Source organism: Corvus cornix, chromosome 14 (genome assembly GCF_000738735.6).
Source record: "Corvus cornix cornix isolate S_Up_H32 chromosome 14, ASM73873v5, whole genome shotgun sequence".
NCBI lineage: Eukaryota > Metazoa > Chordata > Aves > Passeriformes > Corvidae > Corvus > Corvus cornix.
This window is the reverse complement of record NC_046344.1, coordinates 3094421-3238599: the sequence shown is the minus strand read 5'-3', so window position 1 is coordinate 3238599 and position 144179 is coordinate 3094421. Positions and strand designations below refer to the sequence as shown.

Below are 144179 nucleotides of genomic sequence, written 5' to 3'. Positions count from 1 at the left end.
GCATCAGAAGAAAGCTATTGCAACAAAGCTGGAATCAATGTCAATAAAATAATGCCAATATCGTTTGTAGGAGAGAATCACATAGAAATTCCCTCCTCCATCTTGAAAAATATAAGAAATTTAGGTTTCAACTTTTTTTAAAACATTTTATAGAGGACTTTTAAGGTAATACTCTCAGTTTCAGAAATCTGAGTCAATTCCTTATATGAATAAAATTTATTCAGTGCACACAGCATGCCTTACTGCATGAGCTGTAAATTATGTCTCCGTGATTTAAACAGGACAAAAGAGGCCCTGAAACAACCCAAAGCACTGCAAAGACTTCCCTGGACAGCATTTCCAAGGCATCTTCATCTGTGAACATCCAACGACTTATGTTTGAAGAGATTTAAATGTGTTTGACCATAAAAGATGATCTCTGATGTTGCTTTGGATGAGCTCTTGGGCAGGCTGGTCACATTGTTGAGCTTTGTGTTCAAAAACCATGAGGCACAGCAGAAGCTGGAGTTGAAATGCAGCTCCATGAATCCAAAGCAGGAGTCCACGCCTCAGGTAGGACCCAGCTGAAGCTTGAAAAATCACAGCCCTGATGGGATCTACGCCAGTTTCTGCTCTCCAAGCTCCATTTGATCTCAGACTTCACTGTCACAAGTCTGGCAAACAGGATGGCTCCTTTTCTGTGAGCTAAACTTGAAAAAAAGGGAAAAATGTACTAATTTTGAATGATAGGCAAAGACAGATACAGAGAAAATATACAGTAATAGAGTAGTATACAGTATATAGAAAATAAACGTTTGTTTTCCAGAATGTTATGAAGACTTTGGGTGTGCAGAATTCTTCCTTTTTTCTTTAAAATTAAAGCCATTAAAATCCATTTAAAATTAGAGCCATTAAAATCCACTAAGTCAAGACCTCAGGATCTAAAAGCTGTATGTAATTAGGCATTGACCAAAACAAACCATTTTGCTGCTGTGTCTTTTGAGTCAGCAGCATTCACATTAATGCAGAAGGACCCACCAGAAGAGCTGATACAGTCAATAAGTCATGAACTGAAACACTTTCTTCTTCCACAATTGCTCCTTTATGTTATGAATTTGCATTTTAATAAGTCCCTAATTATTTATTTACTCGGTATTGTCCATGGTATGCAATTTAAGGTGTTCTAACTGCACGTTTAATTGGTCTTAATAGCTATTGGTGAAACGTATGTAATTAGGAAGACTGTAAAGTGTGTATTATATGTAAGTAATAGTCACTGTTCTGTTTCAGGGCTCCTTTCAAGAAAGATCCTACAAGTAATTAAAAATTTCATCTAGTCTAATCACAAGAATTTCTGTATTATGCAGTGCCTTCATTTGCAAAACAGAGGGAGAATAAGACTTTCAAGAGCTAAAGCATTTTGGTCTCTGATTATGCCAATTTGCCTGTTTTCCGTGAGACATTCCTATGGGCAGAGCTTGGTTTGCCGGCCTGGACTTCCATCCTTAGCTGACTGTCCACGCTATTGTAGTCTTAATTCAGCCTTTTAATCCCACCTGAAATGCACTTATTTGTGGTTGAATTCATAATAATTGCGAGCTCCTTGGCATCGGATACAGTCTACCTTAGTGCTACTTTACTGTCTGGAAATTCCAGTTCCTGGCGTCAAGGGGCTCCAATCACTTCCACAATTTCTAGAAATAGCTGTGACCTGCTTTTTTGCACCATTTCCATCCTTTCAGGCTAAACCTGAGCTCCCAGAAACAGAACACTATTGAAGCACGAGCTTTTTTAGTGCTTACTGCTCGGTAACTTCGCTTTTCCTGTTTAATTACAGGTTTCATGTTTAGAGTATGAAGAAGGACATCTTGTAAAGGCACCTTTTCATGTGTGGACAGACCATAAAAATGTAGGTAGGGGCTTCTTTTCCACAGTGGGTGCCCCTGTGGCGTTCAGAAATGCCTCACTGCTCTGTTATCGAGCAGACCTGTTTAGAAAAGAAAGAAAAAAAGAACCTGAAGTGCAACCAACTCCTACTTGGTTACCTCAAACCAGACCCTATTTGGTTGTGTGGGACCAAATGTCAAGCTGGACAAAGAAGGCAAGTATACAGTGAGTTGGGCTATTATGGAGAAAGAGCAGGAATAAAAACAATGTGGACAATAGTGACATTTCTGTCAGTGCAGTGGGTGCAACACACCCACTTGCTTAATCTGAAAATCTTGTGGGGTGCAAGCTCTTGTAGTTAACACAGCTGTTATGAAAACCCACTGTGGCATAGATGAGCCATTAGTGTTCTTATCGTTAATAACTTCAATTTTGGGAGTCATTCTAGGTGAAAATAATTTAATTAAAATTGCCTTAATTAATGTGATTATTGAACCAAATAAAAAGGACAACACATTAATGCTCCTCTGAAGAATAGTTTTTCACCTCTTCTCTTCTATTGAAAGATTTAGCATTTACTGACTCAGTAAATTACTGAGCCATTAATTTATGCTTGGGGAATGAGAAAGTTATTTTCAATAGAATTAAATCTACAACCTGATGATATAAGGGACTTCTCATGAGATTGCTCATACTGTAAATCAATCAAATTCTCCCAGTTCAGGGCTTTGGAGCACCAGCTAAACTTGCTTTTATACAATGAGGGCACAAGGACTGTTTGTTTTTCTTCCAGATAGGGTAGATGGTGCCTGTCATAAGTCAGCTGAGGTGAGGAGCTGGGGAGGAGGTAAAATGAATGCACAGGATGGGGAAGCTAATAAAAACCCTTCTTTTACACAGGACCATGGACCACTTGGCAGTAAGATCACAAGTGCAGGCAGACAGGGAGATTCGGATTTCAACCACACTGACTCTTTAAAAAATAACATCTTCCTATTTAGCTTTGCACTATAAAGGTATTTACCATACTAATCCCATCAGGTAGATAATAACCCTGCCAGAGTTCCTGAGGAAAGCTTATCACCACTCCTATTGTTCCACTCCTGTTGACTGCTCAGGAGACAAGAGCCCAGAGAATCAGATACTGAAATTTAAGACCTATTTAGATCCTCACACCTTTGCTCCAAAGCATCCTGGAAGTGTTAAACTACCAAGGTACTTAATCTGATGACTCAGGGGAGTCTTGCGCTTCCTTAGCAACGAGGTTTCACCTACAACACAAATGCAGTACCAGCAAAGGATCTGCTTAAAACAGAGTTGTGACTTGACTGGTAGGAAAAAGGTAAAGCGTGTAGAGTGGGTGGGATCTGTCTAGTTCAGATTTCCTCCCGTCTGTGAAAAAATATTGTTTCCATTTGTTCTTTCTGACAATCTCTCAGAAGAGGACTCAGGAATTTAGAGAGAAAAATGAATGCACTTGGAAAAAGCTAGACAAGTTTGGGAATATTTCTGTTCCCACAGACCTCTGTTTACTGAGCAGATGCAGCCAAGATGAGCTTGGAGCAGCAGTGAAAGTGCTGGCTCGTTACCCAGGTGCCTCCTAACACGTCTGCCAGTTCAGAGAAATAACACAGCTTTCCCTGCTTTCATGTATGTGACCACAGGCTGATGTGCCCAAGGGTCAGTTGTTTTGAAGTGCACACATATTTTGTGTAGCTCATTTGTTAGCAAATGCGCCTACCTATGCCATATAAAACCCAACTGTGTTTTCTTAGGCCCTCTTTAAAGTGTTGTGTTGCCTTGGGATTAGATGAGTCTTCAATTTTCATTTAACACCTTTTGCATTCCATTGGTAGCTTTCATAATCTGCTGGCAAAACCATGCAGGAATAAGACTAGCACTACATCTAGATCATATTTAAACCAGAAAGCCAAAGTGGTCTGCAGGTTGTAAAATAAAAAATTGATACGTATCAAGTCCTGTGCAGGTCAAACAATAACTGGAGGGGAATTTATTTCAGCAAAGTCCTGAGAAAGGACCTGAGTGAAGGTAAAAACTCTTTCTAGCTGAGAGCAGGGACAGAGCTAATGCTGCTGGACTTGATGGAGGAACAGAGGTTGGTTCCTGTGGATAAATCCCAATTGTGAGTCAATGAAGTTAATAAAGAAAACACCTAATTAGTTAAAGTTTAATGCCCTGTTGCTATAAAGAAATAAAAAAAAAATTACAAAAGATTTAAAAATTGCAAACACATTCCATCTTTCCCAGAATTTCAGTTTCCCAGTAAGGTCACAGCAGATATTTAGTCCCGCATTAATATTTGTAAAGACTCCTAAAAGTTCTGGGCTAAGGGAAAAAAAAAATGGCCAGATGCTGATGGAGAATTTGGGGCAGCTGCTTCACAAAGCATTTGGATACAGAGTGTTTTAGAGGGAGGACTGCAGGAGATGGAGTGGGTGGCTTCAGCCAGTCGGTCTCTGAAATGGTCTGACAGAGCTGTACGAGAGGGGCAGCTCTGCTGTCTTCATGATGGGAGATAAAATTAAAATTCTAACTTCTACCTCAGTAAAGCCCCAATACCCCCCTTCTCCTCGGAATCTCCTGTCCGATACACCTTGAAGGAGGAATCTCTTTGAAGGTCCATCAGTGAAGAAAGCCGTGGCAATTCTTATCGTGGCTGGACTCCATTTTCAAGGCAAGGGAAATTCCGGTGAAACTTCAAGATCCATCAAGGTGGTTTAGCTCTTATTTATCACCCTCCTGGCAGCCAGGCTTGAAATTCTTAATGTGATTAGTGCCGGGGAAACGATTTTCATCCTGCTCAGCTTTACTCACAGCGCCTGGTAAAGGGCAAGACCTGATGGTCGAGAGGAGAGGGTGCACTAAAAGCTCCCCCTTTTACAGCAGTGATGAAAAGGCAGGGCTCTGTCCCCAGCTCGAGATCTCATGGCATGTGAATGTCCCTTTGCTCCATGGCAAACAGAGCCACTACAGTCACACACATCCACAACAGAAACGCGGAGAGAACCCAAAACTCGAGCTGCTGCGGCAGAAGCACGGTCAGCCAGGAGGAATGCCTGCGAGCGTTCTGACATGGAAGTCCTAAGTAATTCCATTTTTCCATAAGGTCGCTGGCATCTGGTGTGTTATGAAGTAACTCAGCAGAGATCTGTTAGATGCATAACCTCCCTGCACAAAGGATACATTCTTTTACTGCGTTTCTCCCTTTAACCCGTGCTTCCTTTTGATACTTGCGTGCTCCACAGTTGCCAACCATGATTTTGCAGACTGGGTTAAAGCATTTCAGTGGGACAAATCACCCTGTTTGCTCCCTGCCATCCTCATGAGTTTACAGCCAGAGCCTCCACTGCTTTCAGTCTGAAATTTCCCTTTGCTTTCCTGCAAATCCTTGGACTTGTTTCATAAGATGCACCGAGATATTTCACCAAGAGAACAAACATCTGACAGAAGGTAAGGATTCAGGTCGGTCAGCCATGGCAGGTGACTGTAACAGTAGAAAAAGATTAAGCAGATGACAGGACTGAGCTGGGTTTTGTTCCCTTTGGAGTATGATGGAGGTTGGGGTATCATTCAGACAAAATGCAAGACCACTGTTATGAGGAAAGTTGTAGGGAATAACAGATATAAACTCAGTTTATTGAGTTTTACTTATCAAATACTGTAGAAGATGCTAGAGGTGTCACTTTGACTTGGATTTCAGCAGGTCACAAGGGTTTATGGAGGGCTGGTTTCAGGACTGTAGCCTCTCTGAGCACCATTAGAGTGTAAAGCAGAGCACAACTTCACCTAAATCTGAGGTTTCACTTTGGGCTGGGTTGAAAGTAAATGTCAAACGGATGATACTGATTTAGGATTAGCTTTGCCACCAAGATAAAAGCTCTTGCAGCCAGGATGGGTCAATTAGCACCAACCCAAGTATCCTCCAGCTAAAACCTTCCTTTGCATGGGAAAAGACAAGTACAAGACTGTGGCTGACAGGAATAACTGAACCAGCACAGTCAGTAGTGGAGCCCTTCTGGCCTCCTTAGCTTTTATCTGTTTTTCTTTGCCACAAAGGAAGACTTTGGATTTTATAATATCTGTAATTCCCCCAAGGTCTTTTGGACATGACATCTCCCATCAGGGTGACAGAGAAAGAAAAGCTGTAGACTTCAGTGTTAACTGACCGTGTCAAAGCAGCAGAGGAGCAGAAGCTGCCTGAGTGGCAGCTCAAAACTTGGTTTTTCCTGAGTCAGAGAAGGCAGGATGTGAATGCTCAGCCCTTGTCCCATCCTCTTCCTCACAGGAGGTAAAGCTGATCTAATTGTCACCTGCTCATTGTGAGGAGGGAGGATGTTATAACTCTACAGACAGTCAGCTGTAACAGCGACCCCAGGAGTGGAGCTGGCCTTGAATAATGCAGTCATTTAGTACCTATCTTAACACAAATTCTGCTGATTTGGCTGGAGAAGAAAGAAAATTAAGAGCATTAACGTAAATTATAGGGAAAATAAAAGGAAGAAACTGCCTTTTACAGCCCCATACTCCTTTCAATTCCTACAACAACCAATACTCATGGTGTTTATAATAGTTATCTGCTCAAGTACTAAATTAATCAGAAAAAACCCCCACAAAGTTAAATACATACCTGTTAACAGTGAAGGTCTGAATGCACCCCATGAGGTAGGAAGGGAACTGCAATTTATGTGGAGTGACTGGAAACAGCTTTCTCAGTGCCCTTGAGTGCTTTTCCATCAGCATGGCACATTTCCTTCATGAAGAATCTTGGATTATCCCATGTCTGCAGCATCTTCTTCACTTTACCACAGTCCAGGGTTTTAATACTTCCACTTGCAAACCTCCAAAGACCTTGGTATAAGGCTGTGGAAGTGAAAAAGATCCTTTTTACCCACTTCCCTAGGGTTTACATATCATCTTCTCCCTGACACTTGTTTTCAGAGAGTATTTGATTTTTTTGTTGCTTTCGCGTGTGGCTAATGTGGGAATCTCTGCTTCCCCAGTCCCACCTTCCGGGACTTTATCCTAACTAGAAAAGATCATCTGGGTTGTTCAGAAACCTTTATGTAAATAACACTCCTGACACATAACTGCGTAATTAGAGTCCCTCGTGAATATGACATCCTGTGGCTTAGGGTAAAGTATTAATTGATCTATGAAATATTCTGAAATCCCACTGGAATGCAGTTTATGTCCAATGAGTTTCTCTTTGTTTTTTACTCCTTGCATTATATTCAGATAAATTCATCACAGTCCTATTAATCAATGTTTCCTTCTAATGAAATATTACTCTTCAAAATCTGTGGCAGGAGTTGTAAGAAGTACCCAGAGAGCTTTGACTTGTACCCTCTTCTGCAGGGCATATGTAATTTGCTCATTTAATAATGATTTTAAAATGTTTAAAATCTAAACAAAACAACAAGTTCCTACTCTTGTATTCAGGTGTGAGTTATACATCTTTCATGATGAGACAGGCACAATAATTATATAAGCCCTTGGGCCAGTATACATGAGTATTAAAGTGAATTATGACGTGATCAGACTGCTAAGGAAAGCCACAGTTATTTTGCAGAAATGGGGCCAAATTCTACTCCCCTGAAACCAGTCATGATGCTACAGAAGTCAGCAGTTACCTTCCTGTGAAATCTGCTCTGTGCAGCCTAATGTAAACTTGGGATTTCAGCCCTGTTGTACTCGTACACTCTGCTGCCAAGAAAACAGCACTGAAACAAGATGATAATTTTTCAGTTTTACATTGCAAGTGTGCCTCCAATGCTCTGTGAGCCAATGGGAACAAAAGAAGAGATGACTCGGATACAGAGATTTAAAATACGTGTGGTTTCCAAAAGCAAAGCATAAAGGGGGAAAGTGAGAGAATTCTACAGCTACAATAGTTTGACCAAAGATCAGAGAAGTCAATGGGAGTGTTTCCATTTTTCATTCAGTAAGATTTAGATCAGATCCCTTTGGGGACTCATAATGAAGTTTATTTCCATTGTAAATATACAGTTGATATGTCAAATTTTACTACCATCATGAGAAAAAGATTACACACAGAGTCACAGCCCAGCTGAAATTCACTTGAAAGAAAATTGCAGTAAGTTACTATTGCCAAGTTCTAAAGAGAATGACATTTGACAAGAAAAACATTCATACTTCTTAGATACAATCACTAAATTTTATTCTTTCTGTGGTGATCAGTCTATTGCACTCATTAATGAGCAATCTGTCCCTCTCAAAGGCTGATCCTTATTGACCTTTTCCATATCTTCCTCCTGATCTTAGCATATGACTTGACAGGAGGAAAAAAATTACTTATTTTTATACCAACATAGCCAGTGCAGTTTGGATAGGTGCATGGGTTGCAATCAACTTATTTTGAAATTAATTTTTTGGTTGTATTTTATAAATTAGCTCCTTTTTTTTCCCCCCTTCTAGTGAAGAAAAAGCATTATTGCAAAGGTAATAAGTTTTTTATGATCATAAACTTGACTGTCTGATTTATGGCTTTCTTTCTCTGGGTTACTTTTATACGAACCATATCCTACTTCAGAATCAACCACAGCTTTTGTGAAGATCTCTGTACTTAAAAAACGAACAAACCCAACCCAACATGTTATTAATTACACAGAAAATTGGTATGGAAAAGAGTCTTTGACCATATTTACATCAGAATGTATTCTTTCCTGTTTGAAAAATGATAGACACACTTTCATCAAGCACTCAAAAGTCAGAATTTTCAGCCATTTCTACCCATCATAAACATAATTTGGTTCTGGTGGGTGGAATTCTCATTAGTCTCTGAGCTGGCTGGAGTGTTTTGATAACTGAAAAACAAAGTCAAAATCTCAGCAATGTGAAAGCAAGTTTGTTTATATTCCCAACTGACCCCATGGAAACTCTCCCCAAATTAAAAACACTCCAATACATATTGACAAGTTTCACATGCCCCTAACTTTGAGGGATACCATTCATTCTGATTGTAAATCACTAAGCTCTCCCTGTATTTCATATTCTCCCATTACTGTATTCATTGACAGGATGTAAAGAGGATGTAACAGACTGAAGTCTAAGAAGGAAATACAGCAAAGAGATGAAGGAGTGCTTTTTATCTGCCTGTCTCCTGAAGTCTTCAGATGGTGACTAGATGCCTACAGATAAGACATTTCTTAATCAAGGAGTTAGAGAACTCTGCAGTTAAATGACATTGAGTGAGTCATAGAGGAGATCAGATCATCTAACGAAATCTTCAGTTGTTAGAATATGCATCTCTCTGAATACAGATTATAATTTTTCAGGAGTCAAAGACCAGATCTTTTTAAATCAGTTATTTCAGTGGGAAGAGGGACCTTCATGTCCCTCTCTCAGTGGGAAGAGGGAGCTTCAGGGGACCTACATGTCATTTTCAAAAGTCCTAAATGTTAGAGCTGACCTAGGGCAATGTGACAGAAGACACTGGCTGAAATTCTGTCTCCAGTGAGCCTGAGAGGGAGTTTGAATTTAGCATGGCCATGTTACCACCCAGGGTGTCAGTGGGAAAATTGCCAGTCTAAACCAAGAGAAAGCAATATATTTAACCCCAGAAAGCAAAATAGAAAAGATATTCCAGTCCCTAGTCCCTCATCTCCCCACAAACCCCACCCCCCCCCAAGCCAAAGCTATGAGCCAAATGGAGAGTGCCATCAGATTTACAGGTCTGTCAGGGTAAGAGGTGTTCGGGGCAAGTCTCAGCAGAAGACATGCGTGAGGCAGGGAGGTCTTTTTTTTTTCTAATACTTAAAATGGAAAACTAAGTGTAGGAAATGGGTACTACATCCATGAGCTACAAAGGCAGTGAGAAATTGCACAGATTGGGCAAAACGAAGTTCATCAGTGGGCTCACAAAATCACAGAAAGGCTGAGGCTGGAAGGGAGCTCTAGAGGTCACCATGTCCAACCCAATCTCAAGCTAAAGTAGGCTGCCCAGGGCTGTGTCCAGATGGTTCCACTTCACAGGGACATCCAAGGACACTCTCCAGTCTTCACCATCACAATTCAGTGATGATTCCATCAGACCTTTCTGCCAGGTGCAAACTCTTCCCCAGCTCGCTCAGTACTGCTCTTTCTCATTCATTAATGGATCTCCCAGGAGGAATTTCTTGACGTGTAGGTAGCTCATAAACCCACAGTTGTTATGAGAGTCAGGGTAGAGCTTAATTCTAGTTACAGGAAACAGGAGGAAGAGGGGAGGACTTTTGGGCTGTTTTATTGTAATTTAAGTAGGCTTCTAAGAGATGAGGAGCTGGCAGTAATGTCAGAGGTTACAAGGAGTTTCCGAACAATTGCAAATCCATATTTCTCCGTCCTCATGCACAACGTGGGAGAAGAGCAGCCAGAGGCAAATGGCAGAATCAGGAGGAGGAAGAGAGCTGTTAGCTGGCTCTGGTTTGTCTCCCCCTCTTATCAGATCTTAACTTCGCAGTAGCAACTTCCACAGCAAACTCCTTTCCAGCCTGACTCCCTAGAGACAGGAAATTTCAGACACAGGAGAGCAGCTAACGAGGAAGAGGAGCAGATCTTTCTGGCTGCAGCAAACTGTGTGGGATCCTTCCATGGCACAGCTTAGTTTCCTTTGCCTACAAGCCTGACAGGCTCCCCGAGATGGATTAGGTTAATTTGTTATTTCTTATTGGGTGAATCCTGACAAACATTAAGACTGTGCTGTGGTTCTCTGATGGGTGCGTTTGTTTTCTAATTGGCCAAATTTCCTCTGCTGGATATGTGTTTCAAACAGCTACAATAAATCAATCCCCTACCCAAGTATTTCATGCTTGTAGGCATCCCAAAGAATGTCACTGCAGTAATTGGGGCCACAATGTGGCATAACACAGCACAATTGCTCTACTGAGATTGTTCCACTTTTACATCCACTTATGAACCGCAACAGAAATCTGTCCACTCTTAATATTTTCAATTATTATTTTGAACTTTTTTTTTTTTTTTTTTTTTTGCTTGACAACAAGCTTTTCCATCATTTTAGATGATATTTCCTGCTTTAATCCATCTGGGGTACAATTGTGTGTTCTTTTCCTTGCAGTTCCCAGGGCAGATGGAAGAAAATGGGCATCAGTTTAGGTCGTCTGTGCCAGGAAATATATAATAATGCCGTCATTCTTAAGACAACTCTGCAGCAGGCTCAGACAGCTACAAAGTAGAGCACATGCATGGATTTGTCATCCTGTCTTACTCTTAAACAACATTGGCTTCTTTGTCAGTTGTGAGGAAACGAGGGGGAAAGCCCCTTGGAGATGAGCCACACATTTATTTGTTCCTGAGCTCTGATAGCAATGTTGGCTGCAACACAACCCATTTTTTAGAAAGGAGAGGTGAGCATCTTGTGCAACTTGCTCAGAAAAGTCAACAGATGTGTTTGACAAATGCATTTTCTTGACACAAGTTGACTTGAGACACTCAAGGATAGGATGTGCGTGACCGCAAATATCCCATGTTCCAGGCAGAGCACGAGTGCTGTTACCTGTTCCCAACAGCCCCACTTCTGGTGTGAAAAAAAGCCATCAAGCTTGGGAATGATCTGTGGGCAGAAGTGCCCTAGAACACTACTGGCACAGAGAGAAGAAAACCTTGGGGGCTAAATGAGCAGAAACCTCATTTTCTGCTCCTCTGCACCAACGTCCACCATTCCAGGGTGGTGGACATCTGATGTTTCTGTTCAAACAATGATTTAGTGAGGCTGTGTCTTGTCTCAAGTTCAGCTGAGAGGTGACACTTTGCTCCACCTCCTCCTTTTTCTCAATACTCAGAATATGAAGAGATTCACCTCCACCTTATCTTGTGGACAAGTGAATACAAGTGCTGTGGACCTAAACTCCCACTGGTTCCCACAAGATCTGTTTCCAGTGTGCCAGAGGGAAAAAGGTGCCTTCAGTGTCGTAGATTTTTCAGTATTTCTGCCTTCATCAAATATTTGGGAGATATCATGAAAATATTTATTTCTAACTGCAAAGGGAGATGCCTTTTACTGGTAGATTCTCTGTTTCTCAGGCCCTGTGAGAGAAACAAATTCCAATGCTAAAAGATGTCATTTAGGTGGTTGCATTCCTCATCCTTACCCGTGACAGAGGATGGGCTATCTACAAACAGCCTAAATCTGGTCACAAGGACACACAAACAGCACCTGAGGAGCTGTGCTTGCACTGAGACATACACACAGCCTATCCAAGCACTTCACAAGGGGGATGGGAATATTTTTAACGCCTCCAGTAAGCACATGTTAAGAGCTCTGGTAACCCAATATGAATTCTGAAATATAGAGACACATCTGTGTCAACCCCTAAGGAGAAAGTGCCTCTGAAGCACTCCAGTAAAACACTTGCAGCCTGTGTGACTTCTGTATTGCCTTCAGATCATCTCATGCTCCCTTGTAACAGCAACCTTGCTGTTTGGGTTGATGTACTTGCAGATCATGAAGTATGAAAATGAGTACTGGTAATATTAGTGCTGTAAGTCCTGATGGCAAAACACATTTCCTTTAAAAATGGAGTGTCACAACTGTTGGATGACATCTAACTGAGTGACACACTTCCACACACATTAGCACATGCTTTGCTGCAAATAGAAGGACTTCATTTTAAGGAAGATCTCTGCAAGGCAAGGGAAGGGGATACCCTCCTTCCTTTTTGGTGCGTTAAGAAGGTTTGATTTCTCCACTCCTAATTGTTTCTTGAAATTCATCTCACTTTAAGGTCAGAGGTAGCATTGAATGCCCATTTCCAGAACTCTTGTGTCAAGGGAGGGTTCTGTATCACAACCCATTGCATCCCAAGAACAAAAGATGACCGACACATTAAGTGTGTTTAATAACACACATAGCTCAGGGAACATTTGATGAAGCAGGACGACTCTTTTGCTGTTGCTTTTTCACCAAAGATGTCCCCAGCAAGAGTGCCCAGAGCTACCAGAGAACCCTGTAAAGCAGCTGAAGCCAATGCCAATATTTAGGCATAATTCAGGTCATCTCATACTACAAAAGAGCTCAGAATAAACCGCATAAACTGCAACCTTTTCCTGTCCTGGACACCCACAGCAAAGTGTCACTGGAACAGAGACTGTGGTGCTCCAGAGATCCCTCCCTTCAGCTTCACAGCTGGTCCCAGCCTCCATGTAATAGATTAGAATAAATAATGATGATAGGGAATTAATAGCTAGCTAATTAAGGTTTAGAAAGACCAGCAAAATCATCCCAGAGCTAAGAAGCTTTCCATAGCTTAGGTTTGAAGAAAAGTTGACACATGAGCAAAGTTTAGGTTCTAATCCTCCTCTATCCCGTGCTCAGTCTCAGTGAGAGGAACACATCTCTGCATCTCTCTTCTCTTCTGGATTTTACAGTTCTCCTCATTAATCTTGTATTTTTCCTCGTGCGAGTCCAGCTCTGTTCCCATTCAGCCTCAAGGCTGGGACCCTGGAAAATATCTTCTGAATTTTCAACAAGTATTTGTCTCCCTCATCACAGTTCTTATTCCTCTCTTCCCTTAGGAAACATAAGTCATTAAAGCTCAAGAAGGGCTTAACTCAAATATAGGTTTTATTTATAGAATTTCCCCTTCCTCTCCCTCCCCATCTCCACTTTTCTCAGTGTATTTTATTTTCACCAGCTGGACTATCCTTTCAAAAACAACTTTCCTCCATCAATGTTAAAGGAGTTATCCTGCATTCACAGGAAGAGTAAAGATCCCAGGTTTATGCTTCTTTATCATTTAACCAGTGAAAGCTGCAATTTACAGGTTCTACAATCTTTCAAGATTTCCTTAACAAGGACTACTTATCCTTGTCACAAAACCTTAGGATTATACAAGAATAAAACTTTCTTCTGTCTTTTCTTCCAGGTGTCCATATGTCTGCAACAGGCAGTCTGGCCAGCTCACAGAAACTTCCTCTCCTCCAAGAACTGCATACTGAGGCAAATTCCCAGCTTATTAAAAAATAGTTCTGTTATTTTGCCATCTTGTTTGTTCTGCAATTCCACTGTATTTTTCCCCTCTCTCTCTTCTCTCTCTCTCTTTTTTTTTTTTTTTTAATTATGCCTCTGGCTTTTGGAGGGAAAAATAAAAGGAAATGGAAAAGAAAAAAAAAAAACAACCAAGAAATTTTTAAGTATATCTTTATTTTGGGCTGTGTGTCACTTCCAAACTTCTGCAGGGATTGATAGGAGCATCCCAATATTCAAATGCTATCTGTCCAGTGAAGAGCTGTTTGCATGAAGAATTACACAGAAGCTTCCAAAAAAACCCAAAAGATCTTAAAGTCCATTATAAAGCTTCTCTTCAGTTACTGACAGTAGTGCCTTAAGTTCACTGCTGCTGAACTCTTTTCCAAAGTAAATGAAATCAAAACTGGAATGGCTAAAACTTGAGTAACCCTGTCCCAGAGTTTAATGTGATCCAAACACTCAATTTCAAAGTTTAGCTTAGTTTTAGCTTTCCTGAGTGATTCCTAAGACAACTTTTCAATTCAGTGGTGGATTTTTTTTGGTTGGTTGGTTTCTTTTTTTACCCCATCTTATAACTTCCTAGATTTTGAAGGTAAAAGCCAATTATGTTGAGATCCGGGAAACTGGTCCTCCAAAATAAAGGAAAATGTTTTGGACTGTGGCTTCATTCATGAAGACATGGAACTGATCGTGATGACGTATTACATGTTTTTAGTTACTACCTCATCCTTCATGACTTTTAAAAGGAAAGGCTTGACAGAATGCCTTTGAATGCTATAAACATATTCTAGAATTTTTCCTTAATATACACCTGTGAAAAAATTGAAAAGACACCAACAAAATAATAAAATTGAAAACCAGTGCAATGTTTGCTCGTGAATCACCCCAGAGGCACCCAGCCTCCAACACAGCACTGTTGCGTAGCTGCTTGCAACTTCACTTAATTGAGTTTTGCAATGCAGTTTCACAATGCCACTTTCTAAGGCTTCCTTTGTAAGAATCGTGTTCCCTAGTGTTTAAAAACCCCAGTTAGGCTTTGGAGAGGAGGCTTTCAGCTCTGCCTGGCTTTTCACAGCCTTCCCCTGCTCCGTGCCACGGGCGGAGCGATGGCGTGGCTCATCCCGGGACGCGGATGGAGAGAGGGAGTTGCACCTCCCAGCCCTGACACGTTCTTATCCTTTGACATCCCACAGCGAGCCCACAGCCCTGTTCAGTCACCCACAGCCTCTGGTGCCTGTCCACCCCACAGTGGTCACGGTTTTAACACGGCCTCTGCACTTCTCCCGCGCTGCCACAGCAGAGCTGCAAAGTCTCCTGTTCTCCAGCACAAAAAAACCTTTTTTGGTAAAATTTTCAACCCTCCTTCCAGGCTGTGATGCTGAAAGGTGGGAAGAGCTCGTTATGCCTCAGTGGCCTGAGTGGGTCCAGTGTAGGTCTGGGAGTACAAGTGTTTATGGAAGGATGAAAACCAAAAAAAGAAGGGGTTTACGGAGAGAGGTATGATGTCACCCGGATCACAGCCTATTTCTGGAGCTAAGCTGTGAAACCCATGATACATTTTGACACATAAATGTTGCCAAGGAAAACTGATAATATAATTGTTAATACGGTCACAGCCAACTGTTCTTCTGATAAGGAGTTAAACTCTTCTATGCAATACAGTATTTGTGGAACGTAGCACCTAGTCACTCCGTGCTTTCATTGGCTCTGGGATTACTTATATCATATTTAAATAAAAGGACTAGATTATTGGGTACCATAAGAACAATGGATTGCTTATGGTCTTGCAGCATTTATCTTAAGTCAATACAAAAGTTTTGAGTTCTAAAGCCTATGTCAAGGGCAGTGAAACAAGGGCCACATTCAGTGAACTAGTGATTTATTTATTTTTTAATGCACATTTAAGTATCTTATTTTGGGGGCTCAGATATACTTAAATGATTCCGTTAAATACAGATTAATTAAAAAAAACCCTGTGTCTCTCTGAGGAACCAAATCTGATAGAAAATATTAAAGGTTATTATGCGCAATTTGTTCTAGATAAGACTAATGATCAAACAACTTCCTCATCTCTGACATGCCACAATTTTCCCTGAGATAGAGGTCCATTTTTGCATCCTTCATATGAGATTTGTTCCTGGGAGCTTGACAGGGCTCCACAATGTAATTATAGAGTGATTACGAGTAAGTAATACCAGAAAAGAGATACTTTATAAGTGCAGATATGGAAGTGTAGGGATAGGTTCAGATATGAAACAAAGAGAGAGACTGCAGCCCAGAGACATGAAAACTGCTCAAAGGGGCTCAGGACACAGAGGCAAAGAGTGACAGCCAGGACTCAAGGCGTGCAGAGAACAAGTGGAGCACTGAAGGGTGAAGTCTGGGCATGAGAAACAAGTGGAACATCTCTGTCACTTGCAAAAATGCAGGCAGGCCAGAGTTTAAAACATGTTTAGATGACAACTTAAGAGTTTCAGAGAACCAGAAGTCTCCCTGAGTCTTAGACTCTTATGTTCTCCTCAAAAGCTTATAATGTCCTTTTTGTCCATGTTTACAGACAGACACTTTTAAGTATAAGATTACAAAACGGTTTAATTATTTAAATCAATACTTTCTACTCCTTAAATTCTGAAATTGCAATGAAATAAAATGAATTTTTTTTCCTGGTCTGTAGTGGATCCCTGCAGTTCATTTGCAGTTATGGCCAATTTACTCTCTTACAGAAAGAAAAATAGGTCTCTGGTCGAATGTTTCCTTCAAACACAGAATAACATCCCTTTACTGCTGCCCCTTCCCCCTCCCAGTGTGAGAATGGAGTGATTGATTTTGGCCACGAACATGCTGTGCTCCTGACTTTGATGGTGTCTGAAGGTCCATGAACAATTCAGTTGGGAGCGATTTGTGCTGGTGTTATTCCCATTTCCCAAAAAGCAGCTTTCCTGCCATGGTGTGATGCTGTGCTGACACTGGAGTGGGGTGCAGGGTTGTTGGAGCTGGGCCTCCATGTCCAGACCCCATCTGGTGGTGCCTGTGCAGAGGTCCCTTGGCTGTGGTGTGTTTTCCCAGCTGCTTTCTTGGCGTCCAGCACCAGCTCTCCGTGTTCAAGCGTGTGTAACACACGATCTCCCCGCACTGGGAAGCGTGATGGTGTGATCAGTGAGCTCCATCAGATGGTGCTGAAGGTAGTTAAGAAAAATAACATCTAAGAAAGAGCCACTTCTACCTCCTTGAGCCCACTTCTTTCTGCTAGAAAGTCTCTTCCCAGGTGTCTCTTCACATTGCCCAGCAATGCCTGCAAAAGAGCTTGTCTTTTTTCCTTTCCCCTGCTTAATAGATCATATCACACCATTTTACTAAACTAGCAGAAAAGTTTGGACTCTGCTCTCCTCTGATTCCCTGCCTTGAGCCAGAATTTCAAGCTATTTTTTTAATGTACTCTGATTTATCCTTTCCTTCCTCAAGTAGAAATTTCCCAAATAATGGGTCAGGGCTGAGTGGCAGCATGGAAGTGGGTGGCCAGAAGTGTTTTTTCTACATTATTCCTCCTTTCTGAAGACAACACACAAATTCCAGAGGATTCAGTATTGCTGCCAGCCCAGCATCAGCTCAATCCCGACCTTCACTGCGTGTCGTTCGCCGAAGAGCAGCAGCAGAGTGCAGCCTTGCCTGCTGAAGCTTGGGTTTCTGTGTAATTGGTTCCCATGTTACTGAATTTACAAGTTCAAATTACACACTCTGTCTTCAGCAGGGGCCTTTCCATCGGCACAGTGCCAATCTGATGGCTACGTGTCTCCCATTCTATGAGACCCAGAGGAGCAACTCATCCACCCAAGTTCTTGGGCCTCCTGTCTCTTCTAGCTGGAGGCCTCCAAATCTAAGAAATTAATTGAGGTCTTCAAGTGCTGAGCCTATAGGAAATGCAAAGACTTGGGCAGAAGTTAGGCCAGATGAAGGCAGAACTTATGAGAGGGAGCAGGGCATGGTCATTTGGAAAGATTTAGTTATATATATTCGGTGAGGAGGTTTAACTGGGGACAACGCAGCTAATCCTGAGATGCAGAGATGGAAATTTTGCATTTATACCCTGAATATCAACTGTTCGTGCCAGTTGTGGGAATCATAACACTTGTGGGAAACAGGTGCTTGCTCTCTCCAGTGTTCACAGAAAGACTCTCTTCCCCACAAGCCCCTCAGTTTGCAGAGAAAAAGCTGTTTGTACATAAAGAACTGTTACGCATGTTTCAGATTCTTAATGTCTATGAAGTTCCAATTACCCAGTAAAGGAGAAAAAGAAAAAAAAAAGAGTATCATGAGTATCATGTGACCAATTCATTTAAGAAATTGTATGGCCCCTCAACACTTGGGGATCTGTGTGTAGCTGGCCCTGCTATGCTTGTTTTCCTCTCATTACTGACCTCTTTGTACAGATGGGGACTGAGAAGTGAAAAGATGAAACACCGTGTGACAGCCGAGCAGGGAAACTGCGGCTGAGTCATGGAGACAACTCACATTTCCCAGGGATTAAGCACTGAAAGCCACCTGTAGGTGACAGAGGAACCAGACAGGGAAAACCCCAGCCCTCCACAGAAAGCCAGAGATAAGGGAAACATCTTAAGGACTGGTGTAAAGGTAGAGTGAACCGGTCTTGCTGTGTGATTAAATGATGCCCATCAGCCACGGTGTCACAAACAGAAAACATGCGGCATTTCTGCCATTCCTCAGCCCTCAGCAGCCTGCTCTCCCTGGTACTTCTCGAGAGTCCCACCTCTCTCTGAGGCACTTGCAGAGTTCACAAAAATCAGCAGGAATTAAGGTTGGTCATGTTTGCCTTGTGAGCACAACAGATAATGGATGCTGGGGAAAAATATCAGGAAGGCAATGGTAAAAAAAAAGCAATCCCAAATATTAGTCTGGCCTCTCCCCTCGCTCCCTCTCTCCTGAGATACCCCAACATGGCAGTCAGCACTGTGGACTCAGCATCCAGCACCACCAGAAGGGTGGGAGCTGCTGTCAGCAGCAGCTGTTTCCAGGGTGGGATTTGTCTTGGATGGAGAAAGTGTCTGTCTTGGCAGTGTCTGATCTGTGGGACATGGCCCTCCACCACCCCCACATCTCCATCCTCCACCTGTGCCAAGAGCCAATTCCATCACCTGTGCATCCACAACCTAAAAATCAGGCAAGGGCCACAAACAAGGAGGAGACAGAAGTGTGACAGGTAGGGCTGGAGGAAGATGGACAGCACTGGTGACCAGAATAGTGGTGCTACACCCATTAGCAATAATAAACTAATTATCTCAGCCCAAACCACCATTAGTAAAGTGGCTACCACTGGGCAGTCCCAAAAGGAGTGATTTCTTTGGGACAACATGGTCAGGCCATGTGTTGGTGGGGGACACTGCTGACCTGAGGCCTCTTCCCAAGTCTCACCCACAACATGGAGGGAAATCTCTTCCTCCACGTGTTGGGGCAGATTCCAGCACTTCAGTTCAAAGGCAGTGCCAGCTGAGAGCAGGTTTCTGTTCCACGGCAGGGTGGGGATCATGCTGCTTTCTTGTGGCTGTGGATGGTGATGGAGAAAATAATTCGATAAATCTGCAGAATGTTTTTATTGTCATGTCAACAAAATATTTTCTGCCTCCACAGACTGTGGCAGTTCTTAGCATGCAGCATCCATCCAGTTTTGGAAAACACTTGAAAACCACCGGCAGAATCTCACTATTCCTTTTTTTAGCTCCATAATGAAAAAGCAAACAAGAAATATGCTGATTCCCAAAATGAACTAATTTTTTTTCTGAAGCAATTTAATTTTTTAGCTTTGATCTGATACCAGAACCCAAAGGACTTACTTGCTATTTCTAAATAATGAGTCTAATGTTTATGCTCTGAGCCTGAACTTTTCTGGTTTTGGAAAAAATGTGACTTTACATAAAAGTCCTTTGATTAAGAGATCTGCAGTCAGAGGAGTTTTCGATACAATAATGAAAAGGCCTTTCAGATCGCTCACTCAAACACTGCTCAGCACGATATTACTCAAGAAGGGAAGAAGCCGACAGAACAATCACACTATTAGTCTTTGCTTTGCCAAGTGTTGTGTTAGTCATATTCCTACGGTAAAATCTCCCAGAAGTGGCTCAGAGAAGTCTTACACTGCATGGAGTGATGCATGCCTGCAGACGCACCCTGACCTGGGTGGTCTCTCACACTCCCTCTCTCCTTTGATTGTTTTGTAACCCTCTTTCATTGAGGCTTTAGGAGTTGATTGCTGTACAGAGGCAAAGTGTTTGGAGGAGAAACAGAGGCTATTTCCTCCTGCTATGGTCAGAACTGCCCTGCAGCAGAGATGGTACCTACAGCAGGCTGCAGCAGACTTTTGTTCCCAGCAAGATCACGGCTCAAAGCACAGCTCTTCCCTGCTTGCACAGCGAGATCCCATTCGCTGCCCCATCAGAGCATGCAGGCTGCAGTGCACCCACCTCTCCCTGGCTGCCAGGAGCACCCAGTCCCTGGGCTCATCCGAGCTCCTGCAAAGGTCATCCCGCTGTCCTGGTCCCCGCTCCCCAAGACGTGGGATGGAAAGAGTGACTCTGGCACTTGCTAAGTAGGTTGGAGTTTGGAAGGCGAATGCCTATGTTATTTGTGCAGAACTGACACGTCTCTTTGTCCTGAGCCATGTGGCCCAGATTCCAGCCCTTATATCTACAAAACACGACTCTCTTGCGCGCTCCTCTTTCAAGTCCTTGATTCCAACGGGATTACTCACATGTGCACGCATAGCCAGGGCTCTGCAGAGCAGGGGCAAATCCTGCTGCCTTCAGCTGATTTACACCACCACTCTGGAGATGAAAAATCTGACATGTGAGCAGCTCAATGGGAAAAGAAAGATCAACCTGATACCTCCTCTGTATTGTCCTTCCACATTCCCATCTCCACTGCCACTGCGGCAGCCTGCAGGAAGGTCTGCTCCCCTCTACCATCAGAGCGTTGCTGCATGCTAGGGGTTAAAATGAGAAAGCACTTTGGTTTCAGAGATTTATCGCTTTCCTCTTGCTATATTTGTAAAGCTCATCGTTAAGGTCAGCCATCCCCACCCCTGCAGCTGTCTGTACATTTTTTCTCTGGTTCTAGAGCTGTACTTTACTGAGGAAATTATAATTATTAAAACACACAAGGTCACGCTCTAGATGAACTTGGAAACAGTTCAAATATGTTTCAGGTTTGAAACTATGTAGCAGCTATGGCCAAGTGGTGAGTTCATAACAAAAGAATGGTTAATTTCACACTTCAGATAACATTTCCCCCGGAAAGCGGTAAAGCATATTGGGACAGGAATTATTAAAAGTCGAGAACACTGGAGACACATAATCAGTCATTAGTCCTGATAATTAGAAATTAAAGGTAGGCTCAGGGAGGGGGAAGAGTGGTTCTGCCTGAACGAGCCAGTGTGTGCTCTTACCTTTAAATCACTCTTTTAAAGTTTTTCATCTTCAGAAAGGCACCATGACTTTGTGGACCTAATGTGGGACATCTCGAGAGCTACCCCACAAGTGGCTCTTCTCTGCCTGCTGCAGGTCACAATTCTGGTTGCATTTCATCAGATAACATCATCAGGCCATCACTAGAATTAAAATTTACAAACCATATTCTGAAATAGCAGCAAAGAAAACATGCATAACCCTCTCCCTGAGTAACCTCCCCCTGTGCATTGGGATGGTGGGAGGAAAGCAGTGGCAGATGTTTGTGGCCTCCCCAGCCATCTGCATCAAAGCTAATCACTGCTCGTCCCTTGCAAACTGCAAAAGAGATTTAGATACAAAAAGTTTTGAAAGACCAAGCCTCCTCTGTGCAAACAGCAGCCTGAAATGGCTCTCTGTGAGCCCTTGTGAGATTTGGGGCTAAACCAGGTTGATCTTTGTTGGTTTTCTTCCAAATCTGAGGCTGTGCCATGCAAACCTCCCCTGCTCCATTAACCTGGATTTCAGTGTTGAGGTTTATCAGCAGTGCTTCCAAAAATGTCTTAGAAGAATGTTTCTGTTAAACAAAAAAAGAACACCCCAAATTCCCCAAACAATCTCTATCTTCCTGGACACTGACATCCAAAAATCAATGCTGGATGTTCCAAATCCTCCCTCAGCAGCTTTCCCCTGGAAACAGCAACAGCCCAGCCCAGGTTGCCCACACATCCTCAGCTGTGCCTCCAGGTCTCCAGGATCACCCTGCACCAGGGGAAAACACACAGTACGTTCAACTTGTGCAGCTGGAGTTGTGAAAATCTACTCAAGAAGAAAATCAGGAGGTGACTGACTTTATGAGCTCATCTCAGAGGCACATGCTACTGCCACCCACGTGTCCCACTGCCATGGCTGGGGGGGTGACACTGGACTCTAGTCTGTGGCTTTGGGGAAATCAGTGACACCCCCAGCTGCTGGGGTGGCGGGGAAAGGTGATGCTTTATCTGGGTTATTGCCCTAGCTGAGGGTCTTTTATTTTCTCAGCTGTGCACAGCTATGGACATGCCCACAGTCTGTCTTGGAATCGTGTCCCAGTGTTGACTGCTCAGCTGCACAGCAAAGAGGTCAAGAGACTGAGCCGAGCCTTACCTCTGAATTTTCCTTCTTTTCCAGGTATCATATTTTATTTATAATTTAGAAAGAACTTGCTCATGTCTTTGTGAAAAGAAAAAAAATAGGGAATGGCAGTGAGCATTCAACACTAGTTTCATTTTTCATCACCATTATCAAGGCTTGGATTTTAACTTTGGAATGTCCTTATCTAAAATGAAATCAAATAAGCACTTTGTGGCAGGGGGTCCTACACTCCCTCCTCACTTCGGGGAGCTTGTGCAATGTGCAGCATTTGCCTCCCTGCTGCATGCTCGGATCAGCTCCCCAGAGCTGACACACACACACATCTACCTACAGGTAATGCCACGGGCCCATGCGGCTGCTAGCATGCATTATTCATGCTTAAAGCTTTACCCCTGAGCAGGCTCCCCAGCCCCTGGGTACGGACAAGGACAGATGTGGCTGCTGGCAGACTCGTGGACAAATAGCCAGGCAAAGTGTAAAACAGGTAAACCCCAAGGCATGTTCTTAATGTCCCTAGGGATGCCCACGGCCGGACACCAGGGCCCAGTGACCTGAAGGTGGACTGAGCCCATCATATGACCGGGCCATCCAGAGGGGCTCTGTGTTTGTGTGCCACAGAGTGGGCAGTTGTCAAGTTGGAGCTGGACAGCAGCCTTGGGTTTCCTTGCAAATACACATGCAGATACCTGATTTTCTGCCAACCCCTTTGCTATTGTGAAAGCTTGCAAACAAAAGCGAGCTGATCCCTGCCTCTGCTTCCACCACATGGGGGATGGACAGAACGAGCCCAAACATTATTTCATCTGCTTTCTGTGGGGTGGGGAAAGCTCGGCTGAGTCCCACGCTCGGATTTGGGAGGACTGGCAGCCCTCTGGATTCTCAGCAGCTTCCAGGGTTTGTCTTCATCCTGAACCTAATGAGTGAATGGCAACAGAGTTCATGAGGATTTTCAAATGAGCTCAGAGAAGCTTGCTCATGAGAATTTGAATCCTTGGCAAATAGCCCACAATAGCTGGTATTTTTCCAGTTTATGGGGGAGAGTGTTTCCCAGTTATGTGTATTTTTTTAACTCCCATAACCAACACTTTATTTTAATGCAAATTCCTCTGCCTTCCCTTGGAACCATGTGCACTCTTTGGAAGGACACTTGCCCCTGTCTGAAAGACTCATGGGCTTTTCATGTGGGTGTCCTCTCTCTCATACCCATGGATGAAGTCTGGCTCCTGGGTAACCTAAATGGGCTGCACAAGTGGAGCTGCCACAGCCTGGCAAAATGGGAGGGTGGAGCCTCTAAAATGTGGGTTAATGACACATTGAAGATTAATGGTTGAAGGACCTGACATAGCAAATGAAAACAACCAAATAAAACCAAGAAGTGAGGAGGAAGAGGAGGTCAAAGGCAGCTCCCTTTCAGATGTGCTGCCATTGCTGTCCTGATGAGTTGGCTGCACCATGCAGTGAACCTACTGCCCATCTGCATCCACACCTCAGCACCTGCCTGTTGTTGTCTGAGTAAATCCTGCTTCTTTTGTCTTGTGTAAACATTGGGGCCATTATCTGCAATATTTTGCCCTCATGTCATTGAAGAAGAATGTTCTGTAAATGAACTGCTGAAGACTACAGGCTTTAGAAATACCACGACCCAAAAGTCATCTTGAGTAAATCCAGTGCCTTGGATAGAGTTACTGCAAGGGTGATGCCCCCCCCACCCCATGTTAATCACTACCATTTCACTCTAATTTCTGTAAAAGTTTGGAAGAAATGCTGGGAACAACTCTAGCTGCTTTTTTTTTTTTCCCTTTTTTTTTTAAACAGGGATTCAGCAACATGAAAGCTCTTTGAGAATTTGCCTCATTTCTGCAGAATTGTTCCCGCTGAGGCAAACAAACAAACATTCAGAAAAAGCACCCTTCAAAACAGAATGTTTTGATTTTCCAATGAGAACAAATATCTTAACACTTGCCACCATCCTTAATGCCAGTTAAAAAAAATTAAATTTAATGAAATTTTTCAAACTTGAATGCAAACATAAAATTTTGTCCCAAACAAGCTATTCTGTTGGTCTCAGTGCTAACTGTAAATCTATTTGCTTTTCGGCTTGCTAAAATATGTAAATCTTTTGTTTTCTGCGTTGATCCATTAATATTGTTTTATGAACTTGTCAGAGGCACTGACCAAGAAATAACAAACAAACAAACAGTGATCTCATCTGGCCCTGCATGGAAAGCTGGAAAGAGCACGAATGAGTGAACTGAGTGGAGGTGTTGACTTACACCACTCCAAACCCTGTGTGCAAGTGGGATGGTGGGAACATGGGAGCAGCTGGTCTGAAGAAGAGCTTCAGCAATAGGCTGGCTTAACAACGCTGCTGCAGCTTCCAGAATGCCCCAGATGTGACTGGGATCAGAATTCGCCCATGTTATTTCAATGTATTGATTTTCAGCTTGTGGAAGTTGCTCCGAATCTGCTGTGTCGCTTCATTTTAGCAGCGAGCGGGATTGTGTCAGTACTGCAACACAACTGCTGTAATCAGGGTAGCTACCTAAAATAACCCTGGGGCAGTCATCTCTCTTCCGAAATCTGGGCTGGAAATTCAGCAGCAGTCTCTTGGTTTGGGAAAGGTGGCTTTTTCTTGGGTTTCCCTGCATGCCAGGAACCAAGGTGAAAGCCAAGACCCCACCCTGACTCTCCCCACAGGTTGCTTTGTTAAACAATATCAAAGTTTCACTCCATTGCTTCTCCTTCCGGAAGCAATGAACCGACTACTCAAAGAGGAGAAGTTGTACAAACTTGTACCTACACACAATTTGCAGCACAATTTGCAAAGCTTTTGTTCAAACAATGGATTTCCCCTCTGACTTCCACCAGGGCTTCTTCTGTATCCCTCCCCTGCACCATATCCTTGGCAATTTCAAGGAATTCCTCACAACAATGGTGAGGAATTTTCAACAGGTTCAATTGGTGGCTCACAAGATTGCTTTTTTAAAATTATTTCTGCATATTTCTTGACATCTCACATTCCCAAACTGCTCTGTTGAAATGCGCATTTGTGTTTCATGGTCATCTTTGGTGGATGCTTTCAAGAGATTTCAAACCCAAGGAAAAGGGTAAAAGTGGATGAGTCTGGATAGAACCACAGTGCACATCTGAAGAAGAGCTTTGGCTCACTCCCTGCCCTTCATACAGCACTGCCCTCCTCAAAGAATACCACAGCCCCTTTGCAGCTTAAGTTAACAAGGGTACCTTGAGCTGCACAAGTGATGTGGACACAAATCTGGTCTGGTTTACATTGCTGAGAGCATGACCCTCTATTCATTGAAATCAAACCATTACAAAAAATAGTGCAAAGGAAAGGGCAATCTAAGCCTGTCTGTTTTGGTCAGGGCTGAAAATACCATTAGTCTGTAAAATGTTGGCTTACTGTCTGCTTTTAGAAGACCACCTGCGTTTCCAGTTGGGCAGGTAAAATGTTGGTCAAGTTGCAAGGACAATACACTCCCATGGCAGCTTCCTTCATTATTTCCTAATTTCACATTCACTGGAAGAGCAAGAGACAAGCATGGCAAAGAGAAAATGTCTCTGGAGTCCATGGTCCAATGTAAGCTGACATAACTCTACCATTTCTCTATGGTCAATTTTGCATCAGAAGGAAATGAGTTGATTTAACTCATTGAAGAGGTGCTGCTTGAAGTGTGGGACAATTCAGAATCCAAGGCAGGGAGCTCCTTGTTTGCTGTGAGAAAATAAAGCTCCATTTAAGTTAATGGAGTTACACTAATTTATGTCCATGGGGATTTGCTCCTGTTCTCAGAAGTATCAGCTCACAGTAGTTAATGGGTGCTTTGGCATGGATTTAGGAAAGCCTGGGTATTGTCCTGGTTAGTAGGTGGTGATATTAAAAATAAAACCAGGGTAACATTGAACAGGGAACCCATGATTTTAGCGTTATTTAAGACATGCCATCTATAAGACAATTAGTCTATTAAAAATATAAGAGGACTGGATATTCCAGGTACAGTCTGCGCTGTGTCAGCCTGATGACTTCTAAGTGGGTTATGCATTTCGTGACTCATCAATCCATAATCATTCTGCTGTTATAAACCTCTAAAACTGATCCAGTTAACTTTATCATTATCTAAAGAAAGAACTTGAGTGGCTGAACAAAGTGCTCTGAACTCCATGGCTCCATCCATCATCTCGTCCTAAGGACCTTGCTCTCTCTTGCTCTCTTGGAACTGGCTCTCGTTCAGAGAGAGATTAAGCAGCATCTTCAAAAGCAAGATAAAAACCAGAACTATAGGCTGTGCTTGGCTTTGTTCAGCAGCTTCCACCTCCCTTCTTTGAAGGAAGGAGGAATGGCTGGAGAATCTGGGTTCTGCAGCTGAGCAGGGCAAGGGGTAGAAGAAATCACTGCGTGGCAGAGGATAGCATGTGCTGGCGTGCACTGGCGTGCACTCAGCTACAACTGTGTTAGCAAGGGGATGTTGTTCAGGGCAAACATGGGACTCAGGTTTATCTGCACACTGTCCCTGGCTGGGTTTCACAGCCGTGTCCCTTGTCCCTGCAGGAACTGGCTGAGGCACCACCTGCTAACAAAGGGAATAACGGGGCACCGTGTGCTCCAGGTGTCAGCCTGACCCTCCTTTGCTCTTTATCACTGTGTTAACTAAACATATTTACTGTAAGGAAGTTCTAATACATCTAAACACTTCCTGCTGCCTGAAATACTTTCTGTCAAATACAGCTGGGGCAAGTGTAAAACTAAAATGAAATGCCCGAAGAAATCAGGAATTTCTAATGGCCTGAATGATAGCCAGTCAGATAAGGTGTTCAGTAGGGTCTTGCATACTGGGAAGGGATGTAACACTGGCTACTGGATATTGCTTAACGCTGTTTGATGTGTGAAAAGGGAAATCTTTTGCAAAGGATCACTTCTGTCTACTGAAAGAACAGCAATTACATTTGTAAAGTGAACTGACAGCACAGCTAATGATGTATATTCACCAGTAAATCATAACATGGGCCTGATTTTAAATGGCACTCAATTAAATGGTGCTGCTGAGGACAGCCCAGATGTGGGTAGTGTGAGACTGTGTGATCCTCATCATCCTTCCCTCAGGATGCAGAAACTTGGTGCCCTGGTGGGTGCTGGACGGACTGTACAGACAATATTCCAGGCTGTTCCTACAAGCATCAGTTCAAGGCATAGTACACCTCAATGCACCAAAAAAAAAAAAAAAAAAAGTAGGTACAGAAACTTAACTGTAATTTCCTTCTTGCTATCAAATTTTGGGGTTTGAATTTTACCCAGCCCTCCCTGAGAAAGGGCGAGGCAGGTCCTGCTATGTGTGCCTGCTGAGCCACTCTGTCTATGAACAGCATTGCAGCTGCTGACTGGTTCTCTCTCTGATTGATTTATATGGGCTCCTACAGTAATGATTAGTGTGCCTAAGGAGAAAATTAGGATAAGGTCTGTATCTTCCTTGAATGTGTTGTTCAGTTAGCTAAATGACAAACAGACCTTCAGACACCTGTTAAATTGTGATATAAGTCAATAGCCCACTAAACTGCCTTACTGATTTCTTCTGCTGTTTGAACACCTCCCATTTAGGCTCTCCAGGATATTCACAGCCCTTGAGAAATAAAGAATTTATTTAAAAGCACCAAAACTAGACCAAGAAAAAATGTGTCTGAGGGATGTGTTCTGTCCTGAGCAAGGACAAAAGCCTGCAAAGCAAAGGATGTCTCCAGGGATGTCCAAGTCCACTAGTACCTTGCCTCTCCTAATCCAAAAAACCACCCTGAAATCCTGGGGGCATACCCCAGACTTTCAGCTGCTACACAGTATTTTCATGTGTGATAATTGTTAACCTGGTTACATGAGGCAGTTTCAGGACGAGATCCCAGCACTGTTTCTTTCTGGTCCTTTCTGAGTGGTTTATGTTAATTGTTTCGGAAAACCAGCATAAAAATACCGGTCCCTTGAGAGCCTGGGCTTTGTGGCAGTCTGAGGCAGAGTACAAATTGTGAGTTGTGTACGGTTTAGCACTGGGCATGCACTCTTATGCAATCCAAGTGTCCAGGAGCAGAGTATTTTACTCTTTCAGTTTAGGGCATCTGTCCAGGAATTACATGTGAAATTAAATCCACTGGAGTAACTGATGTGCTGTTTTTGTTGGACTCGCAGGGAAAGATTTCATCCAAGATTTCTCCTCAGACATAGAGATCAATTTTACTGATGGCTCCCTTCTTGGAATCCTGTTCCATCGAACATCTGAACTGCAAACAGCTTTGTTCCTGAAGCAGAACCGTGGGATGGCCTCACACCAGTGGCACAGCTACCACAGGGAAAGCTTCCTGTCAGCCCTGGATGCTTGGAATAAGTGCACTGCTGAGGTAAACTGGCAAAGAACCCACTTGTTCCAGTGATGCTGTTGCAATTTCCAGTGGCTGTTTGACTTCTTCAGCACTGACCTGGGGAGAAAGGGCAGAGCATGAGATGTGGGAGAGAAGTGGTGGATGGTCACAGGGGAGTGGTGTGTGGGGGGCTGTCCCAGATGATGCAGTTTGGGCTGGTGGTTCCAAGCAAAGGTAGGATTTGGTGTTAGCACTGATGAATCATCCTGCACCATCTGGTAAGTGGTCCTGGGTTTTATTCAAGGGCCATTTTTAAAAGCCTGGCTCAGGTGACATCTGATTTCACCCAAGCAGCTTGGTCACCTCCCGAAGGTGTGAAAACCATATTCTGCATTCCAGGGTGGATGTGGCCACCACTGAAGCAGTGCCAAAAGTCTAGGCAGCTGCCTGGTTGTCCCAAGTGATGCAGTGGAGTGTGTGCACTGGACCCTCCCTGGCAATGTGAATGGGTGACAACAGGGTTAAAGCACTTTTGTGGCAGCTTTCCTGCTCACTCTGCACCTGTCTGCCTGCACATATCTACCCGAGTGCCTGGGACATATAAATAAACTGCTTCCTGGCAGGTCACCCGAGATGGTGTAGGATGGTGTGTTTTTATATCATTCCTTCCAGTCCTGGAGATATGAGCTGACCTAATCACTGATAATAAGCAACCTCAGGTCTGGTCAGCAGGGAGATGAGAGACTTCCAAGAAAAACACAGGTGCTCCAGGAAATGCTGCTGCTGATCCAGCACTGCAGACAATGCTGCATGGGGCTTCTGGAGCATGGCTGAAACAGCAGCAGCCCCCTGGGAGAGCCATAAATCCCTGGGACTTCTCAGGGGAATGGGGTGGTAACTCTTGTGTGTGTGCTGTCGTGTTGAAATTCTGCATGGGAGAGAGCTCCTGCTCTGTGCTTCTTCTCATGCACCAAGCAACACATCACTGTGACTGTGATGAACACCCTAAAGGCCTTCACCATCACTGTAGGATGCTTTTAAGGGGCACAGGTCTATCAGACAAACCACAATATGCATATTTATTTGACTACCTAAAATACAACCTGCATCCTGTTGTTGCTTGTGGCTTGTCTCCTCTCCTACTAAAAGGTGCACACTGTGCCTGGTACAAACCAGACAACCCTGCTCCACCCTGGAGGTGAGTGAACATCAGCCCTGAATTTGTATTTCTGCAGAATGAGGGATGATAGGGGTTTATTATTACCTCTAGAAATGATGTTGCAATATTGGTCAGTCACCACTAGCAACTGAAGTTGTAATGAAGTCATTCAGCCCCAAAGTACTGCTTTTTAATTCTGTTTGGTGCTTGGGGTTTTTTATTATTATTTGTTTTGGTTTGTGAGGGGTTTTTTTCTATTTTTTTTTCTTCTGCTGGCAACTAATCTGGTATACAAATATCTGACCTTACTGGAACATTTGGGCAACTTATGTGTTATGAAGTCTCCTTCACTTGCTAAAGAAATGAATGTCGCAATTTTCCTGATTCTGAGAATACATCCTTCTGTGAATTAACATTTCACAGAAGCTGCACTTATGTGTTTTGGAGGAGGAAAAGATAGGAGGGAAAGAAAGAAGGGAAGAAGACATTCAAAAAAATCCCATAAATTGTCTGTAGTCCTCACCAGACGTGTGAGTGAGAGGTGCACATAGTTTTGAATAAGGGAGCTGTGACAGTTGATTTCTCCACACACAAAAAAATAGAGCTATATTATACCACAAGGTAGACTGAACAGCAGCCCAGTTTATAGTTTAAATGGCTTGGGAGCTTCCAGAAAAATCTTTTGCATCAAACCTTTACTACTATTGCCACCATGTGGTGAAATTCGACAAACGGCACCATTAGCTGCCACAAAATTTATTTGTTCATTATGATTTATTTCATATCAATGTATTTGGAGAGATTTAGAGGCCACTACATTTTTAATAATGACAGGAGTTAAAGTCTTTATCCTGCCTTCTCAGAGAAATGATGCAGAAAGTTCTGCCATGTTTCAAGTCACAGCTTCTGTAGTGGAGTTCCCAAAATGAGCTGGCATTTTCAGCTGGACTCAAGCTCAGGGCACGAGGGACCCTCCAGCTCTCCTGCAGCTTTCACAGACTCCTCCCATTTGTCTCAGGCTGTCGATAATCCCCCTCTAACCACCCATGGCATGGGCACTGCTACAATAAAATGCATTTCCACACAGGAGAACTCCCCTAACCCACTTTCCGTGCAGATGCAGACGGACCCAGCGAGCAGCCCTTCCTCTGCCCACCCCTGGCACCTGGCACCGGCACTTGTAACCAGGCTGGAGATTTTCAGCTGCTGGGAGACCCCTCCTCATAAGCAACATCTTTTGTGCTGCTTGGATGAAAAGTGGTTGGATGAGAGGTGACCCGACAGGACCAAAATGTGGGGCAGTTCTGGCAGCTGCCTTTGCAGCTCTAATTTGTTTCCCCTGAAATATGTCTACTAGAGATTTTTTAGAAAGAAGACTGGCAAGATGCCTTTTACTGATGCAAACCTTTTTTTTTTTTTAAAGTCACAAAACCTGTATTTTGGTAATTTCAGCAGTTCACCCAGTATTTTAACCAGTGAATTAAGGAATCCTCCTATAATGTATGTTCCAGTTGGACTATCATGTCTGTCAACCCTCAGATCTGATTCCTCCACTGCTAATAATCACATTTTAGCAGATAAAACATTTACCAAGCATTTGATCCATACCTATCCCAATGCCATTTTTCTTTCCATTTAATCCTGTCCTCTGCCCTGCCCTTTTTTTTTTCTTAGTCATTGGAGCCAGCTTGGTTTCAAACATTTAAACCATAGCACCAGTTTTGCCTTTGTCCCTTTGTGTGGCTGAGGGTCTGTGCTGATGGCAAGGATAAGAGCAGGGACTGTGGCTGTGCCAGGATTTTTCTGTGCTATGGGTTAGGTCTGAGAGCACAACAATCATCCAACACGTCCAACGCCCCATCCCAACAGGTGGTCTAAGGCTTCTACTGCTTGCCTCATTCACAAGGCAGATTTATTGAAGCCTGTTTCCAATTCAGGCTGTTTAATGGTTCCTTTTTTGTTGTGTGTGAGCCGAGTTCACCCAGTTTAGTGACTGCAGCAGCCACCCTAAATCCCCTGTCCCAGTGCACTTACAGAAATGAGTACTTATGGCACTGAATTCAGCTGGCCTGACTGAGAAAGCTGCAGCAACAGACACAAGTCATGCTTAGGAGTGTCTTGACAGGGTCTGGGATGGCAATGAAAGACACAATGGGCAATCCATACGCAGACACCAGAGAGGTGCATGTATCACCTAGATCACCATATGCATCCATATATTTACATGAAATTCGCTGCAGTGAATCTCCAGGCAGCCTTCTCCTTCCCTCCTTGGCAAGGGATGTCACTGGAAATCTTGGCTGCTTCAACTTTGGCTTAACTCAGACCAGACCAAACCAGGCTGAAGCTGCCTCTGCCCCTCCTGAACAAAGAGCTCCTCCGGGCATCAGCCAGGGGTGGCTCCTGGGCTGCCCCGTTCCTGCCCACCGTGGGAACAGTCTGTCCCCTCACAGCTCCTCTGGCTGCCCTCCATGCTCGTCAGGAGTGTGGGAAAGGACCCCCTGATTGATTGACGTGGGCATGGAAGACCTGAGGTGGTTCTAAAGCCAGACTGGAAAAAAACCCCGTGCCAATCTGGAAAAAAGTTGGTTGAAGTGAAAGAGGCTTGTGGAAGTTTTTGAATGAAGTGAAGTAAGATACACACCCTCTTGCCCCCCAGTTTTTCATTGTGGTTCCAGGCATGGTTTTGTTTGACTGAAAACTCAGTGTTGTCTTTAATTTTCAGGCTAATTATCCTTCTTGAAGCTTGTGAAGTGATTTTTTATGAAAAGAAAACCGGTGTTTTCAAAACAATTCAAAGAGTTGAACTTTGGGAAGCATCAGAATATGAACTGTGAAGTTTATTCAGACTAAGATATTTCCTGTAAGGATCACTGAAACAATCTCTTTTGAAATTCATGAAAATTATTCCTTTGCCTTTATTCTTAGTTTTGGGGGGGGTTTTATGACTGGAAAGATTTCAGAACAAGTTTTCTGCTGTATTTTGTTTTCCACTCATTCAAAAAATAGTGTTTAAAAAATGCCCAGATTGGGTTTGTCTAAACACTCCCATTCCATTTAAAAGGCAGACATGTGTGTTATAGCTGGCTATAGGTGCAAATGGAGCAAAAGGATGGGCTCAGGGGAAATAAAGCCTCCCTCTATCCTGTATTTACCTGTCTGTTGATGTGTGCCATCATCTCTGCAGCATTGCTACAGAACACCCTTTTTCTGTTTCTGGCTGACTCATATTCTGGAGCTGCTGCTCATTTCTCAGCCACAGCAGATGGCTGAATGTGGGTATGATAAACCCACATTCTAACAAGCAGCCATTTGGCCAAAAAGTTGCTTTGCTGCCCTCACCTTCCCCGTGTCCTGTGGCACCAGCAGTGCCTCTTTCCATGGCTCGTCTTACGCTGCTGCTTCTGCCAAGCAGCAGTTGTGCTTCTGCCCAAACCTGACCCTCAAGCCCAAAGCTTGGGCTGGGGGTTGAGTGTTTTTCCTTTTATATTATCAAATGTATCCATGGAACCCTCTGAGTGCTCATAACAACCACACAGCCCCATCCACTTTCTGCGAGAGCCTGCCCCGAGCCTCGTCAGAAGATAATGGGGCTTTAATCACAGCAAGACTCACCCTTTTGAACTGTGCTCTTGAGCAAAAAAGTACATGAGGCAAGCACAGCCTTTGGCACATCAACATGGAAAAACTTCACAGTGCTCCTCGGCTTGGCCTCCTGAGAGGGAGTCTGAGCTCTTGCTCTGTCAGTCAGATGGGATTTTTACTACTTTTTTTTTTGGTTGCTCTGTTGTTGGGAGAGAGAGGATCTCTAGTTGCCAGATACCAAACTGTGTATGATCTCCTTGAACTGACAGTGAAAAAACATATTTATTTCCCTTTCTATAAATGGCTGTGAAAGAACTGTGGCTTTCTCCAGGGTTAGTCTTCTTTAGGCTGGATTTTAGGTAGCTTGTAATGACAGTCATTGAGGTTTGCGATGGAAACTCAGGTCCAGGTTCTCAGCTAGAAAAAAGTTCATTGCAGTTAATGTCAAATTTATCCCAAAATCTCAGAAGCATTGACCAGGCTAAAGATACTGTTCTCAGCAAGGAAAGCTGCTAGTAGTGAATTTAGCAGCTATTCCAGCTGAAATAACATCAGGGCTCTCTTTCTTCCTCTTTAGGAGCTGAACTTCTGCAGTGTGACTCCAGCATCTTTCTCTCCCAGTGTAATTCAGCCTGTTTTTTCTGTAAATATCTGCACGCGTTAACGTTAGAGACAGAAGGTATGATAAACTCCCATTAAGAGTTCAATGCCAGCAAATGAAAGAAAAAAAGCATTGAAATGATTACTTGACTTAAAATTCCATGTTTGGCTCTGGCAGGGTTCCAAGGCACATGATCGCCAAGGTCACACACTTTGATGAAATTCCCTGGCACAGTGGGAGAGTTAAAATACTGTATTGTAGTTCCTTTTGCTGTGGGGAAATCTTACAAACATTGTTTATTTGGTATCTTTCCTGCCTCCAGTCATTCCCCACTTCAGACTAGGAAGGAATCAGCTCTCACGAAGTAAACAGGGTCAGAGCTGGTGGGGTGTTGGGATGGGAACTGGGCGAATGTTTGTGGCCAAATATTTCATTAGAAGAAAAGGAAAAAATGTGGATGCGAGTCCTCCTGACAGGCTTGCAAATTAAATCATGTTTCTCAGGTGCTTGAGCCAAGAGAAGATGATAACTAAGAGTAATTCAGAATAATAATTCATAATGCTCTAATCTTGCAATGTTCTCAAGATGAAGCTTTGCTTTGCTTTCCTTTGATTCCAACATTTTTGTTGGAACTTTTGTTTAGAGATGGAACTAAACGCGTTTGCGCTTCAAGGAGAGAGGACTAATAGAAATTAAATATTTAATGGTTGATTTTTTGCTTGGATGTTTTGTTTGAGTGAAATTTAAGGTGTTTTTTTTCCAGTCTCAGATTGTGTATGTTTAAAAAAAATCAGGTGGAACTCCCTGATAACTGCTGTTCAAAGCTAACAGTGAGGTGCTCTTTGCTTGGAGATCTTCACCCCCTGGTCCTTCTTGAGAGAGCACATTTGCTAACCAAGGACCAGTGTTGCCTGTGACATCCTCAGACCTTCCAGATCTTTGGGTTTCCATGCAAATCTCACTGTACGTGATGTATAAAATGCCTCATCTCCTGGAGCTGATTCCTCATGTGACAATTTCAGCTTTTCATGAGGAGAACTTCAACACTCTGGATTTATGGGGAATGAAACTTGCTTAATGTGTCCCAAGTCACTCCTCATTCTCAAAGATAAACTGCAAATGGAGAAAACCCAAAATGTAGAGAAGGTGTTGACCTGGGAGGAAGGGTTTGAGCAAAACTGCAGGTATTTTAACCAGTTTAGGTGTTTTTTTCTTGAAGCGCTGGTGCACTAAGGCAAGCAACTCCCCATCCTTCCCCTGGCTGTGCCCCAAATGTTGCAGACTACCCCTAAAGAGATGCTGGTTTCTTATCTGGGAGCATCTGCCTTTTAGCAGCCTTTCCTGGTTTTCCAGTTGGCTGGAAGGTGCTAGGATGTACCTTAGCACTGCTAATTTATATTTGTTATTGTCTGTCATGGCAATTTTATTTATAGTTGATTAAAGCTCTTGGTTGGGGAGGCTGCATTCATACAAGCAGCTCTTGGCTGCTCTACAATAAAGCAAGGCCAATATTTATGGAAAACAGAATATGGCAGAAAACTTAGGGTTTTGTGGTTACTACAGAATGTCCCCATTGTTTTCTTTTCTGGTGCTCTTCCCTCGCTGCTTGCCTTCAATGGCCAGGTTTGCTTTCGTTTCTTCTCAGAATGCCTCGCCAAAACCACTGTTTTCTGATTCAAATCACAGTCTGACAGCACTTGGGATGCATAGATGGAGGAGATCTTCTCCTGCTTCTTGAAAAGGGAATGGGATTTCTCCTCATGCTGATGTCTTTTACGAGAATAGTGCTGCAAAACAGCCACCTTTGCACAGAGACAAATTTAAAACCGAGAGCCTGGGAGGAATAAGGAGCTTTCAGACTCTCCAAGAGAAAAAAGATGTATCCTCAAATCTAAGTTTTTCCCAGCTGGAGCGCTGTCTTTCTTTGCATTTTGCATGCAGAGCTGTGGAGGAGCTGGAGATGTCCCAGATGAGTGCCTGTGAGGTGTCCCTCACTCTGTGGGGACTTGAGGTAGGGGCTGTGGCTTCTGCCACTCCCGTGTGTGAGTAAAGGACGTGGATTTCCTAAGTGTCCCTCTCTGCAGATACTTTCCTTCGAGGACCATGGTTTGCCCCATTTCTGTTCACCCTCAGCTGGGATTTCCCACAGGCTCGTGAGAGCAGCTGGGAGTGTGCACATCCATCACACACAGTGGGATGAGAGGTGTCCCCAGCCTGCTCCCACCGTGTGTCCCCTGCTCTGGCACCACACCCAAATCCCCAAATCCCTTCCTGCCCCTCAGACCCCACCAGGCTGGCTCAGCCCCCAAACTCAGTAACTGCAAGCCAACAAGCAGAGCCCAAACTGGGGGCCCTGCTTTTAATTAGAGGGTTAGTCTGAAGGAGGAGGAGACATCCTTGCAGCTCTCCTAATTTTAACCATAGTTAGTGCCTAATTAATGAGACATTTAACTTGTCTGGGACATGGGCTTGGTGGGGGGGAGATACCCCAGGCCAATCAGCACTGATGTATTCTGTTTCCCTTGCACTGAGGCAGAGCATTTCTAAGTGATGTGTGTGTGATTGCTTCCAGATTTACGATTATTTCCATCCTTTTAATGCTGAATTAAAAAAAAACAAAAACCAACCCTCCAAAGAAGTTGGTTTGGCATAATCTAATTCTCTCATGTGAAACAGTTTGTAGACCAGATGACCCCAAACAACGGGAGAGTTTGTCTGAGCCTGGCTGCTCTTCCTGCAGGCAGCCTTCCTCTGGGCTGCCCTCCTGTAAGCAAATGTGACATTGTCTTTTATTTCCACCCCTCAGCACAGCTCGGGGACTTCAGGTCTGCTGCCTTGGCCAGGTTGCAGCGCCTGGCAAGTGCTGAGCACATCACAGCAGGTGAGACTGGATGTGTATACCGACAAGGAGAGGGCCAAAACCAGACTGAGTCGAAATTCTTTCCCCACAGCCTAGCAGATTTTGGAAATCCTCTGAGAGGTTAGACAGGGTTTAAGGGATATTGACCCTGGACTGGTTAGGATACAGATGAACTCAAGAGCTTTTAGAACCCATCTGACTGAATTGTATCTTAATTATCTCAATTCATATAAGCTTCCCTTAGCTGGGAAACTGCATTTCACCCCAGGAGCTGCTGGGAGGCTTCTCAGCTGCCAAGGAAAGGAAGGTCTCCAGCACTTCAGGCTTGCATGTGGGGAAAGAAAGAGCCTCAGGAACTGGAAGGCTCCAGCAAACTCTGCTCACAGCAAGAACAATCTCCTCTGCCAGGGTGTGACCCTACCAGTATGTGGGAATTAGATTAAAATGGAAACTAAGGAATTTATAGCGCTAAATAAATACATAAACGCATAGCCACCCTGCCCCCTGCTTTTATTTATTGTGTATTCCTTGGTTTTCATGTGGTAGCTCTGGCATTTAAAACTTGTTATGGACCTTGCTCCCTACACTAAATCCAGCCACGGAGAAAGGGACTGGACCCCAGTGTAAGTCTGGTTTTGGTGCTGTAGATGCCATCAGCAATGGAAGGGAAACAACAGCTTAGAGAAAAGAATTAGAAAACAGAAAGAAAAAAAATCCACGTAACTTTTAATTCCTAATTAATAATTTAGATCAAGTTGCACTCTTCTGTGATCAGGGTATAAGAGAGAAACTGGGAATTAGTGGTCCTCCCACTACGGCTTCTCTGTCTGTGTGCTCTGTTCTCTTTCTTTCATTTTTTTTTGTGGTTTCCATTTCGTTGCTAATTGATTTATTTAATATATGAAATTAATTTAGCTGGACAGAGGAATTCATGGTTTATTCTAAAGGAAAAATATTCTGGATATTTGTGTTCAGGCACCCTAGGATGGCAGCAGGAGGGCAAAGCCCAGTGTTACTCTTATCTTCCCACATTGCTCATGCTGGTATTGCCAAACCATAGACAACTTCACATGGGGAGGTCTGCACATGATTAAATGGGATCACAGCAGAGCAGGCCCAGTGAAGCAGGAGATGTCACTCCTGGTGTCTAGTGTGAGACTGAGAGGAGCACTAGTTCATGGATGACTGTATCTGCTTGTACAGTTTATTGTATTGTCCCTTTTCTCTACAAGAGGCCAGATGTAAGCAATGAACAGGATCCTCACAGAAAGAATCTTTGCTTTCTAGTCCTGAGCTGCAAAGCCCAGGGTTTGAATCCATGCCAGGAAAACCAAGGAAACAATTCTCCAAAAATTAAACAAAAACAAACAAACAAACAAATTAAATAAAGAAAATAGAAAATCCAGTGACATTTAACTTGAAAAATATCACTGCAGTGATCAGAATGTTTTATCTGAGGTGGTGCAGGGGTGAAGGTGGAGCAGGGAGGAATTCTCACCTTGAGCTGACTGCTATGGAAGTCTGATAACACCTGCCTGTGGCCAGTCAAACCCATCACCATGGGGCAGATGCCCAGCAGGGCACTCCTCTCCCCACCTACAAGGGGACCTCGACCTCTGCAGATTTTCTAGCTCTGTTTGTGTCATCCTTGCCATTTGTTCTGGCCCACGGGACAAGTGCATGACCTTGATCACTGGTAAGATAGCTGCCCTCTCTGTTTGAACTGTAGGACTGTAGGAAGAATTCCCAAAAGCTGGTGGTTTCAGAGGTCCCCCTCCATCCCACACTTTATTATTATTCATGTCCTTGAGATTTACTCTAGCCACACGTCTTTTTGTGCTTGTCTTTGTAGTTCATTTTGCAACCCTTCCAATTAGCACACAAGTGAATGACATTGTGAATATTAATATGAGTTTCATTTATTTCCAGAGACAATATCCATGTGAATCAGCAGGGCTCCACTGATCTACGCTGAAGATTTCAGAGTGGTTGAAGCTGGTTTAAAAGGCATGGGAACTCGTGGCTGTGGAGCAGGTCATTACACACTCGTTATGATTCCATCCTTGAAGGTGAGGAGCACTGAACATTTGATTGGAGTGCTGTTATAAATAAAAGCAAATGTATCTGAAGAATCTGTGAATCGGTAAATCACATTAAGGGAAAAAGCCAATAATGAAAAAAGCCCCAGAGAGTGCACGGACAGAGAGACAGACTTGTATTAGCCCAGAGGTTGGCTCTTCTCAGCCAAACACATTGCAGTGTGTATCAGATGCCCTCCTGCAGAGGACCTGGGCCTCATGTTTGACTGCATTGCTTTGGATTACAAAGACATTTTTCTGCTTCCTTCCAAGGACAAAATGCAGGGCCGTGGGACTTGGCTGGAGGTCAGGGTGGTCTTAATCTCCTTCTGCATCTTTCCTTCCCTGCCTTGCTCTGGAGACCTAATTTAGGCAGGCACAGCAGCCTGTCCCCAGGGCTCACACCAGAGCACAGCACTCTCTGTGCCCTGCTCCCTGCCCCTGCCCTGCCAGCCTCCATGAGCTCCATGGAAGGAGCTGGAATGGGAGGGCAGGAGCAGAAGATGCAGCCAGCTGAGCCTGAGGATGCTGCCTTTCCTTGCTTCCCCCTGATGTGGGTGTCTGAACTGTGCAGCAGGGGCTGTGGAGGGGGATTCAGCCTTCCAGTGCCTAAAGGGGCACAGGAGAGCTGGAGAGGGACATTCTACAAGGGCACAGAGGGAGAGTGCAAGAGAGAACAACTTTCAACTGAAAGATGGTAGATTCAGACTGGATACCAGGAAGAAATGCCTTACTGTGAGGGTGCTGAGGCCCTGGCATGGGTGGCCCTGAGAAGTTGTGGATGGACCGTCCCTGGAAGTGTTCAAGGCCAGACTGGATGGGGCATTGGGCAGCCTTGCCTAGTGGAATGTTCCCTGCCTGTGGCAGGGGGGTGGGAACAAGATGATCTTTAAGGTCCCATCCAATCCAAGTAATTCGATGAGTCCATGATTTTGTGATTCACATGTGTCCTGGAAGGCCCCTCCTAAAATTTCATATATAGGCCAAGATCTGTCAGATCTGAAACATTTCTGAAATGCCCCATCACAGTCATGAGGTGTTTGCAATCAAATATTAAAACTAGGTAGGTAGGGACTGCACTTTCTCTCACCATAATATATGTGCAGAGACAGACAGACAGACCGTCCTTTTAAATGTTGCCCAGGCAGTGGCTCAGAGGTTAAAGCCATAAAGATTTAACTGGTTTATCCACATGCCAGGGTGCTGCCTGGCCCATCTCCATTGCTGACACACTCTGCCACTGCTGAGCTTCAAAAAGTCCCGTTACTGCAGAATGAAAAACCTTTGGGACACTTTTAAAAGGGCTGGGTCTTGTGTCCTTACACATCTTAATCTCGCTAGAAGCATTCTGGATACCTGCTTGGATCAATGCCCTTGGGGAATTTGAGGGAAAACTTTCCCACTGTTGCTCTGCTAAATTAAGCAGTGATCTACCTGACTGCCTTTAAAATAAAATTCCCATGGACTTCTTGCAGCGATTACCTGCTACACCGCATTGTTTGTGGTTCTCTTCAAGAAAGAAATAGGACATGAAGATTGAGCCAAGGAGTTTGCAGCGTTTGGAAGAGCAGAGTGCTCCCAGCTTTGGCAGGCTCAGCACCCTGCCCACCCAAGTGGCAGCTGGAAATAAAGCTCAGTAGCTCCCATTTTTTTGGCTAATAGTAACCTGGGAGTGATGCTCCTGTTCTTCAGGACCTTCTTTGACAATTTCCTTGGATAGATAAAGCTCAAAGGTTGGGTTTATTTTTTTATACTCTGAGGTCTGGTGACCTGATTCTCTGTTTCACCAAGTGAAGAATTCTCTGGCCTCACATTTGAAGAGAAGTGGAAAGAAACGTTTCCATGAGTGACTGGAATGATCCTTTTCTTGTTGTTTTGGCATCAGTAACTGTATTCCATTCTGATCTAATTTGTGGCATTTCCTCCTCATATTTGTTGTTTTATACTATATATTGAAATATGATGTATCCATAATATAGAAAATATGTTCTATATTTCTGAGCACATTTACACAAAGGCTAATTCTTATGCTGTAATTTGAAAAACATGAATCAAACCCAAAAATTAAAAGGAAAAACTGCCATAAACATACTTAAGGTAATGGCATACTTTCAGGAAAAACAAGAATGTATTCATTTTTATACCAAGTTAAATGTACCCTGGAAGAAGATCTGGGTGTTAATGTTCACTTATTTTAAAACTGGTGCTATATTGCAACTTGAAGAGGTAATCAATCTTTACATGGTTACATAAATAAAGCAAACTACTTAACTTGTTATAAGTTAGAAAGACCTGGACTCCTAACAGGAATTGAGTGCATTTGTGAATTTATGTAACAAACATATCACTACCAACACCAAATTACATCTCAATCAATGTTAAAAGGCATCTGACATTTCCCTTTGATTTATGGATTAACCTTTACAGTTAATACAGTCTAGCATTTATTGTTTTCATCAGTTTGTGGTTTGGTAGCAACCCCACAGTGCATTGCTGGGAATTGACTAAATTAATAGCTTTTCCCACCATGATCAACCAGCTAATGAAAAAGGTCTATTTTGCACAGCTGGTGGATGCTAATATTTAAGCAAACAAAAGAAACCTTCATAAATGAAGGACAAATGAGTCTTGGGTCCTGATTCTGCCAGTCAAGTTATTTATCTCAGCAAACCAAGGTGCACCTACTGACTGGGGTTGAGCCTGGCTAAAATGTAATATATTAAACCCAAAGTGACATGAAAGCAGTCCCAATGTGGCAGCCAGGGGAATACATTTTATTTCAGGATCAATTTGCAGGCAAAACCCAGAAAGTTTGCATTCCTCATTGTCTGAGATATTCTCTCTTTGGCATGGAAAATATTGGGGGGAAAAATGTACAGGTAGCTTTGCCAAGTTCTGCTCCCATTAATGCTGTTCAGATGCTGAGGGATTATGTACTAGAACGACAAAGCATTAAGCAATTATCTGCATCATTTTGTGGAAATAATTCACATACAAAAGAGTTTTCTTGAATAAAGAATAACACTGCCTTAAAAGAACCCAGATATCCCTCCAAATTACTCTGATTGAGGACTAATTATCCTAGCAAGAAAAGCATTATGCAACTTGAACTGATGTTAGTGATGACAAGTCAGTTAACTGGGGACTTTTCATTTCAAGCATCATTTTGCACACTTTTAATCAACGTGAAATTGCCACCAACTTTTGCATTGCAAGCAAAAGGAGATTAGCACCTGGTTAAGGGTAACACAGCCTGGCTTCACACAACCATGGAGAAGACAGAACAGGCTTGTCCAATCTCCAGATATGCTCATCCTCCACTCTATCATGATCAAAGATAGACCAAGACTAAGAGCTTGGAGAAAATTGACAGGTTTGGTTACATCTGTACAACTCCTCTGAACTTATTTTTCCTGGATACCTCAGAGTAGCAGTGAAATTTCCACTCTGTCCCATTTGGAGGAAGAAAAAGTTCAGTAATAAAAGTCACTTTCACAGCATTTTGGCACATCTGCTTCCTCATGCTCTTAAATATTCCTTTTCCTTAAGGTTCACAGAAGGTTTCCAAGCCTTAAAAGTCAGGGTTCATTAGAGCTAAGCTTTTGTTTGAATTGCAAACATCTGGCAGTGCAAAGAGATAGAAAATGCTACGCTGCATCCTTGTTACAGCTCACAGTGGCCCCAGCAGATGCTGCCTTGCACCTTCAGCAGTGGCTGCAGGTGGAAAATCTCTGTAATTACAAGGTGGATTTATCTGTTTTATCCACACTCACAGCTAAATTCTGCTGTGGCTTAGTCCTACACGCAAAGCCCCAGCGACTTCTGAAGGACAGAGGAGGGCAGAGCTCATTAATAAAAGGGTTTTTTTCTCACAGGTCACACATGAAAGTAGGAAAAACAAAAGCCCAGCAACCCAGACAACTTGCCCACTTCTGGTGAACTTTTCCTCTGAAAAGCTTGGCCTGTTGGGGAGCCACGGTCCATGACAATCCACTTCTCCTCAGCCTCTGCACAGCGGATGGCCACGGATCATTACTCCAGGATGGCACCAAGGCCACGTCTGCAGCAAATGGAATGAGCCCCCTTTGGCCTGGGAAACTCCTCTGAAGGCAAAGTCAAAGCTGTCTGCTTGTAGAGTCTGTGTATTTGTGATATTGTATCCTACTCCTGCTTGGAACAGCGTGGGGAATATCACAAGAGCCAAGCTGGATTCTCCAGGAGATTTTGCATCCGGGAAGCATTCACTATGGCAAAATTATTCTAAGTTTCTGCATGGATTCCTTGGATTTGAACAAAAATCCTGCCATTACAGAGACCCTGTGAAGAGAGTGGTTCAATAACTCTCTGCAATACCATTATTGCCAGTGCCAGGGACTCCTCTTGAAATTACAGGTGCTGTCTGCTCATTTTTACTGCCAGTGGAAGGGGTTTTTGTGGGCATTTTCTTGAAAGAAACAGCTGTAAAATGCTTCCACTTGCTCCAACAGCACAGTGTTTGCTGGAGCAGGTGGCAGTGTGAGTTAATACGTGATAAAAAGTCTCTTGCATTTAGCTGGGGACATGGGTTTGCTTTACCTCAGCTTAAAAACCAAGAAAAAGAAGATTATTTTCTAGAAGTAAAAACATTTCCAAACCTTGCAACTCAATCCCAGCTCTCTTTATACTTTTGTGTATTTCTTAAATGCCCTTCTCCCTGAGTCACATGGAATCAGAGTGCTGCTCTTACACATTTAGGCACCACTCAGCCCTTTACAAAACTGATCTGGGGCAACTGGTCAGTGGCAGGGCGGACAAGATGTTCAAGCATTAGGGAAGATTAAAGCAGAGACAGGAAAGGTGACAGCAAGTGGAGAGAATGTGGAAGGTCCATAACATCAGCCTGCTGATACAGCAGGTTTCTAACACAATTCTCTGCAAAGGTTAACTCTCTCTGCTGCCTGGAGGAGACACAGAGACATAAAATGACTTGCCCCAAGGCATTGCCCATGTTGGAGACAAAACAGACTGGATCTCTGAGGCCAGAAGGTTTCAGGCTATTCCAGAGAAAAGGATGAAATACAGAAGCGAACAGAAATGTTTTCTTGGCTGTAATTTGAAAAAAGAAAAGTAGAATTTCCTGCAGTCTTGAGTAAGTCCATTATAATTAGAGTATGGCTAAATCTAATACAGGAGTCAATGTGCCACCACCAGCAATACTTCTTTTGCAATTGCCTCCAGCTATTGCTACTAGTAGTTCTGATTGCAATTTCCTTGTACCTTATGTCAATATTGCTGGGTCACAAGCGAGGAAACAGGAAGCCTGATAATCAATTTCAGTAGCTGTACAGTCATTTAGCTCGGGAGTTTGGTGGTTGGAAAAATTTAGACCTCAGCTCCAGTAATTGCAACCCTGAATTAAGACAGAGATATCAATTTCATATGTGCTGTGCACATGCCCATGTGGCCATAGAGCCAGGACACAGAAAACTCACTTGTGCTGGTAGGAATATTCCTTACAGGGAAAAAAATTCAGTGTATTTTAAGCTCAAGTATTGTCTTCCCTCTCCAAGTTCAGCTTATGCTGTTGTCATGGTATAAATGGTTCAAATTCAGGCAGGCTTGGAAACAAAGAAAAAATTCATATACATTCAGGTATATTATTTTTTCTCCCTGTCTGTTGTTAAGCAACAGGCTACAGCTTTATGATGCTGTAGCACAGACTTGACATGATTCTTCATTTTTATTTTGGAAAACACCCACTAAATAAAAACTGAGCCTCCTCTCAAATAAACATCTGTCAAACAAGGAATGTTTCAGGTGAGAGTGCTTTGTTACAGAACCTCCTCAGCCAGTGAGTGCTGGTGGACCTGCTGGTGGTACCCTGGTGTCTGTCCCCAGCGCTCGGGGTGGTCTGCTCCTTCACATCACCCCCAGCAGCCCTGTGTTCCTTTAGCTGTCACCTGATGGGAAGGGACAGGGGAGAGAACAAGGTGCTGGGAGCTGAGATTTCAGAGGAGCAATTGATGTGGCTTGTCCCAGCCATCCACCGCTGGGAGATAATTCAGGTGAGACCAGGGATGGTCCTTGAGGTGCACGTCCCACGTGGCAGAGATTGTCCCAAGGGTCTTTGTAAAACAACACAGGAGACCATGCCTGTGGAAAATATGTGTTTCCCACCCCAAAGTGAGGTTCCCTTAAAGGCAAGTGGGAGGTTTTCTAGAGAACAGCTTCAGCTCTGCCATGCCAAGGTAAGTGTGCATTGGCAGAGGACAGACTCTTTGACACCAGTCCTTGGTGTGGCTGAGGCTGGAAGTCAGGCAGGTCCCCCCCGTGCTGCCCCTGAGGTCTCCTTGCCTTCCTGCAGCAGCCAGCCTGGATTCCAGCTGTTCCCCAGCTGCTGCCCCCAGCAGGGGTGGGAAGCAGTGGGAGCAGGACCTAACCAGGGCCCCCCTCCTCTCTTGGCCTGACCCACCATCCTGGTCTGGCGTGGGAACAGGCTGCTGCTGCTGCTGCCTTTGGGCCGTTTCTTCTCTTGCCGACAAGAAATCTGCCTCCTCTTCTCCCACCCCAGCTAACCTGTCTGGCAGTGCACGCCTGGCTGTGTGCTTTCCTGCCAGGACAGGCTTGACTTGGTTTCATGCACTGGGAAGCAGAAAGAGCCAAGCTTCCTCTTGATTTCAGGATCAGAACCTAAAACAGATTAAAATGTTGCTGCTTGAATTTTAAAACGTTGTTTTTCATGACATGATTATGTGACCTACCTTTGTTTATTATAAAACTAATACCACAAGTTACAGTTCAATGAATTCACATTTTATTTGAAATTTTTGTCTGAAGTAGCCTAAAGCTCTTCAAGAAACAATTGCACAAAACCATATGAGAGCTGCTAATTTATAATCTGCAGCATCACAGCACAACTGGCTTTTCATTTGGCTAAAAGGAAATGGTTACTTAGAACAACAAAGCAAACCATGTGTCCATGGTTTATATTAAATGCCCTTGGTATTTATTAGGGATACACAATGTATCATCTTGAAAATATTTATTTTCCTGTAATTTCAACAGCAGCAAAACAAAATGGAAAGTAATACAATGTCATCCCTTTGCCAAACTGCAGCAGATTTTGGGACAGTTTCCTGTTGAAAGAAAATTTGAGATCCCGAGTCTGGATATTGGCTTGGAGTGACTTGTTTAGTTGAGTCTATTTATTTACTTATTTACACCAGCCCCAGAACAGAGGTGCTCTCAAAGAACATACAAACATCTTTGCACCAGGGATCTCACCCCAGATGCCAGCATCTGGTTCTGCTGTGTTCAGCCCTTGGGCTTTGGGGAACTTATTCCTGATTTGGACACATTTCCCACTGAATTCAGGAAGTATTTTGTCTGGCTGAAACACAGAGCCAAAGGAACCTGTAGAAGCAAGCTGCTATTTTGTCTTGAGAAGACACCAAGTAACTGCTAGAAGGTATTTAATTTTCTCTGCAGTCCACATGGCCTTTAATCTGATTAATCTCTGGCCCGGCAATAGAAGATGAAGTTTTGATCCCTTGAACCCAATGGCAAAACTCTCATTCATTTCATGAGAGTCAGGATTCAAGCCATGTAGCCAGTCCCAGATGCTCCAATGCAGAAAAATGTTATGGGCTGATTAGTGCTGAAGTGCCTCCCAGGGTTTGATAATTGCTCATATAGCTCTCAGCCTCGGAAAAGCCTGAGACAGATTAATCATGAAACACAGCTCATTGCACCTGTTATTTTCCACATTCACTTTTATGGGAAGTGCTGCTTCTTTTCCCTGGTCTCAGAGAGGCCGTGCTGGAAGGAGGGGATGATAGCAGAGGATGCTGGATGCAGTCAATACCAGCACAGTGTAATGCCTCAAGCAAAGAGGGGAAGATGGGGAGCAGTTTTGTCGTGGGGTTAAATATCTGTGGCATGAATCCTCCAAAAGCATTTTCAGCTAGAGCAGATGTTGCTTGAGACAGATGGCTAATGGTCAGCAGAGCCTTTGGGCCCAAGAGGGAAGCTGGTTCTATCCTAGCTTGTTTCCTCGCACAAGGAGAACATGACAGCGTTTCCCCACCAGCAGCTGTGGAAAGCACAGCTTTGGGGGGCACTTGGATCCAGAGATGGGGCTGCTGGGGCCAGTGCTAGGGCTGACAAAAGGGTTTAATGACTGCAGGACAGAGCAGTGTTCTTCACTGTGCAAATTTCAGGAAGCCCAGTTTGGTTTCGGTTGTTGTTTTAATTAGAACCACTGGTATCAGCATGGAAACTGAACAAACTTCCAGGCCCATTAATGCTTTATCATGTCTCCAATAGAGACCTAAGAGGGAGCAGCTTTTGTGCAGAACATTTAGTCCGTGGAGCTGTAGCACTGAGAGAGCTGCACCGAGCTGCACCACGCAGGCTGACAAGCCAAAGAGCATTTCTGAACCTTATCTTCAGCCTGCTCAGAGCAAGACAAGGTGGTGTGTGCCCAGTGTAAATGCTGATGATGAGGACCAGCAGCTCAATTTTGCAGTGCAAAATTTTTTTCCTGAAAAATACTGTCAGAAGAACCACTCCCAAAAGATGAAAGGGGGCTCCTGTTGCTGGCATAGCAGGGTTCATTCCCTGCTACAAAGGGCAAAGAACACACAGAGAAACACGACAAAAAAAAGTTTGGTTTGGGCTTACTGCAACTTCTAGTTTTCTTCTTCTGTCAGTGCCCTGCAAGGGCTATTTTCAGTTCCATAGTTATGGTGAGAAACATGGTGTATTTTGATTCCTAATTTAGCTTGTTTATCCTGAGAGATTCCAGGATCTTCATTTGAAAGATAAATTCAAACCTTCTTTTTTCCTTTGCAGCCCACATTCCATAACAAAAACATTGCATGCCATACTTCATTACAGGGCTTGGAAGACCTTCATGACCATAAATTTGGGAACTTGCGGAACACAATGGACTTTAGGATGGAAGCAAGCCAGCTGGCCTATCTGGTCAGGTCCATCCCTTCTGTTTGAATTAACAGCTGGATTTCACAGTGGGAGAAATCCGGCAGTTCTTTCTCAGGCAAAATTCTCACAGTTGGATTTGCCTCCAACCACTGTAGCAAGGGTGGGAGGGAGCACAACTTACTTTGTTATTTTCTGTTAGCTCTCCGGGTAAAAAAGATTCCAGTGCAAGTTCCATAGGACTTGGACCTACCCTGCTCTTTAATTTAATGACCCCAAGTGCAAGAAGAAAGACATTCCCAGTAAAACAGAGACAGAGACTAGGTTCTTTGTGCAGAGCAGTGCAGATGGTACCCATGTTCTGGACAAAGCAATTAGAAGCCGATGCTGAGGCAAAATAAAGAGGTAGGACCATTTGTTGCTCTGAGAATTCTATCTAGGAGAGGAGCTGCTGGCACAGTTTTGCAGACTGTGTGAGGAGAGGTGTTGGGTATAATGTGCAAAGGTCGGTTTCACATGTGCTATTTCAATTCCAAAGGTAATTATACCAAAGTTAATGGACTTGCAAGGATTTACACCCTCACAGCAGGGAGGAGAACATGGCCCAGAAGAGACAGAGAGGGGCTGGAATGAGCAGCACAGGATTTCCATGTCTTGACTCTGGGATCTGAAGTGCAGATCACAGACAGGGATTTGTGTTACGCTGCCAGAGCTAAAGGTTCAGGTCCCCATGTGCTCAGGGACATGTGGTGGAGGTTCCCTCTTTTCTCTGAGCTTGAGTGCAGTTGGACTTGGGGTATTGCTGCCCTCCATTTACAGCAGAGACTTGACGCACAACCCCAAGAGCCCTTGAGATGCACCATCAGCTCTGTACTACTGGAAGATCTGTAGCAGAGCTTTTTTTCCCCAAGGCTCATCCCTCCAAACCCCTTCCCCTCTCAGTGTGTCCTCTCTGTTGGTAGAGAGTAGGAAGGACTCACAAGATTTGGACCTGAACAGGCAAGTGGTAGCCAAAAGAGAAAGCCTCTGTGACCAGAAAACAGTGCAGAAATCTTGATTTCGTTTTGAGGGAGAAACCAACCTGCTGAGTGGCTGAGGAACGTTGTGGCAGCTCAGGCCATAGGATGGAGCACAGCAAAGCAAAGGCATGGGGAGAAGCAGCTCTCCAGTGCGGGTTGACCTTCAGATGCTCCTTGAGCACAGCTTCTCTTTATATGAGCAGTTAATGGGTCTCAGCTAATAAGATCTTCCTGACTGGCAGAAAAATTGGGGAACTTGGCTTTACTGGCAAAGAAAAGGTTTGTTTTCAGCTGTCCTAGTCTGCATTAATGCTCCCATAATGTGCAGGAGGTTCTGCTGAGGGAGAGGTCCCTGTAAGTGAGGTCAGCTACTGGCCTGCCTTGGGTGTTATCTGGCCTCTCTTCACTGGGGGAGAAGAGAGTGCTGCATCCTTGCCCAAGTACTTTGAACTTCATTCTGAGGCTGATCATCATTTTGCTGTTCAAAAACCACTTCTGTGACACCAGTGGCAAAAGCCTAAGAAATTAAATCAGTAGAAGTGAAATCGCTGCATAATAACCTGGAGTGGCTCCATTGAAATCTCTGTTTCATCATGGGAAGCCTTCCTTTAGAAGGATAAATAAACAACCCCCCTGCAGGGTCCCTCACTGAGGCCAAGCCTTGCCTCTCCCCAGAAAGAAACCTTTCATCTTTGCTTTGCAAAGGTATTTATGATCCTAAAGGGAGAGGTCTAAAGGCTTGTTCCTCCTCTCTGTGCCCCCAGCCCAGCAGGCAGGAGCTGCTGTCCCACACCCTCCTCCTGCCCCACCCCAGCCTTGGGACAGTGTCAGCCTCCAAGTGAGGCACCTCTGCTGGGCTAAGGAAATCCATGGCTCACTCTGGGTCTCTCTCTGCAGTCAGGAAGGTGCCACGAGATGAGGAACTGAGCCAAACACCTTTTCCCAGCCTGGCCAGCCCACTGATTGTCTTGGAGGGTGCAGAGCCTTGCCCTGCACTGCTCAGCCCTGGCTTCAGCTCAGCTTTGAACCCCAGTGCCAAACGGGAGAATATTCACCTGCTTCAACACAGGGCAAGGAGGGACTTTCCTGTGAGATTTTCTTTTTTCCTTTCATTACAGCTTTATGCAAGTGGCTGGCAGGCTGTGATGGAGATGAAGAAATAGCTCTGGATTCAGAGAAGAAAGAAACCCGGACTTTTTCCCCCTTTGCCTGAGAAAAAGTAATTTACGTAAATTTATCCACGACCAGCACACGGCAATAGCTCACAACTTTGTTAATGGAAACCTGGTGATCCATAACACTTGTGTGGGAGACATTTGCTCAGGGGTAATACAATATTAATGTTAATATCAATGATCGATCAGAGGATTTGCAAGAAAGGCATAAAGTATTTAATTATAATTACATTGGGAATGGCTTTGTAATGGCTACGACATTTGAATAAGGTCACGTCTAGCCCTCACCCCTGTTATGTTGTTCTATATTAAATGCCATTCACTTTAACTGCTGGAAACCTTTCTGGAGTCGTCAGAATATAATATACTGGGTAAATTGAAATATGTCCCTTCATTTTTCAAAATATGATTGATACCGTTTGCAAAACAAATGTTAACACCTATTTGTACACAAATTTCTTTGATTATATGTTAGGGAAACTAAAGTATGACAGTCTCTCCTAGCAGGCACTTTAGTGTGAGCAAAGGACACAGCTATTTGTGAATATTAATTCATCTTACAGAAAATGGCTTTGGATCTCTGCTGTAAATCCACTTGGGTGTATTTCTGCCTTTCCTAATGCATTAATTCTACATTGATTAGTAGCCATAAACTGTATTTCCACTGGTCTCAGCAGCCCACAGTGTTCACCTTACCCAGGAGGAACTTTTGCTGTCACTGAGTTGTCTTTTGCTAACAGCAGCAACCAAGAACACATCTCAACAATCATATTTGCATGTTTCACAGCAGAAAATATGTATTTCAAATATACTGCAGGTGTGTACTATAACTACCAGCCCAACAGCAGCAGTGCCATGTTTAAAACAATGAGGAAGAAGATCTGTGTATAAAACACGACTATTTATCTGTAGGCAGGATCCCAGAGGTGCACAAGTACCGACCCACAGCGAGTGCATGCAAACACTGAAGCACTAAATGAGGACATGCTCTTCCCACACCTATTCACTACTGAGCATGAACACTAAAGGAGCAAATTCTCGTCCCTCTTCAAATGAGAATCCATCTGTCCAGTCCCCCCCAGAGGTTTTCTTCTTTCTCTACTATCAGTGTAAACAGCAGATCAATCAGGTCTAATAACAGCAGATCAGTCAGGTCTAATAATCGCCCAGAATAACCATTGAGTCACAGAGAATTGAAAGCTCCCATTTGAAGGCAGAATTTGGTCTCAAGAAATCATCCTTTCAAAGTTTGGAAGACATGCAGTGATGTAATTGACATGATTTTCCATTTTCTCTTTTCTGAAGAAGAAGCAAAGACTTTTGCATGCTGTAGAAATGCCTGAAGATAACAAGTTTTATAGTTTTCCAAAAAATGAGCATTTATTACCAATCAGTGTGAAATACCACTGATGGTAAATTTTAAGTATATGGCAGGAGTTTCAGCATCATGACAACATACATCATGCATTTTTACAACATACAAGTGCAGTGATATTGCTCCCTTTCTCAATAACTATAAGAATATATAGTATAAATGTACAGTATATATTAGACACAATGTAAAATAACTTAGTGAAATGTCAAAGCTTCTGCATAAAAATTCAAGTCATGCCTCAGCATACCTCTATGCTGAATCTTATCCCATACACCTTCATTTGTCTTTAGTTCCTGTTGCAAAGGTAATTTTATCTCTGTATTTAATTGCTTAAAACTATCAGAATTCTTGTCTTTTTTCCTTTTATCTGCAGTAGGTGAAGACTGTAGTAGCCAAGTCAAAGCCAGGATTTTGTGGAGCCTTTACTAATGTTGTTTATCTTCTGGGAAGCAATTCATTGTGAGCAAGTTGTATAAAAGCAACTTCTTAAAAGCTCATTAGAGTTCATCACTGTCCATCAGGTTCTGTTCCAAAGTCTCCCACTGCATGTAAATGGTAATGGAGTGGCTTTCTCAGAAATGGAGCTCATGAGCTAACATTGATATCTGAAAATTATAAATCTCACCAGTTTAGCTGAAATCATATCAAGCACCACTTTGGTAATTGCTTGCAAGAAGGATCAATAAAAATCTATTTAATGGGAATATACAACTTGTCTCAGAGCAGGTAGGTGGAATTTTAGCTTTGCTCAACACTCAACAGGGCTTTTTGCAGTGCCAGGTTTCCTTTCACACTTGCTAAATGAAATACGGCCAAGGACTTTCCTGCAGCATCTCAGGAAGATTTCTGGTAGTACAAGGGAAGAAGTGTTGGGGTTTTTTTTATACAAGGCATTAAGAGACTCTTTGACTGTCACATTACCTATCAAAGTCTACCAGAGTTCAGCATCCTTGCAATTAGGTCTCTTGGAATTATTTTGAACACAACTTCACTTCAACAATTTAAACAATTCTGCCCCGAATATAAACACAAATATACTTGAAATACTTATCAATAGCTATGTTTTCTAATGAACAATTAATTAAAGCTGCAAAATAGTTTGAAACATGATGTTAAAAGGAAAAATAAGGAAGACAGGGTGATTTTCTGTAATTCCTTTTAAGAAACAAATTTCTACCCTCCACCCCCCCACATTCCCAGCCAGTGTAAGTCGACAGAATTACACTGTTTTAGATCAGCTTAAGTTCTGACCTATATACTCCAGTGGAGTTAATCCTAATTTCCACCACTGAAAGTGGGATCAAACTCACTTTGTCTTTAATAAAGCAGTGGATGATAAGCAAGTCTCTTCTCTGTCGGATTCTGCTTGAGAAAGGAAATTCTTTGTGGTGCTAAATGACGTCCGAGGCAGTTTAGAAAATAAAGCTCGAATTTCATAAATTTCAGCGTGGTGAAAACCGATATTGGTAACTGTTATTTATGCTTTAATCTTAGCAAAGTACTTTGGGCACAGACAGAGCATCAGCTGGTGAGTCCGTAACCCTTTCTGCGCACTGCTTGGGAGGAAAACAAGGAGGCAGGAGGCTGATTTTCAGTGACACGAGGCTGCTGAACACACTGTGACTCAGACTTTGTTACCACGAATAAATAACATCACATTGTCCAGAACTGGAGATTAATATGCGGGGCCTCCAGTAGGTGATATTTATTTTCTTGCATGTTATACTGAGATCTCAGGACAGGCAAAGGGTCAGGGGCTGAAAGGATGTAGTCGATGCTAAATTTGATTTCAGAATCCGATTTTGCTAAGGAGGAATTGCTTAGGCTCTGCCTGTTGGTCACGCTGTTTGGAGCAAACCCACAAGGCTCCAGAAGTTTTGGGCCCGGTTCAATTCTTTCATGTTTACTTTCAGAAGAGGAAATGTTGTTCAAAGCAGAGTCCACAGAAGAGATATTGGGGGATGAAGGACTTTTCGCTCTGCTTGGTCTCTGCTCCTTGTGTTCCCTTTTCACATTCCTCCTCCTCCGTCTTCTCCTGTAATTCCCATTTTCAAAGAGATCCAGCATGGATTCGCATCCTGTTGCAAAGCTCCAATAGTTTCCTTTCCCCTTCTCATTCCCTTCTGTTCTGGGAACCTGTATTTATTTAAAGGCAGTTCAGTATTTGTATGTGTTACAGATGCTGCTGTTCAGCATCTGCATTCGTTTACATTCAAGAATGGTGTAAACACATATGACAGGACGTTTAAGCCTATTCTCTGTCATTATATGAGTAAGATGTAAGCCCCATCCTCTTCAATTTGTTATCTATTAGCACACATCAGACAAGGATATACTCCTTATCTCTGGAATTGACAACTCAGAGAGATTTTAAGTGATTTGCAGCTCAGCTGTTTGTTTCCCTTCTTTCCCAGTGATGAGATTATTGCTGCATATATTTTTTTAGCCATGTACAGTGTGTATGTAAATACACAGTAACTGATCTTACCTTCACAAAACAACTGTTAAGCGATAAGTTATGTCGGATGGAGTTCTGCCAGGCTCTTTGATTTGATCTGTAGTAAGGAAATTTCTTCATTATAAAGTCATAAATGCCAGAGAGGGTGACTTTATTTGAAGGGCTTTGCTGGATGGCCATTGCAATTAAGGCAATGTAGCTGGAAAAAGGAAAACTTGCTGTTACACCATCGCCCTACTCACAGACTCAGTTTTCAGGACCACATGGGTACATGTGTTCCTATATCCTGCTTCCAAAACTCCCCCAGTGGGTCTGCTCCCTGATCCAAGGTGTCCCGGGGAGAAGTCCTGAGTGTGGTCGCTGCCTGTCCTCCACGAGCCCCAGGTGACACGGAGGGGGCACTGCCAGGCATTGAGTCCCCAGGGCTGCCTGCCCTGGCACTCAGGGCAGAGCACAGGAGGGTTGCAGAAGGATCACACACCTCTCCAACTCTGTCTGAAAAGTTTCCCTGAGCAGGACGGCTGCAGTGAGACAGACCAGGCTCAGAGTCACTGTCACTGGGGACCAACCCTGCTCATGGAAAGGACCTTGGATGTCCCTGTGAACATCTACACCGTGCCTCTTCCCACCACACCGGGATTTTCTGCATCCCATTCACCCGTTGGCACATTGAACATTTCATTCCCTTCTCCCAAGGGTCCTGGAGGTTGGAGACTGACTGAGATCTGGAGGCTTAAGGGCATGCCAGAGTTGCTGTGACCCGTCATGGGAGGAAACAAATCATGAACACTTCACACACAGAAAGGGGGGAAATCTGCCCACTGCAGTGCCTGCACCCATCGCACACAGCTGGCCCCACGCTCCCCTGAGAGCTGTGATCCCACCAGCCCAGAGCTCAGAAACCTCACCAGAGATAGGGGGACTTGGAAAAACTTCATCTTACCTGTACGCTGGTCTGGTGAATTTTTTCTCTTCGTCAGAACTACAGGTAGGATAATCATCCCCATCATAATTGAAGCAGTTATAGGGGTACTGCGTGTTGTCAAACATCGTCCTGCTCCTTGCTCAGCTCCTGTGGAGTGAGAGAGATGGAGTGATGTTTCTCAGAGCTTGGACTCCCTCCTCCCTTCTTCCCTCCCCTCTGTCTGTCTCATTCCCTCTCTCCCCCCTCCTCACACTCCCTCTCCTCCGTGCACACACACTCTCCGTGATGGGGTGGGGATTGTTTTTGCAATTCTCGCATCCCAGACAGCCTGTCTGTTCGGATATTTTTTTTTTTTTTGGGGGGTGGGGGTGGGGTGTTGTTATTGCTGTTCTTGCTGTTGCCCCCAGTGGGGTGGCACAGGCAGGCTGCTGGGGGCTGGTGGAGCTGGTGAATTGGGGGTGAACCTTTGAACCGGGGTGAGCGGTGCCGGTAGCTGCGCTCGGCTCGCTGGGGTGGTCCAGGCTGGAGAGGGGCCCGCGCTCCCCCCGCCGCATCCACAACGTGACAAAAGCAAACAGCATGATGTTAATAAATCATGCTTCAAGGTCTCCACTTGGAAATTAAACTTTGAGAACGGAGTGCAGCTCCCCACAGCCCCCGAGTGCTCCCCCTCCGTATTTTTCTCTCCCCAGCGGAGCAGGGTGGCTTTCTTATTTATTTATTTTTAGAAAACCGACGTACAATAAACAGACGTCCCGGGCAGTAATGCATGCTCATCCTGATCTGCAATCTATAATACAGTATAATAGACATAAATTATATTTCCATGACTAAAGGAAAATCTGTATGTTCAAAGAAAGTAGAACAGAGGGATATGAGGGACTACTGTCAAGCAGGAAAGTAAAAGGAAAATAGCTGTAGGCAGGAGAGCTGCCTGTGTGGGCTTTGATCTGAAGGATGAATTAGACTAATAGCCCTGTGTGTTGGCATCCAATACTGTAACAATTTAATAGTTTTTCAATGCTTTGGAGTGTTTTCCAACAAGTGATGTAAACCAAAGGCATCACGCACCATTTCAGGGGGGACTTAAAAGGTGTGTGCCACATGATAATTAAATTATTTGAAGACAGCTCTGTCCCAGGAAATAGCCCCAGGAGGAAATGGGTTTTGGAAAAGAGAAAGCAAATTGTTGTGCTGAGAGTTTCCCTGGATGGAAATACAAAAGCAGAACCACTAGCAATGCAACTTTTGTTTTCTGCAGCATCTTTCATGCAAAGTATGTCCCCAAACCCCTTTTGGAGTTAAAGGATACAATTAGGGGAAAATTCATCTGAGTGATAAAGAGCCCTTTAAAATGATGCTTTAGTGGCTCCTAGAGTTCTGACAAAGATGGACATGAGAAGGCTTTTGCTGTGGACTATAACACGACATGATAGCAGGGCACAGGGGGAAATACATGGCTTGAGAAAAACCATATACATGAGGTGTTTTCTTGGGAATATGAAGCCAGAGCAGATAGCCAAAATAAAAATTATTTCCACTCTAAAATACATCAATAGGCATATGCATGAGGCATCCACTGCAGAGGAGGTGTTAATTCAAAGGGTCAGCTACTGCTGCCTAAGGCATTAGCAGGGCTTTAATATTGAGGAAGATAGAGCAGATTCAGTGGAGGAAAATTAAATATATAATGTCTGATCTCCACTCATACTCTGTCCAGCTGGACTAGAAGGTTTAAAGTAAAGAAGATGTGTCACATATTTGGGAAGATTCTCCCCCACTAAAACCCGTGATATTTGAGACACAAGTAGATGTCCACATTGATTTTTAGCAGTGGTTCGTTTCTTTGGAGGTGTTTTACCTCACTGAAATTCCAGTAACTCAAACTAAAGGCTAAAAAAGGTCTTGATTCTGATTTATACCAATTTCAAAAAGCAACCAACTGGATTGGTTGACTGATTTTACCCAATCTGTAAGCACCCTTTTTTAGTTCATCGTGTTCCATTTATGAAAATTGGCTTGCTAAGAAAGTCAGACAACACACTTTGACCAAAATCCTCACGTATTTACTGACAGTATTCAATTGGTGAAGTTTTCTGTAGTGGGAATTAGAGCAAATGACTGTAGTGTCATGTGTGTAGTAATGTTAATTATCTCTATTCCTATATTTTTTTGCAGGGGTGAGTGTAACCCACTTGTCCAGGTCAAGCACTTCTGCAATGTGCATTACAGCTCATGGCCACCATACTCCTCACCCATTCCAGTGGGAAATACACTTGGATTAAATTTCCACCCCGGCAGTTGGTTTGTGAGGCTAAATTGAGCAAAAGGAGTCAGATCATAACAACCTGTGTTGGTGTCCTTGGGCAGCACCTCAGGAGCGAGTGGGGCCATGGTGAGTGGTGCAGGGGCAGCTTGGCAGGAGACAGGAAACTCCTGCCATTGCCATTTGTGTCACACATCATCTGTGGATAGACACAATCTCTTCTGAGAGCTGGAGGATTTGGTTTCTGGCTCTGTAAATACCACTGCACTCACCTGCTGCAAATTCATACAGACCCTAAGAAGAACACAAACATTTCTGAGTGCTACAAGATCAGAAACAAGTTATATACGGTCTCTCATAAACTTGCTTCTGAAACCCATATACGTAAAACTGGCAGAATATTTCTCAAGGTAATTTTTAAAGCCTGCATGCTGATATTTTATCCCCAAGTGAACGTTTATGGTCCAATTATAATCCCTGAAAATAATATTCATGAAGAACTGTTAGCATGCTCTTGTATGTGCCATGGTGGAGCGAGCAGGTGCCATGCTTATGGTGGCAGAACATGTTGTACAATAGTTTTTTCCCAGCATCTGTGCAGCCATTACAGTTTAACTAGAGCAACTGTAACTCACCCCTGTCATTATCATAAAAGCATAATTTTGCCAGGCTAGTGTTTTCTTACGTTGTATATTTTCAGAACACGAAGTTGTAAACCATTTGATTTGAGATTGTAAATAGGCAATAAAAACGCCGTGAAAGATTTGACTAATTTTTTAAACACTGATATTAAAAAGTTATTTGCAATTTTTGTAATTATGACAGAGATTATGAAAGTTGTACATGAAATCCAGACAAGCCATAAATTCAAACTGGGCTGAAATACTGCTCATTATGGGATAACAGAATAACAGTGAGCGCCTCAGTGTTTAGGACTGAATGCTGGCATTCCAGTCTTCTACTGGTGTAGACTGGTGTCTCCCAGCAGCACAACTCCTCCTGCTGTCTCTCAGACTTGGTTGCATTTTAGGACTTTATTCCAAACCTTTTAAATTTATCATGTAACCATAGAATTATTTGGAATGGAGGAGACTTTTTAAGTTCATCTTGTTCCAACCCCTTTAACGTGGGCAGGGACACCTTCCCTTATCCCAGGCTGCTCCAAGCCCCATCCAACCTGCCCATGGACACTTCCAGGGATGGGGCAGCCACAGCTTCTCTGGGCACCCTGTGCCAGGGCCTCACCACCTTCACAGGGAAGAATTTCTTTCTTACATTCAACCCAAATCTACTCTCATTCAGTTTAAATCAGTGGAAACCAGTGGTGTCCTTCAGCAGGCTTTGAATCCCTCAACAACAACCTACACCACCAGTAAACTGCTTTCTTTTTAGCACTTTTTAGTACAAGATCTGTCACTGACAAAGAAGAGAACAGGGAAATGCAGGTTCTTATGCACTCTTAGTTATTTTGATATGGGATGAAGAGAAGGAGACTTCCCCAAACTTGGATGGGTATTTGGCTCTCCCTGTGAGACATCTCATGGTGTTCAGCTCAGTGACCCTTATTCCTAGGAAAGGGATGAGGCTTGCCACACTGAATTTCACCCTAAATTTCTCTCTGCTTCACCCACATCCATCAGCTGAATTGCTTTCCCTTCTGCATCTCTTTAGTGTTCACATGTAGAACTTCATGGAAATAAAATCTGCACCACAATTTGTGGTTTTCTGCTGGAGTTCAGTGAGAATTGTTGATATTTCCTAGCTAGGGGGTTATTTGGAGAAGCATTCCTCATCTGCATGCCTTCTAGCTGCAGCAGTGTAAAACTCATGCATGAAACAGAGCACTGGTTTCTACCAAAACAGGAATGTGGACAAGAAACCTTCAATGACAATTCATCACATCAGAGGTGGTAAACAAGCGAGCAACTGTAGAAAGTAGCTCAGACCTATCATCCCTGCCCTAGCTGGATAAGGAGATTCACAAGGCATATGTGAAAATCCATTTCTGGAGATTCTCAGTTGTGTTTTGGCAGTGAAAAATAGGAAAAGGAGGATTTCCAGGGTGAAAAGTCAGTTCTCCTACCTACGCTTGTGTTGTGACTCATTTGCTCTCACGAATTCATGGCTCCAAAGACTGGAGGGAGAATGTGGACAAGCATCTAGCTTTTAGACACTTATTAACTGAAATTCTGAATTTTTTTAAACATTTTCTACTTAAACCCAAATGTAACAAAAAGATATTTTAAAAGCTTTATAAACAATTGGAAAATAAATAAATAATCACTTTTGGTTGGACAAAATTGTTTGGGCTGACCCAAAAGGACAACAAAAATTTTATATCCTGTCCTTGGTTTGCCCAGCACCTTTCTGCTGGAGGGATATTGGTGGTTAAAAGGACACGTCCTCATTTCTCTCTTTGACATGGATACATGAGGCGGAGGTTCAGAGTTTGTGTCATTGTGATTTGGCATTCTTCTCCTTCAGCACAAAATTAAATCCCTCTCTCTGAGTTTGCAGACAGAGACACAGGAGGGATGTGCAAGCTTGCACCAGAGACCTGCCACGGAACCACAGAATGGTTCGGGTTGAAAAGGACCTTAAAGCTCATCTCATTCCACCCTCCTGCCCTGGGCAGGGACACCTTCCACTATCCCAGGTTGCTCCAAGCCCCGTCCACCCTGCCCTTGGACACTTCCAGGGGTGGGGCAGCCACAGCTTCTCTGGGCACCCTGTGCCAGGGCCTCCCCACCCTCACAGGGGAGAATTTCTTCTTTATATGTAGTCTATCCTTCATGTTAGTGGGACTTTTCCCGCCTCAGCTGTGAAAGCCTCCAAAATCCTGATCCATGAGGCTTTTTGGAGTCAAGAAGGAAGAGCTGGAGGGTTTGAAATGAGGGTAAGTTGAGAGATGATGTCCATTCTTTGCCACATAGAGCATCTCTTGGGCTGGCACAACACCACACCCCGACTCAGGGCACACTTGTTTGCCAGAAATGGACACGACCCTGGCACAGCTGCCTCACCTCGTCCTTCTTTGGTCATTTCTCATTCCAGCTGTCCAGAACCATTTGGCGATAGGCCTCCCTTCATACATTGTTTGAATTCTGCACCAGACACAGCTAATAACTCGGGCCAGGAAACTTGTTCCAGATGTTAATTAACTCCCTCTGCATTAACTGGAATCACACAATTAAGGCCTGATTATTTGTAAAACCATTTTGTCAAGAGAATTAGGAGAATTAGAAACATCCTGGCTCACACTTTCACACAAAAGTCCATGTGCTGTTAAATTGTGGAAACTGGCACGAGTTGTCCCACACATTTATTTTCAGCCATCATAATTATTCCAGAGGAGAAAGGGCAAGAGTCAGCCAGGCGTGGAGGAGCAACACTGGAGCAAAGGAACGGATTCCCAGCTGAGCAAAGGTCAACTGTTTTGGTAGCACCATCCCTTAGAGATTCCTGTCGGCCATCCCACAGGCAATGTGTCTCTGCTAGGGCCATTAAGCCCAGTGATGAGCAGCCTTGTGCTGCCCAGACACAAATTGCAATATTTAGGTAGCTACTTGGGGGCTGGAGGGCCAGACCAGTGTCTGTGGTGCTTTGTCAGCTCTCTACCACACGTTTGTTGGTTTTAGAGATTTTTCTGGGGCTCACACAAGCACTTGACAGATCCACAAAACAGCAAATTTGAACCAACTCAAAACTGTCCCTCGCATCTGCCTTGCACACATTTCAGAGAATCTGGGAGCTTTTATTATCTGAGATGGAAAAAATGGACAAATACAAGGCAAACAAATGCAAGGAGCACAAGCTTTGCCCGAGCTGACTGGACACACATGGTCCTGCAAGCACAAAGGTAGCTGCCCCATGGTGACACAGTTTACCAGCTTCTGGATGGATGGGGAGGGGGCTCTGGGCAGCTGGAGCACATGCACAGCTTGTCTGTGTCTCCAGCCACCAGAGATGGACCCTGGGAACAGCTGTGACCCTGCAGGGACTGTTTGAATCAAGGATCCCCTTGGCCAAGCCTGGGACGTTCAGTGGTGTGTGTTGGCCCAGCACCCCCGGCTGCAGCAGGGCAGCCTGGGCAGGGGGTGGTAACTCACTGCCTCTTCCTGTGCCCTGCTGCCACCTTCACTATTCACAAACCCTGCACCTCAGGGAACAGGAGGGATAGGGAGAGGCAGCGTTCTTATGTTTTGCTGATTTTATTTTCGTTTGAAAGTAGTAATTCATTCCAGTTCACTTACTCACAGCACTCTCCCACGCAGAAGTTTTCTGGGAGCTGCATGAACAATCCCAAAACAATGCACATCAAACTGGCAGGGTAAAAGCAACTGGAAATTGGCCCCTAAGCAAGTGGTGTTATTTGTTTAGAGGAAGGGGATGGCAGGCAGGAACACCACCTTCCCTCAGAACTGAGCTGCAGGTTTACATCTCCCCAGGTTCTCAATCTACTGGTTTCTCTTCATGCATAATCCCTTCAAATTTCTCAATAAATTGCAACCTGTGGCTGCACAAACCTCCTAGGACAGTCCAGTTTTTCACAATACCCATCTTTATAACAGGATCACACTTTGTAATCTGTCTCCCAAGTCTTAATTACAAAGTGATGATAATATTTCACCATTACCAATATGATTTCTTTTCTTGCATAACTCACCCCTCCTCACTCATAATTCTGATTTGATGTATTTCTCCCTGGAAGTAAATTCAATTATCAAAGGTTTTCTTCATGCTGAAAAAAAATAGTTTGTTTTGATAATACCAGTTAAACTACTTGACTTCCTTTCAGGATAAACACTTGGTGGTTAATGTGTCAGGGACATGTGATTACATTTTCCTCAATGCCAGACATAAACTGCCTTCTCTTCCTCTGAATTAGAATAATCATTCACAGTTCATCATTTATCATCCTTCAAGTATTTGGCTTTCCATCACATGAAAGGCACTTGTAGCAGAGAGCCAGAGCTAACATTGTATTCTGAGGTTACTGCTGATAGCTCCTTAAAGAGTTGTAAGCTCCCTTCTTGCTTTTCCCATCCTTTTCATCTTGTGAGAGGCTTTCTGATGCACACAGCAGAGTCTAAAGAGAAATAAGCTTTGATCTCTGCCACCTCAAGTGCATCCTCACCATTGGTAGTTTCAGGTGAAAATGTTTGTAGGGTAATGCTGGTCCTCAGTGCTGCTGTCTCTGGCAAGGCTGGGAGCTTTGCTGTGTGTCTATTTGTGAAGTCATGGTTTGTGTTTGAGCTGGGTAAGTGTAATAAAAAGACTCTCCATGTAAATATAAACCAGCTTTGTTTCTGCTTCTTCTCATTAAGTTTTGACTTTAGATTATTTTTCTTCATCACCTTTTCAGTTTTAAATGTCTTTGGGATTTAAAAGTAGCTGAAACCAACTTGTGGCAATAAAAGTTTCTTATTTTCAGTGTCTTTTAGGCAGCTGAATAACAAAATGGGACCTTCAATAAGCTGAGTATTTTAATGGAAGCTCAGCTCCTTCCCATTAATCTGGTGTACGGCGCTTTTAGGAACATACAGGGAAGCTCTCAGTAAACCACATGTCTTGATTAAGAGTAGATTTCCTTATTTGAGAGTCAAATCCTGTGTATTTTCTGGCTAACCTGTTTCTGCAGCAGCTCCTTTGGCTGTATGCAAGCAAAGGAGGTTATTCACAAGCCCATCTCCCTGTTAATGAGTATTTGTGAGAGTAGTTTATTTTTCTTTAGTAGCTTCCTTATTTCTCAAGTTGTTCCTCGATTCCTGTGAATAATTCTTAGGACTTCTGAATTTAGAAATTATGGTCCTAATTCTTGAGCTCTGGATAGAAGACTTTTAGGGAAATAATAGAAGATGATTTAAAAGTATTTTACCGCTGGCGTGAATTTCCAGGCAAACAGCAATTTATGAAATTTCAAGGATTCAGGGACTCTGAGTACAATTAGAAGTTAAAAAATAGGATCTGGGGAATCACAGGGTATCCAGGTCAGCACTTTTACCATGGGACAGATATTCCTAAATCCAACAGCTTCTGTGCTCACCTGCCCCAACAGGGGTGAGTAGCCCCCAAAGTGAAGAAAGCCCAACATCTCTTCTTACAGCTGCAACCCAGCTGCGTGGTGACATTGGTATTTGATGAGGTATTTTGCAGCACGAAGCTCCACCAGCAACAGAGCTATTTTGTGCCCCTTCTGCTGCCCACAGCACAGTCTGCAGCCATCACTCCAAGGGCACCCAAAGAGCCCAAAGCTGCACTTGGAAAATAGAGCCACAAAGGCCTTGGATGAATTGGCACCATGGCAGCTGCTGGGAGCAGGAGGAGTTGTGTGGGTGGTGACAAAGGTAGCGACACAACCCAGGAAACAGCAAGGAATGTATCTATCTTTAATTGCAGATCCCGTTGTTAACGATGGCCTGAAGGACGAACATCAGGGTTACCCTTTGTAGGTTGGTCCTTAGCAGGGTGATCAGCGGGTGGAGGTGAGACACAGGGACTATTTCAAACATTGTTTCTTTAAAGCTGCTTGGGAGTCTTGACAGAGTGACCTTTTTTTGGTTTGTTTGTTTGTTTGTTTGTTCTTCAGTGCCAGTAAATTTGGAAAGAAAAAAGATAGTCAAAATCACCAAAAGGGATTTTAAATGCTCAGACACTAATGAGGAATGTCATGACCCTCCAAATCATGTATTGCCACTGCCCAACACCCAGGAGAGGAAGCAATGGTGCAAGACAGACCTGGTTATTTTGCTTCATGTCTCTGGTTTTATCCCACCCAAACAGCACTGCCCATGCTAAAATGATAAGCAGTGATCTGCAGGACAAGTGACCCTGCTCTGCAAGCTGCCTTTTCCAACAGTATCCAACAGCAGAGCCCTTGGCTGACTTACCTGGGCTCGGTGGCTCCCGGGTGAATTACTCAGCAAGTTTGGGAAAGACTCGAAGCAGCCTCTTTGCTACCTGAGATGGGACTCAGGGCTGCTGAAGGACAATTATCCTGTGGCAGCAGCCTACAAACAGAAACTATATTGAAAATTGCTCAGATCCATTAGTGCTGACAAAGGACACTGGGGTGGGAAAAGGGTTTCTAGGAAGCAGGATGCAAAGAAGCCAAATTTTAACTTAAAATAAGCAGACAATCCTATTCTGGCACGTGCTGCAGAGAGATCTGCTGGTGCATCACTGTGCCCTGGTAGTTGGGAAAACAGGAGCATGGGAGTTTTATGGGTCAGACAATGAACATTGAACTATTCTGCACTAACTGAGCTGGGGAGGGAACACATCTTTTTGTTCATTTTATCCAAGAAGTAAAAATCAGGCACCAGGGTGAGAAGATTGTAGAAGGGCTATCTGAATCATGAACTCTTATTTGCATTTTGAAATAGAACTCAGCAGAAATCTTGGATCCCAAAAACCTCTAAACTGGGAGCATGCAGAATTCATCTCATTTTTTGTGGTTAATGGCCTATATATCTCTATCTTTTGTGGGTAAAGCTTCTTCTAAAAAAAAGGGCAGACTCTTTATGTTTGTTTGGTACAGGGCTGGAGAGCATTGAGCACAGAGCCAGAGATGTATTTAGATTCATTCCCCTGGAACACGGGTGGGGATGGACATGTTCTTAATTAAATCTAGGAGTTTAGAAGATTGTTTCCCAAGGTTATTTTTGGTTGTCTGGATCTCAAGCTCGTTGCCTGGCTCCAACCGCACTGCATTCATATCTGATTTGGGCAGTTTAGAACTTAATCTTTATTTGGAAGCAAAGAAAGGCAGTCATTCCCCAATTTGAAGGGATGCCCCCAGTTTTCCTCAGGAGAGTGTAAAGCTGTTTGAGCCATCTGAATCTTACAAACATCTCCATCCCACAGCAATCTGAGGCTCACAAACATCTATGCTGCAGCTTGTCAGGGTATTTTGCTTCCAGATGAGAGGTAGATTGGGAAACCTCTGAATTTCCTGAAGTTTTTTTTTTTTTTTTCTAAGGAAAGGTCAACACTGCTGTGGAAGAGTACTCCTTTTCTCATCCTGTTCCCCTACTCTGGCAGCAGCTCCCCCATGCCGTGGTGCTCACATGGCACAAGCTGTGCTATGGTGGGAGAAGTGATGGAAGAGGAAATGGGGATATGTTGGAAAGGGAATGGTGCTCCAATTAATAACTCCAATTAATAACTCCTTATTATCCATTTGGGGGTTATTTAATATGATTCGAAGGGGTCAAATGGCTGTAAATGCTCACTGTTCAGAAGAAATAACTAGCTTGTCCATTCTGAGCAAGCTAATCCAGTAGAGCTAATGAAATCATCCTAAAAACCTGCTTTGTGTGAGGTCATCAGAGGCAATTTGTTTTCAAATTGTAACATCAGACAGCATTCAGGAACTGGCAGCACTGTGACACTGGAACAGGTTGTCCCCACAAAAATATCCCCAGAAAGGGTTCAGCTGTGTCCCAGGCTGTGGTATCAGGATGCTCCCAGTGGAGCACTGGGATCTGGCAGGGTGTGGGGGGCTGGTGAGGGAATGCAGAGCCCACTGCCCCTCCCTGCCCTGTGCAGGCAGGGCTCCCTTCCAGCTTTGTCCCACCCTGTGCTTATCATGCTGAGCAAGAGCAGAGGGTCCTGCAGTGCATATTCCTTCAGATCTGCTGCTGTTCACTGCTCAGGATCAAATCTCTCTTAATCCCTTGGAGGGAAAGACCCCAGATGTTGCTTGCTTGGTTTCATTACACAGGAGCAGATCTGAAACCATTAGAGAGCCCTTTTCCAAGCACAGCTGCCTAAAAAACCTCACAGTGCTTATTCACAACTTTTCTCTCTTTGGACAGCCAAGAAGCAACAACTTTTTGTGTAAAACCCATTGAAAGATTTAACTCAGTCTCTGTGCTGTACTCCCTGAGGAGAGAAGGATCAAGGTCTTGCAAGGATGGGAATGATGCTAAAAATAATTGAACTGCAAAATGAAGGTAACCAGCACTGTTCTAGCCATTTATTTTTGCATTTTGTTTTTTCTCTCCCAACCCTTCGCTGTTGGCCTGGTTGCATTAGAAATGAGAGTTAAATGAAGACATGGTCTATCTGTGCATCAGGCAGCTTCTTGCCTCAGTCTCTAGGCTTATTTCAAACAGTCCTTGTAGTAGTTGAGACTGTTATTGAATTAATATTATTAATGATTTCTTTATTAGCTGATGGGAAGGCTGAATTTGGACATATCACTTCCTGGGTGCCTGAGACATCACACAGAACTGCATTTTGGAGGCAGAGATTGGTGGATTTGCCAAGCTTCGCTGCTCCCTGGACACACTCCAGCACTTCAGCCTCCTTCTTGTCATGAGGGGCCCCAAACTGAATCCAGGATTTGAGGTGTGGCCTCACCAGTGCCCAGCACAGAGGCACAGTCACTGCCCTGGTCCTACTGGCCACACTGTTGGCCCAGGCCAGGTGCCATGGGCCTTCTTGGCCACCTGAGCACACCTGGATCATGTTTGTTCACTGTGGACCAGCACCCCCAGGTCCTTTCCCACGGGGCAGCTTCCCAACCCCTCTGCTCCAGTCCTATAGCACTGCAGGAGGTGGTTGTGGCCCAAATGCAGGACCTGGTACTGAGCCATGCTCGTATGTGCTAATTACCTAATAATCACCTGATTAATGGTTTGATACATGAGTTGTCACACTGCAAACCAGGAAATACTTCCCTCAGAAAGTAAGAGGTCACTACCAAGCTTAATGTGAATTTAGTAAGAGCACACACACAGCTGCTGGCTCCAGGTGGTGGGCAGCAGGTCAGGGTCATGTCGTTTGCTCGCCTTGACAGCAATTCCCACAAAGACAGGAAAATCTTTTCAGCAGCACGTGTTTCTGCAGAGCCGCCCTGATTATAGCCGGGGTATGGGAGTATTTTCTGTGCAGTGGGACAGAGCAATGCCTCCATCCCTGGTACCCTCCTGAGCTGGGTGATGCTGCTGCCGCCGCCCTCTAGATGGTGCAGTCTGATAAAAAATTTGAGAAAAGACGGTAATTTGCTTTGACTTTTTTTCCTTCTTTTTCCTTCTTTTTTCTTCTTTTTTCTTCTTTTTTTTCTTCTTTTTTTTTTTTTCTGGGCAGAGATTTTTTAATTGCATTTACAGGAGGGCGTTTTGCCAATGGCTGGGAACTGGAACACCGCACTGCTGGTAATTCCCTTAAGTGCAAGGATGGGAGCCTGATCCACCTGGTTTATGCATATTTTGTGAAACCTGGTGCACTGTACTGTATTGTACTCTGAGATATTTTGCACGTTAAGTTTCTACCTATATCGTTCTTTGTGATTTTTTTTTGTAATTATATTTTTTTCCTTTAAACCAGGAGTCTGTGTCAGGAAATGCACCATGCTTTGGAGGTCAGGCTGTGAAATAATAACAGACCTGAGTACAAAACCTGGTGCAATTGTTTTGGGTATTTGTAGCTCAGAAGCACAGGCTGCTGGCTGCAGATTTTTAGTGAACAAACCCAGTAGTGTATATGTTGTGCTGCAAAGGAGATATTTCACTAAGCTGATCACTGTCAAGTGGAACTGATTGGAAGACCAAAAAAAAAAAAGGAAAGAAAATGGGAATAGGAATATGACAATTCTTAAAATGCAAAAACTGCGCCTAAGAGAGAAGACAGCAATTTGAGGTGAAAGCCTGCTTTCGATTCACTGATGAAATACATTCACCAGCTGGAGTGAAAAAAGCAACATACACCACATGGGAAAGTGTGTGTGTAGGGATGGGCAGCAGCCAGCTCAAATTGGATGCCATTTGGTACAGAAAATGAATGTGAGGTGGAGATGTATCTCCAAAAACCCAGGGCAGGGAGGGTTAAGGCAAACAAGAAAGATACTTGTTTTCAAGCAAAAACATATCCTAGCAACATCACTAGCCTAATATTAGGTGGAGATACTGAAGCTGACGCAGCCATGAGAAAGGGAGAGGTATCCAAAAGATACTTTCTGTATTTGGAAAGCTGCTCTCTTCTCACATGAGCTTGGCTGCTACCTCCTGGTCTGTCCAGCTAGGAAAACATTAGGCATCATCTGCTAGAGGAAAAATGAGATTTAATTATTCTCACCACTAAGCATCTCAGAGGAAGTGGCCAAGGAAAGCTCTGGCCCGTGAGGAATAATTTTTGGGTAGCTTGAACACAGGACTACAAGGATGCTACTGCTACATCAGTATTGGAATGGGGCCAGCCATTCCTGCTTGTGGGACTTTTTGTCATCCAAGAGGTGAAGATAAAATGCATGGACAGGACGATAATTAATGGCAGTCAATTAGAAAACTAATTTTCTAGATAAGGTCTAAATTTATGAAGCTGGTAATTTCCTAGGTGGGATCTGACTGGAGAGGAGGTAGACAGGAAGAAGGTTTGCTTTTGATAAGGACCTGTGATGGGACTGTTCAGTTTGGAAGGGCTGGCAGGAGCTCAGGAGAGACTGGCACCGCCAAATCGAAAAAGCTGAGCTGGATGGAAAGTTGCAAGGGGACGTGAGTGCAGGATATACATATAATGTGGGGAAAAGGGGCACAGCAAAAGAGTGACCCGCTCAGGCTGGAAAGGAGGCACTGATGTTGAATGGAGAGCATTAGGAGAACTGCCAAGGGGAGCAAATCACAGTAATTTCCTTGTGGCTTCAAACCAAGTGTAGTTGTCTTCCAGGTAACTGCTTTGGTCATATAATTACTGGGTCAGTCTGGGGATACTGGGTGAAATGTTGACAGAAGGAAGATCAGGTTTAGATCTGGTCTAGGGCCTCCTCCTGGCCTTTCACTCTGGAGTGATGAAAATCGTCTCTGAAGAAAGATTGATGGAGACAGTGCATGAGAGGAAAGGAAAAGCTGGAAGTTTTCTTCTTTCCCTTGTTCATGTAACCTGAATTTACTTGCTTCTTATCTTGAGCTCGGTAGGGTTTGTGCATGTCCTCACCAGCAACCATCCTGCCCAGCGATGAAACAAAATGGAAAGCTGAACATTTGTCTGAATTAATTTTTGTGGGTTTTTAATTTTTTTATTTTGAAATCTTTACATTTTCTTCTCAGAGTGCAATTGCTATTTCCAATGAGTTCTCCCTCTCCTGCCCTTTGAAGTGACCTTGGCTCAGACATGCTGGCCTTTCCTCCAGGTTGTGAGGGGGACAGCAGGACTGGAGCAGCTGTGACTCCTTCAGATCAGGGAATGTGGTGGCAAAGAACGTGGCTGCTTTTTTGCAATAGAATGTAAGCTCCAGTCCAGTGCGTTTTTAAAAGTATTATCAGAAGTGAAAGGCTACATTTAAAAATGTATAAGCAGGGACTTTCAGCACTGCATGCCTTCATTCATAATTCACCAGTGCTCGTTTCTAAAGAAGATTTGATATTTTTACAAGGTAAATGTACTTTAAAACCTTTCTTTACTTTGCAGTGAATGTGCAATTAAGTGAACTTACTGAAAAGGAGAGGGAAGCAAGGTTTAGAATAGAGCTGCCCCGATAGCCATGAAATGATTGTAATTTTCCTGTAATTCAGCTTTGATTGGGAAATGTTGCTGCATTCCTGTTCATAGTAATGCCATGTTTGGGGCTGGTGGAGCACCTTTTCTGACAAGATCTCCAAATTTATGGCTGGTGACTATTATTACCTTCACCTTTATGCCTGAAGATCCGTGGCAGAGTGGACACAATTTTCAACTCCTGTCTCCCTGACGTGCCAGAGCCCCACATTGCTGAGACCAGTTCAGCAGACTGGTCTGGCCTGGAAGTTGCACCAGCATGTCCCGATACCCAAACCAGCTCCCAAGACCTGTTGATATACGTGGTGCTTGCACAGAGCTGAGCTGGGGGAAGGACTGAGGTGTTTACTCTGACAAGAGATCCCCACTGTTCCAGTCTCCACAGTAATTATGGGGGGCAAAGCACTTTTCAAGCACCTTCCCTGCACCTTTTATACAGGCACAGTGTGAGGTGCAGCCATTAATCAGACAAGCTGCTGGAGATAACTGCTAATTGAGAGCAGCGTGGCTCCCCCAAGTTCCCTCCCTCTTTCTATCCGTGCTGAAAGACACCGTTTGTTCTCTGTGCTGGTGTTGAGCAGGTTGTGGTTGGATTCTTCTGCTGAGCAGGGGTTTGGAGGAGGGACAGTGTTTATACAAAATACAGCCCGTGTGTGTGTGTGTGTGTGTGTGCTGAGTGCCCCTGCCCACAGCCACACCACAGAGTGAGTCCTGGGCGTTTCTATTCCAGTTCTGTAGGAAGAGGGAACACTGGGTGGCTGATAGGAAGCAACTGGAGAATTTCCATGGACATCTGACTTTGAATGTCCAAATGGGTGGCCACCAGCATAAAAAGGGTTTGCAGCTGGTGTCGGAAAACTCAGCAAGGCTGTGTTGGAATGCCCATTACATCAATGTAAGGAAGATATTTTTTTGCACTAATAATCCTCTTAAAGCCAGAGAGCCACTGGTGGGGGAAAGTGCTGCCCAGCAGCAGAGCACCAGAGCAGGACTTGCTGAGCCAACACAAAGAAATGAAGAAAAATCTGTAATCACAAGTCTGTCTGGGTAAATTAGATGGTAAATTCGTGGAAAACACTGAAGTTCCAGCACAGTGAAACCAGAGTAAAAGGAATCAGCCAGACTCCATGTCCCAGATGTGCTACACCACACTCAGCAATCTCCAGACAAGGTCACTTCTACCTCAAACGCTGTGCAACAGCACCTGCTGCTTTATTTTCTGGCCAAAATCAGCATTTTCACCCTCATTCTCATTTTCTGCCGATGGATCCATTCCATCATGTTCATCCTGTCCCCCATCACGATCACATGCAAAGGGTGCTATTGAAAACCACATTAAGTCAGGATTAACTACAAGGGACTTTGGGTGGGACACACCCCTCTCAGGCACTCTTGCCCTTCTCCTTGGTGCTGGCTCACATGGGGGACGAGAGGCATCAGTGGTTTGGGCCCCTCCATACGTGGTGGGCGGGACAGTGGCAGTCTCCTGGTTGCCTCTGGAAGGGCGTGGGGAACCATCACTGCCTGGACCCAAGACTATTCTTAGTTCCTGCCTGGTTTTGTCCCTACCTCAACCTTATTATTTGAAGGGAAGTCTTTCCAGGGAAAATGTGGGGGAAAAGCCTCTGTCCCTAACGAGGCCATTTGGGGACAGTCTCTGTCTAAGCTTGTTCCCTCGTAACCCTCAACTGGCTCTGGCTTTTTTTTCTTCACTGCTCTGTTCTTCATCCTTTAAGAGTTGCCTAGGACTTAGGGATGAAAGCCTGCCTCGTTCCCTCAAAGGATCAAATCCATTAGGCCCGTTTTCCAACTTGATTGATGTTTATATCTATTAATTGTTTTCCCTCTCATTTTCTGATTTCCTACTGATATCACAGAAAACCCCGAAGAAAACAATCTTTGATGGAGAATAACATATTTCAGAAGACAACTTCCCACCTCCAGTGTTTGTGGATAATTAGAAGATTGAATATAAATGGCTTGCAAAGCTGCTTATTAACGTATTTTTCTTACCATCACCTAAAATAGTCCATTTCTTTGTGCATTTTGGACATCCCAGGATCTTTTCCATGCAAAAGGCAAAGGTCACTCCCTCTCTGCCTGTTGTCCATGTTCTGCCAGCTGTGACTTTTAGCAATATCATATTTTTAGCATCTGCTGTGAGATGACTGCTGCTGTTTACGTGCTGCTGTATCTTCCGTGTGCTTTAGCAAGTGGGACCAGGCTAACCCACACTCTTCCCAAGGGATACAGGTTCTGCCAAGGGATGCAGGTGGACAAATGGAGGTGAAAAAACCCAGTGGCATCATGAGATCACAGGAACAATTGAGGTGAATTCTGGAAATGGAGATTTCCCTCCCCAGTAACCCTTGGCTCCAGATGAAGGGATGCATTAATGATGGGATGTGACCTTATCTAAGTCGGGATGAGGGGTTCTGACTTTGAACAAAGGCCAAGCTGGGAATTCAATGGAAAAATCTTTTGAGTCATAATATATGGTAAATTCATATTCAGGACAGATGGTATTTTCTAAAAGTAGCTGTTTACTCCTAGAATTACTCTTCTTCCTTCCTGTGGCATTTTTTCCTCATTCTGTGGTTCTTCTGCCCACAAACTTGTCTTTTTCAGTAAATTTCTAGTGACAATTTTAACGATCTCTTAAAAAAACCTATCTATAAAAAACCTCTCTCCCTGTCTGTGTCTTCTTACCTTCATGATCCTCTGGGGCAATATCATGCCCTAATTATGGATAAAAGTACAATATTTAGCTATTTTGGAAAATGTCTTTTGTCGTCATACAGGAGGTCTAATTAGAAGTTTAGTCCATCTTGCTTTTTGTCCAGATAAATGCCACACTCTCTATTTGTGTTGCTGCCATTGATCCCGGCTAATTAAGGAAATCAAGATTAGATTGCAAAGAAACAAATTTTTTTAGTTTCTTTTAGAAAACTGATTTCAGCTGCACTTTTGTCTCCTCCTTTCACCCTTTCATAAGGAGAGCAGACTGTTTCAGATTTCTGTCACCCTGATCTCTCTCCTGTGACAAATCCCCTCTGGATTTATGCCCAGATGCAAATCAAGACAGAGCAGGATTTGGCCCAGCAGCCCCAGCAGGAACTAAATACAGGATCTGGCCCAAATCATCAGGCACCTTATGGGGTAGAACTAGCCCCAATTAAACACCTTGAAGCTGCAGTCTGTGTCAGCATCATGGTCCTGTGACAGGCCTTAGCTTTTGTGTTTCCCGGGCACAGTCCTGAACATTAGATTTTCTGTTATTTAAGCCATATTTTCTTTCAGTTTGGACGACGGCAGCTTTCCACTGGCACCATATTCATTAAAAGGTCTCTAAGTCTGCAGCAGTATTCAGAAGTGTTGCTCGTTAAACCTTGGAAAGCAGACAACCTTCCTCTTGTATGATGGTGAGGATGAAAGATCTTTGTAAAAGACTTCTTTATAGAAATAAAAATAGTCCCAGAAGCACAGCTTTTTTTTTTTTTTTCTTTTTCCTATTCCACACAGGTTTCTCAGTTAACAATTGCAGCTAATTTTGTCTTCTGTTATTTCTGGATATGTTTACGATAACCCCAGAATAATCTAACAGAGATTCTTCTCTTCATATAACTAATCAGCATTCTTGCTGTAGTGTCTCACTGGTACCCACCACCCTGGTTTCAACACTCACTTAGATATAAAATTAGAGACACAGATGATGGATATTGTACTATTCAAAATGTTACATTTTTTGTGTCTGCTTTTATCGTTTCACTTTGCACTTCTTATTAAATTAAAGGCATCCCGACTCTCAAATTATGGAGCTGCACTTATTTTAGGGATAATTAACAGCAAATGTAGTTATTAACTTGTTTGCTTGAGGGAGAGAGAGAAAAGGTAAGAGAATTATTGTTGGTACAGCAAAAGAAATTGGAGAAAAAATCGCTGGCTTCAGATTACACATAATATGTGACTGAAAAAATGGAGCCAAGCGGGAGCCTGCAACACCAAACTGCAGTTAATCCTGGCTCACCAAAGCTTGAAAAGCAGATTTTCAGCTGATATGCATTACACAGCACCTTGACTAGGCAGGCAGCAGCTCCATTCCTCTGGCAAAACAGTTGTCTGTGAGAGCAGAATTGATCTGTGCAGGAGACAGGGCTCTCCGGGGTCACGGTGGGCTCCCGCCGAAGGAAGGGGCTGTGGGAAGCCAGGCTGCTTGTGGCTTTGATCCTGACAGGGCAGGGCTGCTTCTGAGGCTCTGCCTGCTCCAGGGGGATCGGGGTAATGGGATCAGTTAAAAGGGGAGGAAAGATAACCCACAGACAAAATCCCCACTTCGCTCAGCGCAGAGTGCAGGGCTGGGTACCAGATCAGATGTCAGTCACACAGGGTGGTACCAGAGAGAGCCCAAACACCCCAGCAGTGGCAGCAGCATCACCACCAGGGCACCACAGCTGAGCAGGCGGGGCAGCAATGAAGAGAATTTTCAGTTAAAATATTGTAAAGCCACGTGTTAGGAAACGGTTCTGTTAATGAGCATTTTCAGCACCATCTTCTTGTTCTTATTAATTTTTCTCCTGTGAAAGAAAAGTTCTTTTCCTTACTGTTCATTTGAGTTTTGGTCTTTGGAACCCTGTTTTTTGTAACTATGTTAAGTTTAAAAAAAAATGGTTGGGCTTTTCCAGATAGTGTAGGGATTGGGATTTAGGGAGAAAAGTCCTACTGTTACTGTTAATTGAAAAAAATCAAACTATAGGATAACTCCTGAGGCTACATTTCCATGGAAAACTTTGTCCATCTTCCTTGCCTGAGTGGGTCCATTCTCCAGGGCTCTTCCCAATGTCCCTGTCCTCTTCTGGGTTTGGTCTTATATCTCCACCTCTGTTTTAAGTTGCTGAAGTGGAAGCGTGTACATTATTAAAGCAGCTGCCTTAGACCCAGTCAGGTCTTCCCCATCAGAGCCTTTTCATAAATCTGGGCATGCACAACTTCAACAATCTTTAATGCTACTGTAGGGGTAGGAAAGAGCAGCTCCTTTCATTGGCAAGCACCAAGCATATTTCTGCAGTCAGACACAGAGCGATGGTCTCATGAGCAACACTTATTTCCACTATTGTTCATGCTCATGCCAAAGATTAATCTCTTTGCCCACAGCAGACTCTTTGTCTGATTTATTTGTGTGTATGAAAGGGACCCTACCCCGGGCTCTGGCTGTGGGCGGTTATTGCAAGGACATCCAATTATCAGTTCATCATTTTATTTTGATTAAATGATAGTTATGATGAACAGCCCCACTTGGATTGTGTCCTCTGCTCTTTTGTGTGGCTGTTAACACATGCCTAGCACTGGCTGCTCAAGAGACCAGCCCTTGCCTGCATGCAAAGCCAGCTGGACTCAAAAAGAGCCTTTGTAGTGACTTCAGACAACCTTGGAGCCAGCCTCTGATGTAAAGTATCACAAGCTGGTAGTGATAATAATTTGCTTTTTCAATCACAGGAAACGCCACGCTTCTAGATGCAACCAGCTCAAATACATATTCAAATGAGAACACACCATAGGTGGGAAGAGGAATATAATTGCACCCAATTTTGCACTTGCACTTGTCCTCCAGGAGCTAAAATGGGATTTTTAATATACTTATTTTGAATATATGCATCTGCTCTATCATTTTTGCATAATGAGCACATTCCTGATACTTAAAGAATTAGCTTTCCCTCTCGCTAAGATATAGGCAAAACGAGGCATGCTGTTATTCATGTATTTATTTATTCATTCATTATTTTTTTTGTGTGAAGCGTACTGGGCAATCCATCTTGTTCCCAGGAAAACCCCAGGGGATATGGAGAAGGCTCAGCATTCAGCTCCAAACTCAATTATCACAAATCTCATCCCGTAAATTAGAACATGTTGCAGAGAAAGAAGGAAATGCAACTCCCCACAGTACATTCCCTGAAAGAAAGAGAGAGAGAGAAAAATGCTTTTGGACAGATGCCTTGAGAAATGCAGAGGAGGGAGCTTATCCAGTCACCCCCAGATCCATGCTGCAGCAAGGGAAGGGGCCATTAGCTGTTCTTCCAAATATGTTTTGCCATGTCATGGTTTCATAGACAGGGCAAAGTCCAAAGCACAGTGGAAGACATGGACAACCTACATCAGCCTCCACTCCAGGATGTATCTGGAGCTCAGGCATGACCCTTCCCTCAAAGGAAAGCAACTTTTATTGCTCAACTGAACCAAATAATGAGCTTTTATTTCTCCCTTTAATGACTCAGAGGATAGATCTAAAAGTATATTATTTCCCAGAGTAATTCAGATGCTAGAAACCCAGCAGGAGAGCACCTACAGGGTATTCCTGCAGCAGGGCTTAGGTCCATGGTAAGTGACCCATGTAACTCCCACAGACCTGCTCCACAGCTGCAGGGTGTGCACCAACACCTCCAAACGCTGTCATTAAGAGGTTTCCAGAAAAAATATCACCAGCTCTTGGGGTTTGACGTGCTTGCACCACCAGTCTTGCTAACAGGTTGACAGAGACGATATTTTCCTCCAAGTGACGTTCGTAAAAAGGTGTGATTCATAACCAGAATAATTGCTGTAGTCCTTCTACTGACTTCACTTCCAGCCAAAGCTGGACACCCACGTGTGCCTGGGAATAGGGGAGCAGGGTGTGCCAGGCGTGCTGATGCAGCACAGAAGCTGTGGAAGTAGGAGCTGCTCCTTAAAAATCACCAATATTGGTGCATTGCTGACTTTATTTAAACAGTGGTTTTATTGAAGCATGTTTCCTTGTTTTACAAAACTTTTGAAACTTGTTTGGCTTCTGAATTATCCTGGGAAGTGCCATAGCCTTTGTGGCAGCGGGAGACCACTGTTCCTGGTGTCCCTACAGCTTTGCACTGATGGCCTCAGATGGCCAAGTAGCACAGACAACCTAAACCGTGTGCTGGTTTTGTTGAATGGCTGCAAAGGGGCTTGAAGGCTGATGAACAAATAAGAAGCTGTCTGGCTGAAGCAGTGTCTAACCAGTCAGTTCACCATCATTTCTAGCAACAGAGGGGACTGGAAAGCACTCTCAGGCTGCTCTGGGTTGCTGTCAGGCAACATCCTTGCAAATTGCCAGCACTCCATGTTGGAATCATTCAGTCTGGGGTGCAAACTGTGGAGACCTGGTAAAAAAGTGTCTGAACCTCTCAAAATGCCAATCAGCCATCACAGGCTTGAGGTAGGATGCTCTAGTAAGAGTAAGGATGTGTGAGATGCTCTCACAAATATGCAGCAGCCTTGCCAGCTGGTTTGCAGGCTGCACAGGATGGTGTAGTCCTTACATTATAGCTCTGACTTCTTGCCCTTCCTTCTCATCCATTTTCTTCTGTTGCAAAACTGACCCAGGTAAACAGCAAAGACGTTACTCTTTAATCAGCTATACCACCACCAGGTCAAATAAAACACTTGTACAACACTTAATTTTTAACATTCCTATTTCCAGGGTGTTTCTCAGAAGTTCATGTGAGCAGCACTGTATCTCTGCAGCTGCTCTAGGCTGGATCCAAAGGAAGTTGAAACATCTGGGAAGGTTTCCATTAACTTCACTAGACTGGGTCCTGTAACAGGAAAATATTCCTAGTTTCAGGCTTCATGGGATGGCTCTGCCACTGCCTCTTTAAGAGGTGAAAAAATGCACTGTGGGCACCACACATCCTGAACACTACAAAACCAATTTTTCCACGAGAGCCATAGAATCACAGGAAATCTTAGGTTAGAAAAGACCTCTTAGATCATTGAGCCCAACCATTAACCCAGCACTGCCAACTCCACTCCACCACTAAATCATGTCCCTCAGAGCCACATCATAAATCCCTCCAGGGATGGTGACTCAGCCACTGGCCTGGACAGGCTGTTCCAGCGCTTGGCTATCACTGAAACATGAGTCATGACACATTTTCTAACCTTATCTGAGCTTCTCCAGAAAGAAGAGCTTCCTTCCACTTCCTGCATCCAACCTGAAGACTCCCAGCAGGCTCCTCTTGCTCACCCTGCTCTGAACAGCTGTTAGAGCCTTCAGGACAGCAAGGAATCAGGGGGAGCACCCCACACAGACACTCTGGTGTTTGAGCAGTGCTGGAAGTTCAAAACACCAAGTGCCAAGAAAACAGCTGGAGTCAGGAGGATCTGTAGGTACTGAATCAATGAGATTGGGTTTTTTCTTACACCAGACAAGGGGGTCTCTTGTGCCAGCAACGTTTACAGTCCCTCCTGATAAATTTAAGATGGAATAAGTGATTTCACAGGAAGTACAGAATCCTAGAATTGTTTGGGTTGGAAAGAATGTCCAAGATAATCTCATTCCAACATCTCTAGACCACCTTCCCCTAGACCAGGTTCCTAAAGTCCCATCCAACCTGGCCTGGAACATTGCCAGAGATTATCACACAAGCTCCTATTTTAGACTATCAGGCATGTCACAAAATGAGGGCTCTGAAGGCACAACCAATGCAAGGAAACTTGCTGCAAACAGCAGAGACTAAAGTTCACTACCAGTGTTTTAAAAAATCTCTAATTACTGTGCAAAGAGTTGGCTATAGATGCCTCAGGTTATAAATAATGAATGTTGGTGTTTATTCAGGCAAAACCCACAACCATTAAAAATGGAAATCCACTGCAAATCAGTGAAGCAAACATCTAGAAAAGAAATAGAGAGAAAAGATAAACAATAATAATAAATTATTAAAGCTTATAATTAAGAAAGCCATGGGAACGTCAGAGAGACCATTCATCTGTGAATGGGGCAGTGAAAGAAGATAATGCACCTAAATTCTGCATCTGTGAAACTCTCACTGACTTCACTGGTTAGGAAGGAGGTGCTCAAAAATCAGCAGAAAGGGTTCTGATTTGGTCTAGAAAACAATGCAGACTTCATTCGAAGTGCCTTTTATCACTGCTATTTATAAATGCTGCCTGTGGCAGAGATTCCTGGTGCATAAATTGTTATGGTGGAGGACTATCACGAAAAGCTATGAGGAAAGCTGTTTGCAGTTTTGGATAGCCTGGTTTGCTTAGTTTACAAATCAGATTTGTCCTCCATCTCTAAAGCTCAGCCTGTGATCAGAGCAATAGGTGCTGCTCCTGGCTTAGGTATTGGTGTTCACAAGAATAGATTTGACCATCAACTTGCCTCCATCATTTTGGGTTGTTCCTTTCCCCCAGCTTGGTCTTCCTCAGCTGTATTGCCTGCATTTTGCAGACAGCTTTAGCTCTCATTTCTCATTTATGTGTGCATGGGGGTTCAGGAGATGCAGGCAGATCGTTGTCCTGCCTTGATTTACGGCACCTTCTGCAGGCACCCAGGTGCTCCAGCGAGCACGGCGGGTGTACGGGGATCATCGTGTTCCAGCAGAATCCAGCACCACCTCTGCAGTGACACATGGCTGGTGTTAGTGCAGCCCCAGCAGCTGGGGGGCTGAGATTTTGTCTGTCATAAGTCACCCTGGGATGTGTTTTTAAGTTATGTCAACCAGCACATGTCACAGGTGGTTTTGTGCATGTGTCTGTCAGCCAGCACCTTTCCAGAAGAAGCAACAGAAGAATTTATGATGAGACCCTAATGCTATTCATTACTGTGGCCAAGGCACAACGTGACCCAGATTCCCACATTCATAGGAGTGGAGAGTGCTCTGATCTGACATCTCCAATTTTGAGATGTTCTCCTTTGGTTCCAGCTGCCAATTCCATCTGCAAGCTGCTGGGTTTGGGCCCGTACCTGAGCAAAGCTCAAGGCATAACACGAGTTACTTGTGACAGGGGACAGGGCTGATTGTGCAGTAAGGTCATTTGAAAGAGAGGAGCTGATCTCCCAGCACCTAAATCCTCTTAGAGGAGACTGGATACAAATGTGAGCATTCCCCCCATCTTGCTCAAAATCCCCTCAGCTGGTCATCATAATTACATCAGAGTTGCATAAATGGAAAACCTTGGAAAGTGTTTAAAAAGGTGGAGCAGCAGGTATTCCAGCAGCCCTTTCCTAGTCACAAGTATTTGCTCTGCCCTTGCATTGGAGGAAGAGGAATAGCTACTGCCAAATCAACAGCCTCCTTTTTGCTGATGCTTCATTTCTAACCATGGCCAGAACTGGTCTGACCTCAATTCTCAAGTCTTTTGACCCACCAAATTGAATTGCTTTTCAGTTTTTTTTCTAGCCAGCCCCCAAAAGCATTGAAGTGGTACTTCACTGATGCAAATATAGAAGGGAGCAGATAATTGAGTTTGATCTGGTCAGACAGAGTTATGGCTGGAGGCTACCTATGAATGACTTTGAGCATAAAAATATTATTCTCAAGAAATCCAGCAGCTTCCAACTGGTAATAACTTGAAATTCCATGTGAAAACTCATCCCCCAACACTCAAAATTTCCTCCAAACGCTCAATTTAGTTTCAAAAGAATTGTCCTTGTGCGCGCTTATTTCTGCGTATTGAGCCCCGAATACTTCAGTAAACAACTGTTGGCAAGAGACTCCATAGAAACAACTGGTAGCTGGAATAATTTCTGGAAAATGAACTTTTACATTCAGTACTAGAAGAAAAGTTTGCTCCCTCAGGATGCAAATTATCGACGCTCTAGTGTGTGTCCAGCTCCAAGCTGGAAATGAGCACTTTCAGGCAGGGGTCACAAGAGCCTTGCTGACAGTCATTAGGTGGAGCCTGGCTGTGCCAAGGGGACGAAGGGCACAATGCCATTGCTGCAGTGGAAGACAGCAGGACATCCCCCTTATCATCACCACGTACAGGTCCATAGATGGAACCAGAACACCCTTTGGATGCTCCTCCCTGTAACGCCGACATAGACAAGTTCATTTTCAGTTCAGTGCTCAAGGGCAACCGTCAGGCTGAAATCCCAGTTTCCCTCCTCCTACACAACACATCTTGCTGCTGCTTACACTGCAATCTGCTTCAGGCTTCCAGCTTGTATATACATCACGGGCTCTGCTGATCACAACAGTGATACCTACTTCAAACAATGAGAGCTTTTTGCCTTCAATTTCCCTTTGATGCCTAAATAACAGGAAAACCACAAAAACAAATGAGGCTCTCCTCTGAATTACTCAGGAGAATACGGTAAGCTATTCTACACTGTCAGATACTGTTGTAATTAGGTGCTTTTAGAAATATATTATCCATTTTTATCTGTTATTTATTGTGCATACTGTATTCATCGTGCTGAACACATTATGCCCCTGACAGGCTGCCGCAGATTTCTAGGTGTGTTAATTGTCTGGGCCCTGCTGCTACACCCACTTTTGAGATTCAGACACAAACCAATTGAATTCTAACATTTATTTATCTTCCTAGAGCAAATCTTTTTGTCTGGTAAATATGTGGGACTCCTAAAGGGATGTTACACCATCCTCATCAGTTCCTGGATTGCTGACCGAACACACAGTGACAGCCTTTTCAGAGCCACGGGCTCACATGGCAACACCCTCTGCCTAAAGGCAAACCCACGAGGCTTCCAGAAGGAATTCAGACCAGCTATGTCTTGGGGCAATGCAGATGCACCCCAAAAGTGGGGGTTTGCCCCTACCTGGGCTGTACAGAGCCATCCTCAGGGCTGTGTTACCCCAAGAACTGAGAGGCAGAGCCACAAGTTCACTCCCTGGCTCCAATTTCTCGTCTCTCGTGCCCACTCACCCCCACCCACATAAAAAAAAAAATAGTGGAACAAGGCAATAATTCTTTTCCCTTCCTGAAAACCCAGAAAATGAACATGAGTCAAAGCTCCAGCTGCCTGGCAGCGGGAATGCAAACACGCCAGAGCTTCCTGGTAGATACCAAGAAGAACTCCACAGCATGTTTAATTAATCATCCCTTCCACCCCTGCAATACCCTCCAGATCAGCTGTGTCCTCAGCTACCCTTGACCACAGGTGGGGTCTAGACTCAGCTCTTGCCATCCATCTCCTGAGCACCCCGCAGAGGGTTTAGACTTGCATTGCCCACGTGGGGCTAATTCACCCCAGTTTCTCATCAGAGGTACCGAGGAGGGGAAACCTCTCCAGCATGTGAGCCAGTGTTTCCCTTCTTCCAAGGTACATGCAGGTCTCATGCCAAAGAAAAGCCTCCCCTTCAGCTTTTCTGTATGCTTAATTTAAGACTGGAAATGGGAAGAATTTTTACAAGTCTAGAAAGCTGTAGCACAGAGTTTATGAGGGGAAGAATCAAAGTCCAGGAGAAGGAAACTGGAGACCCTCAGAACTCTTTACAGTGTGGCAAGGATTAACAACCTTTAGCTCTTTATACAAACACTGCTTATTCCATCCTAAACAACACTTACTGTATAGAAACACTACTAATTTTGCTTATAGGAATTCAGAATCAGATCCATAACAGTAAGTTCATATCCCTGACAGCACCAGGCAGCCTTCTGCAGACACCTTCAGCTTGAACCACCCTGCCAGGAGCTCCTGACCTACACCCAGCCTCTTAAGAGCCAAGGCCTTCACTGATCTGATCCCCTCTGAGCTAAGAGGCTGCCAAGTGCTACTTTCCAGAAGCAAACCAGGTTTGCTGAGCTGGCCCTGGAAGCAGAAAGCAGAGCTGCCCTGGGAAGGTGATTTTAGAGCTCCTCTGCCGTCCTGGCACAATTTCATAGTGAGAAAAACCTGCACCTCCAGGAAAACCACAGCCAGGCATTGAAGATAGACCAAGGATAATATCACCCATTTCACCTGTTTATAATGTCGTGTTTTGGGGTTTTTTTTGGCTACTGGGGAGAGAGCATTGCAGTTCCAGTGCTGTGTTGCAGAGGAATCCTTGTTATGATAGGTGGGTCTTCAAAAGTAAAAAAAAGCCATGGGATAAAACAGAAATTTTCCAAGTTCATGCACAGTTGAACAATTTGAGATATTCTGTTGTCTTTATATGCCATGTCTGTGAGAGCTATGGGAATTCAAAATGGGCCATAAAATATAAAAGACGTGTTTTTTAGTGATAATATACCAACCTAAGAAGTGAATGAGCCCATATAGCAGCTTTTTCTCTCATTCAAAATTTTAATATGCTGAAATGCCTACATTTTAGTCTACCTGGCTTTTAAAGTATATGGTTATGAATCCCTGTGAAAAAAGACATCAAATGAAACAAATGGCAGCTTTGAATTATAGTTGTGATGAACACTGTCATAATAAATTCTTCCCTCACCCAGAGGAGCGATGAGGGATTCCTGCTGTACCACACCATGTTTCCACAAGTCAAATACAGCCACGTGTTCAATTTATAGCTTGCTTTTGGGCTGAAAGTCTCTACACATCAATGAATGCAGCTGAGCATGATTCAAAACTATTTGGATAAGAATACCATGTTTCCAGCTAATTTAGGCTGAGATTTCCTAGGTTGTGTAAGGGCTTTTGCAGCCCAAGTGAGAGGCACTGGTGTTTCTAAACCCTCTGGGCAGCAAGTCAAGCCATAATCTTTGAGAGGTGTTGCTCTACAGCTATCATTGCAAGAGGAAGGGATGCTGAAATGACAGTCAAAACAATGCTTTCATAGGAAAGATTAGCCTTCTCCACCACCCCGGCCCTTATCAGCGTTTCGCTGAGTATTAATCACCAATTCCCTGCTCCAGCTCCACTTGCTGCTGCTACAAAAGGGGATGACAATTTAAACAACCACTTCTGGGACACTTGGCTGGTGCACAGAGCTTTGCTCTGAACAAGATGAATGAATCCATTTAGACAAGATGGCTACACGTTTTGCATATCTTTATTGCACTTTTACCACGTTGCAAACAATTCCACAAAAATGCTGCAAAAGTAAGCCTAGAGCTGCTGAAAGCAGCTTTTTACCCATATATGTATATATTTACACAAAACTATCAAAAGCAAAATTGAAAAGTAGCAGCTCAGCTATGACAGTCTAGAAAGATAAGAGCTGCCACCTCCTTATGGACAAATAGTACAACTTGTCATTTTACATCACTTTGTAAAACCAACATTCAAGTATTCCTGTCAAAGCACAATTAGTGAAATTCCCTTCTGGTAACCCCTGTATTTATTATCATTATTATTATAATTATTATTATTATTTTTTGCCTTTAAAAGTTCATACTGCCTTAACCCTTTAAATGCTGAGTAGCTGGGGGGAAAATAAGCATTCAATTTAAATAAGATACAGTGGATTAGAGCACTTAAAGGGTTAACACAAAATACCAAGTGGACTGTCACCACAAATAAAGTGTGAGTCACAAAACTATGCTGTCCCTCTCAGTTAAATTTGGAAGGTAGGTCTGGGGTTTCATAGATATACCATATATAAATACAAAATATTAAGTAAAGGCCTCCTTTCTATACAAAAAGGACAGGAGGTGTTTTGCTATCAGACTGTTGTCTGTCAATGACTGAGTATTTTCTGAATCTTTTCATAATCTCTCTTCAGGAACTAATGAAAAGCATCACATTAGACTTATTTTTCTTAATGAACTAATCCTTTGCAGAGTCTACACTTTACCTACTTTGGGAACAATTATATCTCATTTCTGAATTCACTGAATTCACAAAGTGGCATACACAGTCTTTTGCAAGACTTATTTTTATTTTTTTCGTTTTTTTCTTTTTCCTCTTTGAATCTTCTTGACTCAGCTGGTAAAAACGTAGTCTTGCCATTTCACTACCTCTCGGTCGTAACAGTGTTAACATCCGTGTTAAAGTCATTTTCAACCACGTTGTCATACCCATCCTTCTCTATGCAGTCACTGACGGCCTTGAGGACAATCCGCAGCCGCCTGTCCATCGCCTCCAAGTGAGGCTGGTAGAGGATTGGAGCTATTTTATCTTTTAGCAAAGATTCTTTCATCAGGAGACTGAGTTTGTATTCCTCCTTGGCTAGCAACTGTAATCGCAGATAGGTAGACTTCCTGATTCTAAGAGAAAAAAGGAGAAAAAAAAGCAATTTGGTATTTCCATCACTGTTGACTTTGACAAAGCTAAAAGGCTTATAGCCAGCATTACAATAATAGTCTAAGAGCCTTATTCTGGGATCTGAAATGATGAGACTCAGGCACTGCCACAGTCCTAATGAGCAGCTGGCATTGTTACCTGGCCACTGATCTCTGGGGGCCCTTAGAGGGGCAGAGGTTCTGGAGCACAGATCCATGGGGCAGTGCAGGCAGCCCTCGTGCCCCTCTCTGGGAAGGGCACCAACTGGAGCTGCTGCAGCATTCACAGGGCCATGCCCATCTTGGCAATGACACGTGTGACACACGTGAGCAGGGACATGTGTGACAGCAGCAGAGGCTCCTCAGGCTCACCCTGCAGGGCTGCCCAGAGCCCCCGCAGACACAGAGCTCACCCTGCAGAGCTGGAACTCCAAATGTCACCTGACCCCTCTGAAAACCCTGGCCACGGGCACCAAGGAAAGCTGTTGAGAAGCACTTTCTGGGATTTTGTCACTTGACTTCCATGGGATGTGTATTTTGTCTTAAAGCCTCTCCCCCAACAGCTCACGGCTGTGTTCCTGCAAGGTCCTGGACCCAACAGGGCATTTAATATGGCAGTGCCAATGTTCAGGGCTAGCTGGGCAGGATCACAACATCTCCTCCTCTCCATGGTGTGCAATGCAAGATTCACTTGAACATTTTCAGTCCTGTTAGTGGAAACAACTGTAAACCAGGAAACACCTCCAGAGGGAAAACGTACCTGCAGCACTGGTTTAAAGGCACCAATATGGAAAGTTCATCGTGGGAATATTTTCCAAACCTATTTAAAGATAAGGGCAAGAATGTAACAAAGGCTGTTTTAAAGAGTGACTTTTTTCGTTTTCCTTTAACCCCAGAAAGATTATTAAAGGTATTTACCCTCTTCCATTATCTAAGTGGATAATAAAAGTTTCGTTTCCAAACTTCTCAAAGGTTTCGTAGTGATGGCGATCCATGTTACCTATGGAACAAAGGAAGAAAAAGGCCATTCTCACTCTGCCTTGAGCCTGCAGGTCAGGGCAATGTAAAAGCCTAGCGCTGCCCAGAAACCATGGCTGGGTAGAGCAGAGCAAACAACAGATCTGCTGAGCTCCTTTGCTCCTACCATGGATACCCCAAAGTGTGTGATGCTGGAAGGGTTGTTAAGCCTCTCACAGCTTTTCAAGCTCTCTGTGGCTTTTATACTTAAGCTCTAACAGGCCCATCAGAAGACAAAGCCAACCTACCCAGCCTCCAGCAACCCCTCCTGGGGTACACCAGGGAAATCCCTCTCCAGCACAAGGGCATCAGCTGTGTGGGGAGCCTGGTCACCTGTAGGGTAGCTGTGTCCTGAGCCACCAGAGCTTCCTGCCCTGGTGACAGTAAGCCCTGCTGCTGCAGCCTGGGGTCAGTAGGGTGTCTGAAGCAGACATGGTACACACAGCATGTGCAAGGCTTAGCTCAGGGAGGAGATAATGCCTGCTTCGAGCAGGGGTGTTAATCCTGATCACTTTGTTAATACTACATTCAATTTTCTGAACCACACACACCCCTGGTTTTCCTCTAACGAGAACTTTGCACCAATTGCTGACTGCCTGGGAAGCCAGAACAGTAGATATGGATGAGGATGGTGCTGATCTGCACAGCTGCACAGCTCTCCCTGTGTGATCTGTTTTTTAAGGTCAATGTGCAGAGGACTGCTGCCAAGCTATGAATTTTGTCTCCATGGCAGGGGTCTTGAGCTACTTATAGATGCCACCTATGGCTCCTGAGCTGTCACTTGGCCTCCCCTGCTGCAGCCTATTGCAGAAATCTCAGTGGGGGCAATGGCACAGGATGTGTCCATGCTGGCATGTGCCCAAAGATCAAGGATGTAGGTTGGCACCTTAGAGGTGTATTTGCTGCAGCACGAAAGGTTTCATATGAGAAGGAGAATTAGGCTTGGAATGGGTCAATATTACCTGGTTGTAAATAATTATTTTATTGAGATCAGGTTACATAAAGAGAAAAAATCCTGATAGAATCCACAGCTGCCTTGGTGACAAAGCAATGCCTCTTCCCCCCCCACCCTGACATTTCGTAGAGAAGCAGCAGAGAACACTCCTGCAGGATGAAAACAAAGCACCAATAATGAGCAGTCCTTGCATGTGCATCCAGGAGCCATGTATTACAGGGGTAAAGCGCTCACTAAAGCAAAGTGTGAAGCCCTTCACTGTTGTGAAGGAGACTGGCCTGACCTGCGTTCATCATCACTCTACATTTCTGAACATCTTTGTTCCTTTAATCTGCACTGATGGGAATACATAACCACGTAAATCTGCATTTTCTCATAATCATCTAGAACAGCACATACAGTAAATGCAGCTTCAGCCATGCTTTAGCAAACTGCTGAGCTCTGCAGAGCAGTGCAGAAAGAAATGGTTCTTATTCTAATTAAATGTTGCATTTAATTTTTGAAAGAGATGAAACATACCCATTAGGAAATCAAAAACTGTCATATCCATTATATCCAGAATTCTGGTCCCACTGTCATATGGGGGTGTTTGTTTAACCTCTTCACAGTAATCTGGATCAACTTCCCATCTGGAAAAGGCAATATTTTGATATTTTATGTGACATACAAAGCTTACTGAAAACTACAAAAAAAACGTTGTTATTTTGCAAAGATCTACTTGTATCATGTTCGATTGAGGGCAGGGTCAGGTAGAGGCAGCACATTCCTCAGGCTGCTTCCAGCAATGCAGGCAAGCAAGGAAGACTGTGACTGATGGAAAAGGAAGAAAATCACAAGACTGAAAACTATCTGGCCAGTAGCTTCAGGATTTAGGAGATGAGCTGCACCATCAGTCATATGGTGGCAACATCTGAGACTTGTTTAGGGCTGCTGAGAGCAGTGAATCTTCCCCTCTGACAGGACTTAGACAGGTCCTGTTGCATCCTGTCAATGCCACTGGAGGTGTCTGTCCCATGAGGGAATTATGCCACTGAAGGTCCTTTTGGGTTCAGGACCATAAGCTGGAGCTCCTGGCACGTGAAGCGCCCTGTCCCTTCCCAGGGCTGGGGAAACCCAGCTGCTCTCCTGAGGCCAGGAGCTGGGTTATTTCCCTGTCACCCTGTGCAGCTTTGCTCACCACTACTCACTCTGCTTTCTTGCGCTTGTGGTAGGAGCGTCTCCAAGGGTTTCTCCAGGTTTTCCTTTTTGCTAGTGACAAATCGGGCAGGAAAGCAGCCAGAGACCCTTCAATCTGGTCTGGTTTTCCACACAGGGCATGCTCTGTTGAGCAGTAGTAGGAGCATTCCCCATAGAAGCAGATGTTGTTGGCTGGCAAAGAAAGGAAAAGAGCTTTAAAGCCTATTCTTAAATCAGTATTGAGAATTCATAAAAGCACTGGTGTATGTAGGAGCAGAAATAAATCCAAACCCCTGTTACCACACATAGTTTTCCTCTGCTGAAACCACTAGAAAGACATTCATTTCAGTGGCTGGGATCACGCCCTGTGCTAAGCTCTTTGTGACTATTTGCACTCTATTTATATTCCCCAAGCCCATTTTTTTTAAATCCTGTCCTTCTCCTTTTGTTTTCCCAGACTGATACATTCCTTGGGAGCTATTTGTTACCCCAGGCTGGAACCCCAAATCCCACAGCTGAACAAGTGGCATGTGCCCAAAATTAAGTCACTTCTCAAAATCTTGGCTCGTTTCTTTAAGAACAGAGAACATTTCATTCATTTCCTTGCTGGTATGAGAAGAACTGGCAGTTTTTGCAAGGAGAATTATTTACCATCAAGAGTCCCGTGGGGGTGTGCGTGGAAGGTGGAAATAGCACGGTCGTAACGCTGTCAGCACACATCCCAAACACAAATTCCTTCCTCCACACCTCACGTTACTCCAACAACCACAGAAAAAGAATCTGCAGCAGGTTTTGGACCGTGTGTTACCTTAAAACCTCCCTAAAACTGCCACCACATACTTCTGTACCAGCAGGAACACCCACCTCTTTACAGGAACACCCTGCCCACGGGAATTCACTGAGGGTGAGAGAGAGCAGCTCATCCCAAAGCCCACCAACGCCGCACTGGGAACAGGAATAGGAGCACACTGCTGCTCCTGTCAGTGTGCTACAGCTCTTTTTGACACTGCTTTATGCACATAAAATGTCATTAGAGGAAGACTGTGCCCTTTCCTCATGGTAAGGCATGAAGCTGAGAAGTCACATTGCTTCCTAATTCCCCACAAGGCCTCTAAATTCAAATATTGTTTCTGAGCTCCTCTCCCTCTGGGCAGGCTCAGTGTAAATGGGGCAGGAAGAGCTGGGAATAGCAGGAGGTGATTTTCTGCCTGCCACAGGAAGGTAAGGGGTGGGTTTGCATGGCAGTGATGCCCTGCAGCACATGGCCCTGCACGTCACTGTGACACCCCCCAGTCCAAACTGGCAGCCCAGTGGAGATGGGGCACTGCCAGCAGGAGATGGTGAGTCAGGAGGACAGGGGACAACTCTGGGGATGACAGGAGAGAGGGAGGAACAGAGCAAGCAGCTGTGTTTGAGGAAGGAGAAGTAGGGGAACATGGAGTAGCAATAAGGTCTTGTGATGCTTTTGAGTAATTAGCTACATTAGCTGGGACTGGCTGTTAACCATGGAATTACACCAAATAACCACACTATAAGGCTGATGTGTTGCTCCTTGACAATCTGTCCCAGCTTCCCACTGATGTCCCAGCTTTTCCTGTTGATGGCCACCTGATCTGTCCATGAAGTTGTGATTACTTTACTCTAAGACAGCCTTTTTGCATCACTCTGCCGTGCCTGACTCACAAGGGCCACTCATCCATCCGTGCTCAGGACCAGCTGACCCAAACTGTGTTATTTATATTCACAGGGTTGGATCATAGCAGTTAAATATATCCCAGCCAAGGCCAGAAATATTTACTCTGTGGCCAAAAAGCTTGTTGACAATTACTCAAGGAAAAGAAAAGCACTTGAGGGAAGAGAAAACGAAGAACAGAAATTACAAAAGGAAGGAAGGGATCACTCGACATATCTGTACTTCTAAGTTTGCAGTTTAGGTGTTTTACCAAGCAGAATATCCTCTCTTAAAAACTGTGTTTCCACTGATTTGCAGCTGCAGTGGGGCTTGCGCTTCAATTCAGCTGTCTCAGCATCACCCCCTCATCTGTGGAGGGAGGGAACCATTCGGATTTATCTTGACTGCCTGAGATAACTTATCTTCCAAGGTTTCTATGACCTGACTTGCACTGGGCAGCAGGAAGCCAGTGCTCGTTTATCTCCTGCCAAACAGTTTTGTAAAGAGCAAAAGGCCCAGCAAATGCCCCCCATGCTATTACAGCCTCTGCTGCTCACTATGTAAATCTGACCTTTCAAGAAAAAGAAGTTGTATTAAACACAGCATTTTGCTCAGTGGGAAGATAAATACTCTGTTTAATAGTTTGCTGCTGAATTTAACTTCGGGAACAATGAAACCCTGCTCTGTATTGTCAACGAAAGTAACTGGGGCTAATCACTTGACAGTAATCACACACTGGTATCCAGGTAAATCTTGAGGAGAGCTGAGGGCTGTGGCAGTGCTGGTGTTTGCTGCTGCAGAGCTGTGCAGGGAGCACGTGTGCTGCCTGCACCATGCCAGCCACTCATCCCACTCATCCCTGCCACGATCTTCCAGCTATCGATCCTCCATGGAGCCCCATCGCCAGCTCCAGGCATCCAATCCCCTGAGCAGCAGCAAGGTGTTTACTGGCATTAAGACAGAGAACTTGCAGTAAAACCATGAGTATGTTTCTCAGTGAGAAGTTACTTTCAATGGCAAATCCTTTTCTGCCAGCAGTTATTCCCCCCATGGGCTCAGACCTGTGGTACCTACTCCCCACAGCTCCTGTCCAATTTCTGGGGATAGTGGAGGTGAAAGGATGCTTTATCTCAAGCTGCTGCTAAAGAAATTAACTGCTTTGATTGACACGGAATAGACGTCTTATTATGTCTACCCTAGTCCTTACATACCAGCAGTAAGATGCAGCAGCCTGAATTATCTGGGGAAACATTCATTTTTAAGGCTTCTTAAAAATGTAGGGAAAAAAAAGAGGCACCAAATATAGAAAACCACAGTTCTCATTTAAGACTTCAAGGTGCTGTAGCAAGGCTCTTTGAAACCTAAGTAGGTGACCCACATTCTGCACAGCAGGCTGAGGGTGAAATTCCAGCTAGAGACACAAGCCCAGCGCTTCATGGCAATCCCACGCTGAGAGCAGGGTTTGGCTTTCCGAAGCAAAAATAAGAGGGAAAGGGAAGATGAGCTCCCTACTGGAGCACAGTCCTTCTTCTCTCATTAAAATTGCCCAAACCATGTGTTCCTCTCACCAGATGAAGGTGTTTCTGCATAAGTACACCGGCAAAGGGAGCAACAGCCAGGAATTTGTGTTCCTGCAGAGTGGGCAGGAATGGCAACAGCAGCAGTGCTGGCAAACCAGGCAGGGAGGGATGTTTATACCTGCTGGAATGTTCAAATGCTGTGCATTTGCAACATGCAAAATCCTTCTACACTAGAAATGAAAATTGTTTCCCCAAAGCAGCAGAAAGGGAAGAGAACCCTGTGTTGCAGTGTCTGATTTTCATTATCCGAGGAGGAATGGATGCGATTCGTAATGAAATGCAGGCAAAAATCATGGTCTGGTGATTGAAACTCTAACTAATTACAACAATTAAGAACCAGAGTGTCTGTGTACTCATCTGCACATTCTCTGTGCATCCTCCTGATAGCTGAACAGTAATTCTTCTCAGGAAGAACAGGAACAAGGTGGGATACCTTAAAGCAAATTGCTTGGCAGAGCAATTCTTTTATTCAGCTTTGCATGACTGTTAATAGAGGACATTTAGCAAGCCTGTGCAATTGGAGTACTGGAAAGAATCCTGAATATTTACTACAGCAATGCATCAAAAGATCTTTCATTTACCTGCTCAAAATAATAGGTAATTCAGAACCGCTATTGTACGCTGAAAGAGAAAAAAATCCATAATCCCTTGGAATTGGTTAATATGAACAAAAACATAGTGCTTACTCGCTGTGTAACATTGATTTCTTTAAGCTGCTGCCTCAATTACTTCCAAAATGAAGGCTGACATCATTAGTATGTCTCTTTTTTCCTAGCAAATTACCATTCATTTGTAAGAGTAGCAGGACTACTGCAGTCTGCCCTGCTGCAAAGGACATAAAATTAATTTAAATAATTACTGACCTAATTCCATTTCTCATGTTTAAATCCAAACTGCCTGGAAGTGCACTTTTCTGCAATCTGCTTTCTCTCTGACTGCAGCCTAATGCATCCAGTGATCTGCCTGCTCGCAGCCATTGTCACTTTTCCATGGAAGCAGGGATGCTGCTCGGCACCGTGCTCTGAAGCCACGGCTGCCTGTGGCTCCCTGGCCCTGATTTCCATGCCTGATGGGACAAGGGAGTGGCCCAGGAGTGGAAATGCAGTGAGGATTCTTCCAACACCAGTTTGGGAGATAACACATGCTTGGACAATGCTCTTGGTGGGATCCTTGGGGTGTCCTGTGCAGGGCCAGGAACAGGACTGGATGAGCCTGATGGGCCCCTTCCAACGCAGCTGATTCCATGATCCTGTGATTGGTGAGCATCATCAATAACCACCCTCAAAGGTCCCCCTCCCAGCCTGAGGGGAACATCTTCCTATAAAATCCATTTCATTTAGTGCTCGTTTAATTTTAAGAGCTGGGTACACATGTATGGAGAGGGATATTTTGCCAGCAGGCACCACGTGTCCCCATGACTACTAATTGTCACTGAGCACTGCTGGGGATGGAGATGCAGTGACAGAGCTACCTGAAAGGGAGTTCCAGAGGGTCCTTGGCAGCTTTATGCTGGTGCACAGCCTGGTTTGTGCATGTACCAAGAGGTCACACCTCAATTTCTCACCTTTGGAGGAAGCTCTCCCTCAAAACCGACTGACTCAGCTGCCCTCCATCTGCCAGAGGGCCAGGTCAGCCCCTCAGCCTTCCCCAGGCTCCCTGCTCCCTCTTCATCCTCAGTCCCCAGACCACAAATCTCACCCCAGTACCTCCCTCTTCCTTCTCTGCCCTCAATCTGCTGCCTGAGCTGCCTGCTGGGCTTGTGAAAGTTGCTTCTAAAAGCTTAATTTAGGATCTTTATTATTTTTTCATTAAGCATTAATTAATGTCTGCCTTTTAAGGTCAGTATGAAATACAAGACAGAGGTTGGGCACATGTTAATGAGAACCTGACTAATTAATCTGGGGACTTGTAGGGAAGAACTCTGACAAGTAACCAACGTGATTTAACCAAAGTGTATTGATTCAGGAAATGTAAAATGGAAAGAAAAATTAATTGCTTAAGCATTTTGTTCTCCAGAAAAGCCTGATTCATAGTTAATCAAATATTTTAATTGAATTTATTTGAGACCTCTAAATAAATTTGAATAAAGGATTATGCTTGGATCATCCCTTGGATGTCCAGAATTTCATAATGACAAGATAAAGATCTTCATCTGAACTGGCAGCCTTAACTCTGTGTTGCCCTGCTCTGGCTGCTGTAAGCTGCTCAGTACTTGAGAACAGTTTTGTAATTCTCAGAAATCATTCAAGTTCACCCCTAAGCCTTGAAATATAACCTGAGAAGACTAAAAATCAAGCAAACCTACTAATCCACACCTTACTTGCCAAAATAGGAATAAAATGGCTTATATTTCACTTGAGCCAAAGCACTTTGTGCATCAAAAGATTTTTTTGCCCTTTTTTTGCGCATATTTGCCTACAAAAAGCAAGGCAAAAAAAAGTATAGAGAGACAAAGAGGGAGGGAAAGCAATTGAGGCAAATGCAGAATGTCTGCCCACCAGGTCTGGGGAACACGTACTGTCACCATAACCGTGCATGTAAAATTGGAGTGCTCAGAACACAGGGTAAAAGGAAACCTTCTGCAATTATGTAATGTATTTTACAAGTGAAGTTCCTGGAATAAATAACTGTCTGCTCAACTGTGTCCTGCAGAGCTGAACATAAATACAAAGCTAAAAATAACAGCTGTAATAATGACTTTACTGGGGATCAGAAAAGTGTGATAAACATTTTAAGAGCAAAAGCACTGCAACGACAGGGCTCTGGTTTCTAGCTGACAGCAATAAATTACAGTTACATTGGGAGAAACTGTAATTAAGTCTTTGGATCTCGACTTTAGGGATCTGGGATAAACAGCTTCTGGCCAATCACACACAGAGCAAGGGAGAGATCTCCAGAGGTTTCTGCTCCAGATTGCCTCTTACACAAGTCACAGCCTCAGTTCAGCAAAGCACATTTGCACACAGCTGAAACAATATGAGTTAAGCTACTGGAACATGGCACTGTGCTTTAAATTGAACTTATAACCTATAAATTCTATATGTAAGAACAAACTTAAACATTATTTCTGTGCCTTAACTCAGAGCCTTAATTTCTCCATCTTGGCATCCCAGAAGCTGAACAGAGATGCTGTCACTTCTTCCCACCCTTTGCCCATTTTTCCCTATTCCAGTTGTATACTTTGGTGAGCAGGATAGGGTTTTATCCTGTGTCTGTAAAATTCCCACCTTGTGGAGCTCCATCCTTGACTGGGTCCATAAAATGTTGTGAAAGAGTGAAGAGTGAGTGGTATCAGCTCCTGGGTCAGCCCTCAAAGCAAGAGTGAGGACTGGGAACAATTCAGGTCACTTCTAGCCCAACAGAGAATTTGAGCTGGAAGCACGATATATTACATATCTATTTCCTGATTTTTTTCCCAAACTCCTGTTGTAATAAAACCTGAATGACTCTGAGAAATTAGGTTTGGTCCTCCGGTCAAACCCAGAAATAAAGGCATCTGACCAACAGAAGTGACAGATCACACTGCAGTAGGAAAAAAACCCTAAATAACTAATGGGCTGGGTAATAAGGTTTTGGGTAAATGGAGAGCACCAGAAAAAATTGCCTTAGAAATTGTTCTACATTAAACATTTGTTGAATACATTGCTTTGGCAAACATAAAAGCCTCTCTCTGCGGATAATTTGTCAAGGGGAAAAGGCACTCAACTCAAAACAATAAAGTCTTCTTTGTAAGCTATGTCTCCACATCTATTTTTATTCAAAGGTCTAGAAGACAGTTTTATTAGAAATATCTGAGCAATTAAGCAATCTACACATCGTTTCCTTAAGCATGTGTTCAGCAGGATAGAAAGAATAGAGTGTTATTTCCAGGACTACCTGGTGAGATGAAAAATGTTCTCCACAGCTTCTTGTCACGAGTAACATCTCGTATTTCCCTCGTCATGTTAACCAGTCTACCTGCAACCGGGGGCACGCGCCGGAAATCCAGGATCCTGCAAGAGGGAGAAAAGACATCGTTTATGTAAAGGATTAAGATGTAATGATAGTTAGAGGTTTTAGGAAGCTTCATTACACTCTGAAGGCACATTTATCCGTGGTCTTTAAGGAGTATAAAGCCCATCAACTTTAAACTGGCTAATCCCTCACACAATATATTACAAAATATGCCCTGAATATGATGAGCTCTGAGTTGCCCACACAGTATGCAGTAAAATACAAGAAAAGTATGGAGGGCATTGTTCCATGATAAAAATGAAGATACATATGATTCCAAAAACCAGAGACAGCAAGAATTTATTTTTTTCTACTTCATGCTACTGTATGATTGTTGTGACACGCATTTTGCTCACCAGCCTTTTAAGTGATCTGGTGAATGGGATTTCAGCCTCTTTCTCCCACAAACGCCATGTAATTCTTTTGCAGACAGTCTTAGTATGTGTTTGATTTATTTCCTTCTGCTCCTCTCTGTTTTAATACCCTTATACCAACCTAAACAATCTCCCTGAGACCAAAAATTTTCCCACAGGCAAAGGCTGGGAGAAGAGCCTCTCTCCACTCCAAAGTCCCCCGCCCTCGTAGATCATAAAAACCTCCCTCCGAAGCATTGCTATTAGATACAGTAAAAGAGCAAAGACCCCATACAAAGTGTCCCCAGAGGCAGGATTTTTATACCCACTGTCTGCTGTTCACATTTTCTACACCGCATAGCAACTGCTTTTCCTGCTTAGTGTGTGGATATTTAACACACCCCCCATAGGAACTCCACTAATGTTTTTTTCTACAGCACCATCTGCTTAAAACATCACTATAAAATATAAAGCAGAAGGGATCAACACCAAGGTCAACAACAATAAAATAGAGAAGATCCTTGAAGGATCTGATCAGGATTGGCTCTTACTGGCAATCCTACCCTGTGCCACCCACTGATATGTTCCCATACCCCAGCCATCATCCTAGAAGGCAGCAACACTACACAAACCCCCAAATAACTTGTGGCCCCAAAGCTTTGAGCTTTCCAAAGGATGTTTCTTGGCCTTTCACAGTGCGAAAGATGCTTCAGTGAAATGCCATTGTTTCCAGACATACTGTTAATCACTAATTAGTAATTCCCACCCCTAACCTGGGCAGGCAGGGAGGGCTGCAGTCCTAGGGCATCCACCATCCCCTGCACTAACTCTGGAGGGGGGACATTTTCAGCAACAGGAGCATGAGATGACCACCACTGCCCTCTCCTTCCCACTAACTTGGGGCCTAAATATGCTCCTGATGTGGGACAGTCCCAGCTTTTTGCTGTGGAACCAGAACTCCCTCCCCATCTCCATTACTCCTCTCTGAATACTCACACCATTCCCCACGTGTCGCTTGGATCTCCGTGCTCTGGAGCTAATTGGGGTGAGCCAGACTCCCGTCACACTTATGTGACACGTTCCCTGGGAGATGGGTCCTCACCATATGTACTTCAAGATCACAAGGGAAATTAATTCCTCAGTTTCTCTTCAATATAACTTCTCTTTCTTTTTGAGAATTACTTATTGCCAGGTTTCTCATTCCCAGAGCAAGTCGCATTTCCTAATTATTAACCTACTCTTTCATCATCTGCCATTTCATTTATTTATGACGTTTGCCCACTTTGTTCCACTTTCCCCTTTTAAAAAGTAATTCAGGAATGGCCAAGTGCAGCAACTTATCACAATATTTCCCCTTTTCTTTTAATGCAAATTCACTCTACTTGCCTGTCCAGATGAAATGCTGCTATTTCTGCATTATGTCTCTCATAGTCTGAGAAGTAAAAAAAGTCAGGCGGGGTTTCTTGTTCTCTGGTTTGCCTGCAAAGGAAAACAAGGGAAGAGTTTTAATGAAGGGCTAGCATTTCTAAGGAGCAGTGCTCAGTCATCAGCATGCTGTTCAGTAGTTCAGTATTGTTTGCTTAATGGAAGACCTTTAAATACCTCATTTGTGCATTATTTCCCACACAGCCTTCATTTTATCTTCTTTTTTAAACTACTCTAACAAAAAATAGGAATTCAAGACTTGTGCAGGCAGTCTGCTGTCACAAAGCTCTTCCACTCAAAACTCTCCTCTATTTAACAAGACCTGTTTTATCACTCTCAAACATTTCATTAGCAATAGCAGTGAAGACAATGTCATTTCATTAAATTATCATTAACTGTAATTATGAAATTTCCAAAAGTAATAACATTTTTCTTTCATCTTTGGCAGCCATGCAGCTCTTGGAATATGCCTCTCCCTTTGTATTACTTAGAGCCAAAAGTGACATGTTTTTCTCATTTCAGAAGGAACAGGATCATTGCAGTTTGATGGCCGCAACACTTGTCACGTTTCAAAGAACATTAACAAGACTGTGCTTGAGAGAGGATGCAGAATTTGATGTTTCTTAAATTTAAGAACTAATAAAAAATGTCATTCTGATAGGAAGGCTGGAAATAGGAAGGCTAAAGCTTCCATAGCACACTACATAGAAAATACAAAGACAGGAGCAAATCTTTCTCTCACTTCAGGCAACTTCCAGTCCTTCTGGATGGAGCACAACTCAAGCAGCTGACCAGTGCCATGTCTGGGCTGCACCTCAACCTGTGTAATGCCCTGTTTTGGAGTCTTCAGCAGGAGATAAGCACAGCAAAGCTGCCTGCAGAGCATCTGCAAGGGAGGACAGCTCTCCAGAAGAGGAAAACAAAGTTCATTCTCATTGCCCACTGTCACAGGTGGCCCAGCTGACAGCTCGTGCGTCACTCGTGCTGCACGCTGGCAATTAAAATACAGCTTCTGCACGGGGACCTTGGTGCATGAGAGGCTTTGGGGTGGTGCTGGTGCAGAGCTCAAACCTCCGCAGAAGTCCTAATTTTGGGTTTGCTCGGGACCTGAAGCTGTGTCCACCCACCACTGTGACTACCAGGGCTGGTGTCTGCCCACAGGCCCTGGCAGGGCTCTCCAGGCTGCTGGAGAAAAGAGAAAAATCTTGTGGTTTTCTGCTGTATGAAGAGTTTGCTGTGCACCCAGCAGGGTTTGAAAGCCTGATATCCTTTCTCAGACATTCCTTTTTATATTAACCTCTTGGCAAGGTACTCTATCTTGCCCTAAATGATGAAAAACATCAAGGTATTTGACTCATGTCCAATAGAACTCAAGGTCAGAGCAGCCTTAAACACCCCAGTGATGCTGTGGCCGAAACAGCACTGACCACTGTCACAGCAGTGGTCATGGAGGTGGCCAGCACTTGGCAGAAGTCCTGCTAGGGGGCTGCTGTGGCCACAAAGGGTTCACAAGGACACAAGCTAAAAGCGAGCCTGGAATGAAATAAAAACCAGTATTTTGCTTTGTCTCCATAAGAAATGCAAAAGGGCAAGGAGCACACCCAGGAAGAGGAATGGGGGAGAGCAGAACCTCTGGCACTTCACACAATGCACTACGCAGTCAAGACAAGAGTTAGGAGAGCTGCAACCTCATTGTGCATATTCCCCTAAAAAATGAAGGAATGAGCTCTGAATATGAATTCAAAGAAAAAAAAGATTAACCTATTTCTGCCGGACATAAAATTACACATTTGCATGAAACCTTCCCTCCTCCCCCGATTTTAAAAGAGTTGATTTCTTCAATAAATCCTCACCCCAAGATTTTGCAAACTTTATGCACATCAAGCTGGTAAGTTGCAGAAAATATTACTAATTAGCTAATCAATGCCATCTGCTTTTTATCTCCCAAAGACCATAAAAGAAACCACGGCTGTTCCTTTACGAGAAAACCTTGCTCCAGAAAATCAGACTTAACTGAGGGCTGGATCTCAGCCTTGCAAGCACAGCCCTGCCCCAGCCCAGCCTGTGCTCCCTTTCCCTCTTCCCGGTGCTCCCTGCCACCCCGGGAATGGCTGCGGATATTTTTTGGCTGGGCGCAAGTTCAGGTGCCCTGCAGGCTCAGACTTGTTTGTACATATCTTTCTGCTGTCATAATGTATTATTAAGTGGCAGCACACCCTCCTACAAAAACCATGAAATTGGTTGCCCTAAAACCTTCAAAAACGGACACCAAATCCATAGTGCAATCTAGAATGGAAACCCCAGTACTTTTTGAACCTGATGACACATCATGACACAAACTCCCAAGTTTCTTTGGTGCTTCAGGCGCTCCCCAGCCACTTTTCACATGGTCCATGCTCATGCCAAACGCATGGCACCCACTTCTCTGCCTCTTGAAAATGCCCTGTTACTCAGAATGTAGACTGGAAGGAGGATTTACCACCCTCCCAAGATACTTTACATTCCTTATGCTCCTCTGCAGAGCTCTACACAACTGAGACGTGGCAGGTCCAGACATGAAACCCTCTCCTGAAATAACCTTGAAAAATCCTTTCTGCTGACTTACTCCAGTCTTCCACAGATACAACAGAAACCTGGTTCCTTGGATCTGACATTAAACAGACAGATTTTTATTCAAGCAGACATTTATTTTTAATATGATGTCTGCAGCAGTACCTAAAGAGGTTCCTTGGGAATTCCCCAGCCGGAGCAAGCTGCCATACCACCAGCAAACACTAACACGTGTGGATCATAGCCCAAGGTACACAACTGAACTTACAAAGCCACAGGAGCCTCACAGAGCTCTGAATCAATGCCATTAACAGACTGATATGAGAAGGGCTTTAACTGTGTTAAAGGGCACCTACCTCATAATCTAGAATTTTTACTTTATCCAACTGCATTGATACATAAAAATATTTTATCCAAGTTTTATTTTTATGATATAGTTTTTTAAAAAGGTATATTTTATTTTATTTTGCCTCTTTTTTTTTTTTTTTTTTAACTGTGCACAATCCAACCAAGCCTGTTTGGTGCTAATTCTTAATTCTTCTAATGATCCATTCTGATGTATAAGTATAGAGAGGTGGAGATCAAACTGCTCCGAGCAAGTCCAACCAGTTACTCCAGCTTTATATCATGGTAAGTGGTCCTCAGTCCCTAAGTGACAGGCTGGGACAGGGGGATGAACTCCCAGACCCTTCCAGATCAAGTAAAGCATCTTATAAAACAACACTGGAACTGATCCACCCCACAGCATGTTTTAAATTAGAATTTCATTTTAAAAGGGAAAAAAAAAAACCCTACCTACAAGTTAGTTTGGTTTTATCACCCCATGATTATTGAAGGTTATTGTCTAATAAAATGACACATATAATGAGATATTTGAGCAAAGAGACCAACATGCTGAGCCCTCTGCAGCAGCACACGCTTCTGAGGGACAATGAATTCCAGTCTGAGCTCCTCAGTGCCAGCAGTGCCATCCCACACCGAGCAGGGACAGGTTCTGCACAGGTTGCAGACGGTGGGAGAGGATTTCTGGCAGCAGCTCGTATTTTGCAAACAGTTGGAATCTGGTGATCCTCTCTTTGGAGAAGGATTTGGCAGATATTTATAGTGGCAGGCTGGGAAGCTCTGGAGGAGAGACAGATGGAGGTCTGTTGATGCTGCACACAGTTAAAAATTACACAGTGGCACCAGCCCAATTACAGCATGAGGAAAAGACAAATCAGCACGGTAACACGTGTAGGGAAGAAATAAGAACTAAGGGGAAATCAAAGCCCATGAAGACTTTCCCACCATGGCACAACTCAGAAAAAACATAGGAAGCAAAGAAGGATTTTATACAGGACAGGGACACGTTTGTGTTGACACAAGACAAGATGCAACTGTGATCTGATCTGGTGGCTATAAAAGTGAGTCATGCTTACAAACAGAAGAGAGAAAGCTGCTCTGATAAATGAACAGTCATGAATAAATCAGCTCCTTTCTAGCTATGGTTGGGACCTGGTTTGGTGTTCAGTAGTATTTGGATAAATCAACATAGTAATTTGGGTTCAGAAATAATTGCAAAGTCTCAAGCTTCTCTTAAATATTTCTGGAAACATTTTTTTTGCCAATCACTTGATCCCCCAGCCTCAACATTAATAACTTCTCAGGACTTTTCTTTTTGCTGTTCATGAACCAAATCACCACAGGGTGACTGCAGGCTCTGCAGACTCTCTGGTATTTCAGAAAACATTATATTCTAAAAAATAAAACCTTTACCATTGAAATCTGTATTTAGTTTCCAGGATCACTAGCATACACCTGCCTAAACTACCAGGATTAATACCCACCAGGGCCATGCATTACTCGAAAGAATCCTGCTCAGTGCCAGACTTCCTCTGCTCTGGAGGGGTTCTATTATCTGTAGAGCAGCCAAAAAGCTAGAAAATAGGGCAAAGAGCCCAATGTGAGCTAAGTGTTATCCTGACAGACACATGCTGTCTTCCCATGCTGCCATCCAGAGACCTCTCTGAGACACCTCTTGTGTCAGACCCACGTCCCTGAACTAAGGAGAGGAAGTGCTGCTGGTTGGAAAACAGCTCCTTTTAAACAGGTTAGCCTCGTGTTCTGACACATAATCAGGGGAATCAGCCGCTGGGATTAGGGATGATTAGGGAGCACAACAATGAGCTTTGCTGCAGCAGGGAGCAGGTTTGCTTGGGTCAGGCCATTCTGCAGACAGAGCCCCTGCCTGACCCAGCCAGGGGAATTGGGCAGCAGCAAACTCACTAAGAGATATAAACCAGTGAGGCTTCGTAATTGCATTGGCAGGGACAGGACTAGCACTGATAAGAGCATAATTTGGCTATCAGAACAGATAACAGAAGATTAACTGGGTCTACCCACAGCCATAGGTTGCTATTCTTCTCCTTTGGAAAGCAGCTTTCCTCTCTTCCTGTGGAGCACTTAAGGTGTTTAAATACCTGTCCTGAAGCTGAGCTGCAGGCTCAACAGTTCATATACAGCGTTACCTAAATGATAAAATACAGCTAATACAAGACTAAAAGGATAGTTAATGCAAGACTAAAAGGTGTCCACTCAGCAGATTGCTGCTGTTTCAATGATTTTATGGCCTGGAAAGGACTCGGGGATTTTTTGCATCTGGAAGCTCCACAGGCAGCCCCTTGATCCAGCACACCACTGAAGCACAGATGATGCTCCATCAATTCCAGAGAGCCCTTCTTCCAACACAGACAGGCATGAAATCTCCCAAGCCCTCACTGATGAACTTCTTCTTTGTACTAATGGGAATCTCAGACTGAAAGTCCGGTGTCTGCTTGCAAGATTTTCTCCCTCCCTCCCTCCCCTCCATGCAACACTTAGGTCAAATTGGATTGTGCAGCAGGGGGATCTAGAGTGCCCCGAGATCATCTAAAGCTTATTATTCTAAGGGAAGGAGGCAGCCCATGGAAAAAAAAGGTGTCTCTGAGGCAGCTGCAGTCCTTAGGAGGGCAAACTGAGATTTTGCATGCAGAGTTGTGTCATCTGGGAGGGTTTTCAGTGCACTTGGCACCGGTTAGAACAGGTGGAAAAAATGCCATTTAATTTTATAATACATTTTAATGGCTTACTAAGTCCTCAGGAAGAGAAATGATGCTGCTAATGCAGCTCCATCTACAGTAGCAGAGATAACTGGTGCCTATTTCTGACTCCTTATGGAGTCTTGGCAGCTGATGGCTCCGGCTTTATCAAAGCATTTGCTACAAAGAGCACTCCCAGGGACGATAGGAGCTGTTTACAAGAGCAGAATATGGGCCAGAAAATGAGTGGCCAACACAGGAATGCGAAGACATGCAATTTGAGTGGTACAGAAAGGATGTTTGGCCCATTCCACTGCTATCAACCAAATGACAATATGGGCCCCTGCAGGATATTCAGGCTTCTCCAGTATAAGTACCAGCTCCACAGCTCGAAAAAATGAGAGAATATTTACTGTGGCAGAGAGACAGAAATCCGCACGGGGATGTGATAGCAACAGGAATAATTAGCAAACTGCCAAAAGGATAAATACCCAGATCATGCTCTTGAGTGCCAGCCCCGGAGTGCTTTTCTCCTGAGCAGACGGAGAGAGCTTGACAACAGCACATGCTCAAGGACCAGTCAGCTTAATATAAATCACAAACTTCTTATGCAGAGAATGACAATAAGCTTTGGAAAGCACATTTGTGTATATAAATATCTTGTTACCTGGCATAGAAGGACAGTGGGGGGAAGAGGGAGAGAAAATCCACAAGGAAGCAGTGTTATTGAATTTACTTTTGTAAAAGCAAAAGGAGGCTCAGGAGGTCACCTAGCCCATCCCCAGGCCCCAGGGCAAGATCAGCTAGAACTAAACCATTCTTGACAGACATTGCTCTAATGTGATCTTCAAAACGTCCTTTTGTGATCCCATGGCTACAGGCTCTCATCCTAGTCCACATGTGCTGCCTTCCTCCCCTGCTTATTTCCAGTCTTGCTCTTTCTCCTCGCTCCATGAGCAGGACAAAACCATCCCAGAGACACCTGCTGCAGTTGATGTGTGTGCCTTTTTGAGGGGTGATACATGTGACAAACACACCAGAACAACTGGCTCCCGTTCCTGAAAAGAGCATCGCCAAGCCAAGACCTGGGAACGAAGCCTTAACGCCTTGAGACTGCAGATTCCTCAGCTCAGAAGTGCCTTCTTTACTCAGCACAATTAATTTATTTTTAATTCATTAAAAAAAGCCTATTTTAGACTTTGCCATTAAAACCAACACTGTTGCTAGATGTCAAAGAAGCAACCTCTAATTCCTCTACACAGGTCAGGGCATTTATGAAAAGGTTGTGCAAAGTCAGTCCCTTGCTGGGAGCAGCACCAGTGGAAGGTTCCTGCCATGCCATGCACTAGATGCATACATATATAAATATATATATATATAAAAGCAGATTTTCACCTGAGCAAAACATTGAGTTACCACTCCTGCCTACACAAGCAGATATGATATGAAGGGATGAATAATCAGGGCAAATATATGATTCAAGAATATGAAAAATTCATTTTATTCTCCACTAAACTATAAAAATAATAATACACCCAGACATTTTCCTCTTTTTAGGGGATTTTCTGTTTCTTTTAGTGGTATTAATATCTCTAAATGCACCTTCTCTATACTGTTGCCTTTACTGACATTGTGCTGACAGTAAAGTCAAGGCATAATCTCACCAATCATCATTTCATTGTCTACCAGCTCAGAAGAATAGCTCTTTTTTCATTCATTCTTTTGTGCTTTCAAATGCATAAGACATGAAGAGAATCTTTGATCAGCACAAAGCACATAAGAGTTTGATCAACTGGGAAAATTTCCTCCAGCAGTTCAGAATATTACTTCCAGCTCTGCCCAGTAAGTAGCTGACTGTCACCATGGGAAAAGCAAATGGGAAAAAAAATCCCTTACTGTAAGCACATTTGTCAGGATGTGTTCCCCACCCGCGCTTTTTGGTGTGACAGCTGCCGGTCCCCTTTGTGTCCCCTGGGAACGTGGCTGAGGACATGGGGTGTGCTGGGTGCTGAGCTCTCAGCCTGGGCAGAGCTGAGACTCACAGGCTATTTGTTATTCTTATTCTTGTAATTGTTTTATACTATTATTTAGGAGGTGGCTGTAAAGAAAGCCAAATGAAATGCTGTTACGGAGCAGGCAAGCCCTACAAAACCAGAGAGATGAGCTCCAGTGCTACCCAGCTCCAGGTGGGTGTACAGAGAGGCATTTAATGTATAACCCAGCACACACAGCAATAGCTAACACTGCCTGCTGTGGTTTGGACATGATGTGACCCGACACGTAGGATCATTCTCAGTAACATTTGCCTGTATTTCCCCTGCACACATCCGTGAGGTGCTACAAGGGTGTTTTATGCCTTTCTTTAAGGAATCTTGAAATTTTAGAGGCAGGCAGTGTTAGAAAGCACACAAGTTTAAAAAACACTTGAGGTAAGATGAGTTTTTCCAGTGTTATGGGGCAGATCTCAGTTATCATGCAAAAGCAGCCCCACTGGATGCTGGGGTAAAGGAAATAAAGATGCTTTTCACAATTGCTGTAGTGAGCTCTGTCCAGGGCTGCTTCTGCTGTAAGCAGCGACAGGCACGGCTGCTTTTTGGCCAGCAGTGGGGACTGAAGTGTGTATTTCAAAAATCAGAATCTCAGCTCTTCACACCCTGATTTAGAGAAGCCTCCCCCTGCCCAGGAGGGTTACAATCCTTTCTGGAGTGCTGACTGCACAGGAGGCAGCACCCATAAATTACAGGGGTGCAAAGGTGGGACTCTGGCTGCAAACTCATCTTTGTCTCCCCTCTTGAGATGCTGGTGGGAAGAGGGAATGTAGAGAACAGACAAACACTGATGCCACAGTGGCTAAGCGGCAGTGCTTGTTGAGTAGAAATGTTTTTCCATCATCCAGAACAAGCAGGGCTTGTACAGAAAAACAAATGAGTCACAGTGTGAAAAGAAAGGCAAGCTCTGGGAAGCTCCTGTCACTAATTTACTTTGCAGATAAAAAAAAAAAAATTCTTGACCCAGAAATACGGTTTGGTTCATCCTTGAGATAGAAACCTGACTTGACATACAGGAATTGAAAGATTAAAAGGTATTTGACAGCCCAGCAAAAGAGTTCCCAGTGCCAATGTTAATATGGTCAATGCTGTTGTCACAGCAGGGAGAAAAAAGCCTCACAGCAATTAAAAAAGCAGGAAGATGTCATTAATGAGGTGTTGCAGTGATATTTTGTGCCTTTTTTAAGGCATCTTCATTAAGAAATTATATCACCATGAATACTTTCTGTCCCTGCATGGCCTAGGTTCTTTTGTGCTCTTAAGCAAGCAGTGTGAGCATTTTTGCCATGCCAAGCCCATGATATCTGTCATCTTTCCCCTTGATTTATCCCTTTGAGGCTCCACTGTACATTGTCTGCTTGCCACAAATTGCAAACAAGAAAAATGATACAGCTGCAAAAACTATTTTTGAAAAACCATCAAGAGCAAACAGAGCTCCATGTGAGCCCAGTCACCTGCAGCCTCCCTTCAGGAAAAAGACTGCAGAGTATTTTCTACAGAGGCTTTTCAATATATAACACTTCTAGAGATCTGAGAGCACAGGAGGAAAAAATATGTGTAAAATTAGAAGTCTGAAGCATTTCTTCAGCCCTGAGAATGTTATTTAATATGTCTGGGGTCATTAAGGGTAGGGATTTAATGGAACAATAACATTAAACATATTAGAAGCATAGCAGAGCTCAAATTTCTTTCAGCTTTTTGGATTTTTTCTTCTCACTGTACGTGATGTACGTGTCTATTGAAATTCCTGGGTTCACAATAGGTTTGTAGGAAAAAGTAATTACTGTGAGTCTGATGTATTGATACATAATTTCTTCCTTTTTATTCATGAGTTTCCTTGCTATCATTACGAGAACCATGAACACTAGCAAGTTTGTCCTCAAAATCTCCCAGGAAGCAGGAAAATATTAGCCCTGTTTTTCAGCAAAAGCTGCAAAAACATGGAGCTATTACAGATTCAGCTCTGCCCTAAGCGAAGCACTCGAGCCTCATTAAGCACATGCTTAACTTTGGGCACACATATAGCCAGTGAACTATGTGTGTCCTTGACAGTCAAGCACAGACTTAATCCTTCCTCGGAGCTGTTTTGTGCTCAGCACTTTGCAAGAACAAGCCTGTGATCAGCACCAGATCCCCGCAGCAGCTCTGGCCACTCACCCTGGCCACTGCCAGACTCAGAGCTGGTTTTTCTCCTTCTTCTTCTTTCCACCCATGACAACAACTTCTTTGGGAAAAGATCATTTCCCAAAAAGCGTTTTGTCATTCTGCCAAAAGCACAAGTCAGTTTGGCCACGGGCTTTGGTAGATCCCAGATGTCACCTTTGTGGTTGACACTGAGGCCTGCACTTCCTTGGTGAGATCCAGACTCCTTGTAAGTGAATTAAGGCTCAAATCCTGGCTTTCAGTGTGTCTCCGGCCCCACACAGGCAAACACAAAGAGATCTAGAACGGCTCAAACAACTTCTGTGAGCTCTTGTGTTCCTGAAATGCCTTTTGAGCTGTGCCAGGTAGAGGAATGTGCTGAGGGGCCACAGGGCAGTATGAACAACTTGTATGAGCACAATGTACAAGCCCAATGTTCTCCTCTCCAGGCCAAAAGTTGTCTGAACTTTGTATGGACACCAGTAGAAGCACCACAGTGTTTGCACTCTGTATTCAGCACATTTGGCCCAGGCTCCCTCTTCAAATTTGCAGTTTAGAGTTTGAATTTCTGCATCCCCTGCCCTCTCTCTCTCTCATGAAGTGTTGCAATTCTTACAGTTCTTAATGTTCTAGATGAATTATTGAGAGTTGGCTTTTGCCTTATGTTGTATGGGCTATGAATTAATCATGAGTTCTAACATTGCATGGTCAGAGCTGTTGCTGGGGTGCTCTGGGTGTGGGTTGGTTTTTACAGGGGCTGGATGATCTGTGTGCTGTAACATCAGTTCTGTGGGGTGTGCAAAGGGCCGGGCTGTTGCCAGCCAGACTTGGAAGGCACCACCACAAAAGTGTTATAAACATATATTGTAATATTGGCTTCTCGCAAATATTAAGGTAGATATTATGTAATGTTAGAAATGCTTTTGCTGTGTGGATGTAGTTTTCTTTCTTTTTAGCAAGACTTTAGCAAGTGTGAGCGAGTAAGATAACCTCCAAGCAAACAGAGGATGAGGCCCAAGAGCAGCTAATCAACACTGCCCGGAGAACAAAGGGACCCAAAGTGGCTAATCACCGCTCTGCCCAGGGGGAAAAGAGGCCCAAAAACTGCCATCAACCCTGACTGTCTGGGAAATTAAGAGGCCCACTCAACTATAAACTCGCACCTGGCGAGCCCAAGGCCAAGAATCAAAAGAAATAAAACCGCAAGGCAGAAGAATACGCATGCTCTACAAAGGTGGGACCAAGGAGTGGCCACGCAGAACAGCTCCGGGAAAAGTTTGAATATGCATAAAGAACAGACAGTAAAAATGGTATAAAAAGGACTCACCTTGAGCATCAGGTGTGCTCTTGGCAGAGCGCCAAGGCACCCGGCCATTACCTCCTTGCTTTATTTTATGTGTGTCCTATTGTGTTTTTACTAAACTTTTTAAATTCTCACAGGAGAGTGGACCTCGTTTTTTACAAAAGGAATGGGACTCCAACCAGTGAGGACCCTGAGGGCCACAGCACCAGGAAAGCAGGGCTCCCAAAAGATTGACAAGGGGGCGAAACTATGCAAAACAGGAAGTAAATACGCATCCAGCTGAGGCAACCACAAGGGTATAAATTTTGTGGGCGAGCCTCTGGCACCCAGCCGCAGTCCCAGCGCTGTCTCCTTTTGCTTTGCTGTTTTTATTGAGTCCTCAATAAATTTTAATAACTCATTTCCATATCGGATCTGGGTCGTTTATAACATTAAGCTCGTATAACAGGTATAAAACCTATGGCTTGGGGGAATAAATAAAAGGCTCTGGCTATAAAAGTGAAAAATCCTTTGAGATTTCACTGTTTTGTGTCTTGGCTGACCTATATATCTGCATTTGTACAGGGGAGCTGTGCTCCCCCAAGGAGCCCAAAGCAGTCACCATGCTAATTTAGGGCATGCTCCCTGCTCCCTTCCCACCTGCCCACGCAGAAGTTCAAACACTTTTGGCTTTATATTTCCAGTTTACCATGCAGGAGCTACTGGATACTGAACTGCACTGAGTTAAGTGGCCAAGACTTTGCAGATAAACAACTACCATCAAAACAGGACAGAGCCTACATCGTGTGTGGACCAATATATTTAAAAAAGAGCATGAAATTCTTATTTGTAGAGCTGCTACACCAGCTATGCATGTCAAAGTTTCAGTACAAAATGAGAAATAGGGGGTCAGAGCATCTTGTGCAACCTCCTCCTGCAAACCCCAGACCTCCTGAGTGCCAGCAGACAGCTTAGCTCCAGCCCCCACACATCATTTGCCCCAGAAATGTCCCACAGAGGGGCCAGAGGATGCACTGGTGCCCAGTCATTCTGCCTGTCAGAGGGGACTTTCACCCATAGAACCACAAGTTTTGCTTTTCAAGCTTTCTTCAATCCCAAATCCTGAGAATCTTCTGTAATTTTGCCACCAAGGACAGCAGGAACGTGGTTACTGCGAGATAATTGCTCTCCACGACTGAGTGTTTGTAATTTGTCAGAGGTGGGATTCCCAGTAAAGCACAGGCACCCCTGAACTCGCCTCCCTGCTGCTGTTAACATTCTTTAACTTGTGGCCAAGGGTGATGTGCCTCTCTGAGCTGGAAAGGAGGTGTAATTACCTCAGACTGCTTCGTGGTTATTTCATTGCTCTAATAAAGCAAACTATGCAACCTCTCTGTTTCCTCGTTTATTTTAACTCCTGTCAGCAAACAATCTCTGTGAAGAGTGCCCAACTTACTCTTTGCCCTAAGATGGTTCTGCAGTTCGTGGTAACCCCTCATTTTCTCATGTGTTTTCTTCCCAGACAGAATTTTGCCTGAACAAGGAATATGGAGCAGCACTTTGTTGCTCGCCATTCCCCAGCTGAGCTCTGGCATGGGCCCCATCCCACTGCTGTGGGATCAGTACACCTCTGAGGCTGATTTCCCCTCACTGACACATCTCCCACCTGGATCATTTCCATCTGCAGAGGGTTACATGTCTGGGAATGTGATTTGAACATTTCTCAGGGAGTTACTTACTGCCTGGAGGCTGCCAAGGTGACTTACACGTGCACCCACGAGCACTCCTGGGTGCTCCTAAAGCTCTCAAGAACTTGGGAACAGCGTTCCTCAGCCTCAGTCAGAGGATGCCTTAATTTCGCAGGTAGAACACAGGCCTGGATCATCTTAGTATTAACCCATATGTTTCATTCCCTGGCTAAATTTGAGTTATTTTACTGTATTTTCCTCAGCCTTGGTTGTTCACTTATTGCATGAGGAAGAGCATACTGGGTTGGAAGCTTTTATTAGTAGCCATTTCACAGAATAATCATGCTGTTTTACAAAACTATAAAAAATCCCCTTTACTTTCCCTCTAAACTTCTCCTCTTCCAGGCTGGAAGCCTTCCCTGCTAATCCACGCTTTATATTAAGGGCACCACATGAGTCACAAATTACACTGGAAATGACACATCAGGGTCCTTTAAGCTTGCAGCTGTCTGCATGAAGGGTGGGTTAATGCTCTGCAGCCCACAGGGAGTCACTGGGTTATTCCCAGGGGAAAATCAAACCATATTAGCATCTCTTCCCTCTCCTCCACCTCCACTGAGAAGGAGGACTTTAACCTGCTGGCCTCTATGTGGGCCCTGCTGCTGGGGAGCAGCAAATACAGTCCCTGCTTGCCACAGAGCATCATCTCTCTCCTACTTTAATCCCAGTTATGGACACAGCATTTTAGGGAAAGAAATGGAGGTGCAGGTTTTGAGGAGAATCACTTAAAATGACAGAGGATGCAGGATTTCAAAAGGGCTCGGTATTGGCCTAAACTGCTCCTCTTAAATAAATTAAAAAAAAAAAAAAACCCTACTGAAATCTCTGAAAAATATTCCACATGAAAAGAGAAAGAGCAGAAGGATGTTAGGGGAAGTGCTCCGTGGCACTGCAAGGGAAGGAAGGCTGTGGCTGGCCTGGCTGCTCAGGGCAATCACTGTTTTATATAAACATCTCCCATCAAGTGCAATCGCTTGGTGAACTCCCACGCTCGAGGTGCAGAGGAATATTCACGCTTGGTGGGTTGCAAAAATGCACCCACTCAGAGCTGGAGTGGAGATAAAGAAAGGGATCTCTGTGTGTGTGTGTACAGGCAGACACAGGGAACACTTCCCCCTGGTGAGGCTGTGCTGAGCCAGTGCTCAATGTGACACAGGTGTGCTCCCCTGCCCCACTTTTAGACATTAGTTTCAGCTAATTTAAACTTTAAAGTCTATCTACGTTGAGGATGTTTGGTAAGATAAGGGGAGATTTCAGTAAAGTGTGTGAGGGTTGAAAATAAAAGCAGAGCTTAGGAAAAACAACATATGAAAAAAGATGCAAGAGTAGAGGACAAGAGAAGGGAGGAAAATTCTGCAGAAGATGTGCAGTAAAAGCTTTAGTGAAATGATATTGTTGCCAGTTTTTTGGGTTTTGGTTTTTTTTTTTGTGGAGCTGATTTATGACATGCAGCTGCTTTTCTGTAACAGTGAATGTCTGGTTACCTCTCCTTGAATTTTTAACTGTGTTTAAATGTCTACAAAATGTGAAGCTTATCTACTGTATGTACAGTGCGATAGCTGTGTGTGTGCACAGCCCACAGGAGTTTGGTTTCAGAGACAGAATGATGTTTTTCCCGAAGCCAAGGACACTTGTATTTCAGTTTTCCTACTGTGAGGATAAGTATATGGCAGAGCAAAGCGATTGTGTGATTTAACCATTGGACTTCATTGTCCCATTCCTGCAGCACTTACTGTTTTTCCTCTGGGTCTGATCCAACTTTCCTTCTACTCAGTGAAAAGTTTCTCATGAGGTCAAGGTGAACTAGATCAGGAAAGACAGAGCCAGTTCATAAACTGGGACCTGACCTGCCTGTACTCAAATTTAAAGGGCAGTGAATTCATGGGAAAAGCTCCCCGTTGACTCCAGAGGACTGTGGCACACATGCAGACTCAACCAAATAACTAAATGAGCCACCTGTGACAGCAAACACCCCCTTCTTGTCCATGCCTGGATGAGGGGGACAGAATACATAACCTCTGGTTTTAGCATTTAGTTTAAATACGTCCATGATATCCTCCACAGCTCTTGCTAGTATCAAGGCGGATAATGCAGGATTAGGCAAGAGCAGGAGTTGAAGAATCTTGAATTAATATTGGAATTTCAACTCCGTCTAAAGCACATTGTGTGTCTGACACTTTCAGGACCTGAGACACCAGATAGCAAAGAATACACAAGTCATCTTCTTGTGTTTTATTACAGGTCCCTCGAGTTCTCTCCTTAAGCAATCTCCTGTAGGCTGCTATTACCAAATGCCTGAGTAAATTCCAATAAAGTTGAGTGAAGATCTTCATTTTATAACAAATATTGGCAAGAATTAAACCTGGTTTTTAAATTTTTTTTTCCTGGGTGCTGTTTTCCATGCAGCTCACAGGCAGTGATTGTATTGACAGAACTGCTCACCAGCAATATGAATGCCAGGAAAGTATTTCAGGATTAGTTACAGACAGCCAGAGCACCTTCTGACTGAATCAGCTTACTGGTTCAAACAGGTGGAAGAGGAAGGAAGGAAACAAAAATAAAGTGTGTTCCTTGCTCACCTCCAGGAAGATGAGGAAAATGACCCAAAGGTGCAAAGAAGATTAAATTTGACAGTCCATTTTTTATACATATATATACAGATCTTTTTAGTCACCTCTTTAAAAATATTAGCTCTACCCTTTGATTTCCAGCATTGCACACGCTGGTGCCATGATGTCACACCATCACATTCTCCAAATTTGGGATTTCACCTACGTACCTACAGTGCAGCCTGAGAGCGTGAGATGGGGTGCTCCAGGAATGTCAGGGAATCACCACCTCCTGCTCCCACCACCCAGCTCTGACAGGGAGCAGAGGCCAGAGCAGTGGGGACACTGAAAACAACAAAAAAAACCCCACTCTTCCATAAAATCGAATAAAAATTAAACACTCAGTTGTTCTTAATCTTTTCCACCCAGAGGAGAAAATAAGAGGGCAAGTCAAGTGAAGTCAAGATTTTAGGGCATATTTCCAGATACACCTTTTCTTCCCACACCATGCAGTAAGTCTTTGAACGACATCCTAAATCTGATTACCTTTGTAGCAGACCAGTAAGCCCCATGGACAAATAGCAGATCTATTTTTGATATGACCTTAATAAACCCTGCCATTAGGTACATGCACACAGCTCCCAGGGACATAGCAAGACTTCCCCTTCATCTTGCAGTGCTGGTTTTGCTAATGATTAATATTCAGTTCTGTAAGTTTAATGAAGACATTGTTTCCACTTATCTACAGGTCAGATGGCAAATGCAAAGCAACTTAGTTGTTAGATGGCTGTGGATTCCCTGCTGATATGTCTGACTATTTGTGCACAGTGTGCATTTTTAATAGATGACCATATTAAATTATATGCTTCTGCCTTATTATTTCACTATTTTTAATGGTTTTCAATTCCTTTTCTTTGTAAGAAAGAAGAAACAATGACTCATGCTAATGATGTACCTATATATTACCTCTGCATCTTTAAAAATATTGGAACTTCTTTTCAGAGGTGTATCAAAGACCAGTAGCTTAAAATTGTTGATTTTTATCATGAAAATAAAGACGAGAAAGAAGATGGACGCCTTTCTTTTTTCCAAAGACAGCGAGATTTTCCTTCTTTCTGAACTATCCTGAGAGATCCAGCCAAAACTTTCCACACACAAGTCTCGTGCCCAGCTGAATTCCCTCCTGCACAAAGCCCCTTTGTGCAAGTTCCACCCAACTCCAGCTCTGAAAACAGATCTCCTCCAACACCACTGGGCACACACATGCACTCCATGCAGGTACCACCTTTGAGGGATGGGAAAACCTGTCCTGCATTGCCAAAACACAGTCATGGTCCGCTTCCAGAGCAGAGCACGTGGCTTCAAGCAGGCAAAGCCCGTCTGAGTGCGCTGCACAGAGCTGGGAGGGAAGGAGGACAGGCACAAAGACGCACAAAGCTGCTTTGTGGGAGTTTAAATCTGTGTCTGAGCTGCAACTCCTTAACCTGCAGTCAGACAGGCAGCCCCTGGCATGTGGCATTCAGCTTCTCCTCTGGGACACGGAGTGTGGGGACACTGAGGTTTGAAATCCAGCAAGAAACGTCTGTGAATTGCAGGAGAATTTTCTCACTTCTTTGTAAATGCAACTACTACTGTAACGTTATCCAACTAAAAATAACCAAGCCAGTTCTAGCTCCAAATGTGATCAGCCCATAAATAGTCGGATAAACTCCTTCCAGGCACATCATGTACTTGATTTCCATTTGCAACACGTACTAAAGCTCTGCTTATGCATAAGTAATGCCTACGAAGGGGAGACAGTAAATTTTCCTTCTTAAGCACACAAACCACTCTCACCTTACTGAGCAAAGACACACGATGCTGCTTCTACACAGCTCACACACCGTGTGATCTTTGTTGCCTGAGCACTGCAAGAGCCACTGCTGCTTTTGTAGAGGGGAGATTTTAACACAGGAATTGCACATTTCAAAAAGCAACATATGCTCACAGACCAAAGCAAGGCTGTGAGGAATTTATGGGGACCTTACATTTCCAGAACTGCTTAAAAGAAGTTCCACTTTCACCACGCTCATCAACTGTGTGTGCTTGGGGTGGCAGGGAAGGCTCCAGAGCTCTTCATTTCCCTTCACCTTCGTTTGCACTTCCAAGTCCTAACCCTGGGTTACAAATTCAGAGCCACTTTGATGGATCACAGTTTAGCTGCCATGATGTTAAGTTAAACAACAGTCTCATTCCACACTATAATTACTGCAAACAGTTTCATTGTCTAAGGGGTGCTTTGCAAGGTTATGCATTAGCTAATGCTGCTTCTGTCGCTGTTCATCACATGAATATTCTCTTTACCTGCTGTGTCTGTGTGTGCCTGAAAGAATTGTGGCATTTTTAATGGCATAATTTCCTGGGATGAACTGAAAATCAGCACAGCATGGCCTGCATTATTTATATGCTGAGTCCTACAAATGGCAAGGAAAATACTGTAGATTTCCTGGAAATAAATATATTCATTATCCTGAAGCCTTGTGCACAGTAGACTATATGTCACTGAAAGAATTTAATTACTACCTCAAAAGCATCTTCATTTTGCTAGATTTGTAACAAAAACAGAATGTCTAGACAGTCAAAGACAAAGGACTCCTTACCCACCCAAAAATACCCCATGTTGATAAATGTAGTACTGTTGCTGCTAATCAGTAGAAAATTCTTTGCATTTTTACAGCATGAGTTAAATTGTAGTTTAAGCCAATTGGGGAATACTAATGACAGAAGCCGTAAAATATTTTGTAACATCAATTATGACTAAAGGAAAAGGACTTGCACCATAGATCAGCAGAATATTTTGCAGCCGTGCTTCATTTAAGACTATGATTTCTGAACATGATTTGGGAGTTGATTTGCCAAGAAGAATGTTCAGGAATATATAATTGGCAGCTCTGCAACTGTGGTGCTTCTGCAATTCAGCTGTAGCTGCAGAATTACCTTCGATGGGAGGCTGCAGGTCTGTGGAACCTGACAGATCCCCACACTCCAGCTGAGTTGTCCAAATCATACTGGATTCAATAATAAATGACCCGATTTTGGTTAGCTCCTTAAAATGTTTATGTTATGTTCAATCTTAAACTAAAAAGTGGCCTGAGAACTAAAAAAACCCTCTTCCTAAAACTCAGAATTGTTTTCATATGTTCCTTATTGTTATGCCCAGACTACGCCCCTGACCACGCTCCACAGTCAAAGATTCCAAGGAAATGCCAATTTCTGCCTTTTGACATGCAGGTCCTATCAGAGGAGGCCACTATTTTCTGCTTTACATTCTGTCACATATTTCAAACCATCGCTGTAACTCCACCAGCTTGTTTTTAAAAACCTGCTTATAAGGATCCTTCCATCCTGATGGAATTGCCATTTTAAAAGCAGAGATGATAACCAGAGAAATAAACTGAAATGGGGACTGTGACAAGGAGAAAAGTTACATAGCAAAAAAAGGAAAAGCCAGGCTCATATTTTGTTCCCTTCTCCTCCTTGACACAAAAATTATTTGCCCCAAAATATACCAACCAGTAGATTAAAACCAACACATGTAAAAGCAGCTGTCCTCCTCCTGGTGCAGAATAAATTCCCAATAGTTATACACCACAGGAAAATAACTTCCCACCCAGATACCACTTGTATTCCTCACACCAGCCTTGCTGCAGCTCCGCATTAAAGACAGACAGTGTTTGGTCACAAGGTGGTTAAATTAAATCTTTCCTCAACACAGAGGAGTTATCCACGTTCAGCCTACAGTGTTCCAGCCAAATAATGCTTTGCTAATGATGTCTGCAGTTAGATGACAAATCAGGCTACTTAAATTGCCTCGGCACATACATCCTTTACAGGCAGGGTATCCAGGTAACCATCCTAGCACGGCTCCAAGGTGGGAGGGAGAAAGCAAGAACTAATTTCTTCAGCTAGGTGGAAAATTAATCCTGAAGAGATCTGTCTGGTTTGTTATGGTCAATTTAAAGGAAAAACGACTTAAAAATAATTGTTTAAAAAGTATTTTTAAGAGATGTGGTTATGCAAGAAAGGACAAAATGACTGTCTTTCAAAAATACAATAATGGCTCGTTTTGTTTCAGAAAATAATTAAAAATATTTAAAAGCCCTTGGTAGGAAGGTTTTCTGTACTTTAATACATCTCAGCATCAACACGCTTCAAATGCCAGGAAAATATCAGTGTGGAACATCAGATGCTGCAAACAAACACCTTTTTGCAAGTGTAACATTAAGTAAAATACAGAATACTGGATTGTCTTGTTTTGTTTTCCCTGAAATGAGCTCAGCAATACTTTCCACACCTGGTTAAGGAAATGTCATTGCTGTATTAGATGTTATTATGGCCCCACTTGAGCCATGTCTGTGGGTGTCCTTGAGTGCCTTTGAGAAGGTTTTGCTCATCAGTGATGCTGGTTTGGGTGGACATGGGGGATTATGACAACGATTTTGTGCCCTGGCCTAGGCTGAAGCTTGTTCAGGGTCTCAGCAAAGGCTTCTCTGCCAAGGAGCCACACGGAGAGGCAGAAGTTGGGAGAGGCAGAAGTTGGGACAGACTCCCAACCTCCACTGTGGTCTCCAGTTTGGGCGCCCTGGATACCTTTGGAAATCCTAAATAATTTAGGTAGGGGAAGGGGATTCCTCCAGCTGATTCACACGTGGAAATGCTGAGATGAGAAACCAGATTTTATTTCCTCTGCAGGCCAGGAAGGCCACAGCATTTGACCCCACACACAGCAAAGGGGTGGGACAGGGAAGGGACCCTCAGGCTGCCCCATCCCTGGGGGGCTCAGCCGTGGATTCTGCCCTGGCACCTGCCAGCTGGGCAGGCTTTTGCCATTTGCCAAGGCAATGGAACCACTCACACCCCCGTGTTGCTCCTCTCGTGATGCAGACCAGATTTTATGTATTCGCTAAGTTTATTAAACAGGAAAATACAAACAACTTCTGATACCCCTTTCCTTGAAAACTATTTTGTAAAATATGACTCATTTACTTCTTTTCTAAACAGAAGTAATATTTTCCAGCACTCCCTGAGGATGCATTTAACTAGAAGCTAAGCCAGATGCAGAAACGTCTGCAAAGGTTTTCATTCCTTTCATAAAAAAGAGGAAAAAAAAAAAAAGAAAGGAAAACCATAGAAGAAGAGTCAAGGTATTATTGGGTTTTCAAGCACTGTTGGCCTTTTGATTACCCTTAAAATCAGATCAGATCACAAAGAAAACACAGCATATGACCAGCTAGAGAAGGTCACATTGCAAAAGAATGCAGGTGGTCTCTTTTTTAACAGTGAATGCAATAGAAGCACAAATCTTCCATCCACCAAAGAGCCTCTTCTGGCCTGGCAATTGCCACATACAATATCTGATGAACTCTCATGTCTCACTGCTCAAGGATAAAATCCCAGCAGGCAGGGGCTGTAGGAACAGCTCCACAGTCAGAGGGGAAAAAATCTTGTATTATTCCAGCAACCACTTATTTTATTCGTCGGAATTAAAACCTCTTCACAGACAAAAATGGGTTGTTTTTTTTTCATCCCACAAAGCAATTTTAGACTTCTATAGAATCATTCAAAAGCAATTAAAATCCTGCTTCTGTTGATGGATTTGTATTCCTTGCTTGCAGTGATGTCAGACTTTGAAATTCAGGGCTGTTGAGTGTAATTCTTTGGGGCTTTGGAGTCACTGCCGAGTGCCAGAAAATACATTCCTTAAGTTCACAGGTATTAAATGGCTTTGGTAACACCGGAACAGTTTCAGTACATGTAGCTTTGAAATCTAGAAGATATTGCAATAAAGAATTGGTGCAATATCAGGCAATTCAATACACTTTTTAGGGGAAGGGAAAGATGATAGAATCCAATAATATAGTAAGAATACAATTAGCTGAGAGGGATCAGGGAGCTTTTCCAAACTGTCCTACTGCAAGAGTGACAGGCTCACATTGCCAGGGAAAATTAAAAAAAAAAAAAAAAATTAAAAAAGAGCAAAATCCTTCACAAACAAGCAAGTAAACAACACAAACCCAGAATCTACGTAATTTTTTTTTTGTAGTCCTCATCCACTTAAAGGTCTGTGTTATTTAAACCAGATAGTGAGCCTCCAACACCACTGTTTGCTTTGGCATCATTCTGTATAACAAAGGAAATTGTTGTTAAAAATGTAATTCAGATGTCAGCAACAGGAGGCTGTTCCCAAATGCAGAGACACAAAATGGCAGGATTAATGCTGCTGGGCCTGGAATTGCATCGGAGGGATGAGCACTGAGTTACAACCCCGAATGAAAGGAGCCAGCCCCGCCAGGCATAGTGGGGGTCTGGGCACCTCCTGCAGTACAGGTACCATTCTGATCCCTGAGAAATCCTTTCTCCTGCCAAAGGATGCAGCACATAATAGGAAAAGTGTAGGGTCAATATTGGACGCAGAACCTTGCCAAAACATCAGCAAAGCACTTATCAGTGATTATGACTGTTGGCTTATCAGCACCACTGATGTCTTACTGAGACTGGCATCACCCCAAGAATCTGGTGTTTGTGGGCAAACAGGGCAATTTCTGTCCTTAGGCCGCATTTAGACGACAGAATCGCTGCCTTTTTGCTCCTTGAAAGACAAATGCAGACAAAATGAGTGAAATAAAGCTATAATCATGCTGCTGCCTGACACAGGAGATTGTTAGCGGTCGCTAGGCAGAACTGGCACAGGATACGGGCTGGCTCAGATGATGGGAGCAAAATAAAGTCTTCAAGGACACCAGCAGAGCCCAGCTGAAGTCAGCAGGAGAACTGTCCCTTGTGCTGCTGTTGTGGGTGCAGCTCGACCCTTCAGCATAGTCTGGGCTTGGAGAGCTGTGGGGAGGGAGGAAGCCCCGATGGAGTAAAGAAGGAGAGGCAGGACTAGTTTTCTGTCCTAATTTTGGGTTCATGTAGCACAACCAGCCTAATGGGAGGGACAGGACGTGTGGAACCCATGTTACATCAGGGACAGATCCTTTATCCTTCACAGCATCACACCCTACACAGCAGGGAACAAGGGGAATCAATTCTTTACATTTTTTTTTCATTTTCCTCTTCCTAAACTCCGAGTAATAGATACAAATAGTTGGTCTCCTGCAAACCATGTTTGAACTGTGGCTGCCAGGAAATGAAGGCAGTTGAGGGGGGCCTGTAAAAGGCTGTTCATTAGTCCTGCCTTCTTTATGAGCTTTTTCAGTCCCAGAGCCAGATGGGTGTGGGAATGCAGCAGAACAGGGGACTTGTGTGTTCAAAGAAGTGACAGGATCCGGCTCTGCGAGCAATTCCTTCCCCATCCCTTCAGATTATGGGGTTAATTAATAAGAGTTAATTAATGATGTGTCAATCATCATGCAGTGCATGCCTGTGTGAGGAAAGCTGCCCCTCAGGGTAGTAAGCATTAGGGCCTTCCCTGGAGAAAGTCCTTGTGACAATTTCTGAAGCCTCGAAGAGGATGTTTTAATCCCTTTATCTCAGGATTCACTTCTGGCAAGAGCCAGCCTCTCACAGGAAACTACCTAGCAGAGGTAGTTAAAAAATAATTGCTGTGCTGTTGCCTTCAAGGTGAGTCTCTGGAGGACACAGGACAGTGGCAGGTGCCAGCTGTCCCCAGTGGGGAGCTTGGGCTGAAAGCATCTCAGAAACTCCCTTATCCTCGATGATGGAGTAGCAGGAGCCTGGGGCAGAATGTGGGGGTATCATCTCTACTGTGAAACACCCCGTGCCCATGCCAGACACCCCATGTGCCTGCTCTTCCCAGGGTAACGTCAGGAGGGACAGGCATTTGGGCAGCAGCACCGAGGAGCTCTGCTCCCGTTCCCCTCTGCCAGCTGAGCATCCCAGGCTCTTGGCTGCCAGGACAGTCAGCCCATCTGCTCACATGGCACGCTGCCCGCTCACAAGTTGTCAGACAATTTCACGGGTGCCAAAAGAACCTGGACTTGAATAGGTGGCCTGGATATGCTGCAAAATCCATCTCCTCTCGCTGACTGCTGACAGAGCAGGGCCTGTCTGTGCTCACAGTGCCCGGAGCCGCAGCTCGCTCCGGACTGCCACGGCCCCTCCACGCTGCAGCGTGAAAGCCTTGCCATGCTTCAGGCAAAGCAGCAGGGCCCTGAGTGCTGCTGAAGCACAGCAGGCACAGCTTCTGTACCAAAATACCCAGGGTACTCCAAGATAACTTCAAGGCTCCATGATACCATCGGGCACAAAACCTGACTCTTGGAAGCGAAGCACAAGCGGAGAAGAAACCCCTGCGGCTCCCCACGGGCAGTGACAAGTAGGTCAGGCAGAGCATAAAAGGGCATGTTTTGGGCTAAAATCCCAGTTACCCACCTCCTGTACCTGAGAGAATGCAAAAAAAATTGAGTTGGCTCTGGGAATAGGAAAATTAGGCAGGCAATGGGAAAAGCAGACTCTGCCCTCCTGGTGGCACTGGGTCAAGCTGAAGGCACAGCTGCTGTCCCCAGCTTTTCCAGGGCTGGCAGAAGCCCTTCTTGCTGCATCCCATCTTTCTGCTGCCAACCACCCCCAGCCCCACATTTCAATCCTATGGAGAAAATCATGATTTTGCTGTCAGCTGTCTGCCATCATCAGCCCGGAAGGCAGAGCTGGCGCTGGAACTACAGCACTGCTCTCCCTCCTCCTGGCTGGGGCTCACTCAGGGCCCTGACACAAAACCTGGGCTTGCAACATGAAAGGCTGAAAAATCTCTGGGTTTTATGCCCTGGGAATCAGATTTTCTGCTTAATAAACCCCCTAAAGAATCAGATGCAAAAGAGGTTTGTTTGAAAATTTTGGCTGGGTTATCCAAGCGTGGTGATTCAAACAGGCCCAGAATACAGGGAAACACAAATATGCTGGGTCAAAATTCTCTTCTGTGTATCATGAGATAGACTCAAACTAAATACAGGTCATTCATACTGGAAACCAAAGAAAATTACACCAATTATTGCCAGATTTCCCATTAAACCTAGAGATTTATATAACATCTCCATTTCTTTTGCTGCTTGCTGCTAGCTAATCAAAGCAGTTAAAAATCCATGTACAGCCTGTGTGTAGCTGAGGTCTGTGTGCAATATTTCTGCTCTTACAGGTCTCCATGGCCAGCCATGGCTTTATGTGTCCTCTGGCCAGGTGAACACCGTGGCACAAAGAATTTGGACTACCAATTAGCAAGGTTTACAAAAGGGCCTTGAAGTGCTAACAGGATCAGTTGGATGCTGCTGCTGAGAACAGTATCTGGCTTATGTGCTGGCTTGGGGTGTTTTATTATCCATAGCACATAATCCTGCACTTTAAGCTGCTTCTATTTACAACAGTTTTGCTGTCCCCCTGCTACTCTCCAGCTCCCACACATTTGCAGATGCTACTTACTCTGTTTCTGCTACTTCTTCACATGCAAATGAGTCTTTCAGGCTTTCTCACTTTTATTTACCCATATGCACAACACTACAGCAGGGTGGAAAATTATAAATTAAGAAGAAAAGTACTAAGACTATTGAACCAGATACTGAAAAGGAAAAAAAACCCAAAACTCAGAAATTTTCAGCGTGCCCTAAATCTCTGTTATTAACAGCTATTATGGCTCTTTGAAACACACTTTTTTTTTGTTGGTTTACAGCAGTGAGTCACCCACAGCACCATGCCAAGGGCGTGATTTGGATTTGTGCTGTGCCCTCTCTCCTAAGCTTCACCAAAACCTTCCTGTCTCAACCTGCAAGACCCTCTTACTTTGGCTGTGGGTCTGTCCTAAAGGCCACACCATTTTTGCATTGTCACTGACCACAGGACTGTGCTGCCTGAACCGGTGACCTCTGGAGAAGCTGGACACGGGTCCTCAGTCCTACACTTGCTGTTTCATCATATCCATTTCACTGCTGATTATCTTCTGCCCCTTTGGATGGCCAGCAGCCCTGACTCAAAAACCTGTAGAGATGCTGAGGGCTTAAATGAGCTGACAAACTTCAAACAAATCTTGGTGCAAGTGGCCAAATCCCCATCCGCCTCCTCCAAAGCGGTGGCGATCCCCAGAGCTATCTCTGTGTGAGATAAAGACCAGGGGCAGAGAAAGAGCAATTGAGCTCCATAAAACATCCAAAAATAACTCCTCCCAAGGGGTGAGATGAGTACGGGCAACTCATCTTCAGGACAAAGGCGTGTGTGCTGCTCCAGAGGGAAAACAGCCTCAGCCTGCGGTTTACGCCACAAGTCTTGCACAAATCATCTTTCCCTCCCTGAATTTCAGTCTCTGGAGCCTAGTTTAAGGATTATAAATTGTAGAGAAATGGAGACGAATTCCCATGGAATGTTTCAGGGTAGCAGTATCTGCATATCCCACTGAAAACATTGTGGACACATTTTTTTTTGCTTAGATTTACTGGGACATCTTACCTCAGTGCTCCACCAGTCCCCCGTGTGCCAAGCCCTGTTGCTCAGCAGTAAATTACAGACTGTGCATTTCATGCCAGCTCTTCCCTCAGCAATGTTTGCTGCTTTTCTGCACCCTTGATACATGGTTAACTGTGTGAAATAAGGAACTGAGGAGCTAAAGTGCCTCTCTGATTAAAAGACAAAGCCACAGGACTGTGCTTCTTGGTATGCAGAAAATTAGAGTGAAGAAGTGGCTTGATTAAAATCAGACACTGAAGATGGTTCTTTCCTAATATACTGTGGTAATGTAAAATAAATAAAAAAATAAAAGCTAGCTGCTGGATTAACCAGCTTTTAAAGAAAAAATAAACACAAGCATGTCTTTGTTCCCTAAGACTAATTAGCAAGATTCTGTAAGCATCTAGAAGGCAGCTAATCGAGCAGAGACAATTCTGTACTGTAAAGTGTGACTGCAAACCCAGGTCTCCCTTCAAACTGTGATAAGGGGCAGGTACAGGCAGCACCTGTGGCCATTTGTGTCAGTGCAAGACAAGAACAGAAATAGATATTGAGCATCCTGTTATCATCTGCCAAAAACAAACCAACAAATGAGCTGAGGAAAAATGCACGGCTGGAAGACCGTGCAAAAAACCCCAGTGACAGAGATCATGGGGTTGGCATTTCTGTGAGCTGCAGAACAAAGTTCTCTCTTTCAGGAGCTGAAGATGCCATGGGGAAGTCAGGAGAGAGGGATTTTGGGGATAATTCACTCACAGTGGTGGATGGCAGCTTCCCAGTGGTGGGAAGTGGGATGGAGCTGAACCCCATGGACATGGTGATATCCAGCAAAAGAGCCCTGGTTTGCTGGAGGAAGGTCTGGTCCCTCCCACCACTGGGACTCACATTGTTCAGTCCTGGCTAAGAGCAGATCCTGCCTGGCTCCAGGAGGGGATAATCCAGGGCAGCTCGGCTGGGACAGCACAACAGAGCTGCTGCCCAGAGAGGGAAGGAGGTTTATTTTCCCCTTCCTGGCTGCTGGCCAGATCCCTGCAGATCCTAATGGACAACCTCTGAGCTACCTGGACGTGCAGACTTTGACTCTGGGGTCATTCCATAAACATGTTTGCAGAATTCGAGAACACATTGCTCCTGAGCTGGATGGGATTGATCAATATTCCAACCAGCAGTTGCTGAGCTGTGGCAAGGGGAAATGCAGAGCACAGTGGCAGACAGAGACTGGATTTCACTGCTGTCCAGGGCCATCAGCCAGCCTCAATCCTGATCCAGCTCCCCTTGAAGTCACCACAAATTTTCCAATCTGCATAAATGAGATTTGGACCAGAGGCCCTGCTGAGTCCTGAAACACAATTTGCACTGAAATACTGAAGAAGTCTGATCTGATGAACAGGATTAGCTATAAAAGAGAAAAATGTTCATGCATAATATACCAAAAGTTAAAGAGCTAAAGTACTACACAGCATCCTCCACTGTCCTTATTTAGGACCCCATTCAGATCTCATGCACTTTAAATATCAAAGGATATAATTCATCCAGTTAACTCCAGATTTATTCCTGATATAAGTACAATCAAATGTGCCTATCAGTCTCATTCAGGTAAACATTTCAGCAGAGATTTGGTTGGCAAGGATTTGAATGCCCTTAAAAAGCCCCAAATCTCATAGATGAGGTCCATAGAATATCTGATTACTGATTATTCCTTCCAGCAGCAAAGAAAGCCCTTCTTCTTCGTGATATAACGAGAGCATTCCTTGCAATTTTAAAAGACTCCTACATAAACCAAGTGCTGGGATCACCAGTTTCAACCTTTCCAACCAGTTTATTCAACCTTAGGTCTCCAGTAACCCACCTTGCACAGAACCAGTGACTGGCACAGTACCACTGCTTCAGCTGAGGGACAAACCTCAGTGGCTGGGCTGTACTTTGACCATCGACTGCTCAGCTGGGTTTCACACAGCACATTCCAGAGTGTCAAAGTGCTAATCCTGGAAGGCTCCTAGCAGAGCAGCTACTGGATGCACATCTCACTTCTCTAGCTGCTCAGAGAAAACACTGCAATTTGATTTAATTGCTATGTTGACTTATAACAGTGTGTTTATACTGGATGCCTGCCAGCTCACATGCAACAGGTTGGCAAAACGTATTTCCTCAAAACAGCATGAGATGCAATGTAATAAGCAAAGCAATCTTTCAGCAGCCTCCATTCTGGAGTTCATTTCAACTCCTCTGACTTGGAAGCAGTGCTACCAGTGCAGAAGGATTACACCACCCTAATTGATATGATAATCAAGCCTGGAGGCTGCAGTTCCCAGGTACAACAGCCACAACTTCAGAAAGGGAGTATAACTGTAGGAAATGAAAGTGATTAACAGTTGTTTGCATTACGGGGATTGCTTGGACTGTTTAACATCCCTATCAAAAGATGCATTATTTGTTGAGCAGTCCTAAAAGGAAATCAAAAAGAAACTTGAAGAACATTGCTAATCCTTTGTCACAATAATATGACACTAAAAGCCAGTGAAAAGCTGTGCTTTGCCAATTGAAACAAAAATCACAGAATGATATACTCGATTAAGTTGGGAAAGACCCCTAAGATCACTGAGTCCAACCACTAGCACAGCACTGCCAAGCCCAACTCCCAACTCAACACCCAGCACAGGGTGTTCACCACTAAACCACATCCCCAGGTGTCACACCCACATCCCTGAGGGCCAGAATTAGCTTTCCTGTGACCTTGGCTGCTTGACTTCAGCCCAGCTAACAGCACCAGTGTCTTTGAGCCACGAGACAGCTACAGGAACATTACAGGAACCAAAAGATGGGTGTGCTTGTTCCATTCCTGTAGAGAAGCAGTTTGCCTGTGACTACCAGCTGGTTTTGTGGCTGGCACTGTGATGGGTGAGGGCTCTGAAGGCTGCAGGAACATGGAGATGCTTCCAGCAGCAAGATTCAGGAGGGAGAGTGAGGGACAAAGTTACAAATAACATGGTCAGCAGTGTTTGATCAGGTAAGGAAGGCCCATGATCCAAGGAGACTGGATTTCGCCACCCCAAAAGCCTCTTCTGGCCTGGTATCACCCTGATACTAATTGGCTCTACATTAATAAAGACTTTTACTGCAAACTTCATGTACTGGAAGAAACAGTCATGTGGCTCTGTCTAATCCTGCACTGTGACTTGTAAAATCAGAAGAAAAGAAGATGTTAAAAATATCAAGTAAAATCTAAAGTTGGAACAGAACTGGCTTTTATCTGTTCAGTCAAAAGTGAGTTCACTAGATACAGTAGTATTTCTTTGAATGGAACAAATAAGCCTCAGAGATTTTATCATGAATACCCCTTGCACACGTTTGTACAATGCAGTCTATAAAAATGGGAATGAGAGATGTCGTTCCTAAACACTCACAACTCCAATAACAAGGTATGATTTTCTATCTGATCCTATTTGGCTTTTCCATAAGGAACTGTGAAAACCTCTCTCAAAATCCTGGCACCAGTGTGTGCAATAGGAATCCTAACACTGGCTCTGCTGGAGCAGAATTTCCCTCTTCAAGAATAAAGCCTTGGGAGGAAAAAAATAGCGTGTTGGTTTTGTGGCTGAGCCAGCTATTTAACTCCATGAGCCAGCAGAAACAAAAGGAAACCAAATAAAACTACAAAGCTACAAATATTCCTTTTGGACAAATGAGCCAAAACTCTTTTGACATTTATGGCTCTACCCATCCCTACCTGATAAGTCACACAGAAAGCTGCAACTGCAGATACCAGCAATCATGTAAATAAATTTTATTATGCTGTATGTACAATACTAGTACAGTTAGATACACTAATCATGGGAGGAGGGGAGGTTGCTATTTTTCTCCTGTCCCATATGGTAATAATTTTGTATGATTGAACTGTTATGGGCTAAATAAAAGTACACATTAACTGTAAGATACATTGCAAATACATTAAATCTTCCCTGGAGTTTAAGCAAATACGTGCTTTTTCTATCATGCATTTGGAATTAGTAAAGGAATCTACACTGGGCCATAGGATTTATAAATAGATTTGGCTTCCTCTGCAATACTTTATGGGCAATTATTTCAGAAATGAAGATGCAGAGCCACAAATAAATAAAATAATTGCAGCTGATCAGACTTTATTTACCGCTATCACATTTCCCTGACTGCTACACTTCCCTCCTCTCATTTGCTCCACTAGCCTGAATCAATGACCAGATGAAGAGCTGTCAGTTAATGTCAAACACAGAGCACAAAAGATGCCAAAGGCTGATTCTCGTTTCCCCACTTCCAAATTCTGCCTGGGCCTTTCTGGAGCTGGCTTGCTCCCTGGATAAATTCAGCATGGAACTGAGAGGCTGGGAAAGGGCAGAGCCAGTCAGACGAGCTGTGCAGCGAGCACATTTTCCAGGGAGCACATTTTGCTGTGGCTGCCCTGCAGAAGTCACTGCCAAAGGTCTGCAGAGCTCCCCTCCCGGGAGCAGATGCCCAGCTGTGTCAGGGAGGGGCTGGCATGGTCTCCCCTGTCTGCTGCAACCCCACTCAAACACGTATTAATTCACTTTGGAAGACACTGAGTAGAACTGTGTGCAGCAAAAAACAGCTTTCCAGACAAGTCCAGTGAATCAAATCCAAGCAGAGGCTGGGACTGGCCTCATGTCTACATAACACCCTCTGTGTACCTCACACTGTGCAGCTTTGGGTACTCGAGATCTCAGACAGGATGGGAAACTCTTGATTATCCATATTCCTTGGGATCAGGCCTGAAATCCTACACTCAGCCTCATCTAATAGCCATGTTACCTGGGGTTCAGGAAGGAGGTTGCTTGTCTGAAGAGGCTTATCAACTCATGAGGAAAAAAAAGTGCAATTTCTGCTGCTTTGAAAAGCCACAGAGCTGGTAACACAGAAACAAGGGAAACACGTAGGATGCACCAGGTGGAGACAACCTGACTGCCCACCAAGGGCTTCCTTCTATGAGCTCATCTCAGAAGTAGCCACCAGGATGACACTTTATGGCTCTCAAATTAAACTACTTAGAAAAATATTGTCTGCCAGGCCTGATGAGCAGTAATGCCTCTGAGCTACCTACAGCCTCCTGTCCTGGGAAGGAACAGCCAGCTTTGTGAAGTCTGGATGAAAAGGGTATCATGTATAAAGAGGGAGCACCAGAAACAGTCTAGGACCTGAAGAAGATCCTACAAGCAGAAGTCTCATAGATTTAAAGCCTGTTTTTTATTTTTATTTTTTAAAATTTCATTTTAAGCTGCTTATTTCTGCATAAAGAATTGATGCTGCAAACCTCTCCAAAAACTTCATCAACCACAATCCATAAGGTGGAGAAAGAGACCAGTGGGACCAGATGCCAAAGGAGCTAGAAAGATTTATGCTAGCTGAGCATCTGGCTCCCTCCTCCCTGTTATCAGAGTGAAGACAAATGCTCACCAACACCCTTATTCCAAATCACTAACGTGTTCAGCCACGCTCAGCACAGCTGCAGCAGTGCTGCTCCTGGAAGGTGTGCTGCCTGGAAAAGCAGCTGCTGAGTGCTTCTTCCAGGGGTTTGTGCAGTGCAAAGAGCAGTGAGCAAACAGGGTGTTGCTGCCCCTCAAATCAAGCCAAGGGAATGATTAAGACATCATCATTCTCTGTTATTGTTCTAGCGGGTTGTAGTAATTGCTTCTACACAGGAACGTGGCTACACCTCTGTTGTCATCCATCATCTTGCTGAGGCTGTGCACTGTACAGTGCTTTGATTTGACCTCATTAGCACTCCCAGAATTACAATGTCATACCAATGATAAAGACTGAGATTATCTGCATCTGAGGAAAGGGAGAAGGCGCAAATCACACACTATGTGAACAGACAACAGCACAACCACGACTCTGCCAAATACTCAAAGGCTGCCTGAATCCCCCTGGCTCTTGATTTTGCATGTGGGACAAGATGTGATCAGGAATTGTGCCTATATGCATCAAACCTGCAGGTAAAGGGGATGGGCTCGTGCACTGGTTATCTGAACACTCAGGGAGAGGCAGGGCAGGTGCTGGAGTAGATGCTCTCTGGTACCACCTTCCCTCTGAGTTGCCAGTATTGTCTCTGCTGCCTCCAGCCTCTCTCAGGCACCCAGTGATCCACTAGAAACGTGGAGAATTTGTGTGCAATTTGGGAAATGACACAGAGGCATTTGGCCTTTGTACAAATGCCTTGTGTTCTCTTGAAGTTCATAGGATTTTCTTGTGATTCCCAGGGTAGAGGCACATAGGGAGGGTTCCTGCTCAAACCTTGAAGGTTGAAGGAAGGTCAGATCAATTTTTTGACCCTTCTGGCAGTCAAATAAAATCAAGTCAAATCTGTACTTGTCTGAAGTCAATCTACAGCAAAATGTGTAGTGAAATGGAATCTCTCAGACGCCAGCCAGCAGCTTCCCCCCTGAGCTGTGCTCCCCACTGCAGCTCTAACACAATGCCAACACATATTCCAAACCACTCATTCTCAGCTACTTTAGTCTTCTATGGACCATCTTAGAGGAAATTAACTGAACTTCCCTACAGTGGGAACAAAAGAAGGAAATGAATTTGTTACTCCAGTGGTACCCTTGACACAGATACCGAGTAGCTCCATTAAACATTTTGCAGCCCTAAGTGTCTTTGCTAAATCCTCTACAATGAGCACAGAGTCATTTTCCTTCTTACAGCACAAACATACAGGTCAGGATTTGGGAGTCTGTTTTGTATCTGAATAACTTCTCTCATCTCAATGGGATCCAGGCAGGCACAAATTAAGGCTGCATAATCCTAGTCCTTCCCTTTCTCTCCAGAGGCATTACCTTGCAGTACCGCTCTTGGATAAACTCATTTTCACAGACTCAGCATAGCCCCAGCCAAATGACTAATACAACTCTTTAATACAAACAACAATAAATCAACTGATTAAATTCTGATTTATCAGACAGATACTGTTTAGCTCTTCTCAAAGCTGTTCTGAATCATCTCTCTTGTCTGGCCATGTTCCAGAGGAGCACTGACACTAGATAAAGCTCAGACCTGAGGAGTAAGTTTACATGAGATGGAAATGCTGAAAACATCCTGTATTTATGACGGGAGATTTCACAGAGATCAGAGTGAACAGCATTCCTGAGAAGACTCTAATGTCTCTGAAGCCTTCTCAGCATCTCTTCCAAGGACCAGTCTAGCAGGGCAAGGTATCAACAGACCCTGCAGCTCCAGGCTCAGCAGCAAGGCTCGGGAGCCAGACACATTAACCTTGGGAGATCCTACAGCAAACGTTTAACAGCTTAGAAGACGGCTACTCCGCCACAAATTCACTTTAAATCACAGACTTTTTGGACTTACTTCATTGGTTTAAACAATGCTTGTCCATAGTTCTGGAATGTCATGATCAGCTTCAGCTGGGTGCCTCCTGATTTCATTGCTGCGGGGGAAAAACACAAACAGCTTTAAAATGAGACATGTGGATCTACTTACACTCAGTTTCCTTGAAACCAAATCCTATCTGTTTTCCTCTGGATCAGTTCAGCACCATGCTATCAGAGCATCAAGCACGGTGATCCCAACTGGACAACAGATTATTCAGCAGACTACAGGGGAAGGCTTTGAGCTGCTGACCAGGACTAAACATGGATTGCATTTCCTGACACTTTTTTGCCTTCTTCTGGCTACCATGGCCACCATGGGCTCCATAAGCACCCCAGATGAACAGCACCTATAGGAGCAGACCATTGGAGTCTTGTTTTCTCCATCTCCTGTTGCTTTTGGAGTCCCTTCTGACAAGGTACTCACACTGGGAAAGGAGATGGGGGTGCTTTCAAAGACAACTGCAGCTGGGATGTACAGCACAGTGCACAGCAGACAGCTCCTTAATTAAAAGTATGAGCAGATACTGCAGCAATCTCTGATCTCTGCTGCGATTTTAATAACAGTTTCTGAGCAGCAGAGATATGTAAATTCAGCCCTTCCATGCACAGTGGATATGTATCCAAGCCCAGCCATTAACTCCAAGGCATCCCAAGGTGGTTCATACATGAGAGCAGAGCTGTGCAGAGCAGCCTGGCCTGGCTGGGGGGGCAGGAGAGGACAGTGGAGGCAGGAGAGGACAGTGGAGGCAGGAGAGGACAGTGGAGGTAGGAGAGGACAGTGGAGGTGGCAAGGACAGTGGCTTTGCTCATCTCCCAACTAGGAGCTAATGGGAATTTAAGACTGATACTCATTCATACCATTCTGAAAAACTTGGACAATGTCACACTAACAGCCAGATTATAGTGTTTCTAAAATTAGGATGATTTTTATATATATAAGAATTAAATTTTATATAAGAATTCATAAAAATGCATTTTACTTGATGATAAGGCTACTTAAAAAAGATAAACCTATAGTTCAAAAAACAGCTGCTTTTCTACTGCCTCAAACAAAAGTGTCCTAATAAATGAAATTACCTGTAGTCTGACTCCTAAATGCACCTCTGTGTTGGGAAGGCAGGCCATGGCCAGCAGGGCTGTGTGGATGAGTCAGTCTCTTAAAGATGCTTTCTACGAATCATCAGATAATCAATCCCTTTCTCTGCAGCTCTGACAAAACCCGTGTCAACTGGAGAACTACATAAATGTCAGGTTATCTTGCTCTGTAAATTCTGGCTGAGAGCTGCCCTTGTTCCACCTATAGAGCTTGTACATGTTTTTTCTCTAACCAATGCTATTAGCTGCACATCTTTTTAATTACTCATCTCTGTGCCTTATCACTGATAGGTCATCAGCTCTCTTTCAGCACTTGTAGCCTATATTTTTGCAACAAAATGCTATGCAAATCTGGTCAGTGTAATTATACTTCTCCTAGAATAAAATCCCTCCTGCCCTGCTGTTTTGCTGATCCCAGCCTTCTCTCGCCTTTCCACTTCATCCCAAAGGAACAAATAAATAATTAGAAATTAAAGGGCATTAAGCAATTTGCACTGACCAGGTAATGCAGAGGCACAGGGCTTTCCAGGATTAAACTCCCTCTCCTGTGCAGGACAGGTCAGTTGATCTGCACCTGAGTGCAGGAGGAGCACAAGGCTTTTTCATGGCCAGCTCCCATCCTGAGGACTATAAAAAGCAGAAACCTTCCAGTCCAAACCCTGCATGTGGTGCCCTGGGACCGTCTGTGCACTCTGGAAACAGCCCTGGTTAGGCTGGGCAGCTGGAGCTGCCCTTGCCCCACGCCCACAGGGCACAGGGCTCAGGGCACAGGGCAGTCCTGACCACCTTCCCTGCCCAGCCACTGCCACAGGCGTGGCATTTCAAAGCAACATGGGATCACAGAACGGTCTGGGTTGGAAGGGACCTTAAAGATCCACTAATCTACACCCCTACCATCACAGCAGTACAAAGAAGAAGCAAAAAACGATGTTCCAGCACGGCCTTCTCTAAGCACAGAGTTTCAGATACTAAAAGGACTGGTTTCTCAGCAAATTGAAGCCACTCGACAGATAATGATTTTGTTAGCAGCCAAACTCAACAGCGAGGATGTCACCACCAAGCAGGGAAATGTATGAAGATTAACAATTCAGAATAATTCTTCCATGAGACACAAAAGCCTGCTTTCCTGTCAGAAGGAACTGAGCTGAAGTAAAACAAAAGCATCCCCCTCGTCTTTTTAGATCCATCTTATTGTACTGCCTTAACTGCTTGCACCAGTAGCCTCCCCCCAACACAAGTTTTGCTGGCACAAGTTGTTCCTCCACTGCTGCTGGGAGCAAACTTTGGAACTCTGAAAACCAGAGGGGGACATTGGTGGGAATTGTGTTCCCATTGTGCTTTGTGGCAGGGCATGCTAGAACCCACATGGATCATGGAAAACACCCCATGCCAGAGCTCCACCTTGGCTTCCCCCCGTCATCCAGACTCACGTGCAGCTACTCCCACTTTGCTCTTCCAGTGCCACTGACGTGCTGGCCAGGCTGGGAGTGATGCAAGGCCACCCTCCAGATCCCAGCTGGTTAGAGCCCAGCACTGTAATCCCTGCAGAGATGGAAACACCTGTGCTTGGACTGTTCTTTTGAGCTCGACAAGACTCTTGCTGTACCTGCAAACTAAGCAGCCTTGGAGCAGGCTGGGGTGCCCACATTCTGGGGCTGCAATGCCAGAGAAGAGCAGATCTCCCTGGAGATGATTCACTCTAAGTCAGATCACTTCCCCTGTCCTAACTTAGCATCACATCTGCACACTGGCTTCCCTCTCATTTTCTGAGCTGTATTCCTCAGGAACTCTGTCTCCTCCTCAGCCTCAGTTAAACATGTCCCTCTGGCCGTTATGGCCTGTCATCTTCCAGGGGTTTGTCCCAAACGTTGTTTGCTCATCTGGAGACATCCTTGTGCCTTCATCTACTGTCCACAGGCCCATTCCTGAAGAATGTGGCACACCCAGAAGCAGCACATCCAATTTTCCAAGGAGTGGAGGGTGCTGCACCATCGCGCTCTGTCACATCTGTGGTCAGCAAGTTCAGGGATTTTTACAAAAGCCTTGCAACACAAGGCTGTGCTGACTCCAGAGGAACCACCAGTCACACTCTGAATTCACCTTTTTTTTTTTTTTAAGTATTTTAATATACTGTAACACCACAGGTCACAAACAGCTCTGTAAAGGCTTTATAAACCTGCTAGCTCACAGCAGGTTCTTCAAATCAAGTCTCACACAGCTCCTAGATGTACTGGCACACTGCTAAAAACAAATCCCAATGCCATCATTACTTTTCATCTTCAGGCAACTCAAAGCTTCTCTTTTCCCTCCAAAGCAGAAGCAAATGGAAAGCAGCATTAACCTTTCCTGTTAACCCAGTGTAAGGGCTCTAGGGTGTGATCAGAAGTCTTCCTAACTTCAGGAGGCTTTGCAAAAAATTCCCTGAGAAATCTTTTTGCATGAATGTTTGGGATTACAGTCTTGTCCAAAGATTAGTGAAATTGGTGGGACTCCTTCTGTTTTCTCCGACAGACTTTGGATCAAGCCTGGAAAAATCCCCACCCCATTTACACCTCTGAGCCTGCTGTCATGGCCACATGCCACGTCTGCTACTTCCCCACCCTGTCCCCTCAGCAACACAAGGCCTGAATTCCCTCCCTGAGCCACAGAGCCCATCCAGTACAAAAGATAACCCAGCTATCATCTCTCAGTCATCTTTTCAAGCTGAATGCTACAGAGTTCCTGGCTGCTGTCTGGTACTGACAACGCTGCCCAGAGGGTTTTGACCCAAAGGGATTTGGAATTCCAACCGGTCTGGCTTTCCAGCCCCTCTGTTTTGCCCCATGATAGCCCTGATCCTACCAGCCTGTCTAAACCATATTGTTTTCTGATGGAGAGAGAGAGAGTCCCAACAGGACCCCTGAACTTTTTCTGATTCTTTTGGTCAGAATCCAACAAACATTTAAAAATGTATTTAATTATGCAGTGCTAATGCCTGAGAAGTGAGATACAGTCACAGCCTGGGATGCAGTTAACATCTGAAACAGAGGATGCTCAGATCCATTTTGGATTCCTATTTATAGATCAAGCTTAAATCTAACATAAACATGTTGATTGCCTTTAACAAGTAATGCTCTGCCCCGGGCTAGAGACATGGCCCTGTACAAGCTGTGAAGAATAAATTTCAAAATAAATTCAAGCCCTCATCATCTCTTAGTTTGTCCTTGTTCAGCCAATTCTGCTAACTTGTTCTTAAAGGACTTTCTTGGTTTAGTCAAGGAAGTAAAGACTGTAGGGGAAGAGATCTGTGAAATTATTCTTAGGCTTTGCTGTACATTTTAAGTCCCCTCCTTTCATCTGGAATAGTACATTAAATCAATCTGTTGACTCTTGGCAGACTCACTGTTTTCTTACACAGTAAATCAAAGGTGCTACATTTCATTGTTTTCACAAGTTCTCAGAAGCACTTCTTCCTTTCTTTCGGATGAAATTTTCACAACTTTCCTTAGAACCAGAATTTATGTTCAGTATTAAGAGCCTTCTCTTTTCCTTTTCTCTTTTCTTCCCCTGCCTTGAAGCAGAGCCCACCTCAGGTAACTGCAGCTTTTATTCCCAGAGTGAGTAATCTCACACACTTGCTTTCTAATTACTCGCTGAACAAACTGAAGGCATCACAGATTCACAAATCACCTCAGTCAGGTAATGTTTCCAAGCCTTTACAACCAGAGAACTTAAAGAATCAAAAAATAAATCCCAGCTGCTCAGAGGAATTACAAAGGCCTATTCTGCTTACAGGAATCTCCTCTGGACAGCAAGACCAAGCCCACACTGCCCTTCCAATGCACCATGCCAGAGCTGGTGTTGAACTGCTGATACTGCTGCCACAATTATGCACAGACATCTTGTAAATATGCAAGAAAACAGCTAACTATGGTTATTTATGCATGCAATAAACAGCTATGAAAGGCAAAGGAAATGTGCAATTGCCTGTGCATGTGCTTCTGAAAACCAGGCTTCAGTGCTCAGTGGAAAAACAATTCTCTCTAGGCTCCTATTTATGGCAAGAGGAAATTTTCAGTGAATTAAATCAAATTAAGAGCTACCCCTTTATGCTGAACAAAATGAATAGGAAATATATAAATACATATATAGATGCAGGGCACAGAAACATCCTCAGCCCGAGCCTGGGTAACCCTGTCCTTTTCCAGGCCAGCTCTAGGTGTCACTGTGGGAGCTGGATGGGATGCTCCTTCCCATCCGTGGATTTGTTCCATTTAAACTTTAACATCAAGAAAATGTCACCTTGGTGCTCCCTGCTCTTGGGAATTGCTTCTGTCACCGTTTTCATTTTAAAACACCCCTGCATGTTACAGAGTCGTGTGAGTGGTTCTAGCAGATGTGGGGGGCCAGTCTGGTCCCCACTCTCCCCCATAAATAATGCAGGGTGAGCAGAGAAATCACAGTGAGGCCAAGAATGCTGTTTTGCTGCAGTTTGGATCTAATTGCTGTAGGTATCAGGCAAATCATCTAATTCTATTAGAGCCAAAGTAAATCTGAACACCGGGAAGAAACTGGATAAAGCCATATCCCATTTCACCTAATGCATGGAACCCTGTACATTTAATTGTCCTGCTTGCCAAAAGAAGCCTGAAGACCAGGCATTATCAAGGTTTCAATTTATTTTATACTCCTAACCTGACATCTTGCCAGCTGGCTTAAAAAGAAGAAAAAAAACCCAACACAACCCAGCAAAAATTTACCATAAGGTAAAACTCCAAGGCTAATTAGAAGATAAGCAGGAATATGCAAAGAATGTAACAGCCCTATAAATGTCCTTTGGTCAAATATATTACTCTTTATTAATCAGCTTACATGCTTTTGAATCCCTCTGCTGCTCTGCAGTAAAGCTGAAAACTGGCAGGAATTACTTTAAAGCATGTACTTTTAAACATCCGAAGAATTTGCAACATAAAGTAAGAGATGCTGCATTGTGCAAAAAATAATTTTAAAAAGTATATTAGCAATATGCTCTTTTTTTCTTTGCAGGCTGACAAAGCTGAATTCCCACAGGGCCAGGCAGTGAATGCTACCACCAAAATTCAGATCCAGGCACCTCTGCATTGGCAAAAGGTCCCCTTCCATTTCCATATACTTGATTTTAGACTGGGATTTACGTGTAGGAATCGTTCCCTGTCAGTTCCCATAGCGGCCAACAACTATACCAAATACACCTCATAGTTTAATTTATGGAAATTATCCTGATTCATTGCTAGAAACCATGGCTCTGTGTTTTTGTTAGAGGCATAAGAGGCCCTACCATACTCTTAAGAGCCTTGTTCAAACATTAACAGAGACAATCCCAAAGGGAATCGCTAATAGCAACCATAAATCTTCCTCTGAGGTCCCAGTGCCCTTTCCCCCCGTTGATCTGAAAGCTCTATCAAAATCAGAATTAATGGAAACCCCACGATACATCTGTATGACACATCAGGTGAAATCATGGCCCCAGGGAAGTAAGTGGCAAAAACTTCCACTTACGTCACCAGGGTCAGGATTTCACTCCCATTTTCTATGATAATAATTTTTTGCTGCTCTCAGGTGAAGCAGAGAGAGGTGAAGCCACATGCCCAGAAGCACAAGTGAACGCCAAGCCCAGAAGATCAAGAGTGAGCACTCACCTACTATTTCTTGCTCCTACCTCCCTGTCTCCCCAACCCAGCTTGTGTGCCCCCACTCCACCTCAGCCATCCCCCTGCTCTGCAGAAAGGGACAGACCTCATGGCTCGAGCACAGCTGAGTCTGCTGCAGACACTGCTCTCCTCCTCCTGCACAGACCCCATGGCTGAGCTCTGGAGGGCTGGGGAGGTGAGTGGAGATCAGAACTCAGCAGTACAAACTGCTACAGCCACTGCACTTTGTGCAAAGCTCAAGAGATGGGCCAGGAGATGGCTCGGTTGGACATCACCTCTGCCCCTCTGGGGACAGCCTGGCCACTGCCTGGGCACTGCTGCTCTCTGCAGGGACAGGGATGGGCACAGAGTGCATCTCTCCCTCCTCAGTGGATGTGCCCAAGGAGCAATGTTCACACACGTGTTACAAAGTGCTGGCTCAATCCCCATTGGCACGTGCCACTAATAGTCCAAAAACTGGTGGGTATTGAGGGGCGAGCTCAGGAAAGGTGAGGGCTGTGTCAGGGAGAGAATCACCCAGGCTGTGTCCATTCAGTGCCCTCGTCACCCTCCAGTGCAGACCAGAGGAGCATGGGCAGAGTCTGCTGCTACCTGCAGTGTCACCTCTGAGCTGGGGAAGGGAAAACACATGGCTTGATGGTCAAACATGACCCCCTTAATGAATCACTCCGATCCAGACTTTTGGGGACAGAAAACCCATCACAGGTTAATAAACAAGCCCATGTTTGTCATCTTTCCTGAGCTACATGTCCACTGGACCCCTGAATCCAACATGTGGGACAGCACCTGGGTACCACAAACTGCTTTACTCAGAGTGCTGCCCCAGCAGAGCAGTGTGCTGAGCACAGCCAACATGCAGCAAGATGCACTGAGCTGAAGGTCTCCTGTGGCATCCTGCATTTTACACCTAATCCATCCCAACCAGCTAAATCAGCCCACTCCTGATGACCAAGGATCTCCTTTATTCCTGCTCAGCAGCGGGGCCGTGATTCACACAATGGAAAATGTAAACCTTAGGGCTGCTTGAGCTATTCTTGCCCAGGCCATTTCCTGCTGAAGCCAGGGGAATTTTTGCCTTGCAGGGTTAAAGACCTGCTGACCTCATCCCACAGTGCCAACACACCATCAGCACTTTCACAGAGCTCCGGCTGTTTCATCCCTCTGAAAGGGACTTTGCAACTTTGTGGTCAGCACAAGTAACTCCATTTTCTGCCTGGTGGATGGAAACCACTGCCTGTGCTGCAATTCCCTACCTCTGGAAACCACGGGGTGTGCACTTGTTTAGTATCCCAGGGCTTTCATCTAAGGCTGTGTCATTTTTTTCCCCCGTGCAGCTACGCAGCTAAATTCAAGAAGACACACATTGCCATTAAACAACCCTGGAGAAAAGCCCTGAACGGTGTCACCTTGCTTAACCAGAGCCAAAGGTTGACGTGGGCACATCCCTGTTGTGGATTCACAAGCAGAGTAAACAGAGCTGAGCTGTGCTCAGCAGGAGGCTGCCTTGCCTGGAGCTCCCTGCCATGCCTGGGGAAGCTGCAGCTCCTGCAGCCGCAGAGCCCGCGGTGCCGGATGCTCCCGCAGCCACCGCTGCAGGGCTGCAGGGCAGCCTCTCCTTCCTTGGCACGGCCAGCGCTGCCAGGCACAGCCTTTTAAATCATAATCAGCCAACAATACAAATCTAGCTCGTGCAGGATGCTGTCTGCTTTCTGCCATCCCTTTTTTTTGGTCAGCGTATTTATTTTAAATAACCGAATAGGGCACTTTCAGCCTGATTGTGACTAAAAGATCTCTGACATGAATGGGGTTTGCCTTGCTGGCAGACTTGGCAATTATTCAGGTAATACAGAGCTGGCAATATCTCTTAATGTTTAGCAGGGAAAATGAGCAGGGAAGTCGGAAAGCGATGTTGCAGGGACGCTGGAGAGAAGCCATGCAAAATATTAATACTCAAACAGCAGTGAGATCCCGAATAAAGAGCAAATAATGATAAAAAAACAACATATATCCAAACATACCAACGCTGGTTATTTTTTGGGAGACAAGGTCTTGCAGTAAAGCCTCAATTGCAGGATTATGTCTGGAATACAACTCGTACCGATTAATGCCAATGTGGAATTTTAACCAGTTTGGGTAGGAGTCTATGGAGGTTTCTCCAGTTGGCAAAAATTCTTCATGATGATCTTCATTTTGCCTACCAGCAAAAAAAAAAAAAAGAAAAGAACAATACAACAACCCAAAGTTGAGGAGAAAGAAATAATGCTACAGTTTGTAACACGCGTCAAGAAACAGGGCTTCAAAATGCGACAACTTGGACAGGCAAAGCACTACAGGAGGGGGAGAAGTCCCAGGTTCCTCCTGCACCAGGAGCCTTCTCCCACCTGGGGCTAATGGGGAGATGGATTCTCACTTTCCCTCACCCTGCCTGATTTAACACCCATGGAAGTCAGCAGCAAAACTCAGAGCGGCATCACTGAGCGTTGGCAGAGGCCCTTCTACAGCAGAAACACAGAGCTCAGTTTTACCCTGTGCTTAGGCTGCATTACATTACACACAGCTTTTACAGGTCTGACTCGAACAACAGCATCATCCTGAACCTTTGTTTAACAGGGACGTGGGGCAGGAAACCAAGAGTGCAGCAGAACCTGACCTGTGGTGCCCAACGCTCCCACTCCCTCCTCCTTCTTAAAGAGAGAGAATGAGAGAAACTGCATCACTCTGAACTGGTTGCGAAAGAACTGGCTGGCTTTGCCCCTTCCGGAGCAGTAGGACACTACTACAGCAAAGAACTGTTAAAATGTTACCTTCCAAATTTCCCTTTAGTTCTGTGAACTTTGGCTGCAGCCACTAAAGAAAAGACGTACAACAGGCAGCTGCATTGTAGATATCAGTGCTGATTTCACTCTTCACCTACAGAACAGACTAACCCATATTTTTGATTCAGAGTTCTCTGTGTTTACAGTCATCTCCAGATGTTCAGGCATTTGTGACTTTTTTTCTTTTTCTCTCAGAGAAACCAAAACTTTTCCAGGTTATTTCCCTTCACAGTCAATTAGGATTATTAGATGGAAGAGGCCTGGACAATTCACATGCTCATGGGGCGGAAATCAGAATTATTTATCCTCTCTTTCTAAAGGTTTAGATCATGCTGGCTGCTCTGCAGCTTGACAGAGCTTTTGCACGGTACAATGCAGCTGTTTAAACATTACAATGTCAGTGTGTTGGGAAGAGGGTGCTGTTGTATTAGACAACCCTTTTGATTTTTCAGTCATTGAATTTCTCAGCATTTCTAAGGAGCCAACAGGGCATACGATTCACAGAGGCAACTGACTGCTTTGAAGGCTGGAGAGCAGTGGAGGTGCAGGGCACTGGGAATTAATTGAGGATGAAAAATGTAGCACAGATCAGATCCTGAGAGCGGAAATACCTGCCAGGATGAATGCCTTAGTGGTACTAGACCTTGCTTTTGAGAAAAGTTAATGTGTTACTGGCTGGCCTCACTGCTCAGCCCCTTCACCTCTGAGTGGGAGACAGGGAACGCTCGCTGTGAGCTCACCCTCCTCCTCACACCGTTCTTCTGGCAGCATCTTCCTCGGCTGCAGCTGGAGATGGGGGGAGACCGACCCCTTGGCCCCAGCGCTCCAGCCTTCCCGTGCTCCTGCGTTTATTCTGTATTTCACGGCATTTATTTTCCGGAGGAACACGACCGGGGCGAGCCTGCGAACCGTTTCTCTTTTTCCCAGTGACCCCGAGTCGCTCCGTTCAACCCTCTGCCCACTTCCCCCCAGCCACGACACCCTAAAGCCCGCGTTACCCACCGGAGCGCAGCGACCCTGGGGACACACGCCACGTCCCCACCCCGCCCCGGCCACTCACCACTCGGGCTGCTCGGCCGCCCGCGGGTTGAACCTGATGTCGCTGTTGACATTGAAGAGGAGGTCGCCGTCGGCCAGCGGGGGCAGGGCGGCGCGGTACAGCGGGTGCTCGAAGAGCGCGGCCAGCGGGGCGGCGTTGCTGGCGGGGGGCGGCGGGCGCGGCGCCCCGGGGCCGATCAAGCGCCGCGCCCTCCCCGCCGCCGCCGCGCCCGCGCCGCCCGCGCCGCCCGCCGCCCGCTCCGCAGCCTCCCGCGACTGCGACGAGAGGTTGGAGGCCGGCTCGGCGCTGAAGTCCTGCAGGATCCGCAGCGTGTGCTTGCTGGGCCAGCGCGGCGCGGCGGCGCGGGGCGGCGCGGCGGCGGGCGGAGGGCAGGAGCAGCCCGGGCGGCCCTCGGGGCCCCGGCGCTCCAGGCGCGGCAGCAGGTCGATCATGATGTGCATGGTGCAGGCGACGAGGAACACCATCAGGATCAGCACCCGGAACTTGCGGACCAGGAGCATTTTCATGGCCGGGGCGGCTGATGAATTACCGGGGGAGGGGGAGGGAGGGGAGGCGGCGGACAGAGCCCGGGCGGGCGCGGGGCTGCCGGGCCCCCCCCGGGGCTCCGGCGTGCTCCTCTCGGGTCGGGAAGCGAGCGATCAAGTCAATAAAGTTACCTCCATAGGCGCCGAGAAATAAACAGGCTAAACCCGATAGGTCCTCATGTCTCAGTATCATCAAGAACTTGGGAGGGGGAGGAAAAAAAAATAAAGGGGGAAAAAAAAATAATAATTAAAAAAAAAAAAAAAAGCTCCGGACCGAGCCTTTAAAATCAACAGGAAAACAGTGCCAGCGGCATGGCAATATAGAAAGCCATCTGTTCACGATTTCTCCCTCTTTTTATTACAGGGATCACAACAAACAGGGAAAACTGGCTCTTGGAGAGAAACCGGCATCAAGCACAGCCGCTGATTGAATAAAATATAAAATTAAAAAAAAAAATACGGAGAGGAGGAGGGGGGAAAGAAAAATATTAAGAAAACCTGTGCGGAAAGGCGACAGAAGAAAAAAAATCATCCATAATATTTGGCTGTGCTGGAAACGCTGACTCCTTTCCCTTGGATTTGAGCAGTGATGCAGCAGAAGCGCTCTCCGCTCGCTCTCGCTCCCTCTCTTCTCTCAGACTCTTTAAGAACCTTGGCTGGAAAATCATTTTCTTAGAGCGGTTCCAGTTTCTTCATCCATCGCGTCCAGTGCTTGGGAGAGATTAGTATGTTCAACTGAGATCGAGTCTGGGTGGCTGCTGTATCCGAGCTGGGCTTGTGCTTTGGCTTGGGCTGGTTTTTTTTGGCTGCAAAACTGTCTGATGGCACAACTGCAACATAAAGGTTAAATATGGCACAGGAAAAAAATAAAAAAAAAGAGGGGGGAGAAGGAAGGATTAGAGGAAAGAAACTAATATAAATCAGAGGTTCTTTTAGCGAAGAGGTCTTTGATCTCTGCTGGGTCTTACAGATCTTTCTTTAGGAGAGAGAGAGAAAGGAAGAGAGAAGGGGGGAGAGAAGGGAAAAGGGGGGAGAGATCTTTGGCAGGTGCAGAGTGAAAACCTCTTTCAGCTACACTGAATTCTGGAGACTGGTTGGACTAGTAGCTCTGCAGCTCGAGCTTTCAGTGGGTGTGTTAAATATTATGAGCGAGCCATGATTCCTGCCTTCCTCACGTCATAGTTAGGAGATTGGCTAAATAAACGCTACAGTGATAGTAACAGGAAAACCTCAACCAAAAGCGGGGGTTTTTTTCCCCTCCTCTCCTCCCTCCTTCCCACACCCCCTTTTCATTCTACTGCAGCTCCAACTGGGGCAAGGAGAGGGCGTCTGTTCCACAAAGGTTTGGGGAAAAAAAATATAAAGGGAAAAAAAAAAAAAACAAACCACGAAGCGGTAGAAGAGAGAGGAATCAGCACTAACAGCATTGCGAAGCAGGAGAGCGGTGTGTGCCGGGCTGGGATCGGCGATTGTGCTCCGTCACTGTCCGGGCTGGCAAGTGGCGCATTGCCCGCTGCCCTCGCCCCCGGCCCGGCAAGGTCAGCCCGGGGAGCCGCGGGCTCCGCTCCCCCCGGGACACAGCCTTGCTGTCTAATCCGAGATCCTGCGGGCTGTGATAATCCGGGAGCGTGCTGCCCGCCCTCCTGCTGCCTTCCCCGCGCAGCTGGCTCCGTGTCCGGCTGGCCCAGTGGGCTAATGGAAGTGGTGGCCTCGGGGCCAGCACAGCCCGGAGAGTGCTGTTGGCAGTTGTGGAAGAGTGAGGGCACTCTGGAGGGAGGGACGAGCTGTTCCTGGCTCTTCAGGTGGTCAGGCGGGGATGCTCAGAGCTGCCGATTTCTGTCTTTGGGGAGTTTCCCTGGATTCTCTGGACCATAGCCGGGCTCCAGTGGTGGTTGAGTTGGGCTGTAGGAGAAGTGAGAAAGGTAAAGTGCTTACTCCAACCCACCACCAACTTTCCACAGAATCATCTCAATGCTGAATGCGGTGGTCCGTGTTTCCCTGAATTATGCCGCATTAAAGTGTTGCTTTTCCTCAAAAAGCGTTCTCCCATCCAGCACTGTTCCCTTCCTGGTTCTTCTGCAGAGTCCAGCACTCTGCACTCCTCTGAAGCACATCCATGCAGTGTTACAGAGTCACCATGTTTTGCACAAGGGAAATCACTGCTTTTCCAGCAGGAATAAAAGTTGATGAACCAAAAAAAAAAAAAGACCTAACAGGACCATGATCCTATGGAGTGCTCTGTAGCTTTGTGGAAGGACAAAACTCGCTGTCCTAGTGAGACTTTGTAGTCCCAGGGTTCAGAGGTGCACCTGGATCCTTCAAGTACAGGTGTACTTAGTCACAGCAAAACGTTTTGCTACAGAGCCAGAAGCAAGGTTTTCTGTCTTTTCCCACTTTTTTTCACCAAGATCAGCTTGGACAAAGGCTGTCTGGACTGTGTGGACAGTGGCAGTGGTTCCTTGTGTGTTGTTGCCTCCTGCTACTGTTCAATATCAAGTCTGTACAGTCCTGCTTGGGAAATCAAGTTTGGTTCATAATTTAGCTACCTCTCTATGCAGTGAGATAACATTCAGTTTATTTTAACCTAGCTTAGGAAGCTGGCATTTTAGGCCCATCAGGAAGAACCTTGCCATTTTGGTCCACCTGGGGAACCCTCAGTTGCTGGAAAGGGCTACAATACGTGGTGGGGGTGCAGTATGAATGGCATGTGGAAAATTATCTCCATGGTTTTGGGGTTCTTTTTTTTGCCTGCCTGTGGCTTTGCCTGCTGCTGTCTCCTAGGGAAATCAGCTGAGCTGGATTACTAATCAAGCCCAGGGAGACAAAAGGGGGCAGGTGGAAGCTGGAGCCTGTGGTTTGGGGAGCGGCTGATGGAGGAGGGCAGCCGAAGCCAGCGAGGGGTGAGTGCAGGGTACAAGGTTCTTTGTGTATCACTTGTGTTGTACTCTGCTGTGGCTTTTTAAGGAGTTCTGGGGGAGCTGTTTGTAGCACTTCAAGTGAGGATAGATAATAT

At 44.4% G+C, this 144179-nt stretch overlaps 2 protein-coding genes and 1 long non-coding RNA gene across 4 annotated transcripts; all 3 read right to left on the bottom strand.

Annotated features, from left to right (window-relative positions):
* Positions 1 to 15732: 15732 nt before the first annotated feature.
* Positions 15733 to 20513, bottom strand: LOC109143582. Its single transcript, XR_002043846.2, has 3 exons — positions 20344 to 20513; positions 19274 to 19427; positions 15733 to 17046 (listed from the first exon to the last, which is right to left on the bottom strand). It is a non-coding gene; the product is annotated as an uncharacterized LOC109143582 (long non-coding RNA).
* A 25352-nt stretch (positions 20514 to 45865) lies between these two features.
* On the bottom strand, positions 45866 to 55183 carry FOXL3 (forkhead box L3). The gene is made up of 3 exons (XM_039560571.1): positions 54985 to 55183; positions 54072 to 54240; positions 45866 to 53719 (listed from the first exon to the last, which is right to left on the bottom strand). Exons 1-3 carry the CDS (start codon positions 55089 to 55091, stop codon positions 53237 to 53239), a joined length of 759 nt encoding a protein of 252 aa, XP_039416505.1. The 5' UTR covers positions 55092 to 55183; the 3' UTR covers positions 45866 to 53236.
* Positions 55184 to 83460: 28277 nt separating this feature from the next.
* Positions 83461 to 142755, bottom strand: FAM20C (FAM20C golgi associated secretory pathway kinase). Of its 2 annotated transcripts, XM_039560276.1 has the most exons (11): positions 142589 to 142755; positions 140643 to 141996; positions 138785 to 138960; positions 129980 to 130058; positions 96782 to 96874; positions 94926 to 95041; positions 87809 to 87989; positions 87141 to 87250; positions 85568 to 85649; positions 85410 to 85469; positions 83461 to 84634 (listed from the first exon to the last, which is right to left on the bottom strand). In XM_039560276.1, the coding sequence occupies exons 2-11, from the start codon at positions 141146 to 141148 to the stop codon at positions 84382 to 84384; spliced, it is 1656 nt and encodes a 551-aa protein (XP_039416210.1). In that variant the 5' UTR covers positions 141149 to 141996; positions 142589 to 142755; the 3' UTR covers positions 83461 to 84381. The 2 variants fall into 2 exon arrangements, with proteins under 2 accessions (XP_039416210.1, XP_039416209.1); XM_039560275.1 differs by lacking the exon at positions 142589 to 142755 and having other exon boundaries at positions 140643 to 142449.
* Between the last annotated feature and the right edge of the window lie 1424 nt (positions 142756 to 144179).

Coding starts and splice junctions, on each gene's coding strand:
- FOXL3 (XM_039560571.1), bottom strand. CDS start 55,091: ATGTTTGACAACACGCAGTACCCCTATAACTGCTTCAATTATGATGGG. Junction 54,241..54,984: donor TTCACCAGACCAGCGTACAG/GTAAGATGAAGT, acceptor TCCTTTTTCCAG/CTACATTGCCTTAATTGCAA. Junction 53,720..54,071: donor TTAACAGTTGTTTTGTGAAG/GTAAGATCAGTT, acceptor AAATAAATACAG/GTTCCCAGAACAGAAGGGAA.
- FAM20C (XM_039560276.1), bottom strand. CDS start 141,148: ATGAAAATGCTCCTGGTCCGCAAGTTCCGGGTGCTGATCCTGATGGTG. Junction 95,042..96,781: donor GCAGCATTTCATCTGGACAG/GCAAGTAGAGTG, acceptor TCCCTCTTGCAG/GATCCTGGATTTCCGGCGCG. Junction 87,251..87,808: donor CACAAGCGCAAGAAAGCAGA/GTGAGTAGTGGT, acceptor TGCCTTTTCCAG/ATGGGAAGTTGATCCAGATT.